Below are 140,115 nucleotides of genomic sequence, written 5' to 3' on the forward strand. Positions count from 1 at the left end.
TCTCTTGCCTTGAAAATCCTGCGTGGTCACCATAAGTCAGCTGCGCAGAGCCTGGTCTTCAGATCTCAGAAGCTAAGCAGGGGTCGGCCCTGGTTAGTACTTGGCTGGGAGACCCCCAAGGAATACCAGGGTCGCTATGCGGAGGAAGGCAAACGCCTCTTGCCTTGAAGACAGTACGGGGTCACCATAAATCGGCTGCGACTTGACGGCACTTTGCACACTCGCATAATTTATGAATCAGTGCACATAAGGGGGGTTACCGCACTTTGTATTCCCAGCGATGTGTTAAGAGTTTGAAAATGTTGTAAAAAGCATCGCTTTAAAAGGGTTTTTGGATACCACGGCTTATCAATGGTTGGAAGACGTCTTCACAGCTAAAGGGGCCAAACAAAGTGCGAACAGTATTTTTTATAACGTTTTCAAACTCTTAATGCATCGCTGGGAATACAAGTGCGGTAACCCCCTATGTCTGTCGGGGGCCTTAAAATTCCTGGTTTATTCTTAGCTGTCAGGACGGTGCAGCGACTGAACTACCTTTGTTTCTGTGCGGCACGAGGCTCGTGGGGCTGAGATTCATGGGGAGCTGCGAAGCTGTGGCCCTCGAGGCTCCGAGAAACTGCTTATTAGGAAGGCGGCTGCAAGTTGCAACTGATGTATTTCAGGAACAAAGACATCTCCTTTCCTCCTCTGGGGCACTTCCTCGCAAAGGCAGCCCGGCGTTTTAAAATCGACCCGGGCTGCTTTTTAAAGCTGCGCCGCAGCACCTTCGCGTCGCGTCTCGGCGAGCGGTTCCGCCTTCGCCCCCGCCGGCTCGGCTTCGCTTTCTTGCAAAAGGGGCATTCTTTTTTCCCCTCTGCAAATTGCCCGCCTCACCTGTGACATGAATGTTTTCCCCCATTCCAGTGCAACTCAGTATACCTGCATGCTGCTTAGCTATGTGTTAGAGAATAAGCGTGGCAGAGAAGCGGTGCTAATGAAGCTCAAACACCTGGAGTCTAGCATGAGCTCTGGCCGCAAGCGTAAGTATGTCGCCATCGAAGTGCGCTCTCTCTCGTGTGCGCACTCCCCCTCTCTCTCTGTCTCTCTCTCTCCACCCCACCCTCCAGTAGTTTCCCTTCCATCTAAACTCTTCTGTAGCTGTTAAGGCAGTACGCATGGCTTTAAATCCCACCACCCCCAAGTTTCTAGTCCTTATGGCTGCAAAAATGTACCCGGAGGTGTAAGCCTGCTAAAATGTCAGCAGCGGGTTGCTGGTTAAGGTTTCGAAATCTGAAGAAGTGAGCTGTGGTTCTCGAAAGCTCACACCTTGCCAGAAATTTTGTTAGTCTTTAAGGTGCTACTGGACTCCTGCTCTTTTCTACTAAGATTTCAAAAGTTAGGCTTCAGTGTTTTCTTTCATAGCTCCCCTTCTCTGACTTTTACTTCTTTGCATAAATTTTATTGGTATGGGTTGTTGTTTTTTTGTTGTTGTTGCCAAAAGAGGTTTTTTCTCTCTTCATAATTGATGCACCTTGCAAATTTTGGCTTTGCCTAACGCTGAATTTGGATTGCCCCATTATAGAATGTAGTTTATTTTAATTTTTCTCCCCCCCCCCCCAGCACAGAGTATATATAGCTGAACTCTGACATGGGTAGCCCAGGCTAGCAAGATCTTGTCAGATCTTGGAATCTGACCAGGGTCAGTTATGGTTAGTACTTAGATGTGGGAGCCAGCGGGGTGTAGTGGTTAAGAGCGGTGGTTTGGAGCAGTGGACTTTAATCTGGAGAATCAGGTTTGATTCCCCACTCCTCCACAGGAGTGGCAGAGGTTAATCTGGTGAACTGGGCGGTTTCCCCACTCCTACTCATGAAGCCAACTGGGGGACCTTGGGCTAGTCACAGCTCTCTTAGAGCCTTCTCAGCCCCACCTACCTCACAGGGTGTCTGTTGTGGGGAGGGGAAGGGAAGGCTACTGTAAGCCGGTTTGATTCTCCCTTAAGTGGTAGAGAAAGTCTGCATATAAAGACCAACTCTTCTTCTCCAAGGAAGTCTAGGGTTGCAATGCAGAGGCAGGCAATGGAAAACCACCACTGAATGACTTGCCAGGAAAACCTTGTGGGTTTTGAAGGCAAAAAATATATATGGGGCAGGGGGAAATATCTGTGAAATGGGGAAGCTCCCCTTTACATAGACCCTGCTTGGTTTTGCTGCTGCGGTGCATCCTTTTTCTTAAATTAGCTTGTTTGGACAATTGCGCAACACCACAAAATCTCTGGGGCCAGCCATGCGAGTATCAAGGGGGGGAAATACCGGTTATGGAAATCGACACCATTAATTGAGAGCGCCCGATGTGTCCCGAAGCGCAGCTGTTGGCTTCTTTTCAGAAATGCGTAGAAAGGGGTGTGTGTTGTGCCTGTAGAGGAGGGAATGCACTCTACCCCAGAGGCCGGGGGTCAGCTTCTTTCCAACCCCCCACCCCCCAAGAGATCAGAAAAATGCTGTATCAAGGCTCCTGGCCAAGATCATTTGACTTGAGAGCCAGCGTGGTGTAGTGGTTAAGAGCGGTGGTTTGGAGCGGTGGAGTCTGATCTGGAGAACCGGGTTTGATTCCCCACTCCTACACGTGAGTGGCGGAGCCTAAACTGGTGAACTGGATTTGTTTCTCCACTCCTCCACATGAAGCCAGCTGGGTGACCTTGGGCCAGTCACAGCTCTCTCAGCCCCACCTACCTCCCAGGGTGTCCGCTGTGGGGAGGGGAAGGTGGTTGTAAGCCGGCTTGATTCTCCCTTAAGTGGTAGAAAAGTCGGCATATAAAAACCAACTCTTCTTCTTCCTCTTCTTGACTGTTCTGAAAAACTCATGAGGTAGGAACGGTGGCGATCGGTGAAATGTCATGGTTTCGGTGTAGAAGTTATCCAAACGTTTGCAAAGAATTGCCAGAGTGGAATGGCCGGGGGTGGGTACAGCGTAGCATCAATGGGGGCGTTTGCAATTAAAATCCTCCAAACCCACATGCCGCAGATAGAAGTTAGTTTCAAATCCCTTTTTGCGCCCTCCTCCTCTGACTTGCCTGGACCCTCGAAACAGTACGTGAAACTTAACTCCGTATAATATTGAAGAGAATCAAGCCAACAAGCGGAGCCTGAGGAAGGTGGAGTTTGGGGAGGGGAGGGACTTCAGTGCCATAGAGTCCAATGGCCAAAGCGGCCGTTTTTTCCAGGGGAACTGATCTCTGTCGGCTGGAGATCAGTTGTAATAGCAGGGGATCTCCAGCTAGTACCTGGAGGTGACAATCCAAAACCACAAACACCTATGCTGTAACTGGTAAGTAAGGAAAAGCAAGCAGCCCGAGGCTCAAATTAAGGGACATATACTGTATTAATTTCTATAAATATATATAAAGTCAAAGACTTAATTTTCTATATACATAAAGTATATGTTCCTTAATTTGAGCCTTGGGCTGTTTGCTTTTCCTTAAGTACCTGGAGGTTGTTATTATTATTTTTGCAAATTATTGGTCAATATGGATAGTCTGCAGGTGATGTAGGGTTGCCAACCTCCAGGTACTAGCTGGCGATCTCCTGCTATTACACCTGATCTCCAGTTCACCTGGAGAAAAGGGCCGCTTTGGCAATGGCACTCTATGTCATTGAAGTCCCTCCCCTCCCCAAACCCCACCTTCCTCAGGCTCCGCCCCCGAAATCTCCAGGTATTTCCCAACCCGGAGCTGGCAACCCTAACCCAGGAAGAAGCTGTCTGCCCAAAAACAGAACGGCCGCTCCTAACCTTTGTGAATTCCTTGCAGTGTTCCGGCTCGGCAACATGGTCCACGCCATCGTGGCCGCCCGGCAGTCCAACCAGCTGCCGGAGCTGGTCCCCCGCTTCTGCCTGACGGTCTCTCACCTGAACCGGGCCCTGTACTTCGTCTGCGACATGCTCCTGTGGGTGAGAAGCGTGGGGCTCTTCCCCCAGATCGACAAGAAGAAGTGGCGCCGGCGAGCCACCCGGTGCTACTACTACTCCCTGGTGATGAACCTGACGGAGGATTTGTACGAGCTGTGCCGGCGCATGGAGCAGACGGCGCGGGCGGAGGGGGCCCGGGAGGACTCGCCTCCGCGTGGCCGGCGAGTCCGGAGCTTCGTGTCCCGTCTCACGGGGGGGCTGCAGCCGTTCCTCCTCCTCCTCTGCCTCACCTTGAGGAGGCATCCTCCTCTCTTGCTCGACACCCTGAAGAACCTTTGCGATCTCTCGAGCCCCCTGGACCGGCTGGGAATCTACAAGACCCACCCGGTAGTCATCGCGCTCTGCGGCATTGTCTCCTCCCTGGTCGGGATCCTGACGGTCGCCAGTCCGAGCCTGAAGCTAAAACCTTCTCAGGAGATTCCCCGATAGTTTCTGTTCTCTCTCCACCCCCACCCCCTACTCTGCACTACAGACCTTTGTATATAAAACACATCAGGGATTCCCTCCGCCAATGGAGTTTGTTCTCTGACTGTATCTTTCCTCTTTGTTTCTGCGTGGCTTTATGAATGAAGGTCGTGCTTCCAAGCCGCAGCCCCGGGCAGAGAGGAAGAGGATGGCTTGTAAAAGATTGTAGAAGAAGGAGGAGTTGGTTTTTATATGCCGCTTTTCTCTACCTTTTAAAGAGAATCAAGCCGGCTGACGATCTCCTTCCCTTCCTCTCCCCACAACAGACACTGTGTACGGGGTACGTGAGGCTGAGAGAGCTCGAAGAGAACTGTGGCTAGCCCAAGGTCACCCAGCTGGCTTCGTGTGGAGGGGTGGGGAAACCAACCCAGTTCTCCAGATTAGAGTCCGCCGCTCATGTGGAGGAGCGGGGAATCGAACCTGGTTCTCCAGATTAGAGTCCGCCGCTCATGTGGAGGAGCGGGGAATCGAACCTGGTTCCCTAGATTAGAGTCCACCATTCTTAACCACTACACCACGCTGGTTCGCTTGGATGGGAGACCACCAAGGAAGCCCAGGGTTGCTACGTAGAGGCAGGCAATGGCAAACCACCTCTGTACGCCTTTTGCCTTGAAAACCCTACGGGGTTGTCATAAGTCAGCTGTGACTTGACAGCCAAAAATACAACAACCACGAAGAAAAGTGAAGTTCCTGTCCAACCACTCCCTGTTTTCTTAAAAACAATTGCCCATCTCCTATTACCTCTTGTCTCACGGTTGCCTTGGTTAAATAGGTTTTTGTCGGGTTTTGGGGGGAATGGAACAAAACCCATTCATCCACTCAGAAGCTTTATGGGCTGTGGGGTTTGAATCACGGGAGCTGGGTTAGGCGTTGGCTCACCTGGACAAAACTCTCCCTTTCTTATGCACATGTGCCTTATATTCATGCCGAGGCCACTAACAATGCCCAATGTACAATTTACCAGTCTGTATCAGTCTGTGTTACTCCCACCGTTCCCGTTGAGATAAAGTTCTTCAGTGGGGGCATCGGAAGCACATTCGAAGGAGGCTGGAAGTAAATTTCCTGGATGGGATGTTCGGCTCGGACGTGGAGCCTTGTCCCAAACTCAGATGTTGTCCCAAGTCCGCAAGTTGCTGTTCTTCAGCCTCTTCAATAAAGTGGGAAAAACACGATTATTGTGTGTGTTTGATGTTTCTTGCAGTCTTTATTCTTGAATTATTTTGAACTTCGTGCTGCTTTGGGCATACGTTTGTAAATGAAAATTGTGACTTCTCAGCCACGTTATCTTAAAGGTAAAGGTAAGGGTCCCCTGTGCAAGCACCGGATCATTCCTGACACATGGGGTGACGTCACATCCCGACATTTACTAGGCAGACTTTGTTTGCGGGGTGGTTTGCCAGTGCCTTCCCCAGTCGTCTTCCCTTTACCCCCAGCAAGCTGGGGACTCATTTTACCGACCTCGGAAGGATGGAAGGCCGAGTCAACCTTGAGCCGGCTACCTGAAACCGATTTCTGACGGGATCGAACTCAGGTCATGAGCAGAGCTTGGACTGCAGTACTTCAGCTTACCCCTCTCCACCACAGGGCTCTTCCACATTATCTTACGAGGTCAAAAATCAGAGGCGGGCTTACGGAAAACACATGGGTAACGGGTGTAATGTGTCATCAGGAGCTGTGGTCCCAAATCTTAGACATGTTTCCCACCAGGAAATCACAATATGTTCAGTAGGGCTAATGTCAGGTAATTGTGCGCAGGATTGCATTTTATGTGGTTAAGGAAGGAGCCCCTACATCAGGGTCCCCACCATGGTGCCTGCCGATTCGGGTCGCCAGGTCCCTCTTCACCACCTGCAGGAGGTTTTTGGGGTGGAGCCTGAGGAGGGCGGAGTTTGGGGAGGGACTTCAGTGCCATAGAGTCCAATGGCCAAAGCAGCCATTTCCTCCAGGGGAACTGATCTCTATCGGCTGGAGATCAGTTGTAATAGCAGGAGATCTCCAGCTAGGACCTGGAGGTTAACAAATAATAGGAGCGTACTAAATAGAAAGATTTGGCAACCAGCTAAGGAATTATTCAGTACGCAGCCACCAATGCACTTAACTCTTTACTTCTAAGAGAGAACCACGTGTCCAAATATGTACTACTTTACATATTTGTACTTTTTGTACAATATGTTAGAAAGCTGTTATATTCTTTATACAGGGAAATATATATGCACAAATATACCACTGTTCTTAAAATCTCAGTGGAACAATGTCCCGCATACAATTCTAACTATATAAACCAAACTTGTCAAGACGTCCCGTTGTGGGTGCGTGGATCCTGCGCACCACACAGAAAGTGCACTTGCTTCCGAGTAAGCTGGTTTGACAAGTTCGGTTTACATACAGTTAGAATTGTATGCGGGACATTGTTCCACTGAGATTTTAAGAACAGTGGTATATTTGTGCACATATATTTCCCTGTATAAAAAATATAACAGCTTTCTAACATATTGTGTAAAAAGTGCATATGATGGTTTATCTTGTAAAGCAGTACATATTTGGACACGTGGTTTTCTCTTAGAAGTAAAGAATTAAGTGCATTGGTGGCTGCGTACTGAATAGGACCTGGAGGTTGGCAACCCTATATTTAACCTCTCTTCCTTCTTGGACAAGGAGCGTTCGTGCTGTGGCTTTATTTTTTGTAAGTATGAAGTGCATCCAGTCCCAAGTGCCAGCTAGTTGCTAAGTACCCAGGCAGCTGTTTGGGGGCTCCGGCTGCCCTTTGGACTTCTGTCTGGAGAAAGGAGTTACTCACCCCGAGGCTTAAGAAAGACACTTTTCCCCAGGCTTACAGCTGGGTTGCTTTTTCACCTACATTCGCGGGAGCACAGCAGCTTGTCAACAAAAGAAAGAAGCCAGGCCTTGCGGAGGTTGGTTTTGAGTGAAGGCGGGAGGTTAAGTAGGGAGCCAGCGTGGCGTAGTGGTTCAGAGCGGCGGGCTCGAACCTGGAGAACCGGGTTCGATTCCCCACTCCTCCACCTGAAGCCTGTTGGTTGACCTTGGGCCAGTCACAGTTTTCTCAAGACTCAACTAGGGTTGCCCACTCCGGGTTGGGAAATACCTGGATATTTTTTTTGGGGGGGGGGAGCCTGAGGAGGGCGGGGTTTGGGGAGGGACTTCAGTGCCATCGTGTCCAACGGCCAGAGCGGCCGTTTTCTCCAGGTGAACTGATCTCTTATCGGTTGGAGATCAGTTGTAATAGCGGGAGATCTGCAGCTACTGCCTGGAGGTTGGCAACCTTACTCTCAGCCCACACAAAGGCAGGCAATGGCAAACCATCTCCAAATGTCACTTGCCTTGAAAACCCTACGTGGTCACCATAAGTCAGCCTGGAGGTTGGCAACCTTACTCTCAGCCCACACAAAGGCAGGCAATGGCAAACCATCTCCAAATGTCACTTGCCTTGAAAACCCTACGTGGTCACCATAAGTCAGCCTGGAGGTTGGCAACCTTACTCTCAGCCCACACAAAGGCAGGCAATGGCAAACCATCTCCAAATGTCACTTGCCTTGAAAACCCTACGTGGTCACCATAAGTCAGCCTGGAGGTTGGCAACCTTACTCTCAGCCCACACAAAGGCAGGCAATGGCAAACCATCTCCAAATGTCACTTGCCTTGAAAACCCTACGTGGTCACCATAAGTCAGCCTGGAGGCTGGCAACCTTACTCTCAGCCCACACAAAGGCAGGCAATGGCAAACCATCTCCAAATGTCACTTGCCTTGAAAACCCTACGTGGTCACCATAAGTCAGCCTGGAGGTTGGCAACCTTACTCTCAGCCCACACAAAGGCAGGCAATGGCAAACCATCTCCAAATGTCACTTGCCTTGAAAACCCTACGTGGTCACCATAAGTCAGCCATGACTTGACGGCACTTTGTACCACCAGGAGATTAAGTATGGGGTGGGGGGGTTGTGTGTCGCCCCATAGCTCAACCTTAAGAGCTCACCAACTGGAAACTTCTAATCTGGCCTCCACAGGGGAGTTGGTACATGTTCTTACCCTAGCCTGGAGGTATGTGGTGCTTTATACTGCAATTCTACACCTGTTTATTCAGCACCTGGTTGGCCCCTGTGTGAACAGACTGCTGGACTTAATGGACCTTGGTCTGATCCAGCAGGGCCTCTCTTCTGTTCTTAAGTTCTTAGCAGTAAGCCCCAGGTTCGAAGCCTAAAATACAATTGGAATAAAGAGGAGTGAGATTGTAAGGAGGGACCATTTATGCACGGGAGGTTTCGCCTGGGGTTTGCTGCTCTCTAGATGCCCGTTTTCCCCATCCAAATTCTCAAAACTCAACAATAAGCCCCCATGCAAAGTTCTGAGAATTTGGATGGGGAAAACGTTCATCTAGAGAGAGGCAAACCCAAGGGGAAACCTCCCGTGCATAAATGGCCAAGGACTTTAAACTTTTCATGCGCAGAAAAGCATCGTGGGCTCCTTTCTCACATTTGGACAGAAAGGCCGGTCTCACCTGAAAAAGTGCAGGAGCCTATTTGCGATTGAATTTTAGCTCCAAGGAATCATTTGCAGATCAGTTTGCCTGCCGAGGTTCGGCGATGGGACCCCTGCGGGTGGCAGAGGAGGCGTTATGTTCTAGGATGGACAGTCCTTTTGTGCTGAGCACCGCTCAGGCCTGGCCCAGCCTTGCTTGCCCAAAGGGCGTGATCTGGAGCTCAGTCCCGGGATTTTCCCTCGGTTGCACATTGCAACATTGCACATTGCACATCTCTCTCTCTCTCTCTCTCTCTCTCTCTCTCTCTCTCTCTCTCGTTACGAAATCCCTGATAAGTTTCCAAGGGAGGGCAGGGATGCAGTTTGAAAACCACGCTGCTCAACTTCCTCATGGTATGACTGCAGACATTGCTCACCTATTATTCCTTACGGAAGGATTTCCAAGTCAGTGGTGAAGACATGAAGCTGCCTTCTGAATCAGACCCTTGGTCCATCGAAGTCAGCATTGTCTACTCAGACCGGCAACGGCTCTCCAGGGTCTCAGGCAGAGGTCTTTCACATCACCCACTTGCCTAGTCCCTTTAACTGGAGATGCCGGGGATTGAACCTGGGACCTTCTGCATGCCAAGCAGATGCTCTACCACTGAGCCACAGCCAATCTCCATGGCTCTCCAGGGTCTCAGGCAGAGGTCTTTCACATCACCCACTTGCCTAGTCCCTTTAACTGGAGATGCCGGGGATTGAACCTGGGACCTTCTGCATGCCAAGCAGATGCTCTACCACTGAGCCACAGCCAATCTCCATGGCTCTCCAGGGTCTCAAGCAGAGGTCTTTCACATCACCCACTTGCCTAGTCCCTTTTAACTGGAGATGCCGGGGATTGAACCTGGGACCTTCTGCATGCCACGCAGATTCTCTACCACTGAGCCACGGCCCCTCCCTGTTGCAAAGAGCGCAGCTCTTTGTAGACTTACACAAAACCTCTGACTCCCAGTGGGAAACAGACAAAATTAGCAGGGCCTTGGGAAAACCTGGTTTGTTTCCTCACATGAAGCCAGCTGGGTGACCTTGGGCTAGTCACAGCTCTCTCAGCCCCACCTACCTCACAGGGTGTCTGTTGTGGGGAGGGGAAGGGAAGGCGATTGTAAACCAGTTTGATTCTTCCTTATATGGTAGAGAAAGTCAGCATATAAAAACCAACTCTTCTTCTTAAATTAAAGGGTGTTTTACATTCTACACCCAGCTAGAAGGAACACCTGCAAATTAACATTGAAGGAGAAGTCCTAGAGCAATCGGTCTCACTTTCTGAGCTTTGTTTCTCACGGCAAAACATGGAACAAAACCCGTGAGCTGCTTCTACAATATGTGAAGGGAATGGGGCAGGGCGGGGGACTGTATATTATTATGTCAGTAGTAGAAGCAGAACTGTATTACTCCTATTCCAGACTTAATTATTCACCCATCGTTGCATGCGGCATTTTACGATGTGTCCTCAAAAGTGCAATTTGAGCTCCAGGTACCTATGTAATATAATACAAATTGACCTATAAACATTAAAGCAATATTTTTAAAAGAACCACAAGGAAAGAAGAACCCCCCGAAAGAGGAAGGAGCAGTGGATCCCCTAAAAGGCCATGAGAAATAAAAAAAAAAAGTTATATATTTTTTTAAAAATCTATGAAGGGAAGGTTCTGACCAGGATGGCCCAGGCTAGCCTGATCTCTTCAGATCTCAGAAGCAAAGCAGGGTCGGCCCTGGTTAGTACTTGGATGGGAAAAGAAGAAGAGTTGTTTTTTATATGCCGACTTCCTCTACCATTTAAGGAAGAATCAAACCGGCTTACAATCAACTGCCTTGCCTTCCCCTCCCCACAATTGACACCCTGTGAGGTAGGTGGGGCTGAGAGAGCTCGAAGAGCTGTGACTAGCCCAAGGTCACCCCGATGGCTTCGTGTGTCGGAGTGGGGAAACCAACCCGGTTCACCAGGTTAGAGTCCACCGCTCATGTGGAGGAGTGGGGAATCGAACCCGGTTCTCCTGATCAGAGTCCGCCGCTCCTGTGGAGAGGTGGGGAAACAAACCCGGTTCACCAGATCAGCGTCCGCCGCTCATCTGGAGGAGTGGTTCTCCAGATTTAGAGTCCACTGCTCTTAACCACCGCTCTTAACCGCTACACCACGCTGGCTCCGAGGAAGTCTAGGACTGCTACACAGAGGCGGGCAATGGCAAACCGCCTCTGAATTTCTCTTGCCTTGAAAACCCTACTGGGTGGCCATAAGTCAGCTGCGACTTGACGGCACTTTACACATGCTCATGAAGGGACTCAGGAGGCCCAAAAGTGGACTCTCAGCCGAGGGGGTGAGATTTGCCCCTTGGATCCTCCCGACGTTCCCGCTTCATCTCACCCAGTCGCCCGTTTTACTGGTTTCCCATGACTTTTGTTCCCAATCGCCTTAGGGGGGGTCAAAAGCGACCTGTCTTTTGCAGTAGGAAAGCTGGCGGGATCCAACCTCCAATTGCTTCTGCACCCCCAGTCCAAAAAAGGACAGGCCAGCATTTCGTAGACGGTCTTTTGAGTTTCATGGGCTCCGAGGGAGTTCTTTGCCCGGTAACCACAGAAACTTGGCAGGATGTTTGACCCATTTCAGTGAGGAAGGAGGGGCTCGCTCGTGTTACTGTCTGGGGCAACACTTCTTTTTTTCGGTCAGAGTCTGCCTTTCCAGGAGACGGCAGCGACACCCGCGCCCCGCTCCTGACACCCTCCTAAAGACAGTGTGGCTTCTGACGGGTGAGTACCTTTGCAACACCTAGCATGCCAGTGGGGGCGGTGAAAGGTGTTTCCAATGAGTGACGAATGCTTCCTGAAACCACTTTCTGCATGCATGGATTACAAGGATGCGTTGCACCCCGGTGTGAAGTGAGCAGCAACGTTTACTCTTTGCACATGACAAAGAGCTGGGATCGGCTGCAGTTCCCTGGCGCAGGCACATGCGACCGCATGATTCATGGCATGGTGCAGCAACACGCATTTATTTCTATGCTTTTCTTCTCTAACATGTAGAAGAGCCATCATGGTGTAGTGGTGAGGGGCCGTGGCTCAGTTTGTAGAGCCTCTGCTCGGTATGCAGAAGGTCCCAGGTTCAATCCCCGGCATCTCCAGTTAAAGGGACAAGGCAAGTGGGTGATGTGAAAGACCCCTGCCTGAGACCCTGGAGAGCAGCTGCCAGTCTTAGACAATACTGACATAGATGGTCCTGATTCAGTATAAGGCACCTTCATGTGTTAAGAGCGGCGGACTCTAATCTGGAGAACCAGGTTTGATTCCCCGCTCCTCCACATGAGTGGCAGACTCTAATCTGGTGAACCGGTTGGTTTCCCCACTCCTCCACACGAAGCCAGCTGGGTGACCTTGGGCCAGTCACAGTTCTCTCCAAACTCTCTCAGCCCCACCTGCCTCACAAGGTGCCTGTTGTGTGTGTGTGGGGAGAGGGATTGTAAGCCGCTTTGAGACTCCTAAATGTAGAGAAAAGCAGGGCATAAAAAGCAGGGCATCTTCTGTCACTGTCTTCCACCTGCAGGTGAAGATGTATCTCTTTCATCTGGCGTTCCCTCCCTGACCCCGTTTCCCTTGTCTGTGTTTTTACCTGTTTATGTGGCCTGTTTAATTGGTTGGTTTTGATGCTGTGTATTTTAAAAGCTTGGGACTTGGCATGGTCTAGTATAGCCCAATCTAGTCAGATCTCGGAAGCTGGGTCAATACCTGGAAGGCAGATCTCCAAGGAAGTCTCTGCAGAAGAAGGCAGGCAATGGCCAAACACCTCTGCTTAATCACTTGCCTTGAAAACCCCACCATTCACTGTAAGTCAGCTGCGACTTGGTGGCATTTGACACACATTTTAAAAACTTGTTGTAATGTTTTCCATTGTTTGCTGCCTTGAGGACACTGAGCTGGGTGGAAAGGGAGCATAAAAAAGTTTTAAATTTAAAAAGTAAATAAAATTAAGAAGAGGAGGCCTAGGACTGTGACATAAGAAATTCTGTATCTATTGGCCAAGCTGATTGGACATGCTGTGTCTCAGTGGTAGAGCATCTGCTTGGCATGCAGAAGGTCCCAGGTTCAATCCCCGGCATCTCCAGTTAAAGGGACTAGGCAAATAAAGGTAAAGGTCCCCTGTGCAAGCACCGGGTCATTCCTGACCCATGGGGTGACGTCACATCCCGACGTTTACTAGGCAGACTTTGTGTACAGGGTGGTTTGCCAGTGCCTTCCCCAGTCATCTTCCCTTTACCCCCAGCAAGCTGGGTACTCATTTGACCGACCTCGGAAGGATGGAAGGCTGAGTCGACCTTGAGCCGGCTGCCTGAAACCGACCTCCGGAAGTTCAGTCGCGATCGAACTCAGGTCGTGGGCAGAGCTTGGACCGCAATACTGCAGCTTACCGTTCATCGCCCCGGGGCTCCCTCCCAAGTAGGTGATGTGAAAGACCTCTGCCTGAGACCCTGGAGAGCCACTGCCAGTCTGAGTAGACAATACTGACTTTGATGGACTAAGGGCCTGATTCAGTAGAAGGCAACTTCATGTGTTGATGCTTGCCTGGGGCAAGCTTAGCACTTTGCTGGCCTGCTGGCTGGTAGAGAATGACCAGAGCTCCCTGTTTTTATTTTCTGCTCAAGAAGCATGAACATATTAGGATGAGCACCATCTTACCCATGGATGTGGTGCCAGGGATTGCTGACCTACAGAGTGGAGTGGCCAATGCCATTATAAAAGATGGTTTATCATGAAAGAGCATGAAGGAAGACATCTGGGGTTTCCATGCCAATCGAAGAGAGTTTTTTTTTTTTTTTTGCACATGTAATTTGGGGATGCTAAGGATACAATTCTCCTTATTTATTATTATGTTGCATTTAGATCCTGTCTTTCCTACATGGGGCTGATGTGGGATTCCTGGATAGTATCTCCTGCAGGCACTGATCACACCTGTTGAGCATCAGCGTGATTGCTGTATCAGATACTGTGGTGGCCAACACAGTATCCCTGGAGATTCAGGAGGGGTGCCTTGGGAAGGCGGAGTTTAGGGAGGGGACTCAGAAGTAGGGTTGCCAGCCTCCATGTGGTGACTGGAGATCTCCCGCTATTGCAACTGATCTCCAGCCAATAGAGATCAGTTCACCTGGAGAAAATGGCCGCTCGGGCAATTGGACTCTATGGCATTGAAGTCCCTCCCCTCCCAAACCCCGCCCTTCTCAGGCTCCACCCCCAAAACCTTCCACTGGTGGCGAAGGGGGACCTGGCAACCCTACTCAGCGGGGTAGAGACTACCCTCAGAACCTGCCATTTGGAAACGGCATGTATGATGAACACACGGACCCATGAGGCTGCCTTATACTGAATCAGACCCGTGGTTCATTGAAGTCAGTATTGTCTACTCAGACCGGCAGCGGCTCTCCAGGGTCTCAGGCGGAGGTCTTTCACATCACCTACCTGCCGAGTCCCTTTAATGGGAGCTGCTGGGGATTGAACCTGGGACCTTCTGCATGCCAAGCAGAGGCTCTGCCACTGAGCCACGGCCCCCCTCCATTGCTCTCCAGGGTCTCAGGCAAAGGTCTTTCACATCACCTACTTGCCTAGGCCTTTTAACTGGAGATGCCGGGGACTGAGCCTGGGACCTACCCCATGCTGCGCAGATTCTCTGCCGCTGACCTGAAGTCAGAGAGGGAAACAGCCATGCATAAAAGGCCGATGTCTTTCATCTGAAGATCACTTGCAATGCTGGGAGACCAGATCCCGCCTGGAGGTTGGCGATAATGTTAACCTGGGACTCCACACCAAGTCCCTTTGCCCAGAGCAATTTCTTCTGCTTGAACTTCCAGTCCTAAGCAGAGCAACACCCTTTTAAGTGCGCTGAAGTCCATGGGCACAGCGAATGTTCAAGATGCCAGCCAAGCACTTGAGGAAAACAGGATAGAGGCTAGACCGCCCCGAAGGCTATGTTGGAAAACGCTAAGGGGGGGGGGAGGGAGGAGAACTCTTGCTTAATTCTCTGCGTTTTCCTTTCGTAGGCTGATGTTTCGCGACAATGGCGGCCAAAGGCAACCAGGCGATGCCGAACGGAAGCCGCAAGGTAGGTTTGCAGGGGGAAGCGAAGCATGAAAGAAATAGGCCAGCTCTGCCGTCGAGGGAGGCGATTCCTGTATCCCATCATTCCTGCAGATCTCTAATCCCAGCCCAAAAAGGAAAAAGAAATTAAGTGCGTTGGGATGGGTATTGTCAACAGATAATTGCCCGAATGGCCCTTTCATTGAAAACCCAGTTTCTCCAAGAGAGCTTTAATTAAAAGCAGAGCAAGGAACCAACCCCTCCTCCTGGAAAGAAGAGTTCTAGGGAAGCACCGGGGGGACAGGCTGTTCTTCTGATATTTGACACTTTAATCGTGGTTGCTCAAGGGAAAGAACCGTCTGCCCGTCTTTTCAATCCAGGCCAAGCAGACGTTGGCGTTGCTTCTTGTTTTGGAAACCTGGGTTGTTAGTCGGGTGGCCAGGTCCCTCTTTGCCACCGGCGAGAGGTTTTTGGGGCGGAGCCTGAGGAGGGAGGGGTTTGGGGAGGGGAGGGACTTCGATGCCATAGAGTCCAATGGCCAACGCGGCCACTTTCTCCCGGTGAACTGGTCTCTGTCGGCTGGAGATCAGTTGCAATAGCAGGAGATCGCCAGCTAGTACCTGGAAGTTGGCAACCCTAGTTGTTAGTTGGGTCGGATCAAATTATCTGGGAAGAGGGTCTGAGATCCTTGGGAGAAATGGCCCACAAGCAAATCCCTCTTAAGGTGGGTATTTCCGTGACTGACAGAGGAGCTGCCCAGCATTCCTTTCCGCATTAGCATGACTCACCACGAGGGTTGCCAGGTCCCTCTACTTGTCAAAAAACCCAAAAACAAATCAGTGGGTTACAGATCAAATCAAGCCTGAACTGACCCTAGAAGCTAAAATGATTAAACTGAAGGTATCGTATTTTGGTCACATTATGAGAAGACAAGAGTCACTGGAGAAGACAGTCATGCAAGGAAAAGTTGAGGGCAGCAGGAAAAGGGGAAGACCCAGCAAGAGATGGATCGACTCAATAAAGGAAGCCACGGCCCTCAGTTTGCAAGATCTGAGCAAGGCTGTCAAAGATAGGACATTTGGGAGGACATTGATTCATAGGGTCACCATGAGTTGGAAGCGACTTGACGGCACTTAAGACACACACCCACAACTTGTCCAGCTCCCTAGGTCCCCTGGTGACCAAGGCTTCCAACATTTCACCCTCCCCCCCACTTGGCAGCCCTTGGCCTCGTGGCCAATTGTCTGTTCACTGTCTGGCCGGTCCGTTGACCGGTCGGATTGCAAGACTTGAGTGATCCATTGACCAGCATGTTGACTCTGGTGTCCTTTGCAGGAGGAAAATGCCTTTTGGAGGGTCTTGCGCCTCCCGGTGGTGAACTCAGCATGCAGCAGCCTCCAAAAGACATACAACGCTGCCAAAGAGTCTCATCCTCTGGTGGCGTCAGTGTGCGACGCTTATGAGAGAGGGATCCAAGCCGCCAGCTCGCTTGCTGCGTGGAGCATGAAACCGGTGGTGCGGAAGCTAGAACCTCAACGTGAGCGTCGCCTGTCTTGTATCTTAACAGAGTTTTCCAGCAGTAGCGGTGGTTTCTGGCAAAACGATTCTGGCATAATGGTTGGGAGGGACCGTGGCTCAGTGGTAGAGCATCTGCCTGGCATGCAGAAGGTCCCAGGTTCAATCCCCGGCATCTCCAGTTAAAGGGACCAGGCAAGTAAGGGATGTGAAAGACCCCTGCCTGAGACCCTGGAGAGTCGCTGCCAGTCTGAGTAGACAATACTGACTTTGATGGACCAAGGGTCTTATTAATAAGGCAGCTTCATGTGTTCATGCCAGCATTCCTGAATTCTGTTCAGCAACTGAGAGTCAGCATGGTGCAGTGGTTAAGAGTGGTGGACTCTAATCTGGAGAACTGGGTTTTATTCCCTGCTCCTCCACATGAAGCCAGCTGGGTGACCTTGGGCCAGTCACAGTTCTCTCCGAACTCTCTCAGCCCCACTGAGAGAGTGGGGTGTCTGTTGTGGGGTCTGTTGTGGGGAGAGGAAGGGAAGGTGATTGTAAGCCGCTTTGAGTCTCCTTAAAAAGGTAGAGAAAACCGGGGAAAACAACCAACTCTTCTTCTTCTACAATATGAAACCACTTCTTGGTTTTTTTTAATCTCAGGGGCTCTTCAGGGCGCTAAACCCACAAACATGAAGCTGGGGAAAACAATGATTTTGTTGTCGCATTGCGCCTGTCCAAGTTTCGCCTGAGTTCTTCTGGATAGTTTTGGTCAATGCTGCCTCCTGTATTATTCTAACACTGGTATCCTCTTTGATTCAGTTGCAGTAGCCAATGTCTTGGCTTGCCAAGGCCTGGATCACTTGGAGCAAAGAATTCCTGCCCTTCACAAGCCAGTGGAGGAAGTAAGTAACAACAACCGCAAAAAGATCTGCTCTGTTGAATCTGGTTATTCAGAGGTACACTGCTTCAGAACATGGAGGATCTATTTGACACTTGTGGCTAATGGGTGTTGCTAGACCTATACTTTGTGAATTTGCTTCCTTATCTGAGTGGCTGTTCCCAAGTCTTTGGGTGGTGAGATAAGAACCTAAGGAAAGCCCTGCTGGATCAGACCCAGGCCCATCGATTCCAGCAGTCTGTTCACACAGCGGCCAACCAGGTGCCTCTAGGAAGCCCCCAAACAAGACGACTGCAGCAGCACCGCCCTGCCTGTGTTCCACGGCACCTAATATATCTGGCATGCTCCTCTGATCCTGGAGAGAATAGAAATGCATCATGACTAGTATCCATGTTAACTAGTAGTTATGAATAGCAATCTCCTCCATGAACATGTCAACTCCCCTCTTAAATCCTTCCAAGCTGGCAGCCATCACCACATCCTGGGGCAGGGAGTTCCACCATTTAATTATTAGTTTAATCATTGCATATTATTCTGTATTTCTCACAGGTACCACCCATTCCCTTGGCCAGCCAATGAGACCCTTCAAGTTTGAAACTCCCTAATGGGGCCCCTTTAGATGTACATCACAGATGTTATTTCTCTTCTAGGTGACCTCTGAGCTAAAGGGCTCCATCGGCACTCATATTCAAAGTGCTAGGCACTCGATCGCCGATGCCCTGGACTGGATCTTGGGGTTGGCTGAGGAAAGCTGTGAGCAGGCTCAGAATACTGTGAGAGATGTCGTTGAGGACGCCAGGAGCAGTCGAGTGAGCTACATGGCCGAAGCAGGAGTAGAAGTGGCGATCGGAAAGGTGGAGAAGTTGGTGGGCGCCCTCCGTCCGAAACCTGAGTGCAACTCAGGTGAATAAAGTCGTCTGACTTGTCTGTGGTTGGTCATAGAATCATAGAGTTGGAAGGGACCACCAAGGTCATCTAGTCCAACCCCCTGCAGAAATTCACACCTCCCCCCCCACACCCCCAGTGACCCCTATCCATGCTTAAAAGATGGCCAAGATGCCCTTCCTCTCATGATCTGCCTAAGGTCATAGAATCAGCATTGCTGACAGATGGCCATCCAGCCTCTGCTTAAAAACCTCCCGAGGAAGCCTGTCCCACTGAGGAACCGCTTAACTGTTAGAAAGTTCTTCCTAATGTCTAGACGGAAACACTTTTGATTTAATTTCAACCCAGGGGTGAGACCGGGGTGGTCTCAGGGGTGTGCTAAGAGGCAACAGAGCATCTTGACGCTTGAAGAAGCCCCTGCGGTGCAAAAAAGGCTCTGAAGGTCCTTGCATCATTCCCCTAGAAGTGGAGGAAATGTAGCGTTCGTTACATCCATACAGTCTCGGAGGGTTAGCCATGTCGGGTCTGCAGTAAAACAGTTAGAGTCGAGTGCAGGAGCACCTTAGAGACCTACAAGAGATTCAGCGTATCAGCTTTTGAGAGTCACAGCTCCCTTCATCAGACATGAGCTTTGACTCTCGGAAGTATATACCCTGAAACTCTTGTTGGTCTCTCAGGCGCTCCTGGAATGAAATCTAACTGTATTACATACATAGGTAAGGGCGGTCAAGCTGCAACCAAGAGCCAGCGTGTTGTAGCGGTTAAGAGCGGAGGACCAGGTTTGAGTCCCCACTTGAGTCTCCACATGAAGCCTGCTGTGGGTGACCTTGGGCTAGTCACAGTTCTCTCTGAACTCTCTCAGCCTCACCTACCTCACAAGGTGCCTGTTGTGGGGGGGGGGAAGGGAAGGCGGTTGTGAGCCAGGTTGAGGCTCCTTAAAAGGTAAAGAAAGTTGGCATATAAAAACCAATTCCTCCTCCTCCTCCTCCTCCTCCTCCTCCTCCTCCTCCTCCTCCTCCTCCTCCTCCTTCTTCTTCTTCTTCTTCTTCTTCTTCTTCTTCTTCTTCTTCTTCTCCTTCTTCTCCTCCTCCTCCCCCCCCCTCACTATCATCTTGGCTGTCATAAATGAGAGCCTTTCTCTTTTCAGTTGACAGCTGGTATCAGAGCAGCAACACACGTGTCTTCATTCGCCTAGATACCTTGTGAATTCCACAAGTCAACTTCTTTTCTCAGTCTCCCAGGATGCTTCATAGTCTCCCTTTATAAAGTGCTGCCACCTACTGGTTGAGGGTGGTTGTTGTTGCAAACTGTGTAGCATGCATGCAATGCACCTTGGAGCAGAAATATGGTGTAATATTTTTAACAAGTGCCCAAAAATCAAGAAGCAATTATGATCACTGTTTAATACTGAACATTATTCTATTATACGCTGCTCTTAACTGCTATTATTTTTATCGCACAAAGTTTATAATATCATTGTCTGTTATATTCTTGCTCTTTAAAAATCTAATGTAATTGACGCAGTTGTAAGCGCTGTCATGATATGACCTTTTGATTCTTCTTTTTGTTTGCATTCAATTATTTTTTATATATCTATAAAACTTTTTTTTTTAAAGAAGAAGCAGCAATAATTGCCACAAGGTGGCACTGGAGATGAACACATGAAGTTGCCTTATACTGAGTCAGATCCTTGGTCCATCAAAGTCAGTATTGTCTACTCAGACCGGCAGCAGCTCTCCAGGGCAGAGGTCTTCCACATCACCTACTCGCCTGGTCCCTTTAACTGGAGATGCCTGGGATTGAACCTGGGACCTTCTGCATGCCAAGCAGAGATGTTTCCAGTTGTGAAACTTCACTGCAACTCTCAATTTTTGTTAAAGCAGACATAGAAGGACTGAGATAGCAGGGGTAATCTTATCTATGTGTGTGTATGTTTCTTAAGTTTTAAAAAAACCACCTGGCTTTCTCCTGCTACTGATTGGCAGATATGCTGTGATGTCACATAAGGTTTGGGAACCTTCTAACTGGTCTGCCTATGTCTATGTCTCTCTACTTTTTCTCCTAGCTCGTGAGGATTCAGAGATTCGTGTCTCAAGGGAGGGATCTCCCTCCGGCATCTTTGGAAGGGTCAGTGCTTTGGCCCTCAATGTTTCCCAGCTTGCCTACAGACAGACAACCCGAACCATCCAACACACCAGAGCCAAGGGAGAGGAATGGGCTATGTGGATTCCAGGCCTGGTAAGATACTCTCGTAATATTCTCTTGCCTCAGGTGAAACTAGTGTTGGGCTTTAGTGCGGAGGTCTTCAAGTCTTCCACCACTGGGACCCACTGAATTACAAGCACAAATATGAACACATGAAGCTGCCTTATACTGAACCAGACCCTTGGTCCATCAAAGTCAGTATTGTCTACTCAGACCGGCAGCGGCTCTCCAGGGTCTTTCACATCACCTACTCGCCTAGACCCTTTAACTGGAGATGCTGGGGATTGAACCTGGGACCTTTTCCATGCCAGGCAGATGCTCTGCCACTGAGCCACAGCCCCTCCCTAAGACTGGCAATTGTGTGACATCAGACTCACGTGATAGGAAGAGGAGAAGCTAGAAGTATGACTTCATGGGGGGATACATGGCACAAGGGCATATGAAACATTGGACAGGTGGGGGTACCTGGGTCAAATAGTGTACCATGAACTCTTCCCTATCTTTTCTATCCAGGGTGGGTTGGCTGGGCAGAGTTCAACCAAGACCCAGCGGATCTTCTCCAGCGCTCAAGAAACAGCAAGTGATTGGCTAAGCACAGGGCAGAGAAAGGCACCCAAGCAAGAGGAGGAAGGAAAGAATGACGATGACCGAAGAAGCACGGTACAGTATTTGATGATTTCGTTTGCTTTAGTTACACCCCACTTTTCTCCCCAATCGGGACTCCACATTGCTTACAGCCTTCATTTTAGTCTCACAACAACCCTGCGAGGTAGGTGAGGCTGAGAGTGCGCGGCTGGCCCAAGATCACCCAGAGGGTTGCCAACCTCCCTGTACTAGCTGGAGGTCTCCTGCTATTACAGCTGACCTCCAGCTGACAGAGATCAGTTCACCTGGAGAAAATGGCCCCTTGGCAATTGGACTCTATGGCATTGAAGTCCCTCCCCAAACCCCGCCATCCTCAGGCTCCGCCCCCAAACCCTTCCGCCAATGGCAAAGAGGGACCCCTGGCAACCCTAATTATCCAGCATACTTCCATGGCAGAGTGGGGATTAAATAGGGTCGACAGGTCCCTCTTCGCCACCAGCAGGAGGTTTCTGGGACGGAGCCTGAGGAGGGCGGGGGTTTGGGAAGGGGAGGGACTTCAATGCCATAGAGTCCAATTGCCAAAGCGGCCATTTTCTCCAGGTGAACTGATCTCTATCGGCTGGAGATCAGTTGTAATAGCAGGAGATCTCCAGCTAGTACCTGGAGGTTGGCAACCCTAGGATTAGAACCGGTGTCTCCCAGATCCTAGTGTGACACCCTCATGGCGACACCATTCTAGCTCCCAAAGCGTCTGCGTACTGGTCGTGATGTGACATTTCTCAACATTTCAGAAGTCGTCCCTCCAGCCTGTCAATTGGGGCCAGGGCCTGGCAATGCCGAGGCAAACAGCCGCTTTGGTACACACCCACACAAGCAGGGTCGGTGCTTGGTACAAGAAATGTTTGGTACAAGAAAGACGCTGCAGAGGAAGGCAATGGCAAAACACCCCTGCTTCTCCCTTGCCTTGAAAGCCCCCTTGCCGGGGTCACCAGAAGTGGGAGGCTAAGAAGAAGAAGAGTTGGTTTTTATATGCCAACTTTCTCTACCACTTAAGGGAGAATCAAACCAGCTTACAATCCAAATCAAACCAGCTTACAACCTTCCCTTCCCCTCCCCACAACAGACACCCTGTGAGGTGGGTGGGGCTGAGAGAGTGCTAAGAGAACTGTGACTAGCCCAAGGTCAGCCAGAGGGCTTCACGTGGAGGAGTGGGGAATCAAACCAGCTCTCCAGATCAGACTCCACCGCTAAGCTTGGGATGGGACACCAGCAAGGGAGACTCTGCAGAGGAAGCCAATGGTGAAAAACCTCTGCTTTGCATTTGCCTTGAAAGCCCCTTGCTGCGGTCACCATAAATTGGGAGCTAAGCAGGGACGGTGCTTAGATGGGAGACCACCAAGGAAGACTCTGCAGAGGAAGGCCATGACAAACCACCTCTGCTTGTCATTTGCATTGAAAGGCCCTTGCTGGGGTAGCCATACGTTGGGAGCGAAGCAGGGTTGATGCTTGGATGGGGGACCAAGGAAGACTCTGCAGAGGCAGGCCACGGCAAACCACCTCTGCTTCTCATTTGCCTTGAAAGCCCATCACTGGGATCATTATACGTTGGAAGCTAAGCAGGGTCGGTGCTTGGATGGGGGACCACCAAGAAAGACTCTGCAGAGGAAGGCAAGGGCAAACCACCTCTGTTTCTCCCTTGCCTTGAAATCCCCTTGCAGGGGTCGCCATATGTTGGATGTAGAATAATTCGATGCGCGTGTGCTGTCGCTCATGGAGGGGTCTGGTTTCTTTCCCCGCTTTTCCAGACCGAAGGGAGTGCCAAGGCCCGGAGCCTGGTGGGCAGCCTGACCCAGAGCCTGCAAGCAGCCTATCTCTCCGCCGTCTCTGCCCTGAAGGGGGACCCCGTCCCACCCTGCAGTGCAGCCGGACAGCGCCTGCACCTCTCGCCGCGCAGGGCGGGGTCCGAGGCGAGCACAAAAGCGGGCACGCTGTGGGGGGTCCTGCAGACCATCGCCAGCGGCTTTCTGGGCACGATCTTCCACTACGTACCAGTAAGTGATCTCTCCTGCCACAGTCGGGGAGCTGAGGAGGTAGAGGAGCAAGTGGGACGGGCAGCGGCTGGGATTGATGCAAGCCACACTCCTGGTGGTTAGTAATCCAGAAAGGCTACAAGTGCTTAAACAGGAGGTTGGAATTCAAACAAAACAGCACAAGAACAAAGAGCCAACCTATGGCACATAAATACCCAAATTGGAAATTGCTAATAGAAGTGTATTATCAAAGCAACCAACGGGTATACAAACACAGTTGACAAAAAAAATCAGGTGCAAGACCAACAGGTCAAGTATAACAAGTTACATAAAATGCAAGGCGTTTGAAAGTTCAAAAGCAACGGAGCGATAAAGATGCAATGAGCTTCCGGTAAATTCCCATTTCATAACGATTTTTTCAAGCTTCCAAGTCTTCCGTATGCTTGAGAGTCCATTTATGAGGCAAAGGAATGTACCTTCCTCGTAATCACGGACGGCTAGCTGTGCCAGGGGTTGGCTCTTTGTTCTTGTGCTGTTTTGTTTGAATTCCAACCTCCAGGTGGTGGCTGGAGATCTCCAGCTATTACAACTGATCTCCAGGCGATAGACATAGTTCCCCTGGAGAAAATGGCTACTTTGGAAGGTAGACTCTACGGCATTATGCCCCACCGAAGTCCCTCCCAAACCCCACCCTCCTCAGGCTCCATCCCCAAAATCTCCAGGTATTTCCCAACCCGGAGCCGGCAACCCTACGCTCATTATTTGGGTCTTCTGATCTCCTTCATGAAGATGCTGAGCCAAGGGTGGGCCATTCCCCTGTGGCGTGGTGCCACATGGCTGCAAGATGGGTGCATGAATATTGCAGATGGACAAGGCCTCTTGCATGGATCTTTCCATTCAGCACCATCCCATCTGGCTGGATGCCAGTCGGGTGGGAAAGTCCCAGCTTATCAGTCGGGGTTGCCAACCTCCAGGTAGTAGCTGGAGATCTCCTGCTATTACAACTGATCTCCAGCCAATAGAGATCAGTTCGCCTGGAGAAAGTGGCCGCTTTGGCCATTGGACTCTATGGCATTGAAGGGAGGGACGTCAATGCCATAGAGTCCAATGACCAAAGCGGCCATTTTCTCCAGGTGAACTGATCTCTATCGGATGGAGATCAGTTGTAAAAGCAGATCTCCAGCTAGTACCTGGAGGTTGGCAACCCTACCCGCGGACCACCCTGCTGAGTTTACCTTCTCTGTGTGCCTCTTTCTACTTCTGGTTTAGGTGCCACGGCTCTTGGCGAAGGAAGAGGGGACTGCGGCTGGGATAACAGATGGGGCCGAGACATACCAGCAGCAGGAAAGCCGCCAGCCCCTGGCCACCCGTGCCCAGGAAAGGGGGCCCCATGATCAGCTGCGGGGAGACTGGCAGTCCAACCGAGGGCACCTCCCCCTCCCCTTCCTCAATCTCGACGAGCCCCACCCGGTGCAGCAAGCCCCCTTCCAACACCGGAGCCCGGCGTTAGAGGCCAACTCCACCAGCGCCCGCAAATCTGCCTTCTCCCCTTACAAAGAGGCAGCTGGCAGCCGGCGGTTGAGCGAAGGGCTGTACCGCTCCAACTCTGAGTCTGTGTATGGCAAGGCTCACTACCCAGGCCTTTACCGTCCTTAAGAAAGACTGAATGGCCCGGTGTCTCCCTTCAGTCCGAGTCTGCTCATTCTTCCTACTGGCTTTGCAAGCTTCCACGGCAAGTTTAGGGTTGCCAGCCTCTATGTAGTAGCTGGAGATCTCCTGCTATTACAACTGATCTCCAACTGATAGAGATCAGTTCACCTGGAGAAAATGGCCGCTTTGGCAATTGGACTCTATGGCATTGAAGCCCCTCCCCAAACCCCACCCTCCTCATGCTCCGTCCCAAAAACCTCCTGCCGTTGGCAAAGAGGGACCTGACAACCCTAGGCAAGTTCCTTATGAACTGGGGCTGTAGCTTACCTGCCTTGCTAGGTGGGGCTGCCATGTTTCTGGTGCGGATAGGGCTGGCTATAAAGATGTGAATGGAGGAACCAGGGATTTCCTCATACAGTTGAGCATCCCTTATCTGGACTGATCTGAATATGCGGACTGATCTGAACACCGGACCTTTTAAGCCAGCATGTGGGCATTACTCATAGGCCCTCAGCACATGAACATGTGAAGCTGCCTTATACTGAATCAGACCCTTGGTCCATCAAAGTCAATATTGTCTACTCAGATCGGCAGCAGCTCTCCAGGGTCTCAGGAAGAGGTCTTTCGCATCACCTACTTGTTTGGTCCCTTTAACTGGAGATGCCGGGGATTAAACCTGGGACCTTCTGCATGCCAACCAGATGCTCTACCACTGAGCCACAGCCTCTCCCCCACTGATGGTTCAATGTACACACAATTGTTAAAAAATATTGCTTTAAATTACATTCAGGCTATGTGTATAAAGTATATATAAAACATAAATGAATTTCGTGTTTAGACTTGGGTCCCATCCCAAAGATATCTCATGTATGCATAAACATTCCAAAATATTCTAAAATATGGAAAGATCCAAAATATGGACCACTTCTGGTCCCAAGCGGTCCGGATAAAGGATACTTACCTGTAGCACAATAATCACATGCAGCTGCCTTATACCGAGTCAGACCTTTAGTCCACCAAGGTCATTATTGTCTACTCTGACCCAGAGCAGCTCTCCGGGGTCTCTGGTCAAGGTCCTTTCACATCATCTTCTGCCCGATCTCTTTAACTGGAGGTGCCAGGAATTGAACATGGGACCTTCTACATGCAAGGCAGAGGCTCTGCCACTTAGCTTTGGCCCCTTATTTAAGTTCCTTTCTCTGGTGTCAGACCTTTGGTCTACCAAGGTCACCGTTTCCCGCTCTGACCGGCAGCAGCCCTCCAGGATTTCAGGAAGAGATCTTTTGCATCACCGACTTCCTGAGTTGGTTTTTCTGGAGATTCCAGACACTGAGAACAGGCAGACAAAGCAGATGCTCTACCACTGAGCTTCAGTCCCTCCCCAAAGGCCATTTATGCTTGGTAATCAGCAGCGCGTTCCAGGCTGAAGTGCCCCGCACATTTATTTGAGTTTTTCACGCTGAACCGCCATTCAGGAAGCGACTGTGAAGCCGGCACATACCTTAACAGCCCCTTTAACGTGACCTTTTGTGTTTGCTCCGCCCCTGCCTTGAAGAATCCCCTCCAGGAAGCATGCAAAATCACAGCCGTGCGTTAGCTATGCAAACGGCAGTTGCTAATGGAAGGAACGAAGGCGCAGGCGAGTGGGGTGGTGGTGGAATTTCTCCTTTTGCTTCGGGACCATGGATAGGCATTTTAAAGGTTGCATTTAAAAAAAGCTTTGAGCGAGCATCAAAATTCACCCTGCATAAATGGCCAAAGAGAACTTTCTACGCGCCAGGCCCTATTGTATGTATTTTAACGTCTAGGAATTGTTAGCATCAGAGATGTGTAAGAACAGTTATTTTTATGTTTGGAAACGTCTACCTACTTATAATGAATACCTTCCTTAAATAAACTACAGCTTCTGCAGATTATCTCTGATCCACTGAAAACATGTCAACTCCCAATAAACTCCCTGTCTTGTGCTCACAGAACTTCCGCTTCGCCCTTGGTTTGACAGTTTATTCGCAACGTGGGATCCAACCAAGATGTTCCCCTCACGTAGATCAACACGGCACTTCGTCGACTCACAAGGGATGGTTATCTCCATCCAGTCTTAAAGGTGGACTTCTCTGAGGTCCTTTGGTGGGCAAAAACCCGTGCGGGTTTTATTTAATAGGGCAGCATCATTTCTGCAGCTGAAATAAGCAGAGCGAATGCATTCGGCGATTGTACTCTGTTTTTTATTTATTTACTTTGTTGATACCCCACTTTTCTTCCCCAGTAGGGATCCATAGCAGCTTCTCTCTCTTCTCCGCTCCTCACAATATACCCGTGAGGTAGGCTAGCCTGATAGTGTGTGATCAGCCCGAGGTCACCCAGCAGGCTTCCCTGGCAGAGTGGGGGATTTGAACCTGGGTCTCCAAGCTCCTAGTCCCATGCTCTAACCACTACACCAGACTCTCACCCGAGCCATGTTGGCTGGATCCAAGAATCTTTTTCCAGAGCTAGTGCTGGGTTCTGTGTTGACTGAAAGATGGTTTCCATCGCATCAGCAGAAGATGGGTGGGAGAGGTGTGCTCTGAGCATATACAAGAAGAAGAGGAGGAAGAGAAGTTGGTTTTTCTATGCTGACTTTCTCTACCACTTAAGGAAGAATCCAACCAGCTTACAATCACCTTCCCTTCCCCACAACAGACACCCTGCGAGGTAGGTGGGGCTGAGAGAGTGTGACTAGCCCAAGGCCACCCAGCTGGCTTCATGTGTAGGAGAGGGGAAACAAATCCGGTCCACCAGATTAGCCTCCGCCTCTCACGTGGATGAATGGGGAATCGAACCCGGTTCTCCAGATCAGAGTCCACCGCTCCAAACCACCGCTCTTAACAACTACATAATGCCCTTCCATCGCCGCTGCCGGGTGCCCTGCGCGTCTGGGGTTGGAGGGCCGGGAACCTTGCTTCCTTCTCACGCTTTGAGGAGTCATCCCCTTACCGGCTGCCAACTTCACCAACCGTCAGGGGCCCGGGGGATACTTTCCCAGCAGACGCAGCATCTGCCCGGGGCCAGATTATTTCAGATCCGCCGCACCCACACAAGCTCTGGAAAAAAGCCACGTCTCTGTCTGTACAGGCGCATGCAAGAACACTGCTGAACAACAGCAGCCGCATGCTGTCAGGGAACGGATCCCGAAGGAAGAGAGGACACGGAGTTCTCGGCACGGACTTGCATCGCCACCGCTTGGGAACTAACGCGAGTTCGACAGCGCTGGAGGCGGAAGGAGTGTTTGGCAAAGATCTCGGGGGAAAGAGATGTAGCTGAAGATCTGTTTCCCCAGGCGGCTAATACCACGGAGGGATGGATGCCAGACTCTACCAGGTGAGGCTAAGATCGTATTGCGCCAAGTTCCTAATTATCCCTGAATTAGGAAGTGGGCTGCGATCCCAACGCCGCTTTGCTGGGAGGGCTTAACTCTGAGCAGGCCTGCTTCGCAAGGCTCCAGAGTGGTGTAGTGGTTAAGAGTGGTGTTTTGGAGCGGTGGACTGGAGAACCGGGTTTGATTCCCCACTCCTCCACATGAGTGGCGGAGGCTAATCTGGGGCCCGGATTTGTTTCCCCACTCCTCCACATGAAGCCAGCTGGATGACCTTGGGCTAGTCACACACTCTCAGCCCCACCAACCTCACAGGGTGTCTGTTGTGGGGAGGAGAAGGAAAGGTGATTGTAAGCTGATTTAAGTGTCCCTTAAGTGCTAGAGAAAGTCAGCATATAAAAACCAACTCTTCTTCTTCTCCCAGCTCCAAATTCTTTTGTCTCCAGATTCTGAGGTGGGTGGGCTGAGTATTTCCCCCCTTGAGTGTAGGCTGGCACCTCTTGAATTCTACCCTCCCCCCTCCAGCTATCAGCTGTGCGGCCTAATGGTTTGAGCCAGTCTGCAGACCGTCTTGGGCGAGAGGTCGCCTGGTGGAGTTGTTCCTTTCCACAAGACCTGATCCGTGCTCCACTCTCCCTTACGAACCGGAGGACGGCGGCCCTCCTGCCGCTCAGTCCCCAGCAGCCCCTCAGCGACGGCTCACATCGAGTCCGTCCTCTTCCGAGCAAACACGGAAGACACGCTCTTGACGATGCCGCGGAGGCCCGCGCCCTTTTTCAGCGCCAGCTTGGCCTCGCAGACGCGCTCCGCCAGGCCGTGGAAAACCATGAGCGCTCCGTGGTAGGCTTCGGCCGCCGACACCTCGTAGAACTCGCAGTCCAAGGAGAGTGCCAGGAGGCGCCCCTCCTCGCTCGAGACGGCTCGCCGGTGGTGCAGGTCCCTCTTGTTGCCCACGATGGCGATGGGCACCTTGTCTTGGCCGGCGCCTTCCTTGGCGGCCTTGATGCCCTGGACTTTGGGCTGGAGGCTGGCGAAGCTGGCTCGGTCGCAGATGCTGTAGACCAAGATGAAGCCGTCGGCCCACTGGATCCGCTTCTCCTTGGAAGAGTTGTCGTCTGCTCGGACCTGAGAGGAGAGAGAAGTTGGGAAACACAAGGAAGCTGTGAAATAGGGAATAATAATAATAATAACAACAATAATAATGTATGGGTGTGAAAGCTGGACATTGAAGAAAGCTGATAGTAATAGACTCCTTTGAAATGTGGTGTTGGAGGAGAGTGTTACGGATACTGTGGACTGCCAAAAAAACAAATCAGTGGGTTATAGATTGAATCAAGCCTGAACTGACCCTAGGAGCTAAAATGACTAAACTGAAGGTATTGTATTTTGGTCACATTATGAGAAGACAAGAGTCACTGGAAAAGACAGTCATGCTAGGAAAAGCTGAGGGCAGCAGGAAAAGAGGAAGATCCAACAAGAGATGGATGGACTCAATAAAGGAAGTCACAGCCCTCAGTTTGCAAGATCTGAGCAAGGCGATCAAAGATAGGACATTTTGGAGGACTTTCATTCATAGGGTCGCCATGAGTTGGAAGCGTCTTGACGCCACTTAACATAAGAAGAAGAAGAAGAGGAAGAAGAGGAAGAAGAGGAAGAGGAAGTTTTTATACCCTGCTTTTCTCTACCAGCATGGTGTTGTGCTTAAGAGCGGTGGTGGAGTCTGAACTGGAGAACCGGGTTTGATTCCCCACTCCTCCACATGAGCAGCGGAGGCTAATCTGGTGAACTGGATTTGTTTCCCCACTCCTCCACGTGAAGCCAGCAGGGGTCATCTTGGGCAAGTCACAGCTCTCTTAGAGTTCTCTCAGCCCCACTTACCTCACAGGGTGTCTGTTGTGGGGAGGGGAAGGGAAGGTGATTGTAAGCTGGTTTGATTCTTCCTTAAGTGGTACGGAAAGTCGGCATATAAAAACCAGCGCTGCTTCTTCTACCATTAAGGAGTCTCAAAGCGGGTTACAATCGCCTTCTCTTCCTCTCCCCACAACAGATAGCTTGTGAGGAAGGTGGGGCTGAGAGAGTCCAGAGAGAACTGAGACTAGCCCAAGGTGACCCGGCAGGCTTCATGTGGAGGAGTGGGGAAACCAACCCGGTTCTCCAGATTAGAGTCCGCCGCTCATGTGGAGGAGTGGGGAATCGAACCTAGTTCTCCAGATTAGAGTCCGCCGCTCTTAACCGCGCTGGCCAGCGCTTTTCAATGTCCACCCTGTTTTGTGTGCCTAGGGTCCATCCAGCCAGCGTAGCGTAGAAGTTCGAGTGATGACAGATACAGGTTCAAATCCCTGTTCCACCATAAAACTTTTCAGGTGACTTTGGACTGGTCACACTCTCTCTCTCAGTCTAACCTACCTGGCAGGTTGAATGGGCCGATTCTGCTTGCTTCCCTGTCCCAGCCATTGCCAGTTAGAAAGTTAAATTGTGGAACTCCCTGCCCCAGGATGTGTTGACGGCTGGACTTTATGGGCCTTGGTCTGATCCAGCAGGGCCTTTCTTCTGTTCTTCTGCTCAGTTCAGGGGTCTCTTGCCAGGATCCTGGCCCAAGCTCCGAAACTCACCCCTCTTCACCCACATTTAGTTCTGCCTTTTCACGAGAGGCTCCTGACGGTTACCTCCACCCAATTTAGGACCTCTAGGTGCGCAAAGACAGACAAGGAAACCTCTCACCTGTGAGCAAGGGAAGTCCCAGATGTGGAAAAGGATCTCCTTGCCTTCCACGGCCAGCGTGTGGGTGTAGACAGACTCTGGGGAGGAAAAAAAAGAAGCAACGTTGCCAGAAAACCACTCCCCAGGGCCCTGTCCTTGCTTCCAATCTCAGCATCTGTTCTGCCACTCCTTTTTCTTACCTGGCACTCGCCTCTAGGCGTTAGAAACCGTCAGCTCCACAAAGCAAGGTTCGTAAACCTGACGTCTTATGCATGCCCCCAGCTGCTTGGGCTTCTGCCCTCAGTGCCACAGATGCGTCTGTGACGCATACCCTTCTCCCCTGCGGCGCCAGGAACACACAGCAAGCTACCAGTGACGTTCTTTTCTAAACATCTCAAGATTTGCTTTGCTGAATAAGCAAATCTCCTTGGTAGTAAGACCCACCAAATTTGAGAAGACTCGTTTCCTAGTAAGTGTGAACATAAGAACATGAGAAAAGCCCTGCTGGATCAGACCAAGGCCCATCAAGTCCAACAGTCTGTTCACCCAGCGGCCAACCAGGGGCTTCTAGGAAGCCCACAAGCAAGACGGCTGCAGCAGCACCATCCTGCCTGTGTTCCACAGCACCTAATATAATAGGCATGGTCCTCCGATACTGGAGAGAGTAGGTGTGCATCATGACTAGTATTCATTTGGACTAGTAGCCATGGATAGCCCTCTCCTCCATGACCATGTCCACTCCCCTCTTAAAGCCTTCCAAGTTGGCAGCAGTCACCATATCTTGGGGCAGGGAGTTCCACAGTTGCTCAAGGACACAGCCATTAGAAGGGCCAAACTACATTTGATGCTGCAGATCTGTGATCAAATCCCCCAAATATGTGTTTTAGTTGCAAAATACAGTGTGCGTGGAGTAAAGATCATGGCTGTTGTACTGAGGTGAGGAGGGGGTCTCCTCCCCTGGACCAATTTCCCAACTTGAAATCTTCTCCTGGGCTGGTTTATGCCCTTTGGAGGGGAAAAGACAGCCATAGTACAGGACGAGCCAGCGTGGTGTGGTTAGGAGTAGTGGACTCTGATCTAGAGGACAGGTTTGATTCCCCCCTCCTCCACATGAGTACAAGACTGTAATCTGGAGAACCAGGTTAGTTTCCCCACTCCTCCTCATGCAGCCTGCTGGGTGACCTTGGGATAGTCACAGTTCTCTCTGAACTCTCTCGGTCCCACCTACCTCACAAGGTGTCTGTTGTGGGGAGGGGAAAAGAAGGTGATTGTAAGCCGGTTTGAGACTCCCTAAAGATAGAGTAAATTGGGGTATAAAAGCTGTGGCTGAGTGGTAGAGCCTCTGCTCGGCATCCTGAATGTCCCAGGATCAATCCCCGGCATCTCCAGTTGAAGGGACTAGGCAAGAAGGTGATGTGAAAGGCCTCAGCCTGAGACCCTGGAGAGCCGCTGCTGGCCTGAGTAGCCAATACTGACTCCGATGGACAAGGGTCTGATCCAGTGTAAGGAAGCTTCACGTGGTCTTCTTGGGGCCTCCCGTTGGCCAAGGGAGCTAGGCAGGTGCCCTGTGGGGCCAATCCCTGACACCAGTCCTGGATGCCAGCCCTTTCTGATTCAGCTAAGCCCCCCCCAAACAGACAAAAGGACAACGTGAGGTTCACAAGCACAAATCCCGCCAAGGGATGACGGCAACTCACCCATGTCTCCGTATTCACCGATGAATCGCCTGGTGAGAAAGCGAACTGTCAAAGCTGCGAAAAAAGAGTGGGAGCTGTGATTGTGACACTGGATTTATTGGGGGGGGACGACACATTTTTTTTCCTATTCCTGAGCTGAGAGGGAAGGGGGTGGGGAGGGTGGACACAAGCCTGCACTGAAGAAAAAAGAAGAGGTTTTTATATGCTGATTTTCTCTCCCTTTTGTGTGTGTTAAGTGCCATCAAGTCACCTCCGGCTCATGGCCACCCTACGAATCAATGGGTTACCGCACTTGTATTCCCAGCGATGTATTAAGAGTTTGATAATGTTATAAAAAATACTGTTCGCACTTTGTTTGGCCCCTTTAGCTGTGAAGACGTCTTCCAACCATTTATAAGCCGTGGTATCCAAAAACCCTTTTAAAGCGATGTTTTTTTATAACATTTTCAAACTCTTAATACATTGCTGGGAATACAAAGTGCGGTAACCCCCAATGTCCTCCAAAACGTCCTGTCTTTGACAGCTTTGCTCAGATCTTGCAAGTTGAGGGCCATGGCTTCCTTTATTGAGTCCATCCATCTCTTGTTGGGTCTTCCTCTTTTCCTGCTGGCCTCCACTTTTCCTAGCATGATTGTCTTTTCCAGTGACTCTTGTCTTCTCATATTGTGACCAAAATACAATAGTCTCTCCCTTTTCAGGAGTATCAAAGGGGCTTACAGTCTCCCCTTCCTCTCCCCACAACAGGCACCCTGTGAGGTAGGTGGGGACTGAGAGAGCTCTAAGAGAACTGTGACTAGCCCAAGGTCACCCAGATTAGAGTCCGCCGCTCATGTGAAGGAGTGGGCATCGAACCCGGTTCTCCAGATTAGAGTCCACTGCTCTTAACCACTATACCACGCTGGCTCTCAAAAGTCCTCAAAAAGTCAACTGGCCAGATCTGGGTTGCAAAAATTTGCTCTATTTTTTTTATAGGATTAACTCCCAATGTTTTTTTCAGAGCCCAGAACTGATTCTTGCAGCTTGGACTCATAAACCACAATATTTGCCACCGTTTTACTTATGCACAAATTCAAACAAAGGAGGGCTGGCGATAGACTAAGCTGCAATCCTAGTGTGCCCTTTAATGGGGAATAAGCCCCACTGACCTTGCTGGGTATTTGCTACGGCGTTCAACAGGACCTGCAGGCACCAGATCCAGTTAATAACATTCTAGCGACGTCTCACTTAAATGTCAGAATCCTGTATTGGTACCCAAGTCAGGCAGCTGCTGTGTAGGGAAGCCATCTTCAAAATACAGGAGTCATTTCTTTAAAATGTTTTATGATGGTCTTTGTAGCACTTAATGGTAGATATTAATTCTTTTTATTTTTTGTTGTCCATTTTATCTCTCCCAGGGACTGGACATGTGGCCTGGGTGGGAGTTTTTGTATTTTCTGTTCATATAATGTATCTCTATGTAATTTAATAGAAATATATTTTTTTAAAAAACAGGAGTCATTTCATTGAACAATTTGATAGAATTGTGGATACTACTTGGAGAGTTCTAAAATGTAAATAGGAAAGCATAGCAGACCAACCCCCAAGCTATGAGATACCTTAACAGTTTCTTCCTTTTATTTTTTCCATCAGTGTTCACTCTGCTCATCTGATGATACTTCTCATCTACAAATAGCATTTTCACAGCATTTGAAAATCAACAGGCTTAAGAAGAAGAGTTGGTTTTTATATGCCGACTTTCTCTGCCACTTAAGGGAGAATCAAACCGGTTTACAATCACCTTCCCTTCCCCTCCCCACAACAGATGCCCTGTGAGGTAGGTGGGGCTGAGAAAGCTCTAAGAGAACTGTGACTAGCCCAAGGTCACCCAGCTGGCTTCATGTGAAGGAGTGGGGAAACCAACCCAGTTCTCCAGATCAGACTCCACCGCTACAAACCACCGTTCTTAACCACTACACCACGCTGGCTCTGTAATCTAGAGTAATTGTGTGATTGGCACCTGACCCATAGGATTTTATTTATTTATTTCTTTACTTCATTTATATCCTGGCTTTCTCCCCGATGGGGACCCAAAGCAGCTTACGTCGTCCTCCGCTGCTCCGTTTTATCCTCATGACAACCCTGTTGAATAGGTTAGGCCGAGGGTGTGTGACTGGCCCCAGGTCACGCAGCGAGCTTCCACGGCACAGTGGAGAATTCAACATGGGTCGCATTGACCCTAGTCCAACACTTCAACCCTGACACCACGCTGGCTCTAGTTGCCATCCTCACAACAGCCCTGCAAGGCAGGCCAGTAGAGAAAGTGGCATGCCTAACCTAGTGGGTCTGTGGCAGTGATGCGAACCATATCAGCAATGTCCCGGATCAAAGCTCAGGCTCTTTGCCGCTATGTTACATCGGCTCTTAGAAGATGAGTTTGCAGTTTGCTCATGGGCAAAAACTACACTATTTCCCTAGCAACTATTATTGCTCACAGATAATGCCTCACCTATAAAGCTTTGCTAAGTTAATTTCTGATAGCTGCTAGGAAGAAAGTCGATTCCTTTGAAATGTGGTGTTGGAGGAGAGTGTTACGGATATCCTGGACCGCCAAAAAACCCAAAAAACAAATCAGTGGGTTATAGCTTAAATCAAGCTAAAATGACTAAACTGAGGCTGTCGTACTTTGGTCACATCATGAGACGACAAGAGTCACTGGAAAAGACAATCATGCTAGGAAAAGTTGAGGGCAGCAGGAAAAGAGGAAGACCCAACAAGAGACTATAAAGGAAGCCTCAATTTGCAAGATCTGAGCAAGGCTGTTAAGGACAGGACATTTGGGAAGACATTGATTCATAGGGTCGCCGTGAGTCGGAAGCGACTTGACGGCACTTAACACACACAAACACAAGTTAAGTTCTGCCCCCGTACCTTGGGTATGTGCAAAACATGTGTACGCACAGCCCCCCACAGTCACACATCCCAGCAAGTATTTAACTGCATAAAGTTGCTAACTGCTCCCCTTTCGGCTCACCTAACATCTCCAGGCACAAAACTCACCTGACTTCCCCACGCTGTCTCCCCCCAGGACCACCACATTGACTTCCATTTTCAATGGGGCGGGGGTGGGCACCTCCGCCGCAGGCTGGTGGTCCGGGGTGAAGCTGGCGCTTCTGCGCAGAGGGATTCGGAGGACCATGGAGAGACCGTTGCTTCGCCTGAGGTTTTGGAAACAGTGAGCGCCTGTCTCTTGGCTGCTTCTCTCTGTTTAAGCAGAAGGAGAACTGATCCCTTTAACCAATTCCTTTCCCCACCACATCCGTAGGAGTGATTTGCATGGGCTGTACCATTCCTAATGAACAAGAGGGGCTTTGCTCGCCTTCCAAGTACTGGGAAAAGTCCAGGATTGATTCAGCTCACTGTGGAATAATCATAAAAGATGGGGGTGGGGGGCTGTCAGGACATTTCCCCTCCATATTAGTGGGGAAATCAGGTTACGGCTTGTTATTTTCAGGGCCATTTGGGGATCTTCTGTGCTTTACCCGGGCATCCCAAAAAGGATTGTCTGACCCTTGCCAGAAGGACTGCCCCAGAAGATGTGTGTGTGTGTGTGTGTGTGGGGGTCTTACCTTTCCCCCAAAGAATTTAATAAAAGGTGCATTTGCAAAGGTGCTCCAAACAATGGAGGATGGCATCAACGAAACCTGACGGCACTTTGCGCCACCAGATTTTCAGGTGCCCTAGAGGAGATTTGGGCTTGATTCTGCACCTGGTACAAACCGATTTAGAGTTGCCAGGGATGAGGGGGTAGGGTTGCCAACTCCAGGTTGGGAAACTCCTGGAGATTTGGGGATGGAGCCTGGGGAAGGCAGGGACCTTAGTGGGGTACAATGCCATAGAGTCCACCCTCCAGAGCCTCCAGTTTCTCCAGGGGAGCTGATCTCTTTCGTCTGGAGAGGAGCTGTCACTCCAGGGGATCCCCAGGTCCCACCTGGAGGGTGGCGTCCCCATTTACAATACACAGCGAATGCCTATACGTCCTGCACGTACAAGTGTGCCTCCATTGGTAAGGAAGAGCGAATCCGCATTCACTTGGCAGAGGAAACCAGCAGCCAGGACCTGGATCCAGGTTGCTGTCAGGCCTTGCTACTTTGGAGTAGGGGTTTGGCTGGCAAGTGTGGGCAAGAGGCCCTGGCTGAGCTCCTTTCGCTGTCTAGTATTAACATCTGCAGACCAGAGGCTGGCCTCCTTTCAAGGCCAGGTGCTGGCTGCTGGTCAAGGTTAAGATCTCCTGCTGAATCCTGTTTATTCTAAATATTGTCGAAGGCTTTCACGGTCAGAGTTCATTGGTTCTTGTAGGTTATCCGGGCTGTGTAACCGTGGTCTTGGAATTTTCTTTCCTGACGTTTCGCCAGCAACTGTGGCAGGCATCTTCAGAGTAGTAACACTGAAGGACAGTGTCTCTCAGTGTCAAGGGTGTAGAAAGAGTAATATATAGTCAGAAAGGGGTTGGGTTTGAGCTGAGTATTGTCCTGCAAAAGTAATGTGCTAATCATTGTCCTGTAAGTATCAAGATAATGTGCTAATGAGGGTGTGGTATGTTAATATGGAACCATTGTATCCTGAAGTGATCTGTTAATGTGTGTAATCCAAAGCTAATCTGCATGGCTATTGTTGAATGTTGTCTTTGTTAGTCTGGAGGTTTTCAGAACAGGAAGCCAAGCCTTATTCATTCTTAAACTCTCCTCTTTTCTGTTAAAGTTGTGCTGATGTTTATGAATTTCAATGGCTTCTCTGTGCAATCTGACAAAATAGTTGGTAGAATTGTCCAGTCTTTCAGTGTCTTGGAATAAGACCCTGTGTCCTGTTTGTGTCAGTCCATGTTCAGCCGCTGAACATGGTCTGAGAATTTGGATGGGGGAAAAGGTGCATCTAAAGAAGGGCAAATCCAAGGCAAAACCTCCCAGGCACAAACAGCCAAACTCAACAATAAACCCCCCTGCAGAGGTCTGAGAATTTGGATGGGGGGAAAGTGCATCTCAAGAGGGGCAAATCCAAGGCAAATCCTCCAGTGTATAAACGGCCAAACTCAACAATAACCCTCCCTGCAGAGGTTTGAGAATTTGGGTGGGGAAAAAGGTGCATCTAAAGAGCGGCTAATCCAAGGCAAAACCTTCCATGCATAAAAGGTCAAACTCAACAATAAACAGCCCGGGTAACCTACAAGAACCAATCAACAATAAACCCCCCTGCAGAGGTCTGAGAATTTGGGGGGGGGGGGGAAAGGTGCATCTCAAGAGGGGCAAATCCAGGGCAAAACCTCCCGTGTATAAACGGCCAAACTCAACAATAGACCCCCCTGCAGAGGTCTGAGAATCTGGGTGGGGGGAAAGGTGAATCTCAAGAGGGGCAAATCCAGGGCAAAACCTCCCAGGCATAAATGGCCAAACTCAACGATAACCCCCCCCCCTGCAGAGGTCTGGGAATTTGGATGGGGGGGGGAAAAAGGTGCATCTCAAGAGGAGCAAATCCAGGGCAAAACCTACCAGGCACAAATGGCCAAACTCAACGATAACCCCCCCTGCAGAGGTTTGAGAATTTGGGTGGGGGAAAAGGTGCATCTAAAGAGCGGCAAATCCAAGGCAAAACCTCCCGTGCATAAAAGGTCAAACTCAACAATAAACAGCCCGGGTAACCTACAAGAACCAATCAACAATAAACCCCCCTGCAGAGGTCTCAGAATTTGGATGGGGGAAAAGTGCATCTCAAAGGGGGCAAATCCAGGGCAAAACCTCCCAGGCACAAATGGCCAAACTCAACGATAACCCCCCTGCAGAGGTCTGAGAATTTGGGTGGGGGGAAAGGTGCATCTCAAGAGGGGCAAAACCTCCCAGGCACAAACAGACGAACTCAACAATCAACCCCCCTGCAGAGGTCTGAGAATTTGGAGGGGGGAAAGTTCATCTCAAGAGGGGCAAATCCAGGGCAAAACCTCCCGGGTATAAACGGCCAAACTCAACAATAGACCCCCCCTGCAGAGGTCTGAGAATTTGGATGGGGGGAAAGTGCATCTCAAGGGGGCAAATCCAGGGCAAAACCTCCCGGGTATAAACGTCCACACTCAACAATAGACCCCCCTGCAGAGGTCTGAGAATTTGGGTGGGGGGGAAAGGTGCATCTCAAGGGAGGCAAATCCAGGGCAAAACCTCCCAGGCATAAATGGCCAAACTCAACAATAGACCCCCCTGCAGAGGTCTGAGAATTTGGGTGGGGGGGAAAGGTGCATCTCAAGAGCGGCAAGTCCAGGGCGGAACCTCCCGTGCGTAAAAGCGCTGCCGGAGAAGCGCATCTGCCTGGCGCAGCAGCAGCCGCCCGCTCCAGCCTCCAGCCTCCCTCCTCTCCATCCTCCCTCCTTCCCCCGGCTCTGGCTCGCCGGCCGGGGCGGAGGGATGGGGGGCGGAGGGATGGGGGGCGAGGCGGGGCGTCTCCTGACGCCATTCCCCGGCGCCGGCCTGGCCTCGGCCCCCCCCTCCGGTCCCCAGCCCCGGCCCGGGCTTCTTGCTGCGGCCGCCGCGCGCGCCCGGAGCTGGCGGAGGAGGCGCGATGCGCCCAAGGGTCCCCCCCGCCCTACCCCGCCTTCGGGCCCTGGGCCCCTGAGCACGTGCAGAGGGCCGCCTGCCTCGGGCCGGCGAAGGGGGGAAAGAGTGGGGAGGGCCCCCGCTGCGGTTGCCAGCCTCCCGGTTGGAAGCTGGAGGCCTCCCAGGGTTGCAGCTGCGCTCCAGGCGACGGAGGTCCGCTCCCCTGCAAGCAGCTTTGGAGGGTAAGCTCTGTGTGGGGGTTGCCAACCTCCCGGGGGTGTCGGGCGCTCTCCCGCTATTGCAACAGGCGGTAGAGATCAGCTCCCCTGCATAGCTTTGGAGGGTAAGCTCTGTGTGGGGGTTGCCAACCTCCCGGGGGTGTCTGGCGCGCTCCCGCTATTGCAGCGGGTCTCCAGGCGATGGGGATCAGCTCCCCTGGAATCATAGAGTGGGAAGGGATACACCAGGGTCATCTAGTCCAACCCCCTGCACAATGCAGGGAATTCACAACTACCGCCCCCCACACACACCCCCAGTGGCCCCCTACTCCATGCCCAGAAGATGGCTAAGATGCCCTCCCTCTCATCATCTGCCTAAGGTCATAGAATCAGAAGAAGATGAGTTGTTTTTTATATGCCGGTTTTCTCTACCTTTTAAGGAGAATCTGAGAATCAGAGTTGGAAGGGACCATCAGGGTCATCTAGTCCAACCCCCTGCACAATGCAGGAATTTCACAACTACTTCCCCATGCACCCACCCCAGTGATCCCTGCTCCATGCCCAGATGGCCAAGATGCCCTCCCTCTCATCATTTGCCTAAGGTCACAGAATCAGCATTGCTGACAGATGGCCATCTAGCCTCTGCTTAAAAACCTCCAGGAAGAAACCTCCCGGAGAAAATGGCCACTTTGGCAATTGGACTCAATGGCATTCAAGTCCCTCCCCTCCCCAAACCCCGCTCTCTTCAGACTCCGCCCCCCAGAATCTCCAGGTGTTTCCCGACCCGGAGCTGGCAACCCTGACTCTGTGGCATTGTACCCTGCTGCTTTCCAGGCGAGAGGTCAGTTCCCTTGCAGATAACGGTAGCTTTGCAGGGTGGTTCTATGGCATTGTACCCCGCTGAGGTCCTACCCCGCTCCCAACTCTGCCCTCCCCAGGCTCCACCCCCAAAATCTCCAGGAATTTGTCAACCTCCAATCGGCAACCCTGTTTTCTCGCTTGTGGGGGCCCAAAGCGCTTTACACCACTCTTCTCCCCTCATCCGTTTTATCTTCACCAACAACTAGGGTTGCTAACCTCTGGGTTGGGGGCTGGAGATCTCCCAGGGTTGCAACTGCTCTCCAGCCGACAGAGATCAGTTCCCTTGGAGAACATGGCCGCTTTGGCAATTGGGCTCTATGGCATTGAAGTCCCTCCCCACACCCTGCCCTCCTCAGGCACCGCCCCAAAGAGGGGCCTGGAAACCCTACTGCTGAGGTCCCTACTCCAGTCCAGACTCTGCCCTCCCCAGGCTTCACCCCCAAGGGGGAGTTGGCACCCCTAGGTCCTGCCCCGATCTGCATGTACACAATATTTCCTTGCTAAAGGTTGCAAGAAAGGTTCGCCTGAAAAGTTATAGGGAGAAGCTCGGCCAAAGCGGCATTGCCAGCATTTAACCCGCAGCTGGGCTGAAAAGATTCCAATGCTGCCCTCTCCCCGCTCTCCCGTTGCCAGAAACTAGCTGCTTCCACGCTCTGCACAATGTGTCAGCCGCACAGCCAACTTTTCTTTCTTGTGCATGCCATGTTACATGCCTACACTCGGCCTGGAGGTTCCGATGGTGGCGCTTTCTGTGAATTCTGACAATAGCAGATTCTCTGTTCCTTGTGAAGTTTCTCAATCTGTTCGTGCCAGAGCTGCCCCCTTGCTTTGGCAGCGCTGCTTCCAGAGCCAAGTTACCGATATTCTTTATTTTAGGGTTGTCTGCTCTCATTTCATCTTCTTGTGGTGGAGCCAGTGGAACGACGGCACCCCTGCTTGGCTTCCAGGCGTCCTGACGCTTCCGTCGTGGACTAACCATGGGCCGTAAAGCTGAGTCCAAGCCACCGATGGAGGAGATCCCCGTCCGGGTGGCTGTTCGCATCCGGCCCCTGCTGCCCAAGGAACGCTTGCACGGGCACCAGACTTGCCTGCGAGGAGACCCAGAGACTAAGGAGGTGACCCTGGGGCACAATCGCCATTTCCGCTTTGATACCGTCTTCACCGAATCCGCCAGCCAGGAGTCCGTTTATGTTGCTTGCGTGCAGCCGCTGGTGGAGGCCTTTTTCCAAGGCTTCAACGTGACCGTCTTTGCCTATGGCCAGACAGGGTCTGGCAAAACCTACACCATTGGAGAAGTGACTGTCTGTAAGTTCCACCTTCCTCTGCTGTGTTAATCTCTGAATTCTCCCTTTCCCTTCTCCATGAAATGTGAATGCCATCTCCTAAACAGAGTGATAGAGGTCTATAAAATTATGCACAGTTTGGAGAGAGGGGACAGGGAGAAGCTTTTCTCCCTCTCTCATACCAGAACGGTGGGTCATCTGCTGAAGCTGGAGGGTGAGAGATTCAGAACCGATAAAAGGAAATATTTCTTTACACAACGCGTAGTTAAATGGTGGAACTCCCTGCCCCATGTGGTGACTGCTGCCAACTTGGAAGGCTTGAAGAGGGGAGTGGACATGTTCATGGAGGAGAGGAGTATTCATGGCTACTAGTAAAAATGGATACTAGTCACGATGCATACCTATTCTCTCCAGGATCAGAGGAGCAGGCCTGTTACATTAGGTGCTGTGAAACACAGGCAGGATGGTTCTGCTGTCTTGTTTGTGGGCTTCCTAGAGGCACCTGGTTGGCCCCTGTGTGAACAGACTGCTGGACTCGGTGGGCCTTGGTCTGATCCAGCAGGGCTTTTCTTATGTTCTTATGAAACCTAGCATGTAAATCTTTGCTGGTTTAGAACCCAGAGGGGAAAAATAATTTTGCTTGGAAGCATCCCAAAGAGTTTGAATGCCAAACTGTGGCTTGGTCCGACTGTTTAGGATCTTCTTCAGGCAGTATTTAATATTCATATTCAGAAAATGAACTTCTTAATGTTTTATACATTTAAATTTTATTTGTTGTCTCTGCTGCTCTTACAGCCATGTCAATGTGCATTAGACAGAGTGGCAATCTGGAATAGATAACTCCGAGGGCGCTTTCACACATACTGAATAATGCACTTTCAATCCACTTTAAGGACTGTTATAAAGGTAAAGGTCCCCTGTGCAAGCACCGGGTCATTCCTGACCCATGGGGTGACATCACATCCAGACGTTTACTAGGCAGACTTTGTTTGCGGGGTGGTTTGCCAGTGCCTTCCCCAGTCATCTTCCCTTTACCCCCAGCAAGCTGGGTCCTCATTTGACCGACCTCGGAAGGATGGAAGGCGGAGTCGACCTTGAGCTGGCTACTTGAAACCAACTTCCGTCAGGATCGAACTCAGGTCATGAACAGAGCTTGGACTGCAGTACTGCAGCTTACCACTCTGCGACACGGGGCTCCTTTAAGGATTTGTTTCCTTTAAGGATTGTTAGCAAGTGGGTTTTGCCATTTCACACAGTAAAATCCAGCTGCAAAGCACATTGAAAGTGGATTGAAAGGGCATGATTTGGCATGTGTGAAAATGCCCTAATATAGTAGCCTTGTGGTAGAGGTGAACAGGTCTGCCAAACAGTCTTGCCTTTTGTGGTACCATAGTTGTACATGGGAGTGTCAATGTTTCTCTTGACAGCAAAGTTGCCATTTGGTGTAAAATACCTCTTATATCCTAGCATTTTTGCTGGCAATGAAATTGGTTCCTCCTGAGCTCGCTGCAGCTGGTGACAACCCCCCACCCCCCCAATTGTGTTGGTGTTTCTCTAAACCCCACCAAAGCAAATTATGCATGGTATAGAGAGTGGGCAGGGAGAAGCTTTTCTCCCTCTCTCATAATACGAGAACGGGGGGGGGGTGTCATCTGCTGAAGCTGGAGGGTGAGAGATTCAAAACAGACAAAAGGAAGTATTCCTTCACGCAACGCATAGTTAAATGTTGGAACTCTCTGCTCCAGGATGTGGTGACTGCTGCCAACTTGAAAGGCTTTAAGAGGGGAGTAGACATGTTCATTAGGAGCCCCATGGCGCAGAGTAGTAAGCTGCAGTACTGCAGTCCAAGCTCGGCTCATGGCCTGAGTTCGATCCCGACGGAAGTCGGTTTCAGGTAGCCGGCTCAAGGTCGACTCAGCCTTCCATCCTTCCGAGGTAGGTAAAATGAGTACCCAGCTTGCTGGGGGTAAAGGGAAGACGACTGGGGAAGGCACTGGCAAACAAAGTCTGCCTAGTAAACGTCGGGATGTGACGTCACCCCATGGGTCAGGAATGACCCAGTGCTTGCACAGGGGACCTTTACCTTTACCTTAGACTTGTTCATGAAGGAGAGGGCTATCCATGGCTACTAGTCAAAATGAATACTAGTCATGATGCACACCTATCAGGATCAGAGGAGCAGGCTTATTATATTAGGTGCTGTGAAACACAGGCAGGATGGTGCTGCTGCAGTCGTCTTGTTTGTGGGCTTCCTATAGGCCCCTGGTTGGCCACTGTGTGAACAGCCTGCTGGACTTGATGGCTCTTGGTCTGATTCAGCATGGCCTTTCTTATGTTCTCTTTCCCAGCCTCCTTCAATGAAGATGAGCAGGGCATCATCCCTCGAGCCATGGCTGAAGCCTTCAGACTCATGGACGAGAATGACTTATTGGACTACACCGTCCGTATTTCTTACCTGGAAGTGTATAAGGAGGAATTCTGGGACCTCCTGCAAGTGGAGACGGCGAGCAAGGACATTCAGATCCGAGAAGATGACAAGGGCAACATCGGTACAAGTTGACAAGTTGCTGTTTCTCTGGTTTTCCTGATAGTCCCCTTGTAAGACTCATTGGGGTTTCAGGCGCAAACCGTCCCTTTGTAACCCTTGCCGTTCCCTCTCTTGTTACAGTGTTGTATGGGGTGGCGGAGACCGAAGTGGAGGGCCTAGACGAGGTCTTGAGCCTGCTGGAAATGGGCAACGCAGCCAAGCACACGGGGGCCACCCACCTCAACCAGACGTCCAGCCGCTCGCACACCATCTTCACCGTGACGATGGAGCAGCGCCGGAACGCTGGGCGCCTCGCCCTTCGGGACGAGGCCGCAGCCCCAGTCGCGGGCCAAGTCCTGACCTCCAAATTCCACTTCGTGGACCTGGCCGGCTCCGAGCGGGTGGTGAAGACGGGGAGCACGGGGGAGAGGCTGAAGGAGAGCATCCAGATCAACGGCAGCCTGCTGGCGCTGGGCAACGTCATCAGCGCCTTGGGGGACCCCCGCCGGAAAGGCAGCCACATTCCCTACCGGGATTCCAAAATCACGAGGTAGGTGTGCGTGTGTGTGTTTAGTGCCGTCCCCTTGCTTCTGACTCATGGCGGCAACTGTGAATCAGTGTCCTCCAAAATGTCCTCTCTTTGACAGCCTTGCTCAAGTCTTGCAAATTGAGGGCTGTGGCTTCCTTTATTGAGTCCATCCATCCCTTGTTGGGACTTCCTCTTTTCCTGCTGCCCTCAACTTTTCCTAGCATGACTTTTTTTCCAGTGACTCTTATCTTCGCATGATGTGACCAAAACATGATGGCCTCAGTTTAGTCATTTTAGCTTCTAGGGTCAGTTCAGGCTTGATTTGATCTATTACCCACTGGTTTGTTTTTTTGGCCATCCACGGTATCCGTAACGCTCTCCTCCAACACCACATTTCAAAGGAATCAACTTTCTTCCTATCAGCTTTCTTCATTGTCCAGCTTTCACACACATACATAGTAATAGGGAATACAATGGCATGAATTAACTTAATCTTGGTGGCCAGAGACACCTCCTTACACTTCAGAATCTTTTCTAGCTCCTTCATGGCTGCCCTTCTCTGCCTCAATCGCCTTCTGATTTCTTGGCTGCAGTCTCCCATTTGGTTGATGATGGAGCCAGTAGACCCTGGCTAAGTGGGTTTTTCTGCCTGGACAGAGTCACACTTCTGTATACCATGGCGAGCACCTGCTTTAAGCCGTGAAGGCGCTCTTTAGTCATTCCTAAGTTTCCGATTTATCAGCTTGTTCTCTCTGATGCTTTGGCCCCATGGCGGAGAGTGGTAAGCTGCAGCCCAAACTCTGCTCACGACCTGCGTTCGATCCCTACAGATTTATTTATTGTAGTCTACCTGTGAGGATTAGGAGCCCCGTGGCGCGGAGTGGTCAGCTGCAGTCCTGCAGTCCAAGCTCTGCTCACGACCTGGGTTCGATCCCGACAGAAGTCTGTCTCAGATCGCCGGCTCGAGGTTGACTCAGCCTTCCATCCTTCCGAGGTCGGTCAAATGAGTACCCAGCTTGCTGGGGGTAAAGGGAAGACGACTGGGGAAGGTTCTGGCAAACCACCCTGTAAACATAGTCTGCCTAGTAAACGTTGGGATGTGACGTCACCCCATGAATCAGGAATGACCTGGTCCTTGCATGGGGGACTACCTTTACCTTTTTTTACCTATCTCTGTTGCTTTGGACTGGATAGTTCCAGGTTAGCCTGATCTCGTCAGATCTCAGAAGCTAAGCAGAGTCAGCCTTGTCTAGTACTTCGATGGGAGACCTCCAAGGAAAACCAGGGTCGTGATGCAGAGGCAGGCAATGGCAAACCACTTCCGAACGTCTCTGGCCTTGGAAACCCCATGAGGGGGTTCCATAAGTCAGCTGTGACTTGACAGCACCAAAAAAAAAAAAAAAGTTTCTGGATTTGGGTTTACCAGCTTGTTATCTCTGTAAAAAAAAGTCCAAAGAGATTTTGGGTCGCTCATGTCTCTCAGTCCTAATTTTAGGAATGATTCTTATGGTTTTAATTGTATTTTATTGTTATATTGTGGTTTCAGTGTTGTTACCCGCCCTGAGCCTGGCCTTGGCCAGGGAGGGCGGGGTATACATTTGAGTAAATAAATAAATAAATGTGTGTGGTGGTGTGGTGTAGTGGTTTGGAGCGGTGGACTCTGATCTGGAGAACCGGGTTTGATTCCCCACTCCTCCACATGAGCGGCAGAGGCTAATCTGGTGAACTGGATTTGTTTCCCCACTCCTACACAGGCGGCCAGCTGGGCGACCTTGGGCTAGTCACGCTCTCTCAGCCTCACCTACCTCACAGGGTATCTGTTGTGGGGAGGGGAAGGGAAGGTGATTGTAAGCTGGTTTGAGTCTCCCTTAAGCGGTAGAGAAAGTTGGCATATAAAAACCAACTCCTCTTCTTCTAAATTTGAAGATGCCGGAATGTAAAAACAGATGGGCTAGAGTCATCGTTCAACCTCGATGTCTCCTCTAGCGGAATCCTTGCCCACTCAGTGGAAATGAACCATCTGGCTTCTGTTGCTAGGTGGGTTGGATTCTTGGAGAAAGAAAACCCTTTCCGCAGAATCACTGCGGAGATGAGCTTAGCTCTTGCTGCTGTGGGTGTGGCGGCTTCAACAGCAATAAGCTATAGTGTGGAACCGTGTGAAGGACAGCTGATTCATTCATGCATTATGGATTGACTGATTCATTGATGTTTTCTTCTGCCAACATGACCCCCATGGAACTCTCATGATAAAATACACTATTATTAGGGAGCTGGTGGACATCTAATGCTCCTAACTGGTTTGAATCTGGTTTCAGAAACTGGTTGGCGGCACTCCATGGATAACATTAGTGTCCTCAAATCGTAGCCGACTTATGGTGATCTCAGCAAGGGGATTTCAAGGCAAGTGGGAAGCAGAGGTGGTTTGCCATTGCCTTCATCTGCAGTCTTCCTCGCCATAATTGAAATTTGCTTGCTAAGTTAGCAGAAAGTGGCCGGAATTCTGAAAGACCAGTCAATCCCAAATGTTTTGCTGCCTTAATGGACAAATGCAATACAGATCTGTGAAACAATTATTCTATTTTAGAACATGTTCACAGTTTGCAATAACAACAATTACAAATGATCACGTAACAACACAAAAGAGAGGAGGCTACATAAATAAAGTGACTTAGCTATTTCCCGAAAACATATGTCAAAGTTGGCAACAAAGCACAGTCCTCTGCAAAGGTGTGTTAAATGATTTCCGCAATATTTTTGCTGCGGTCTCTTTCGGTGTTTGTAGCCTTGTGGTCCTGACGATCCCCCCTTATTTCCTTGGGGTACAGCTACAGGGGTACAGCTAGCTGTTAAGTAACATGCTCTTGTGCTGGCTGGGGGACAAAGACCGCAGCAAAAATATCGCGGAAATTATTTAACGCACCTTTGCAGAGGACTGTGCTTTGTTGCCAACTTTGACATATGTTGTCGGGACATAGCTAAGTCTCTTTATTTATGTAGCCTTCTCTCTTTTTTGTTGTAACGTGATCATTTGTAATAGTTGTTATTGCAAACTGAACACGTTCTAAAACAGAATTATTGTTTCACAAATCTGTATTGCATTTGGCAAATTTTCTGCTGGGATTATTAAGCAACACATTATACAGCCGGCTAACTTGAGTTTACCAGCCTAATGGACAAGGGAGCTTATATTTTGGAGGAAGGCAAAGGGAGTTGAACTTCTAGAGGCCAAACTTGTTTGCAGCCGCACGGGTCGAAAATCCAGATCCAAAAACTAAAGGGAATCCATGTGCCGTCTAATCACAACTGATTTATGTTGACAACTCATGGGGTTTTCAAGGCAACGCATGAGGAGAGGTGGTTTGCCATTGCCTGCCTCTACGTAGCAACCCTGGATTTCCTTGGTGATCTCCCATCCAAAGTACTAACCAGGACCGACCCCGCTTAGCATTCAAGATCTGACGAGTTTGCGCTAGAAGAAGAAGAAGAGTTGGTTTTTATATGCTGACTTTCTCTATCACTTAAGGGAGACTCAAACCTGCTTACAATCACCTTCCCTTCCCCTCCCCACAACAGACACCCTATGAGGTAGGTGAAGCTGAGAGAATGTGACTTGCTCAAGGTCACCCAGCTGGCTTCGTGTGGAGGAGTGGGGAAACCAACCCAGTTCACCAGATTAGCCTCCGCCGCTCATGTGGAGGAATGGGGAATCGAACCCGGTTCTCCAGATCAGAGTCCACCGCTCCAAACCGTCAAAGAGCTGTAAGGATCAAAAAGAGAAAATGGTGTGCCTTTGTTTTTCAATTTCATCATAAACAAGAGCCAGCGCATTGTAGTGCTTAAGAGCAGTAGACTAATCTGGAGAACTGGGTTCGATTCTCCACTCCTCCACCAGAAGTCTGCTGGGCCAGTCACAGATCTCTCCGAACTCTCTCAGCCCACGCAATGTCTTCATATGTTGTTGAAAGCATCGCACCACTTTTGTGCAATAATGGATCATTTGTATTCTCCCCCCCAGGATATTTTATTAATTTTTTAATAAGAAAAAAACCCCCACATACATTCATTTACAATCACACAGATTCTATTCCTTCGGGGAATAGATCTCTTCTTACATCTAATACCTCTTATAAGATTATTTCAGTGTTATACAATATACTTAATAAATCCTGTATCTATATAACCTAATCATTATCTATATTATTGCTATTTATGAAATTTTAATCTATTCTTTCCATTTAACATATTCAAAATAATTTGATCATTTGTATTTATGAATGATCATTTATATTTATGAAGGTGTAACCTGAAGTCATGCCAAGAAAAGTTGAGGGCAGCAGGAAAAGAGGAAGACCCAACAAGAGATGGATGGACTCAATAAAGGAAGCCATGGCCCTCAATTTGCAAGATCTGAACAAGGCTGTCAAAGATAGGACATTTTGGAGGATTTTCATTCATAGGGTCACCATGAGTCGGAAGCGACTTGACGGCACTTAACACACACACAACCTGCAGTCTAATCTGGAGAACCGGGCTCGATTCCCCACTCCTCCACATGAACCCTGCGGGGGGACCTTGGGCCAGCCACGGTCCTTTTCGAACTTCCTCAGCCCACGCGGAGGCAGGTAATGGCAAACCACCTCTGTCTCTTGCCTTGAAAACCCTTCGGGGTTGCCATATTTGCCCTGACTTGGATGGCCCAGGCTTGCCTGTTCTTGTCAGATCTCAGAAACTAAGTAGGGTCTGCTATCGTTAGCAATTGGATGGGCAACCTCCAAGGAATGCCAGGGTCAGCCGTGATGTGGAGGCAGGCGACGGCAAACCACCTCTGACCGTCTCTTGCCTTGAAAACCCTACGGCTGTCACTTGATGGCACTCACACACACAGAGGGGGCAAGAGATACGGTTGCAAAGCTTGCTGGGTGACCTCGGGCCCGTCGCACACTTTCAGCCCTGACCCTAGCTCGTATTTGGATGGGAGACCTCCAAGAAATACCAAGGGCGTGATGCGGAGGCAGGCAATGGCAAACCTCTGAACGTCTCTTGCCTTGAAAAAACCGATGGGGTCGCCATAAGCTGTGACTTGCCGGAACTTTCCGCCACCATGTGTCTGGATTCACGTTTGGTTTTCTTGAACACATGAAGCTGCCTTATACCGAATCCCCAGTTTTTGGCCAGGGAGAGCAGGGTAGTAAGTGGAAATAATAAATAAATCAGAGCCTCGGTCCATCAAAGTCAGTATTGTCTATTCAGACCGGCAGTGGCTCTCCAGGGTCTCAGGCGGAGGTCTTTCACATCATCTAGTTGCCTGGTCCCTTTTAACTGGAGAAGCCGGGGATTGAACCTGGGACCTTCTGCATGCCAAGCAGATGCTCTGCCACTGAGCCACAGCCCCTCCCCAAAATATAAAGGTGCCTTATACTGAATCAGACCCTTGGTCCATCAAAGTCAGTATTGTCTACTCAGGCCGGCAGCGGCTCTCCAGTGTCTCAGGCGGAGGTCTTTCACATCACCTACTCGCCTGGTCCCTTTAACTGGAGATGCGGGGGATTGAACCTGGGACCTTTTGCAAGCCAAGCAGACGCTCTACCACTGAGCCACGGCCCCTCAGCCTGAGCCCCAGAAATGGTGCTGCGTCCTGATTGTTTTTTTCTATTGTTCCTTCCCTTAGGATCCTGAAAGACTCCCTAGGTGGGAACGCGCAGACGGCGATGATCGCCTGCGTCAGCCCCTCCTCCTCCGACTTCGACGAGAGCTTGACGACGCTGAACTACGCCAGCCGCGCTCAGAACATCAAGAACAGGGCGGTGGTGAACAGCTGCAAGGAGGCCGAGGACGTGGTGGAGCTGCGGCTGCAGATCAAGAGCCTGCAGCGGGCGATGGAGCAGCGCCGCCGCGCGGAGACCCGCATCATCAACCGCTCGGACCCGGCCCCCAAGCGGCCCACGCAGGACCGCGCAGCCCGCCTCCTGGCGGAGTGTGCCCACTACAGGACGTGCACCGACGCCGCCTACCGGCTCTTGACGGAACTGCAAGAGGAGGGCACCCTCAGCGTGGGGCAGATCCTGCGGGTGAAGGAGTGGCTGTGCGCCGTGGAGGGCGAGAGGAGCGCGCTGAGTTCGGCCTCCGGCTTGGACAGCGGCATCGAGAGCGCGTCGGCGGACGATCGGAACCCCAAGGTGCGAAACCCTAAGTTACCCCGCGGTCGGTGCCACAGAGCCCCGCGCCGCAGAGTGGTAAGCTGTAGCACTGCAGTCAAAAGCTCCGCTCACGACCTGAGTTCAATCCCAACGGAAGTTGGTTTCAGGTAGCCGGCTCAAGGTTGACTCAGCCTTCCATCCTTCCGAGGTCGGTAAAATGAGTCCCCAGCTTGCTAGGGGTAAAGGGAAGATGACTGGGGAAGGCACTGGCAAACCACCCCATAAACACAGTCTGCCTAGTAAACATTGGGATGTGACGTCACCCCATGGGTCAGGAATGACCCGGTGCTTGCACAGGGACTATCTTTACCTTTAGCAGTACCACTACACCACACTTGCTCTCAGCAACATAATCTAGTCTCCTAGTGACGTTCTGGAACCCATCTTGGGATTTCACCCTTGGGGCCTCCGGTGCACCCATGTACACCCAACCCAGCCGACCAGTTCTTCCTTAAGAACCCAGTTCTTCCTTAAGAACTGCTTGGTCGGCTGGGTTGGGTGTACATGGGTGTGCCGGAGGCCCCAAGGGTGAAATCCCAAGATGGGTGCCAGAACGTCACTAGGAGACTAGATTATCCTGAGAGCAAGCATGGCATAGTAGTTAAGAGCGGTGGTTTGGAGCGGTGGAGTCTGATCTGGAGAACCGGGTTTGATTCCCCTCTCCTCCACATGAGCGGCGGAGGCTAATCTGGTGAACTGGGTTGGTTTCCCCACTCCTCCGCATGAAGCCAGCTGGGTGGCCTTGGGCTAGTCACAGCTCTCTCAGCCTCACCTACCTCACAGGTGTCTGTTGTGGGGAGGGGAAGGGAAGGTGCTAGTAAGCCGGTTTGATTCTTCCTTAAGTGGTAGAGAAAGCTGGCATATAAAAACCAACTCTTCTTCTAAAGGGTACCTCCGGCTGTAAGTCTAGTCAGGGCTTCTTGACACGATCCGTTATGCAAAGATGTCATCGCTTTTCCCTGGCTTCGGTCTGATTTGTCACCAGTCTGTGGCGAGCGTAGTTTGAGTTAGTGTAGAAGTTCAATGTGCTGCCTGAATTGATCGACACGATGACCTGGGGATGAACTGAGCTTTGTCAATGGGGGCCTGAAGCTGGAGCCCCCCCCAACCCCCCTCCCCAGATTTCTCTTCCCCTGTAGACAGCGCCCTGTGTGAATAACACTGCTGCTCCACTCTGAGCAAACCATTGCGGCCTCCTCCCCACCCAAAGAGACTCCCTGAAACCCGACCTGAAAGTAAGGGTGGGCTTGCTCCGCCAGTTAGAAGGCGGCAAGTGAGGAGGAACATTCCCCTTTCTTTGGCCGTCAGCTGTGCCAAAACGGCAGGGATTGTCTACACCGTTTAACAAAACATGCGTCTTGTGTCTAATTAGATTTTTGCTGGCTGTTGTCCTCTCACCATCGGTCTTTGTCCCTTTGCAAGACTGAAGAGACTGTCAGCCTGCTGGGATTTCTCCCTACAAAGGAGCCCATTCATTGCGGTGGCTGAGCACTGGAGTGCTTCTGGAGCACTAATTGCACATTTCCCAAAGTGTCAGGGGCCGCGATGGCCCAGAGATCAAGGAACACATCGCAAAGGGAGGCGAGGCCTTATTGGGACCAACTAAATCTGACCTGGATGGTTCAAGCTAGCCCGATCTCGTCTGATCTTGGAAGCGAAGCAGGGTCAGCCCTGGTTAGCGTTTGGATGGGAGACCACCAGGAAAGTCCAGGGCTGCTACAGAGAGGCGGGCAATGGCAGATCACCTCTGTTTGTCTCTCGCCTTGCAAACCCTGCAGCAGGGGTGGGGAACCTTTTTTCCACCAAGGGCCATTTGGATATTTATAACACCATTCGCAGGCCATACAAAGTTATCAACTTAAAAATTAGCCGACCAAGCCCCAAGCGGGCAGCTGCCCCAGATGACCCCCCCCCCGGGTGCGGGCAAGCAGGCAGGCATCCAACCGGTGGTGCACTCGCCCACCGGGTGGCACAGAATGGTCTGTTGCACCAGCCGGGTGTAGCCGGCCGGCTTCACACCAGAGTTGCTCCTGCTCCACATGGTCGGGGCCGGATTCTACAGCCGGCTCCTGCTACCTCCGCCTGCAGGGATGAAATGAGAACACAGTGGCTAAGAACTAGCCCCCCGCCCCGCGCATTCTGCCCCTGCCCACTTTAACCCCTCTACTGTCGCCACTTCCACCCCCAGCCCTCTTGTAGCACAGAGGGAATATGTTTCTCTATGGCCCGGGTGGGAAAGGGTTAACAAAGTTTCTTGGCCGGTATTAGCAGCTCCATAGCTAACAACTCTTCTGCAAGGGTGGGGGGGGAAGGTTCCTTTTCTCGGCAAAACAAACTCACTTCTGCCTTGAATAGAGACTATTCCTGTCCGTGGGAGGGGCTGGATCACCAGTCTTAGATCCTTCTGAGCTAGAGATCTGCCAGGACCCATGAAGGGCCAGACCAAATGATTTTGCGGGCCTTAAACGGCCCCCGGGCCTGACGTTCCCCACCCCTGCCCTACAGGGTTGCCATAAGTCAGCTGAGATTTGACAGCACTTTCCACCACCAATCCCAAATATGCTAGAAGGGAGCCACTGACATAGGATGTGGGGTTGGATCCAGACGAAACTTTCCAGTGGCAGACTGGAACTCTCCTGCCTCTCCCCTGAGTTTACGGAGGTCCACGAAATGCGGCTTCCGGGGGCAGGGGACCAGAGGGAGGACACGAGGAAGGTCCGAAGCAGGAAGGGGAATCGGTGAAAACTCCAATTTTGTCTGCATCCAACCCCTAGTTCCCCGAATCTGTCTCACACAAAGCAACATGGAAGCTTAAAGTTGTGATGGTGGTGGGGGTATTTATTTATATATTGTAGTCTACCTGCGAGGATTAGGACCCCTGTGGTGCGGAGTGGTAAGATGCAGTACTGCAGCCCAAGCTCTGCTCATTACCAGAGTTCGATCCCAACAGAGGTTGGTCTTAGGTAGCTGGCTCAAAGTTGACTCTGCCTTCTGTCCTTCTGAGGTTGGTAAAATGAGCACCCAGCTTGCTGGGGGTAAAGTATAGACGACCAGGGAAGGCCATGGCAAACCACCCCGTAAACATAGTCTGCCTAGTAAACGTCGGGATGTGATGTCACCCCATGGGTCAGGAATGTCCCAGTGCTTGCACAGGGGACTACCTTTACCCTACCTGCGAAGGAAAATATGTACATTTTAAAGATTGGAAGGGATTAATATGCACAGAAAAGAGGGTCTCGAAGACCCTGCCTATTTGGGCGTCTGGATGTGACCTCACTGAAACCAGATCATGTCTGCAAACAACAGCCCGGATATAATTCCTGGGGGCAACTGCCTCTTGCCGAGAAAGTAAGAGTCAGAGTTCACTCTCCACGGGCTGAGGTTGAATGCGAGACGGCCGTTGGCGCCATCTTACAGTGCCATATCCATGGTTGTGGTTCCTCTGCCTCATTATTTCCATCTGAGGAACGGCAGAAAGGGTATTCTGAAGTGCGGGAGTGCAGCCCATTTTTCGGTTTTCTCATCAGCAGGAAGGCCACCCGAAGGGACCTGAAACGGTAAGGGAGGACTCCCTGGCGAGGCAAGTGGAGCGGTTAGAAGAAGAGAATCGGGATTTTCTCGCTGCCCTCGAGGACGCCATGGAGCAGTACAAGCTGCAGGTATCGCTGAATCACGCGGCGAACTCCCTCTCTGGCACTCTTCCAAGGCAGAACAATAATCTCTTCCTGCGGCCAGCTTGGAGGCGAAGTTCTTGGCTCTTTTCCTGCCTCCTCTGCACAGGGAGGACGCTGTCTGTCGTTTGAATTCGAGGCCCTGGGTAATCTTTCCACGGCCTGTTTTCTGCTCGTGCCTCACCCATGGTTCGGCGATCCTTGTCCTTTGACGGGGTGGACACCGACAGCGGCCGCTGCCCAGTTTGTGCGCAAGACCCCAGTCTTGTGCCACAGCTCTACAGCTGGGGAGGGTCTGTGGCTCAGAGCTAGAGCGTCTGCTTGGCCATACGAAAGGCCCCAGGTTCGATCCCAGGCATCTCTGGGCAGTAGGTGAGGGGGAAGACACTCCCGAGAGATGCTATCGGTCTTGAGTAGACAGTGCTGATGGATTAATGGTCTCGATGGACCAATGGTCTGAGTCATTATAAGGCAGCTTCATGGGTTCACTGGTGGACAGTCCTGGTGGACCAATGGCCTGAGACATTATAAGGCAGCTTCACGGGTTTACTAATGGACAGTGGTCTTGATGGGACCAATGGTCTGAGTCATTATAAGGCAGCTTCATGGGTTCACTGATGGACAATCCTGATGGACCAATGGTCTTGATGGACTTATGGTCTGAGTCAGTATAAAGGCAGCTTCATGGGTTCACTGATGGACAATCCTGGTCTTGATGGACCTATGGTCTGAGTCAGTATAAAGGCAGCTTCATAGGTTCACTGATAAACCATCCTGATGGACCAATAGTCTTGATGGACCTATGATCTGAGTCAGTATAAAGGCAGCTTCATGGGTTCACTGATGGACAGTCCTGATGAACCAATAGTCTCGATGGACCTATGGTCTGAGTCAGTATAAAGGCAGCTTCATGGGTTCACTGATGGATAGTCCTGATGGACCAATGGTCTCAATGAACCAATGGTTTGAGTCATTATAAGGCAGCTTCATGGGCTCACTGATGGACAGGCTGATGGACCAATGGCCTCGATGGACCAATGATCTGTGTCATTATAAGGCAGCTTCATGGATTCACTGATGGACAATCCTGATGGACCAATGGCCTCGATGGACCAATGGTCTGTGTCATTATAAGGCAGCTTCATGGGTTCATCAAATGCATCTGCATCTTTCCTTGCAGAGTGACAAGTTGCAGGAGCAGCAAGACCTCATCGCTGAACTCCACAAATGCCTGCGGAGGGAGAGGCCGAACTCAGGCGTGCCGGAACTGCTGCAAAACCTCTGCCTGGTTCAGCGTGGCCAGAGACCTCACACGGCCCCCGCAGGCGCTGCCCAATCTTCTCGCTGGCCCAAGCCTGGCCCTACCAACCCCAACAAGGTTCGTGGGGCTTCCCATGGTACCCTGTGTCAATGACGTATGAGTTGGTTGCTTTTTCAGTCTTTTTCTGGGACTGACTTGTCCCCTTGTCCCAGAGTCTCAGAAAGTCACTGTCTCTCAGCCCCACCTACCTCACAGGGTATCTGTTGTGGGGAGGGGAAGGGAGGGTGATTGTAAGCCAGTTTGAGTCTTCCTTAAGTGGTAGAGAAAGTTGGCATGTAAAAACCAACTCTTCTTCTTCTAAATTCAGGTAGAAAAGAAGATAATTCAGTCTTCTAGATGGGAAATTCCCCCCCCCCCCAACCCATTGGCTTGATCCTTGTCCTGGTTTTGTTAGGACCACTTTGGGTTTAAAATTGAGGATACAAAATCCAGGTGTCTGGAAACTTCTGTCTGGATTTCGACCCTCACGTGAATCATGCAGGATTTTGTGTGTGTTTTGCGCTACAGAATAATCCAGCTCACCAGAGGAATCCATGTTCGGCAGCAGGGGGGAAAAAAATTCTGAAATGTACATGAGTTTAGGAAATGCATAGGAATTCTCAGAATTTAATCTGCTTCTCATATGAAGGAGCTCTGCAGAGAACTTGAAGCACTGGAATCTTCCAGCCAGCCACCTTTCCGATTTCTGCAGTTTTACCAGGTACAAAGTACAAAGAGAGTTTAATACGGTCCAAGACCAGCATAAAAACATACCAGTTTTACCAGGTGTTGCCCACACTTTCAAGCATATTTTACAGTTTTACCAGGTGTTGCCCACACTTTCAAGACATAAAAATACACTTGACCTAAGAAATGTTTCCCTTCAGAGGATGAGTTGTCTCAAGGCTGAGGCAAAAGGGTGACACATTTGCTACTGAGCATCCCCCATTCTTTTTTTCCTCTCTGAACAGCTCTGCCGTCCCCTGGCTGACAGTGGAATGGGCATGTCGGGGTGCCATCAGAGTTGCCCGCAAGCTTTGGACGCTGACGACGGAATACTGACGCAGGAGCTTGATAAGGCCACGGAGGGGCCGGGGAAGCCCCCTGAGGAAGAAGAGGAGGAGGAGGAGGAGGAGGAAGGAGAGCGTGAGCAAACGCAGTCCCTTTACCAGCGCAGGTGAGACGAGAGTGCTTTGTGCTGCTTGCATGCAAAAGACCATAATCCAGTCCCCAGCATCTCTGGCTGAAGGTTTCTTAGATAAGAAGGCAAAAAAACAGCACTGAAGCTCCAAGTGAAAAATGTTCTTAGAGTTAATACACGTAAATATTTCTAAACACCTTATCCAAAATGTGAGGATATAAACCAGGGGTGGGGAAACTCCGGCCCACGGGCCGTTTAATACCCATGATGTCATTTGGTGCGGCCCGCAGGCTCTCCCATGGAAGCCACCGCCATTGCCGCCACAGGGCCGGCGTGCGTGCGTGTGTGTGGGAAGCCGCCTAGGCTTCCCCCGATCGCCGGGCCACTAGTGCGGCCTGGAGAGAGAGAGTGTGTGTGTGTGTGCATGCACGCGTGTGTGTGTGTGTGTGGAAGCTGGCAAGGCTTCCCCCGATCGCCGGGCCACTAGTGCGGCCTGGAGAGAGTGTGTGTGTGTGTGTGCGTGGGGAAGCTGGCAAGGCTTCCCCCGATCGCCGGGCCACTAGTGTGGCCTGGAGAGAGAGATTGTGCGTGTGTGTCTGTGGATCCCCCGATCGCTAGTGAGTGTATGTGTGGAGGGGGGGGGGAGCTGGCAAGGCCTCCCCGATCACCGGGCCACTAGCGCTGCCTGAAGAGAGAAAGAGAGAGTGTGTGTCTGTGGATCCCCCGACTGCCGATGAGTGTGTGTGTATGTATGGAGTGGGGGATCCACAGACTGTGGATGTGAAATATTATAAATAACCAAGACAATGTGAAATATTATAAACAACCTATCTAAATATACAAAATGACATAGGTACAAACATGCTCGCACGCAAGAAAGCCGAAATGTAAGACAGGCAGCAGGAGAACTTATAGAACACTGCTATACAACTGCATTAATTCCATATCAAGCAGGCAAATCCTTCTAGGTCAATATCACTGCAGGTAAGTGCTCCTCTTGAAAATGAATAACTTGCTGTTCGAAGAAATATTCGTTGGCTAGCAAAAACCATGCAAAGGTAGGTGAAGAATGGTGTCAGTCAGGAAAGGTAGATGCAAAGCGGGAAACGCTTCTTCCGGAATTAAATAGCGTTTTCACCAAGTCACGGCTTCTTCAGCCCTTGCGTTTCGCCGCTTGTACAACAAAATCAATTCAAACCAGAAAATGAATGTGAAGAGTTCCATTGTGTTCAAAGGTGCCTGCCGGCTGCGGATTAATTTTAGGGCTGAGAAATGCTCCTTTCTGAGCTCTCAGTACAGGCACACCTCGCTTTGTTGTCCGAGTAGGCTCCATCTTTGCTTCCTATCCCTGCATGAGTTACACGGGCCCACTGGCGGCTTTATGTTGAAGATACCAATAACATTTTTACTGGTCCTCCTCCTTCGTTCTCCAGTTCTGCGGAGCTGTCTTTTCTTCTGTGCTACTTCTGTCTGATCCCTTTCTAAAAGCGAATGATTTTGTGCCGTTTTAGAAACGGGATCCATGGCGGCATGAAAAAGAAGTTTTCAAGCAACGGGGGCAGGGAACGGAGCAAAAGCAACCCGGCGTTGATTCAGGAAGAACCTCCAGAACCATCCAAAGGTAGACTCTTTTCCTTTCACCGGACTCTAATCTGGAGAACCGGGTTCAGTCCCTCGCTCCTCTGTGTGAGCAGCGGACTCTAATCTGGAGAACTGGGTTCAATTCCCCCACCCCTCCACATGAAGCCTGCTGGGTGACCTTGGGCCAGTCACAGTTCTCTCCGAACTCCCTCAGCCCCACCTACCTCACAAAGTGTCTGTGGTGGGGAAGGGATTGTGATTGTAAGCCGCTTTGACACTCCTTAAGGTCAAGAAAAGCGGGATATAAAAACCAACTCTTCTTCTTTTCATACCCAAGTCTCATCAGCTTCTTGGGGGTCAGACTGTTTTAAAGTTATTTCAATGTTATTTTATGTTATTTTAATGATTTGTATGATAGATTGTGATGTCCTTTGGCCACAAACAATAAACTTTATCACCCAAGTCTCATTTTGCGTCCATAAGAGGAAGTATGAAGGAGCTTTGTCAGAGGGGAGGGAGTGTGTGCATGTGTGTGTGTGTGTGAGGGAGAGAGATTCGCCATACAGCTCAGATGAAGAGAGAATTAAGAGTCTCTTCTGGGAAGGGAATGCCCACATGGCAAAACAGATAGCCAAATTTTGTGTGATAGCATATAAAGTTCGACCCCTAATGTTGGGCAATTGCAATTAGATTAAATCATAGTTCGGTCAATTTTAGTCTTATAAATCATTTGGAAATTTTAATTAGGAATGTTTTGGTTGAAATGCTATAATTTTTTACCTTTTGTATAAATGACACATGTGTTTTACTGGCTTATGCTGTATTTAATAATAAATCTGATCTCACCCGTATTCATCGAGAACTTTCTGTTCCTTTCCCAACTGAGACTGGAAGCTTACATATCTGACTTTCCTTTTTTTTTTTGGGCAGTCGCTGCAGACGGCAGGAGACCAGAGCCGGCCAACGTCGGGGAAGGCTTTTCGGGGAAAGATTCAGAGTGGCGGCTGGTTCAGGCTCAGCAGAAGATCCGGGAGCTGTCCATCAACATCCGCATGAAGGAAGACTTGATCGCGGAACTGATCAAGACAGGTGGGGGGCGGCTCAGGCAATGGGGATCTTTTGGGTTTTGTACGCATGATCGGTTCTTATGTATGCCAGGTTGCTGTAACGTACCAAATTTACTAATCCTGAGAGCTCTGTCCAAACCTTTCCTTCGGGCTGAGAGCCAGTGCCAATATTCTGCTTCTGCTGATTTTCTAGCCTGGCTTAGGATGGCTTTGGAAGAAGAGGAAGAAGAAGAGTTGATTTTTATATGCCAACTTTCTCTACCGCTTAAGGAAGAATCAAACCAGCTTACAATCACCTTCCCTGAGAGGGGATATGATAACCATGTTCAAATACTTGAGGGGCTGTCATATAGAGGATCGTCCTGAGTTGTTTTCTGTTGCCCAAGAAGGTCGGACCAGAACCAATGGGTTGAAATTAAATCAAAAGAGTTTCCGTCTAGACATTAGGAAGAATTTTCTAACAGTCAGAGCTGTTCCTCAGTGAAACGGGCTTCCTCAGGAGGTGGTAAACTCTCCTTCCCTGGAGGTTTTTAAGAAGAGGTTAGATGGCCATCTGTCAGCAATGCTGATTCTGTGATCTTAGGCAGATGATGAGAGGGAGGGCATCTTGGCCATCTTCTGGTCACTAGGGGTGTGGAGGGGGGAGGTAGTTGTGAATTTCCTGCATTGTGCAGGGGGTTGGACTTGACCCTGGTGGTCCCTTCCAACTCTATGATTCCCTTCCCCTCCCCACAACTTCATGCGTAGGAGTGGGGAAACCAACCTGGTTCACCAGATTAGCGTCCGCCGCTCACGTGGAGGAGTGGGGAATCAAATCCAGTTCAGTAGATTAGCCTCCGCCACTCATGTGGAGGAGTGGGGTATCAAACCCGGTTCTCCAGATCAGAGTCCACAGCTTCAAACCACCGCTCTTAACCACTACCCCACACTGGACTCGGCTCTTAAGATGGCGCCGCAGCAGAAGCAATTGAGCTCCCAGGTTTTTGTTTTTTTCAAGCTAGTTTGGGGAGTGCTCCGACCTCTGAACTTCAGGACTGCTCAGGTCTGTAAACTATTGGAGTGTGGAAGAGGAGTCATAAATCTAAAGTGTGGAGTGTGTATGTGGTGTGTGTGTGTTAAGTGCGTCAAGTCACTTCCGACTCATGGCGACCCTATGAATGAAAGTCCTCCAAAATGTCCTATCTTTGACAGCCTTGCTCAGATCTTGCAAACTGAAGGCTGTGGCTTCCTTTATTGAATCAATCCATCTCCGGGTCCATTGATGGGTCTTCCTCTTTTCCTGCTGCCCTCAACTTTTCCTAGCATGACTGTCTTTTCCAGTGACTCTTGTCGTCTCACGACGTGATCGGAGAGGGAGCGTTAGAGTGCGGAGGGGGAACGTTAATTCTTTTTGGTGCAAAAAAGGGTGGAGTGCTTTTAAACGCTTGTTAGCTATCTCCGGCTGATATATGGCGGAGACTGGGCTCTTGTGCTACTAATTACTAATTAAGTTTGTAACGCTGCTCATAGCAGCAACCGTTGACAGTAACATTTGTAGCAGCATTTGCACTACCCCACGCAGGCTCTCTGCACCATGCTGGAACTCCCAAGCGATGCTTCCGCCACTACTTCTTCCCAGAAGTATTTCCTTTTCTTTCTCCTGCCCTTCCGTTCTCCGTTGCCCACCATCCAAACCTCTTTCCCAGCTCTTGCTTTTCTCCAATGCTTCTCGGGAATCCGAGGGTTTAAAATGTCAATTGTCGCCTGGCCCTCCCGGGCGTCAGCGGGCTAGCCTCTCTTGCCCCCGGCAGGCAAGCACGCGCAGACCGTGAACAAGCAGTACTGCCGGAAGATCCGCGAGTTGGAGCAGGAGGCGGAGCAGGTGCGAGTGGAGCTGGGTGACAGCCAGAGGCAGCTACAGGAGCTGGAAGGCAGGGAGCCCCGCGACCCCGGAGAGAAGCGGAAGCTGCAGGAGTGCCGCCGCAAAGTGGCGGCAGCTCAGAGTAAGGCCAAGGTGAGCCCAGAGAACGCGTGCCGTGCTGTATTTGGTCTCAGAACCTAATAATACAGACACTTGGGGAGGTTTCAGAGGTAGGTTTAAGGGCCCTGGCGGAAATGCTGTCTTTGCATTGGAAAAAGCCCCAGAATGGACTGGGAGGGGCAACAGCTCAGTGGTTTGCAGGTAGGAGGTCCCAGGTTCTATCCCCGGCACCTTCAGTTAAAAAGGAACAGGTAAGAGGTGATGGGAAAGAAGAAGAAGTTAGGTTTTATATGCAAATTTTCTCTACTTTTTTACGGAGTATCAAACCGGTTTACTTCCGGTTTCCTTCCCTTCCTCCCCCCCCCCCCAGCAGACACCTGGCGAGGTAGGTGGGGCTGAGAGAATTCAGAGAGAACTGTGACTAGCACAAGGTCACCCAGCTGGCTTCATATGTAGGAGTGAGGAAACCAACCCGGTTCACCAGATTAGAGTCCGCCACTCATGTGGAGAAGTGGGGAATCGAACCTGGCTCTCCAGATGAGAGTCTGCTGCTCATGTGGAAGAGTGGGGAATCGAACCCGGTTCTCCAGATGAGAGTCCGCTGCTCATGTGGAGGAGCAGGGAATCGAACCCGGTTCTCCAGATGAGAGTCCACCACTCTCAACCACTATGCCACCCTGACTCTCTTCACGAGACGCAGGAGCCAGTCAGAGGCTAGAGACAGATGGATAAAACCTTTTATCTGGGAACCTGTCTCTAAACTGGATAATCTGAGGGTCCTTTTAGCAGGGGTGGATTTTAATACTACATTGGCAGTCGCCAAATTTCTTTCCCCATCAATCAAGATTAAAAAAAATACTAATTTCTTTATGGACTATTTACAGGGTTATTTTTTCCCTTTATTTTGATCTCAGTGTGACATTATTCAGGGGCGCATTGGCCACATGAACAGTATCATTAAAGTATAAGCTGCCAGAGCGGGCAAGCTGGCCTCGATGGTCCCGGGGTCAGACTCAGTAGTCAGACTCCGTCCCAGGCAACTCCCTGTGTCTTCCGGGAACAGGTCCTGCAGGAGAAGAAGCAGGCGACGGAGCGGCTGGCATCCCTCCCCGCCCAGAGCGAGAAGCGGGTGCGGGAGCTGGAGAAGAATGTGCAGCTGATGCGGCAGCAGCAGGGGCAGCTCCAGCGGCGGCTGCGGGAAGAGATGGAGCAGAAGCGGCGCCTGGAGACGGAGATGCACCGGGGGCAGCATCGGGTCAAGGTGGGGACAGAGAGCGGCCAGGCAACGCAAGGCTGGGCAGGGGGAATCATAGAATCATAGAGTTGGAAGGGACCACCAGGGTCATCTAGTCCAACCCCCTGCACAATGCAGGAAACTCCAAACTTCCTCCCCCCCCACCTCCCCCAATGGAAACCCACCTCTTGTCCACCTCTTGGCTTGGAAACTCCACGGGATCGCCCTAAGTCAGCTGCGACTTGATGGCCTTTTCCGCCACCAAGAAACAAAATCCAGTTTCCCTCCATGGGCTAACTATCGAAGTTCAGACCATCGAATCATAGAGTTGGAAGGGACCACCAGGGTCATCTAGTCCAAACCCCTGCACAATGCAGGAAATTCACAACTACCCCCCCCACACACACATACACACCCAGTGTGAATCAGCCGTCTCAAGCTGCAGATCAGCCTTTAAAAACAAACAGTGTTCCGTTTCTTAAATACTTAACATTTTATAATGCAGCACGCTGCAAAGGGGGCAGGTTGCTATGGATGGGGAAAGGATTGGAGCTAGTATAGGTAAGATGGGAGCTAGTATGGGTAGGAGAGGATTGGAGTTAGTATGGGTAGGGAAATGCAAGTTGTGTGTGCGCGTGTGTGCTGTCAAGTCACAGCTGACTTCTGGCAATCCCGTAGGGTTTTCAAGGCAAGAGACGCTCGGAGGTGGTTTGCCATTGCCTGATTCCCCGTGGGCGGAGAGAATTCACGGAGAACTGTGACTGGCCCAAGGTCACCCAGCAGGCTTCATGTGGAGGAGCGGGGAATCGAACCCGGTTCTCCATATTATAGTCCAGGATACACCTTCAAAAATACAAATGGTCACCTATTGCAGAAAAGTTGTGCGATGCTTTCAGCAACAGATGGATGAAGACACTAGTTATGTTAGTTAACCCTCTCTCTCATAACACCAGAATGCAGGGTCAGCTGCTGAAATTGGAGGGCAATAGATTCAAAACAGATAATTTCTTCACACAACGCAGTTACATTGTGGAACTCCCTGCCCCAGGATGTGGCGATGGGTGCCAACGTGGAAGACTTGAAGAGGGGAGTGGAGATGTTCATGGAGGAGAGGGCTAACCATGGCAACTAGTAAAAATGGATACTAGTCATGATGCACACCTATTCTCTCCATGATCAGAGGAGCATGCTCATTATATTAGGTGCCGTGGAACACAGGCAGGATGGTGCTGCTGCAGTGGTCTTGTTCGTGAGCTTCCTAGAGGCACCTGGTTGGCCACTGTGTGAACAGACCGCTGGACTTGATGGGCCTTGATCTGATCCAGCAGGGCTTCTCTTATGTCCTTATCACATTTCGACCCTCAAAAGCTTACACCTCAAAAATCCAGCATGGCTTTTCTTACGTTCTTATGAGCATGCCTATTATCTTAGGTGCTGTGGAGCACAGGCAGGATAATGCTGCTGTAGTCGTCTGTGGTCTTCCTAGAGGCACCTGGTTGGCCACTGTGTGAACAGACTGCTGGACTTGATGGTCTGACCCAGCAGGGCTTTCCTTATGTTCTTAAGTAAAGGGTACCAGATTATTTAATTGTATTATTTACCCAGTTAAAGGCCAAACTGTCCTGAGCTACATCTGCCTTTGAGGGAGGGAAACAGCCTTTGGGTTCGGGTGGGTGCCCGGTTTCCTTGGCACCTGATAAATCTTTCTGCTGGGTGGTCCTTTTGGTCTAACGGTGTCCCCCGGTCCCCTCCCCTCTTGCAGGAGCTGGAGCTGAAGAATGAGCAGCACCAGAAGATCCTGCGCCTCAAGACGGAAGAAATCGCCGCCTTCCAGAGGAAGCGTCGGAGCGGGAGCAACGGCTCCGTGATCAGCCTGGAGCAGCAGCAGGTAAAGGGCAACGGCGGCTTCCTCGCCGGGCGTCGTCAGGCTCCGCAAAAGCATTCTCCTTAAACTGCAGCTCGGCAGGATCCGTTCCTGGACTCTCCTTATCGTGGGGAAGGCTCGCTGACTCAGAGGTATCGAAGCCGTCTGTCACAAGGGCCAGATGTGAAATAAATGTCACTTGGCGGGGCCGTGCCTCGCCAGCAGAGATCAAGAACAGGCGTTTTACAGTCCCCACTCCCTTTGCAGAGGTGGGGTGTGTGTCTAATAGGAGATCTGCAGCTAGGTAGGAGAGGCCTATGGGTGGGGGAAGTTATAGCTATATAGGGCAGAATAGTAAGATGGCACGGAGTTATTATTATTATTATTATTGAATCTTTGGGAGAGGCTGTGGCTCAGTGGTAGTGCCTCTGCTTGGCATGCAGGAGGTCCCAGGTTCAATCCCCGGCATCTCCAGCTAAAGGGACTAGGCAAGTAGGCGATGTGAAAGGCCTCTGCCTGAGACCCCGGAGAGCCGCTGCCGGTCTGAGTAGACAATACTGACTTTGATGGACCGAGGGTCCGATTCAGTATAAGGCAGCTTCATGTGTTCAAGAGTGGGGGGTGGCTGCCTCGGCTGGCCAGGTAAGAGCTCTCAAGTGGCTGGATCCAGCCCTCGGGCCTTAACGTTTGACACCCCTGCGCTACCTGGTAGTGAAAGAGAGCTCTGATTATTTCTGTCTTTGAGGTCCTCTCTGTCTTTCCCTCTGTCGGTCTCCCCCTGCTGAGAGGTAGGGGCAAGAATCAGAGTTGGAAAAGACCAACAGGGTCATCTAGTCCAACCCCCTGCACAAGGCAGGGAATTCACAACTACCTCCCCCTCCACACCCCTTTTGACCAGAAGATGGCCAAGATGCCCTCCCTCTCATCATCTGCCTAAGGTCACAAAATCAGCATTGCTGAGAGCCAGCGTGGCGTAGTGGTTAAGAGCGGCGGACTGTAATCTGGAGAACCGGGTTCGATTCCCCACTCCTCCGCATGCAGCCTGCTGGGTGACCCTGGGCTAGTCACAGTTCTCGCAGAACTCTCTCAGCCCAGGCGGAGGCAGGCAACGGCAAACCACCTCCGAACGTCTCTTACCTTGAAAACCCTATGAGGTCGCCATAAGTCAGCTGTGACTTGACGGCGCACACACAGGGGCATGAAATGCCATTGCAAAGCTAACTACAGAAGAGAAGACAACGGTGGTGAAGTCTGATCTGGAGAACTGGGTTTGATTCCCCGCTCCTCCACAAGAGCAGCGGAGGCTAATCTGGTGAGCTGGATTTGTTTCCCCACTCCTGCACACGAAGCCAGCTGGGTGACCTTGGGCAAGTTACAGCTCTGTTAGAACTCTCTCAGCCCCACCTACCTCACAAGGTGTCTGTTGTGGGGAGAGGAAGGGAAGGCGATTGTAAGCCAGTTTGTTTCTTCCTTAAGTGGGAGAGAAAGTCGGCATGTAAAAACGAACTCTTCTGTTTTCAGAGCAACTTGCAGCCTTTTACCTGGGACAGAGACGCTCCCTCTACACAGACTTTTTCCTCCTAGGAAATGCAAAAGCGAGCATCACCTTTCGGAACTAACCAGTGACTTTGTGACATTGAGCAACTATTAGATCAATCCATATGCTCCTCTCAAACCTATTTGCATGTCTGGCATTGAAGTAGCGAAGACGGTGGTGCTTAAGAAATCAAATGCCGGGCACTTGCCTACCCCTCTCAGCTATATGGATATCTTTCCTTATTATTCCCGCACTTCATGAGTCATTTTGCTAATTCCTTTAGCATGGCTTCATGATGGAAACCGCCCTTGCAGTTTTTGGGTTTAGGCCCCAGCGACAGCCCTTTTCTTTGCTATTACGTGCCCCCCCCCCCGTCGTTCCGCAAGGGCAGCCGCGGTTGGACTGCTGTTGCATTGCGGGGCAGCAGATCAGACACCTTTCTGTTTGGAGGTGGACTCCCTCTCATGGGGCTCTTCTCCGGCTGTTCCCTCAGAAAATCGAGGAGCAGAAAAAGTGGCTGGACTCGGAGATCGAGAAAGTCCTGGAGCAGCGTCGGGCGTTGGATGAGCTGGAAGACGAGCTGACCAAACGTGAAGCCATCGTGGTGAAAAAGGAAGCTCTCCTGCAGGAGAAGAGCGGTCTGGAAAATAAGAGGCTTCGCTCGAGCCAGGTGGGGGGGTCAACCAGCCAGCTGCTGTACTTTATTTTTAGCGTCTGAAGTATAACCATTTCATATATTTTTTCCAATAAATGTATCAGCAGGTTTGAAGGTGACATTGCAATGATCCATTGGTATAGGCGTGCCTTTATATTGGCTCTCCTCTGAAGAACAAATATAATGGGATAGTCGGTAGGGTTGCCAGGTCCCTCTTCGCCACCGGCAGGAGGGTGGAGCCTGAGGAGGGAGGGGCTTAGGGAGGGGCAGGATTTCAATGCCATAGAGTCCAGTTGCCAAAGCAGCCATCTTTTCCAGGTGAACCAATCTCTATCGGCTGGAGATCCGTTGTAATAGTGGGAGCTCTCCAGCCACCACCTGGAGGTTAGGAAAAAAACCAGTACACAGCTCTATATGCAAAAGTATCAAACAGTGTATTACAAAATAGTGAAGACAAGTGTGAAGTGCAAACAGAAACTTACATATAAAACTAAACACTAATCATATACACATATATGAATAACTCTTCTATAGAGTCAAAAAAGACTTCTAAAGGTTCTTCTTGTGAAAAATCTTAAGTAATGTCCGTTAAGACTAAGCAACGTCTTAGTACTTATTTTTTCAAAAACAAGGGGAAAAATCCCGTTTTTCTTGGAAGAATAGATGTGATGAATGGTAGTAAGAATGGGAAACATCTTCCGGAATTTCCAAACGTTTTTCGCAGAGTTGTGCTTCTTCAGCCGGCATTAGAGGAATCCACTCCACATCTGCAGCTCTCTAAATTACGGATACAAGATCTCTGTTTCAAATAGCTGACGAGGTTGCCAGCTGGGACTTTACACTCGGTTCAATTATTTTATATTGTACCTTCAGGCTCCATTCCAAAGTGACTCTTAAAGAACCATCAGGCACTTTCAATAGGCAATCAAACTGCTCTGGGAGTCCTCTCCCCTTCCACTGTTTGATACTTTTGCATATAGAGCTGTGTACTGGGTTTTTTTCCTAACCATATATACTGTACAGTACAGGTGATTTATTGTGTTTGGCCACCTGGAGGTTGGCAACCCTAGTAGTCAGTGAATGCAGAGGGGCTCAGGGGATGGAAGCGGGAGACCCGTTTCCTGAGGGCGGCTTCCCTCCCTCTGCTTCAGGCACTGAATGATGATATCATGCGGGTGTCCAGCCGGCTGGAGTACCTGGAAAAAGAGCTGATGCAGAAGAACGGGCAGCTGTGCCACAGCAGCGGCAAAGACCAGCAGCAGATCCGGCAAGAAATTAACAACTTGCGTCAAGAGAAGGACCAGCTTCTTAAACAGAGGCTGGAGATAGATCAGAAGCTGCGGCAGGGCACCTTGCTGTCCCCGGAGGTGAACGGGTTACCAGGACTTTGCTGGGGGGTGGGGGGCTTTGGGCAAACCTCAAACTGACCTACGGGGAGCGGTTAAGGGCTGTTTAGCTTGGAAAGAAGGCGGCGAAGGGGAGACACGATAGAGGCCTATAAAATTATGCATGGTAGGGGGAGAGTGGACAGGGAGAAACTTTTTTCCCTCTCTCCTAATACTAGGACGTGGGGTCATCTGCTGAAGCCGGAGGGCGAGCAATTCAAAACTGATAAAAGGAAATATTTCTTCATGCAACACATAGTTACATGGTGGAACTCCCTGCCCCAGGATGTGGTGATGGCTGCCAACCTGGAAGGCTTTAAGAGGGGAGCGGACATGTTCATGGAGGAAAGGGGTATTCATGGCTACTAGTTAAAATGGATACTAGTCATGATGCATACCTATTCTCTCCAGGATCAGAGGAGCATGTCTATTACATTAGGTGCTGTGGAACACAGGCAGGACAATGCCATCTTGCTTGTGGGCTTCCTAGAGGCACCCGGTTGGCCACTGTGTGAACAGACTTCTGGACTTGATGGGCCTTATTATTTATTATTATTATTATTTTCAAATTTATAACCCGCCCTCACCCCCATCGAGCCAGGCTCAGGGCAGATAACAATAATTAAAACCTAAGTCCATCCAATACATCCTTAAAACCCTACTCAGATGGCTGTAACTAACCCTAGGTGCCACAGCGACAGATGTCAGCAGATCAGCCCCCCAGATTTCAAGATGGGGGTGGGATGGGGAGGCCAGTAAAGATGGATCTTCTTGCATCTGTCCTCAGTTTTAGGCCTGGTGGAACAGCTCCGTTTTACAGGCCCTGTGGAACTCAAGGTCCCGCATGGCCCTGATGTTACCAGGAAGACTATTCCACCAGGCCTTGGTCTGATCCTGTAGGGCTTTCCTTATGTTCTTATGTTATGTTGACCTCCGTTCAACAAAAGGGGCTGTCAGTCTCTTTAAGTAACAGAAGTGGGAGTCGGTGCTTGCCAGAACGACGTTTTCTTCCTTCCGCCGTCTCTGTTTTTTTTAGGAGGAGCGGATTCTCTTCCAGCTAGACGAGGCAATCGAGGCGCTGGACGCCGCCATCGAGTACAAAAATGAGTCCATCACTTGCCGGCAGCGCGTCCTGCGCTCCTCCGCCAGCCTCCTATCCCAGTGCGAGATGAACCTCATGGCCAAACTCAGCTACCTCTCTTCCTCCGAGACCCGAGCCCTCCTTTGCAAGTACTTTGATAAGGTAGGTGTTAAAAAGCATAGCCCCGTCCAGTGCAGCCGGTGTGGCGTAGAGGTTAAGAGTAGTGGTTTGGAGCGGTGGACTCTGATCTGGAGAACCGGGTTTGATTCCCCACTCCTCCACATGAGTGGCAGAGGCTAATCTGGTGAACTGGATTTGTTTCCCCACTCCTCCACACGAAGCCAGCTGAGTGACCTTGGGCTAGTCACTGCTCTCTTAGAGCTGCCTCAGCCTCACCTACCACACAAGGTGTCTGTTGTGGGGAGGGGAAGGCAATTGTAAGCTGCTTTGAGACTCCTTCGAGGTAGAGAAAAAGCGGGGTGTAAAAACCAACTCTTTTTATTTATTTATTTTTTTGCATTCCTTGCTCCGGCCAGGTGGTGACCCTCCGAGAGGATCAGCACAAGCAACACATCGCCTTCTCGGAGCTGGAGATGCAGCTGGAGGAGCAGCAGCGGCTGGTGCTCTGGCTGGAAGTGGCCTTGGAGCGCCAGCGCTTGGAGACGGACCGCCAGCTGACCTTGCAGCAGAAGGAGCACGAGCAGAACATCCAGCTCCTGCTCCAGCAAAGCCAGGGTGAGCGACAGAGCTTTCGCGGGGGCCCGCTTCGTTGCTCGCCTGCACCCGCGTGGTGTAGTGGTTAAGAGCGGTGGTTTGGACGGCGGACTGTGATCTGGAGAACCAGGTTTGATTCCCCTCTCCTCCACCTGAGCGGTGGAGGCTAATCTGGTGAACTGGGTTGGTTTCCCTGCTCCTCCACACGAAGCCAGATGGGTGACCTTGGGCTAGTCACACTCTCTCAGGCCCACCTACCTCACAGGGTGTCTGTTGTGGGGAGGCGGGGAAGGTGCTTGTAAGCCGGTTTGATTCTTTCTTAAATGGTAGAGCAGTAAAGGTAAAGGTAGTCCCCCTGTGCAAGCACCAGGTCGTTACTAACTATGGGGTGATGTCAAATCCCGACGTTTGTTAGTCAGACTCTGTTCACGGGGAGGTTTGCCATTGCCTTCCCCAGTCATCTACACTTTACCCCCAGCAAGCTGGATAATCATTTGACCGACCTTGGAAGGATAGAAGGCTGAGTCAACCTTGAGCCGGCTACCTGAAACCAACTTCTGTCGGGATCGAACTCAGGTCATGAGCAGAGCTTACCATTCTGCGCCATGGGGCTCTCAGCATATATATAAAAAACTCTTCTTCCTGGTTTGTATTTCTAACAGAGCACGTGGAAGAAAGGCAGGCAACCAGCAGGCTTCAGTTCCAAGGAAGGATCCAAGCCCTGGAGAAGGAATTGGCCCACACTCTGTGGGTGAACCAAGAACTGACCCAGAAGCTGAGCACGAGCCACCTGGGAGGCCAAGGCCAGTTAAAGGATAGCTGCAGAAGCAGCGAAGTCTTTGTATGATTACCGTTCCTCCACATGAGCGGCGGCCTCTAATCTGGAGAACCGGGTTTGATTCCCCCACTCCTCCCAATGAGCTGCAGACTCTAATCTGGAGAACCGGGTTGGATTCTCCACTCCTCCACATGAAGCTTGCTGGTTGACCTTGGGCCAGTCACAGCTCTCTCAAAACTCCCTCAGCCCCCCCTTCCTCACAAGGTGACTGTTGTGGGGAGGGGAAGGGATAGTGATTGCAAACTAGCTGCGAAAATGATGAAATCCTATTCCCTGATTGCTTCCATCTCAATCCAGAATGTCAATTTAGCTCCTTCATAGCCATATAAACTGCAGCAAGGGAGGCTAGAAATAGGCTTTCAAGTATAAGGAGGTGAAAGCTATTTGGTAGTAATGTTTGAATTGACGGCAATTGAATGATTTCCTGTTCTCCCTATTCAGACAACAATGCTAGGAAAAGCAGCAGGAAAAGAGGAAGACCCAACATGAGATTGATTGACTATAAAGGAAGACGCGGCCCTCAGTTTGCAAGACCTGAGCAAGGCTGTTAAGGATAGGATGTTTAGGAGGACATTGTTTCATAGAGTTGCCATGAGTTGGAAGCAACATGACGGCTATTAACACACACATATACTAAGAGGTCGCAGTTGTGCAAATCTGCAGCACCCCTTCATATTGGGAATTCAGCCTTATTCGAAAGAGGTCAGAAGGTTCATACCATGAAATACTTCCCTCTTTTCTCTTATAGGAATGGAACGAAACGCAGCTGGGGACAGACCTGCTTCACTTCGGATGCAAGACAACTTCAGCACCAACGGCGTGCTGGAAGCAGGGGAGAAGCTCAGGGACGTGGTGCACACACCTTTACCATCCACGTGGAGGCGCTCTTCCCAGTCCGCTGCCAACATACCGATGCCAGAAGATCTTCACCAGAAAGATGCCGAGTTCCTGCTCCGATCTGGCCAGGCAAAGGAAGCATCCCCTCCCTTAAGCTTGGCTCCTGTTCTGAAATCCCGCAAAGAGTCGTACAGAGGGGCCCTGAATGTTTTTCCTGGACTGTATTGCCCCGCAATCATAGACGTCAGGAAAAATCCACTCTAGGCCATTCCTTCTAGAGATGTGCGCAGGGTTCCCAGCTCCAGGTTGGGAAATACCTGGAGGTTTTGGGGGCGGAGCTTGAGGAGGGCAGGGTTTGGGGAGGGGAGGGACTTCAATGCCATGGAGTCCAATTGCCAAAGCAGCCATTTTCTCCAGGGAAGCTGATCTCTGCCTGCAGATCAGTTGTAATAAGAGGGAGATCTCCAGCCACCACCTGGAGGTTGGCAATGCTAGATGTACATCTCAAATTTTTTTTGGTATTTTTCAGATTCAGATATCGGGGAGCCCCTCCAAAAAAAATCAGTATTCCCCGTCATCCGAGTTCCAAATACCGCTTTGGTATTCAGATCGATTTTTTTCTCAGTGTGCATGTGTGGTTATAGTGCCGTCAAGTTATCATCACCATTATTCCCTATGGGGAATCTTTCCTGAGGGCTGGAGGGGCTGTTTTTTTGAGCAAGTGGCACGAAAATTGCAAGGGAGCTGGTGGTGCCCACATTTCAAGTGAATTGGACCAAGAAGTCCAATTTTACGGGCCCCTGAACAAGGCACCCCCAGATATCCACCACTGTTTCCTATGGGGGGGGAATCCCATGCTTTCTCCAGGGCGAAGAATAGCAAGCAAAGCAACCACTGGCCAAAACCATCTCCAAGCAGACAACCTATGCAGATCCAGAGAACCCCAGCCGAAGCACGGGGGCAACGTGGCAAGCCTAATGCAACGAATGTACATCCTGAGAATCCAAGCAAATGTCAAAGCTGAGAATCCAAGCTTACAGACACCCCGAGAATCCACCGCAAACCCGACCCAAATCGACTCGTGCAAACAGCGCAATGTTGCAAGACCGACAGAACCAATTTCAAAGGGCAGGATCGAAGCCGAGACAACACGGCAAGCTGATGCCAAGCTCCGGAAACACAGAGACGTGTAAAAGGCTTCGTATTTTGGTGCTTCTGAGGCACAGAGGAAGTAAAAAAGGAAACAGTCTTGTGCCTTTTGTTTTATAAGGGGAGCCTTGTCTCCTGTGGGGAGCTGCCAGAATTGGGAAAGACCACTGCCCCTGGCTCAAGACTTCCTTCTTTATTTATGCTTAAACGCTTAAGACTCTGTCGATGAGCAATAAAGGATGACGATTTATTTAGGGAGGCGGGGGGACAGTCACTGATTTGCTGCCTAAAGTGACGGAGGGGAAATGTGTATATCAAACATTTTATACTGCAACTTTTTAATAAACGAGCAACCTTTTTGTAAGCCATTGCGTGGTGGTCAATTAAAAGTAAAGGTCCCCTGTGCAAGCACCGGGTCATTCCTGACCCATGGGGTGACATCACATCCCGACGTTTCCTAGGCAGACTTTTGTTTACGGGGTGGTTTGCCAGTGCCTTCCCCAGTCATCTTCCCTTTATCCCCAGCAAGCTGGGTCCTCATTTTACCAACCTCGGAAGGATGGAAGGCTGAGTGGACCTTGAGCCGGCTACCTGAAACCGACTTCCGTCGGGATCGAACTCAGGTCATGAGCAGAGCTTGGACTGCGGTACTGCTGCAGCTTACCGCTCTGCGCCACGGGGCTCCCAAATAAAAATGGCAGAGCACGGATAATTTATATGAAGTAGGCTTCGGCTTCTAAACCAACCGTCCAGAACTCTGGAGCTGGGCTGCACACGTTTAACTCACACACAAGTGTGTGTGTGTGTGTGTAAAGTGCCGTCAAGTCGCAGCCGACCTATGGCGACCCCTTTTGGGGTTTTCATGGCAAGAGACTAACAGAGGTGGTTTGCCAGTGCCTTCCTCTGCATAGCAACCCTGGAATTCCTTGCTGGTCTCCCATCCAAATACTAACCAGGGCCACGCACAAGGAAGTTATTAAATTATGGACTTCTGGCTGGCCTCTGGGTTCCCTCGTCTTCAGCACACCCAGAATTTCAGCACCATCACAACAAGCTCATCAAATTTATTTTACAAAAGAATTATTTAAAAGTGGTCCAAGTTCACCATCCCAGTATTTTACTTCCTTTTGGCTGCTGAAAGGAGGAGGGTCCATATGGCGGCCTGCTGCCACGTTCAGTCAGAGCCCAGGATAAGCTTTCCCCCCCATTGCTGGCTCCCGTTCATCCTTTTTTCCCTTCCTGGCTGAGGGAATGAAGGAGCTTACCGGAGGCAGATTCGAGTGGCGAGATGCAGCCTCTTTAGCAAGAGATGCCTCTGCTAGGACCTGTGATACCTGGGTTTTTATTTTTAAACCAACGTAGTTCAAAACCGACTTTCGTTATCTGGCTCAAAGAGTTCTTACAGTCTTGGACCAAAGTTCAGCTTAGCAGGCGTTTCCTTGAGTAGGTCCGGCTGAGGGAACGCCGTCTGGAGGGTGCGCTTTTGAATGGGGAGAGGTCTTCGCCGGCTGCTCCCGACTCGGAGCTGTCTTCTGTGTAGGGGAAGACGAAGAACAGTTGGTTTTTATATGCTGAGTTTCTCTACCACTCAAAGGATCAAACCGGCTTACAATCACCTTCCCTTCCCCTCCCCACAACAGACACCCTGTGAGGTAGAGCAGTGGTAGAGCATATGCTTGGCACGCAGAAAGTCCCAGGTTCAATCCCCGGCATCTCCAGTTAAAGGGACTGGGCAGGTAGGTGATGTGAAAGACCTCTGCCTGAGACCCTGGAGAGCCGCTGCCGGTCTGAGTAGACAATACTGACTTTGGTGGACCAAGGGTCTGATTCAGTATAAGGCAGCTTCATGTGTTCATGTGAGATAGGTGGGGCTGAGAGAGTTCGAAGAGAGCTGTGACTAGCCCAAGGTTATGCAGCGGGCTTCATGTGGAGGAGTGGGGAAACCAACCCAGTTCACCAGATTAGAGTCCGCCACTCATATGGAGGAGTGGGGAATCAAATCCGGTTCCCCACATTAGAGTCTGCCCCTCGTGGAGGAGTGGGGAATCAAACCCGGTTCTCCAGATTAGAGTCCATCGCTCTTAACCACTACACCATGCTGGCTCTCATTAAGGGACACGGAGGCAGTGCTTTTGTGGCCCCAGGAGGCAATTCCTAGCCCCCTTACAACACAGCCCATTAAATCGCTGCTGGTGCAAATTGAAAAAAAGGAAGCCTGTAAAATAATCGAATCCCTGGCTCCCTTCTGAGAAGTCAAGCTGTTACGGCACAGGCTTTCTATCCTTCTCCATGCACATACAGGGAACATCATTTCAAACCCTTTCTCCCCACCCCCACTCCGCCCCTGCTCTCAGCTGTTTTAACTAAAGATGGCAATTTTATTTTTACCTGGGGGGCGCTTCCTCCGGGATGTGGCTCGTCCCTGATAAAGCAGGGGGGACAGCGTCAGTGCCCGAAGACTGCTAGCGGAGATGGAGCTCTTCACAGAAGAACCGGGTGGAGTTAAACCTGAGGAAGGGGAGGGAGGAAGGAGTCACTGAATGAGAGACGGCCAAATGTATCCTGATTGCTTAGACGTTTACAAAGCCCAAAGGACCTTGAGCATGCCTGGTTTTGGGGGGGATTTTTTGCTGACAAGTAACAGTTGAAGTGTAAGGATGTGTCACTGGCCACCAAGATTAAGTAAATTCATGCCATTGTATTCCCTATTACTATGTATGGGTGTGAAAGCTGAACAATGAAGAAAGCTGACAGGAAGAAAGTAGACTCCTTTGAAAGGTGCTGTTGGAGGAGAGGGTTACGGATACCGTGGACGGCCAAAAAAACAAATCAGTGGGTTATAGATCAAATCAAACCTGAACTGGCCCTAGAAGCTAAAATGACTAAACTGAGGCGATCGTATTTTGGTCACATCATGAGAAGGCAAGAGTCACTGGAAAAGACAGTCATGCCAGGAAAAGTTGAGGGCAGCAGGAAAAGAGGAAGACCCAACAAGAGATGGATTGACTCTATAAAGGAAGCCACAGCCCTCAGTTTGCAAGATCTGAGCAAGGCTGTCAAAGACAGGACATTTTGGAGCATTGATTCATAGGGTCGCCATGAGTCGGAAGCAACTTGATGGAACTTAACATACACACACAACAGCTGACTTATGGCGACCCCATAGGGTTTTCAAGGCAAGAGTCGTTCAGAGGTGGTTTGCCATTCCCTGCCTCCGCGTTATGCCCCTGGTATTCCTTGAAGGTCTCCCATCCAAATACTAAACAGGCCTGATCCTGCTTAGCTTATGCAATCCGATGAGATCGGGTTATACCATGCTGTCTTCCCTCCAAGGGGGTCCCTCTTATACTTTTAATAATTGCAGAAATTTTCAGAGCTGTTATGCCCCTGGCATTACTTGGAGGACTCCCATCCAAATACTGGCCAGGGCTGAGGCTAAGGTCACCCAGCAAGCTTCAACTGGCACAACTGGGGATTTGAAACTGCGTTTCCCAGATCCTAGTCCGACACTTTAACCACTTACACCATGCTGGCTCTCTTCTGTGACTGTGTGGGGCACTGGAAATGGGGGAAGACCAATTCATCTATTGGGGCTTCTACCTCAAGATTAATTAAAATGTTGAGATGATCCAACTGGAGGGTGATTTTTTGAAAGACTGCCAATTAAGGGTTTTCTTGTGGATTTTTGAGACTGCTTTGGTTGCGTGGGACAGGGAATCAAAGAAGAAACGGTTTCTTTTTCTGCTTGCTCTACAGGTAAAAAGGTAAGGTCCCCTGACCCATGGGGTGACGTCACATCCCGACGTTTACTAGGCAGACTTTGTTTACGGGGTGGTTTGCCAGTGCCTCCACCAGTCATCTTCCCTTTACCCCCAGCAAGCTGGGTACTCATTTGACCGACCTTGGAAGGATGGAAGGCTGAGTCAACCTTGAGCTGGCTACCTGAAACCGACTTCCGTCAGGATTGAACTCAAGTCATGAGCAGAGCTTGGACTGCAGTACTGCAGCTTACCACTCTGCGCCACGGGTAGGTGGCTCTACAGGTAGGAATAGGCAAATAAATTGCTAATCCCTGTCTGGGGGAGCACGGACCTCCCAGCTCCAGTTCAGTCTGCTCTGGAACTAGGTTCTGAATGGTTAATCTGTATTAGCCAATTAAAAGGCAGGTGATTCATCAGCTGACCTGCCGTGGGCAAGAAGGAGGTTCACTGAATGCAGATCAAAAGAGAGCAAAGCTCGTTTAGTCCAATCCCACCCCTCTGGCCCCCGAGCTCTATGCCTCTGGGCTTCTGTCAGAGGGCCATGCTCCATGCCAGCCACCCCCAACCCAACGTACAGATGCCTGGCTACATCCTCCCCACGGGGTCCTGAAAGTCGGCTCCCACCCTGCCAGAGACCAGCCCCATCGACTTGTGCCTCGGATCAGCTCACGGGCACCCAATTTCAATCGCCTTGGGTCCCCGGGGCAGTTCTGCAGCGGGCTGTTCCAACCCAGCGGGCTGTTCCAACCCAGCAATGAACTGCAAAGCATTGACTACAATCACCTGTAAAGTCGAAGGCTTCCTCTTTGTCCAGGTTTTCTCCAATCGACAATGCTCGCTCTTGGCCTCCGTTGAACAGTTCCGTTGGGTGAACGGACACGACGGAGTCCCCTCTGACTGGGCGGGCCCGTTTTGTCTCCCAGCTGGCTTCCTCCTCTGGAGACAGGTGTTCAAAGACCCTCTTCCTGGACCTTAATCCAAAAGCCCCTTTGTGGATGCGCTTATCCCTGCCCGTTTCTGTGTCGCTGCATGGCGACTGGTCTTGGAGCCTGTAGATTCCCTCCAGTCCAAACTCTCCCCCCGCCGGGGCTTTGCTGCCACCAGGGAGCTCTGCAGTTCTCCCTCCCCACTCGTCAGTGGCCAGTATTTCCACAGCGAGCTCCGCCTGTCTCTCACTCTTGTTGCAGCTGGCCACGGCCCTCTTCCTCCGCGGCCAGTCTTTGATCGCTTCGGGGGTCACTTTGACTTTCTGCTTCGGGGAGGGGGTCCAAGAGACACCAGCGCAGCCGTCAGACGGGGGAGTGGAGCTCAAGATGCAGCGAGAGGGGGTGTATGACTGGCATATGTAGGTCTGCCCTCCCCCCAACTCCCCCGGAGTACTGTGGGTGGACCGACAACAGGAGGGCGAGATGCAGACGGGTTCCAGCTTCCCAGGATGCCTGCCGCACCAGCTCACACAAAGATCACCTGTGTCAAATTCACCGTCCTCCCCTTTGGGTTTTCTCGTCTCTGCCTGGGATGGCGGCTCGTTGGGTACCCCAGAGCCGACCCGTTTGATGCGGAGCTTGGGCAGGCCGGACGCTTGCATCTCCAGCTCAACCTCGTAGGTAGGGGGCCCCGTCTCAGAAGGCAACGTGGCGGTATTCCAGGGAGCGATCAAGTTGGGTGTGGTTTCGAGGCTGCCGAGTCGAGCAGTGGCCTCCCGCTGCCTTCTGTCGGCGGTACAGCGCAGCGTGTAGGTGCGCGAGCCAAGCTTTGGGGCTGAGGATTTTGCGGTGCGTCTGGGAGGGGTTTGAAAAAAAGGCGGCTGTGGGTCCGAACACTTTGCTGCAGGCAAAATGTTATCTCGTAAAGCCATTGGGGCTTGTTGCCCTGGAGAACTATTTGAAAGGGAGATTTGGCTCCGTGTGTTGGCTAAATCAGAGAGATCTATGCCCTCGCATGCCACTATGGAATCCAGGATAGACACACTATCTCTAGCCAAGAGTGCAGGAGGCAGGTGTCTCTCCGAACCTCTCTTACTAGGGGTCACCATTCCTGAAGAGGGTTCAGCTCTTGGCACCACACTCTCAATAATCCTAGGTTTGCAGAGCGAATCGGTTTCAGCGGAAAGACCGACGCTTACATCCCACCGAGGAGGTTCCCCCTTACGTCCGTGTGCATGCAAGGGGTCTTCTGACACGCAGGAAGGGGACTCGGTAGATTTTGTTGGGGTGGTGCCTGACACGCACTGAGGTTTCAACTGCAGTTTTTTGGGTGTGCGAGTCTCTCCGACCCGCTCTGGAGTTCCACAAGAGGAGATCACGTAACCTGACCTTAGTCGTGTGCCCGGCGAAGAGGTAAAACTGGATAGTGATGGATGTGAAGAGAAGGACTCTGCAATCCCAGCAACCGTGGGGCTCAAAGACCGATCCGAAGGCCCACCTAGAGATTTTCTGGAGAATCGGTCTGATAGCGCAGAGTCTGATTTCAACGGCGTAAGAGACTTCAGATCTCTCTGTCTTTCTTCCTCAGGTCTCTCTTGCCTCTTCCAAGCAGAAGATGGAGAGGTTGGTTTCTGGGGAGTTCTCAAGGATCGCCTAGGGGAGAGTAGCGGAGAAGGAAATCTTCCCCTGGGACTCAACGGAAGCAGGGTTGTTGCCATGAAATAAGAAGCTGGATGGGAACTGTTTGTGGGTGAACCAAACACCTCATCGAGCACTTCCCCCGTCTCCTGCTTTCCTGGAGTGCGCAGCCGCCAAGCTCTGCGAGGGGAAGAAAAGCTCTCCTTGGGCAGAGCGGAGAGCGCCAGAGATTCCCCTTCCTTCTCAGTGGACATGGGCGAAGGCTGGCTCTTCCGCTTGGGAGGGGAGAAGAGGCAGCCCAAATTCTTTGCCACGCTCTGTTTCGGGACTGGGCTTTTCAGAAGGGTCTGCTGAGACTTCTCTCGAATCCGGGGAGATCTTCTCAGAATGTTGCCGGGGAGGCTGAGGAGCCTTGGAGAAGACCGGCGAGGAGTTTTCCTGGGTGTCTGCGGAAGGGAAACGACAACGGATCACTGCTTTGGGATAGGAGCATCAAGAACAGAACACATTCCGCGTATCAACAACTCGGTGCCATTTCCCGACACGAAACCGTCAGCTCCATTCGGCTACACCAGTGGTTCCCAAACTTTTCGGGCCACCGCCCCCTTGGCCCCACAAACTCAACCCCAGCACCCCCTACCCTATCCAACAACACAGTTGAAGGGGCCCACCTCTAGCACCCCCCTGCTGCCCCTTTGCCTCTTAGCACCCCCTAGGTAATCCTACCGCCCCCCCAGGGGGTGGTACTGCCCACTTTGGGAACCACTGGGCTACACGCTGTGCATTTTAGGTATGCCTTGCAATGAACAGCCTGTAGTCACACAGACCACTGGGTATGGGCAGAAGCCCCACAAAGGCAGTTTTACCTGGAAAGCAACAGGATCATCCGAGGCGAACGATTTTCTCCTTGTACTGCTTGACTCTGTCCCTCCAGATCTGGGTGCCTCATGAAGTGCTCCAAAGAGAAGGCTCTTGGGGGACTGGATGGATTTTTTAGGGCACGGCAAAGCCCGCCCTACAAACAAACAGAAAACCTATTACTGCTACATCTGTATCCTCAAGTTCTCAGGGCAATGTGTTTGCCGGTCACTTGAGCTTTCTACCCTAAGGAAGAAGACAGAGAGGGATTTAGGACAGTTGGACCAGTATGAACTTGCTTTATTTAGCAGATAAAAGTATAACAAAGTATAATAGACCCACATTTGGAAATTTGAATGTCTGCCATGCAATTGCCATGAGGCAGAGAGCGGGGTGTGATTTCTGGTGAAGAGCCATGAGAAAGCAGGGGGTCATTTGCTCTTCTCTCACAAGATGCAGCAACTTGGAATCCAACCTCTCTTCACTCAGCTGATCTTCACAGCAGAGACCTTTGGTTATCAGCGCAAGATCTCTTTTGGGCATATAGTTCAGGCCTTCATAAGGATACTTCTACTGAAGACTTCCCAGCCTCTGGAAAGAGGCCGGGATGAGCTTCAAATTTCTACAAGCCTATTCTATTTTGTGCTAAAAAAATTAATTCACGCTCTTATCAGCCACCATTTAATAGGCAGGCTCACAGGTCGCCCAAGATTCGCCCCCCACCCCGGTCCCAATATAAATTGATTTGAAAGCCTGCATTTGGAAAAAGGAATGCATGTTAATTGTACGTTTATCTAATTAATTACATTCATTTATGTAATTTCTCCCCAATGGGGACCTCATGGGGGCTTATGTCATTCTCCTCTCCTCCAGTTCATCCTCACCACAACCCTGTTGTTGGCTCATTAGGCTGAAAAGAGTGTGGCTGGCCCAAGGTCACCCAGCAAGCTTCCATGGCACAGGTGGGGATTTGAACCGGGGTCTCCCAGATGCCAGTCCAACCCTCTTAACCATGTTTCACGAGCTGCCCTTATTTAGGAAACTGACAGGTATCGCCAACCTCTCCTTTCTTCTGGGATTAAAAAAAACACCCCATTTTAATAGAATTGAAAAGAACTTTTGTATGTTGGTTCAGTTTATCACCTTTGCTCGAAAGTGCATTGGTCTCGTTAGATGCAGAAGAGCTGTTTTTTTATTTGCCAACTTGCTCTACCACTTAAGGCAGAATCAAACCGCTTACAATCGCCTTCCCTTCCCCTCCCTACAACAGACACCCTGGGAGGTGGGGGTGGCGGGGCGGAGAGAGCTGTGACTAGCCCAAGGTCATCCAGCTGGCTTCGTATGCAGGAGTGGGGAAACCATCCCAGTTCACCAGATTAGCCTCCGCTACCCATGTGGAAGAGTGGAGGATCAAACCCGGTTCTCCAGATCAGACTCCACAGCTCCAAACCACCTCTCGTAACCACTACACCATCCTGGCTCACAGAGGCATTTCCTCCCAGGGGCTGAGCAGCAACCTGCTCCCGTACCTGTTAAATCCTCTGGAGTGCCTGGCCCTTCTAGATGTGCAGAAGGCACCTGCTGTACGTTCTTCATGGTAGCCTGGGAGGACGGGAAGGACCCAGAGAGAGCTCTATCCAGCAACAACTGCTTGATCCGAGGGCTCCGTCTCAAGCCACCTTTAAGGGGGAGCAAGCCAAACCTTTAAGCGTTGTTGTTGTTGTTTTTTAAATTAGACTTCAGGGTGGCTAACAACAACCATAAGACCACAATTTGTATATTAAAACGCCAAGGAAGTCCAGGGTTGCTCTGCAGAGGCAACCAATGGCAAGCTACCTCTCCTCGCATCTTGCCTTGAAAACCCCATCAACATAAGACCATAAGAAAGGCCCTGCTGGATCAGACCAAGGCCCATCAAGTCCAGCAGTCTGTTCAGTGGCCAACGTGGTGCCTCTAGGAAGCCCCCAAACAAGACGACTGCAGCAGCATTCTCCTGCCTGCGTTCCACAGCACCTAATGTAATGGGCATGCTTATAAGAACATAAGAAAAGCCCTGCTGGGTCAGACCATCAAGTCCAGCAGTCTGTTCACACAGTGGCCAACCAGGTGCCTCTAGGAAGCCCACAAACAAGACAACTGCAGCAGCATTATCCCGCCTGTGTTCCACAGCACTTAATATAATAGGCATGCTCCTCTGATCCTGGAGTGAATAGGTATCCATTTTTACTAGTAGCCATGAATACCCCTCTCCTCCATGAACAACATAAATCAGTTGTGATTTGACGGCACTTTCTACCACATGTGGATGTTCGTTTTGGATCTGGATTTTGGACCGCTGCAATCAAGTTTGGCCTCTAGAAGTTCAACTCTCTTTGCCTCCCTCCAAAATATAAGCTGCCTTGTCCATTAAGGTGGCGAACGTTTGGGATCAACTGGTCATTTCTGAATCCTTGCCACTTTCTGCTTCCTTGGCAGGCAAATTTCAATTAGGGTGTGTGTGTGGGGGGGGGACTGTTTCCCAAATTTTGAGTCATCCAGAACAGATGAGAAAGAATTCACTTGGCACCAATACCTACAGGTCAGAGATTTTTCAGGAGACTCTTCTACAACACCAACTTCAGACCCAGGATCTGAACACCTGCAGTGAAAACAGCACTTGATGTATTGAATATAATTACATAAAACAAGAAGAAGAGTTGGTTTTTATATGCCGACTTTCTCCACCACTTAAGGAAGTCTCAAGCTGGCTGACAATCACCTTCCCTTCCCCTCCCCACAACAGACACCCTGTGAGGTAGGTGGGACTGAGAGAGCTCTAGTAGAGCTGTGACTAGCCCAAGGTCACTCAGCTGGCTTCATGTGGAGGAGTGAGGAAACAAATCCAGTTCACCAGATTAAGAAGAAGAAGAAGAGTTGGTTTTTATATGCCGACTTTTTCTACCACTTAAGGCAGAATCAAGCCGGCTTACAATCTCCTGCCCTTCTCCTCCCCACAACAGACACCCTGTGAGGTAGGTGCGGCTGAGAGAGCATGACTTGCCCAAGGTCACCCAACTGCTTCGTGTGTAGGAGTGGGGAAACAAATCCAGTTCAAGAGGTTAGCCTCCACCGCTCATGTGGAGGAGTGGGGGAATCAAACCCAGTTCTCCAGGTCGGACTCCACCGCTCCAAACCACTGCTCTTAACCACTTCACCACGCTTAGCCTCCGCTGCTCATGTGGAGGAGTGGGGGAATCAAACCTGGTTCTCCAGGTCAGAGTCCACCGCTCCAAACCACCGCTCTTAACCACTACACCACAAGAACGTCAGTGGCAGAGAGAGACACCCTGCACAACTGAAGAAAACATTTAACTATCCAAATGGCTGGGCAACTAGACAGAGATGGGGAGAGCTCTGTCGCACTACGTGCTCAGTAGAACAGAAAAGCAGCACCTGATGCAGGAAGCTAGCGACAGCTTCCTTCTCTGCCCAAAGCAGCACTAGCAACTTGGCGTCCAACTCACCGGCCTTGGATCTGCCTGTGCAGCAGCCGCCTGGAGATCTGCTTGTGCAGCGGCGTCTCGGCCACCCGCTTGGTCAGGAGCTTGTGATGATCTGGAAGGGACAAAGCAATCGTCTTGCAAGGCATTCTTGGGAGAAGCATTCAGGTGAGCGACACCCACCCACAACGGCAGAGTTCGTGAAAAGCTTTATTACTTGAGTCTATTCAGTGGATGTAGTTATTGTTTTAAAGAACCTGGCACAGAGTTAAGAGGATGCATTATTACAGAAAAAAGCGAGAACAGCCCTGATAAGGCAGAGCGCACCATCCAACTGAATCAGTTTTCTCTCACCTCTAGAGGCTTCATTAGATTGGCTGTCCTTGTTTCTCAGCCCTTCCAAAGCAGACACTGACTGGCTTCGAGGGATCCTTTTTAAGGATCTTCTGGCTGGAGACTGCATCTCCTCGTTGAAAAGGTTCCTTCGCACCTTCGTCACTTCTGAAAGCGTCAAGAAAAGCCAAACGCTAAGCAAAAGAGAGGATTTCAACCTCCATGTAAGACAAAGCTGACGAAAACCAGAAGAACATTCATAGCGCCAAAATACAATCCAAGATCGGGGTGTCAAATGTAAGGCCTGTGGGCCGCATTTGGCCCCTAGAAAGCTCTTATCTGGCCCATGGGCCAGCCACTCCCCCACTCTCGATCTGGGCTGGGGAGGCATGGCCCGGCCCAACCAAGTAACATTTATGTCATATCCGGCCCTCGTAACAATTGAGTTTGACACCTCTGATCTAAGCTACGTTCCTAAAGGGTGTAAAGCACAGATTTGCATTACTAAGTTCAAGTGAACATGAACCAGAAGAACTGTAGGTTGAAACCAGAGGTATTATGAAGGAAGAATGCGCAAAGACTCTTGCTGCAGCCAAAGGAAATGAAAAGCCTCGATGGATGACTGATGAAACTCTTAGAATTGCTAAAAATGGAAGCGAAAGCAAAAGGTGATAGAAGCAATCGAACGCCTAAATGCAGAATTCCTGCAGACCCAACGTGAGATGCTACGCCCCTGCTCCTCTAATAACTGATATGCCCATCAGCAAGCTGGGGAGAGAAAAACAAGCATGCTTAGAACACACATAAAGCCACTGACTAGGTTTTGACGAAGGAAAGAAAAGGAGGTGTACCTTGCACTGGTGTTTTCTGTGCTGCTGGAAACGGTTTCAGGTCAAGTGACGCACGAGAACTGTCCTGAAGGTATTAGAAGAAGGTCTTAGAATGACTTCTAAACTGCCTCTATGTCTAGATCACATATAGCCACAAGGCAGATGGATACCAGGATATTATGGACTCTATACACATTTCAGGTATGGCCCTTCCCCCACAAAAAAGGCTCCCCGGGAAAACTTTACCTTCCTAGTACGAGCTTTGGGTACTTGAGGGATCTCTATCTGGCGCAAGTTCAGTGATGCTTCGGTCACACTTCGGTGCCTGGATAACGTACTCTTTCTACGAGCATAAGATAATACGGTACTATTTCAGACCTGATCTTAAGAACCGTCACCTCCACTCTGCACAATTTGGTAAAGTTTTTAAAAAACTAAAGTCCAGAGACTTCCGGGGAGGGCAGGAAGGGTTGAGTCAGCGCACGGCTCTTGTGGCCCTTTCTTACATGCCCAGGGTTAACGCAGATCACCACTTTGGAATCAGGAAGCAATTTCCCTCAAGGCCAGATTGGCCAGGGATCCTGGAAGTTTTTTTCCCCCCTGCCATCTTCTGCATGGAGCAGGGGTCACTGGGGGTGTGGGGAGGAGGCAGTTGTGAATTCCCTGCATTGTGCAGGGGGTTGGTCTAGAGACGCAGAAGAAGAGTTGGCTTTTATATGCTGACTTTTTCTACCACTTAAGGAAGAATCCAACTGGCTTAAAATCTCCTTCCCCTCCCCACAACAGACACCCTGTGAGGAGGGTGGGGCTGAGAGAGCTCTAAGAGAGCTGTGACTAGCCCAAGGTCACCCAGCTGGAGAGGGGAAACTAATCCAGTTCACCGGATTAGCTTCCGCCGCTCATGTGCAGGAGTGGGGAATCAAACCTGATTCTCCAGATCAGAGTCCACCACTCCAAACCACCGCTCTTAACTGCTACACCATGCTGATCCCTTCCAACTCTATGTTTCTATGACATCCAGGAGTAAAATGCATCCTGATCCAATTTCAATTCAGTGCTGCTTTTCACCTTTTCTTGGCTGATCTGGTGCGGAGCTCCTCCAGCTTTTCGGCCTCGTTGTTTACGGAACCTGACCTGGCAGCCAGGTCAGAAGCTGCAGAAGCAGGAAGGGACGGGGCTTGGCTTTCCTGACTTAGGGAATCGTCACCAAAAAAGTCTGCTGGCAGGAGGGCGGCCAGCTTGGGGGGAACCTGCGTCCCCAGACTGTAGTACAAGCTCCCGAGGGTTTTCGGTATCGATTCCATATACCTAGGGGAACAGCGTTAATAAGAACAGGTAAAAGGATCTCTTGCCGCCCTTCTTTGCCAAAGCCCCTGGAAGACTATTGCCAGCCATAGTAAACTATACTGAAGTAGATGAACCAATGGTCCAACTGAGCATGACCAAAGAATAAGAAGTTGTAGGGAAACTATATATAAATGTATACAATCAAAAGTATCTCCGTCTACATAAAATACCAAGACAAATCAGAAATACATGACCAACTAAAGATCTGTCTACATCAAAACAAATCAGAAGTGCATGACCAGATGTGTTTCGACCATGTCTTCTTCAGTGGTCATCAAATACATGCTGTACTGAGATACAGGTTGAGTATCCCTTTCCGGACTGCTTGGGACCAGAAGTGGTCCGTATTTCGGATCTTTCCAAATTTTGGAATACTTGCATATACACAATGAGATATCTTGGGGACGGGACCCAAGTCTAAACACGAAATTCATTTATGTCTTACATATGTTTTTTATGGACTTTATACATATAGCCTGAATGTAATTTACCATATATTGGAATGTTTAGGAATTTTTGCATATACATGGTGAGGTATCTTGAGGATGGGACCCAAATTCATTTATGTTGTATATACACTTTATACACATAGCCTGAATGTAAATTTTAAAGAATATTTTCAATAATTTCTTGCACATTGAGCCATCAGAAAGCAAAGGTGTCACTATCTCTCCAGAATACCTGCATCAGCTGTTAAACAACAGCAACAACAAACAACCAATAAACTAACAAGGGCAGGCTTTCAGTCTCCATCTAAGATGCAGGGTACACTGTATTTTATTTTTTTAGGTGAGAGTAAACATTGAAAGCAGGCAGCCCGGATCTGCCTGCATGCCGGCTCGAAGGGTCTGGTTTTCAGATCAGTCCCGGTATGGGATGTCCGGATAAGGGATACTCTACCTGTCCAAGAAATATGTACCGTATATACTCGAGTATAAGCCGAGTTTTTTAGCAATGATTTTTGGCTTTAAAAACTCACCTTGGCTTAGACTCGGGTCAATACGGTAATTCGCCTGCAGGGCCCTCTCCCAGTGCGCTCCCGCTGGCCAGCTGATGGGCGGGCTATCCCGCCTTCTCCCCCCAACCCCACCCGAATGCGCCTTTTGCACGGCGGCAGTGGCAGTTTCTCCCCCCCACAACCGCGCCTTCTGCGCGGCGGCAGGTTTCTCCCCACCCCACTGTGCCTTTTGAGCGATCACGGTCGCGCCTTTTGCACGGCCGCAGTTTCTTCGCCCCCCCCACCACCCCGCCTTCTGCTTGGCAGCGGTGGTTTCTTCCCCCCCACCTCCCGCACCCCACCCAGGCCGTTCCTCCCGCTTGCCAGCTGACCCTGCGGGGCCTCCTGCGCGCAGGGAGGGGGCCGCCGCCACCGCCACCACCTGCGCACCTGGAGCCCGGTCAGGTAAACCTGCGGGGGGGGAGGGGGTGCATTTCCCCCTCGGCTTATACATGGGTGCCTAATTTTTCCCCATTTTTGGGGTGAAATTAGGCACCTCGGCTTATACTCGGGTCGGCTTATACCCGAGTATATACGGTACTAAGTAAAGAGCCAGGGTTGCTCTGCATAGCAATATGCAAACTTAAATTTAATTTGTTTTTAAATTACCAGCTAAGTAAATAAAAAGGTAACGGTCCCCTGTGCAAGCATTGGGTCATTCCTGACCCATGGGGTGACATCACATTCTAATGTTTCCTAGGCAGACTTTGTTTACGGGGTGGTTTGCCAGTGCCTTCCCCAGTCATCTTCCCTTTACCCCCAGCCCACCGGGTCCTCATTTGACCGACCTCGGAAGGATGGAAGGCTGAGTCAACCTTGAGCCGGCTACCTGAAACCAGCCTCCGTCAGGATCGAACTCAGTCCGTGAGCAGAGCTTGGACTGCAGTACTGTAGCTTACCACTCTGCGCCACGGGGCTCCTCACCAGCGAAGTACACTGCTATAAAATTAAACCGTGCATAAGGCTTGTTCCGCCATGACCCAAAGGCAGCACTTACATTTCTACCGCGTCTTCTAAAAACCTGGTGAGGTACGCCGGGTCTTCAGCCAAGCACAAGATCCGCAGCACTTCGGTCGCCTGCAAGATGGGGAGAGGTGAAGAAAAGCAGCGGCAGGTCAGTGAAACCAAGGTGTGGCCGTTCACAGCCACTGGATCGCGATTCTGGTGTCTACGGAACCACGGTTCTCTGGAACCCAGAGAAACCAGACTGATCAACCCACCTCCTCGACGAGCTGCTCCATTTCATCTGTGCTGTCCTGTACCCAAGGGCACTGCAGGGACATCTCCAGGCGCAAATACACCTGAAGCTGGCACCTGTAAAAAAAAGGGGGGGAGGTGTTCATTGCTGTGAGCACCGGCGTGGTGTGGTTAAGGTGTCAGACTAGGATCTGGGAAACCCAGGTTCAAATCCCCGTTTATGCCTAGTTAAATGGTGGAACTCCCTGCCCCAGGATGTGGCGATGGCTGCCAGCTTGGAAGGCTTGAAGAGGGGAGTGGACATGTTCATGGAGGAGAGGGCTATCCATCGCTACTAGTCAAAATGAATACTAGCAATGATGCAGAACTATAATCTACAGTATCCAAGAAGCATGCCTATTATATTAGGCCCTGTGGAACACAGGCAGGATAATGGGAGAGGCCGTGGCTCAGTGGTAGAGCATCTGCTTGGCATGCAGAAGGTCCCAGGTTCAATCTCTGGCATCTCCAGTTAAAGGGACTAGGTAGGTAGGTGATGTGAAAGACCCCTGCCTGAGACCCTCTAGAGCCGCTGCCGGTCTGAGTAGACAGTACTGACTTTGATAGACCAAGGGTCTGATTCAGTAGAAAGCAGCTTCAAGTGTTCAATGGTGCTGCAGTTGCCTTGTTTGTGGGCTTCCTAGAGGCACCTGGTTGGCCACTGTGTGTACAGACTGCTGGACTTGATGGGCCTTGGTCTGATCCAGCAGAGCTTTTCTTATGTTCTTAACACAGGCAGGATAAATGCTGCTGCAGTCGTCTTGCTTGTGGGCTTCCTAGAGGCACCTGGTTGGCCACTGTGTGAACAGACTGCTGGACTTGATGGGCCTTGGTCTGATCCAGCAGGGTTTCCTTATATTTTTATGTGTCATGCAAACTTGCTGGGTGACCTTGGGCCAGTCACACACTCTCAGCCTCGGTCCTGGCAAGGGTTTGGATGGGAAACTTCCAAGTAATACCAGGTGTGTGACACCACCTCTGAACATCTCTTGCCTTGAAAACCCTATGGGGTCACTGTAAGTTGGCTATGACTTGACGGCACACACACACAGAGAGTAAAACAGCCACTAGCAAATCCCTCCACTACTGCACAGGGGAATCCCCACAACACACCACTGGGCATTTCACAGTAGTGACAATAAACTATTTTAGAAAGCAAACGTGGTGCTCGTACTCTCTGACTTTGACTTGCTTATCAGGGACGTTGCCCAGCTGTTGACGGAGGGCTTTGCTGTTCTTCAGGAGACTGCTTCGAATTGCTCCTGTACGGGCGGCCTGAGGATCAAAAAGAAGAAGAAAAAGAGCAGCTGTGAAACCACGACGTCAGACCACAGCTCCACAATTAACTCGTTAATCTAATGGCTCAAAGAGCAGAGAAAAGGAAAGAGAGGGGTGCAAGCACTGGTTTAAGTTCACGGGGCAAAGTGAACATCTGGAGCAAGGGAAGTAAAGAAATGTGGAGAAAACACCAAAGGCGCAATAATGCTGAACAGATGCTTGCCTTGGAACCCTTATGAAGAGACTAATATTTGGTCAGCGCACAGGAAGTCAAAGGCATTTCCCAGGGCGGAGAGAACTAAAACTCTACTGCGATCGGTTCACATCTTTTCAGTGCCATTTGTGCTGGACAGAAATGTGGTTCCAGAAACTGTCCTGCAAACCATGGATTAAACAAGATTCATATGTCGCAGCATGAATTCTGGCCCAGGGGTAATACTATAGGACTACTTTAGGGAGTAGCTGCTTATGACAGCCAAGGAGAAGACTCTTGTGACAAAAACGTACACATACTATCATAGCCAAAATTTAGCAGACTTTGTCTCCATAACAATACAACAGTGGTAAACATACTACTGTTTTAGTTACCATTTCGCATCACACTGTGTTCAGTTTTGGGCACCGCAATTTAAGAAGGATGTAGACAAGCTGGAACGGGTCCAGAGGAGGGCAACAAAGATGGGGAGGGGTCTGGGGACCATGTCCTATGAGGAAAGGTTGAAGGAGCTGGGTATGTGTAGCCTGAAGAGGAGACGACTGAGAGGGGATATGATAACCATCTTCAAGTACTTGAAAGGCTGTCATATAGAGGAGGGTGCCGAGTTGTTTTCTGTTGCCCCAGAAGGTCGGACCAGAACCAATGGGTTGAAATTAAATCAAAAGAGTTTCCGTCTAGACATTAGGAAGAATTTGCTAACAGTTAGAGCGGTTCCTCAGGGGAACAGGCTTCCTCGGGAGATGGTAAGTGCTCCTTCCCTGGAGGTTTTTAAGCAGAGGCTAGATGGCCATCTGTCAGCAATGCTGATTCTATAACCTTAGGCAGATGATGAGAGGGAGGGCATCTTGGCCATGGAGTAGGGGTCACTGAGGGTGTGTGGGGGAGGTAGTTGTGAACTTCCTGCATTGTGCAGGGGGTTGGACTAGATGACCCTGGTGGTCCCTTCCAACTCTATGATTCTACCTGGTGTCAAAGAACCCACAGTGCACTCGTCTTTCCCCTTCCCCCAAGGAATGGCTCTGTGTCATGCGCACACTTGGCATGTAGTATGTCTAGCCACCTACCGCTTTCTCTCGGACGTCATTTGTTATCTGAAAAATGTTCATAGCTGCCACAATGTCACGGGCACATGAGGACAAATTTTCTCCGTCGGCCACCGCCTTCTGGTAGCTTGTGGTTGCGTAGGAGACCATCTCTTCCTCCGTTTTGAAGTCTGTTTTCCAAACACACAGACACACAAACAGGCAAGTGACAAAAAGCAAGGATTAGACACAAATGCTTCCTGCAATCCACACAATTCTAATAAGCCACTGAACTTTATTTTGGGGTAATAAGGAGGTAGTAGAAAGCAGTGGAGGGAGGGAAGCAGTGTGGTAAAACCCAACCTCATCAGATCTTGGAAGCTAAGCAGGGTCAGCCCTGGTTAGTACTTGGATGGGAGACCACCAAGGAATTCCAGGGTCACTATGCAGAGGCAAGCAATGGCAAAACCACCTCTGTTAGCCTGTTGCCTTGAAAACCCCAAAAGGAGTCGCCATAAGTCATCTGTGAATTGACAGCCCTTTACACGTACGTACACACACACCAGCATCTATTATTTATTGACTTCATTTATACCCTGCCTTCCTTCCCAATGGGAACCAAATCGGCTTATATTGTTCTCCTCTTCCATTTCATCTTCACAACAATCCTGTGAGGTAGGCCAGGCTGAGTGTGTGCAACTGGCCCAAGGTCACCCAGCAGGCTTCCGTGGCAGAACAGGGATCTGAACCCTGGGTGTTTTACTGGCATATGCCGTACAAAAAAATCTGATTCTGGGTCTCCCAGCTCCTAGTCCAACCCTCTAACCCAGGGGTGTCAAACATAAAGCCCGCGAACCAGCCGAGGCAGCCACCCCTCCCACTCTCAATCTGGGCTGGCCTGGCCAAGTGACATTTATCTCATATCATAACCACTGAGTTCGACACCCCTGCTCTAACCACTACACCACACTAGCACATGTTGCATTGTGGTCTTGCAGAACACAGTTGCTGGAGGCGATGGGGGGGGGAAGCGCCAGAGACACTAGCACAACAGTGCGCTGATTTCATCTTGCACATACCTAATTTAGCTCTCACAATTCTTCCCTTTTCTTCCCCTCCATCATCCGATCTTCTAGGCAATGATGGCCTTGAGGCTTTCTCGCTGACTGCCAGCTCTTCATCCGGCTGGAGCTTTTGGGCTTTCACGTTCAGCCTGGCGGCATTCAGCATCTGAAGGGAGCGAGGCATAGTCTTCATCTTCTGCCTGACAGGAGTCCGGGGAGCTCCACCTGCCCAAATTTAAAACAAAAAGTGTGTTCAGGTTGAGATGAATCGCAGATAATCACCATCCATCCAACCAACCAATCGCAGATGATCACCATCCAACCAACCGAGCACACTCAGATGTTGCAAATTTTTATGCAATCAAAGGCAGCAACTTTAATTTATTCTTAAAAAAAAACACAGGTAAGTAGAAGAAGAATTGGTTTTCATACCCCGATTTCTCTACCTTTAAGGAGTCACAAACCGGCTTACAATCACCTTCCCCACAACAGACACCTTGTGAGGTAGGAGAGGGCTGGGAGAGCTCTAAGAGCCAGCACGGTGTAGTGGTTAAGAGCGGTGGTTTGGAGCGGTAGAGTCTGATCTGGACAACCGGGTTTGAGTCCCCACTCCTCCACATGAGTGGAGGAGGCTAATCTGGTGAACTGGATTTTGTTTCCCCGCTCCTACACACGAAGCCAGCTTGGTGACCTTGGGCTAGTCACAGCTCTCTCAGCCTCACCTACCTCACAGGGTGTCTGTTGTGGGGAGGGGAACAGAAGGCAATTGTAAGCTGGTTTGATTCTGCCTTAAGTGGTAGAGAAAGTCGGCATATAAAAACCAACTTTTCTTCTTCTTTTTCTTAGAGAGCTGTGACTAGACCAAGGTCACCCAGCAGGCTTCATGTGGAGGAGTGGAGAAACCACCCCAGTTCTCCAGATTAGAGTCCCCTGCTCATGTGGAGGAGCAGGGAACCAAACCCGGCTCTCCAGATTAGAGTCCACTACTCCTAAACACTACACCACGCTGATTGGTTGTCATAAGGGATGGCTGTCATGCAGAATGTCGGCAAAAACATAACACTGCGCATACGCCTCTTTTTGTGATCCTGTCGACGAGATGTAGCGGAGACTTCAGAGGCTCTCCGCTGGTAAAATTCGGACAGGCTCTGGGTCAGCTCCATTTCGGGCTTCGGGGTCTCTTCCACAGTAGCTGGAGCTGCTTGCAGCAACCTGTAGACAGAAAGATTCGCATCAAAATAAGGGTTTTTGGCCACAGAAGAAAGGGAGCTGCTCCTCCCCGCTGCAGAGGAGAGCTTGTGGCATGGAACATCTCACATCCTTGTATTGGCTAGAGACCGGAATACCTATTCCCCTGTACCACTTAACTCAGTCACGGTACCCTGTGACCTCCCAGACCGCAGGGCTGAACAGTCTTGCCTGAAGAGCATGGTTACCTAGACAAACTCCACAGGAAACTATATTTTTGCTTATTAAACTGGATCCATTACTGTCGTCATGTCATGAGACGACAAGAGTCACTGGAAAAGACAGTCATACTAGGAAAAGTTGAGGGCAGCAGGAAAAGAGGAAGACGCAACAAGAGATGGATTGACTCAATAAAGGAAGCCACAGCCTTCAATTTGCAAGATCTGAGCAAGGCTGTCAAAGATAAGACATTTTGGAGAACTTTCATTCATAGGGTCGCCATAAGTCGGAAGCAACTTGACGGTACATAACACACACAAATTACTATCGAGGCAATATGTTTTGTTGCCCTGTGGCGCAGGGTGGTAAGCTGCAGTCCTGCAGTCCAAGCCCTATTCACGACCTGAGTTCGATCCCAACGGACATCGGTTTCAGGTAGCTGGCTCGAGGTCGACTCAGCCTCCCATCCTTCCGAGGTCGGTAAAATGAGTACCGGTCTTGCTGGGGGTAAAGGGTAGTCTCTGAAGATTACCTTAGTGATTCCATCAGAGGGGAGCTTGCTCCGCAGAGGTTTGAGAAAGGGTACCAGCCTTCGATCACTACGGGGCTCCAGCGATGAGTCCGAGACAGCTCCTGCTGGGCCCACTCTGGAAGTGGAGTCTCTGTTGGACGTGTACGTACACACACACACACACACACACACAAACAGAAATCCTAAATAATAATCAACATCCTCAGACCTCCCTACGGCTAAAAAAAATGCAGCCTCAAACCCTAGGCAGATTTACTCAGAAGTAAAATCACAATGAGTTCATACGAACATAAGAAAAGCCCTGCTGGATCAGACCCAGGCCCATCAAGTCCAGCAGTCTGTTCACACAGCCGCCAACCAGGTGCCTCTGGGAAGCCCACAAACAAGACGACTGCAGCAGCACCGCCCTGCCTGTGTTCCACAGCACCTAATATAATAGGCATGCTCCTTTGATACTGGAGAGAACAGGTTTGCAATTTGTGCTTATTCCCAGTTCATTTTGTGCTTATTCCCAGGTTTACGCATGCAGGGGATTTTAGCCTTCGACAAAACGGCTGTGCCTTCAGAAAAAAATATGTACTGATTAGAGAAGAACAAGATTGTGGAACCAGGCACCAAAAAGGTCAGATCCCTGTTGTGCCTGATAAAACATCTGTGATTTTCAAAAAAAGAGAAAGAAAGGCAAAGCGCTCCCAAAGTATCTCAAGAAAAGAGCTTTGACTCATGAAATCTCAGTCTGGAATATATAAGGTTAGTCTTTAAGGTGCCACCGGACTTTTGTTTTAAGGCATTCAGGCCAGAGGCTTTTCAAACTGTTTCAGGGAACCCTCGGTAGCTAAGAAGGCAGTTGCAGACATTCCCTAATAGACAGTTTGTAGCCAGCTGCTCACTTTCCCTTGTAACAGACAGCTGGGCATGCTTTAGGCCACTTTCTTTCACATGAGCCAACAGGAGTTGGCAAGTACAAAAATCAAGGATGCCCCTCTAAACAAGTCCCCAAATATTTTGCAACATGCAAGGGTTCTTCAGCAAACAGCATGGAATGATCCCCTCAAGTTTTACTACAAAATGGCACGTTTTCAATAAGCAAAGAAACAAACTTACCAGGACTAGCTGGGTAGCTTTCTTTCAAGTCATTTTCTTGACTGAGCACGCTGCTCACCGTTTCGGGGAAGCTGAGGTCATCCGCCTTCAAAAGGTTCCCTTCCTCAGCAGTCTGAAGGAGGCATCTCCCCACTTCAGGCGTTCTTTCAGCACAGAGAAGAGAAAGAATGGCAGCAGTGCTGGAGACGGGGGAAAAAATCCCAGTACGGGGGGAACAGGATCCAGACGGAGACACATCAGCGACCTTCCCAATGGGAACAAAGATCAAGCAGGAGTTACACAGGTAAACCACCTACCAACCTAACTGATGCACAATAATTTAGAATGATGCTTCAAAAACAGCTATTTAAAATTTTATATATACATATGTGTGTGTGTGTATGTGTATATGTATATACACACATATACAATATAAAAGAACAAAATACAAAAGAAAGGATAGATTAGAAGTGACAATCGTGTCAATATAGCAGACAATAATATTATAAACAATATGCAATAAAAAACAACAGCAATTATGAGCAGTATATAGCAGAATAACGACAATTATTATACAGTGATCGTCCTAATAATCTTAACGTAAATCATAAGATACTCTGTAAGCACAATATTGATATTAAGCAATGTGAAAAAAAGAATTACAAAATATAATAGATGCAACTTCTTGCAATAATAGTATATATTTCTAAAAACATTTCCCAAATATTAAAAATTAGCTTTTGGTCCCTGATTGGCAGAATTTTCAATACAATATGTCAAGACATGGCTGCTGAAAGATAGGACATAAAAGAAATAAACATAGTGCCTGATAACTTATTGCTTTGTAACTAGACACAAGGCATTATTCAAAACAGAACAGGCGACTTACCAGATGTAATCCTTGGGCCAGGATGGACCTTAGAAGATGCTGAAACAAAGACGTCTCCTGAGCAGATTGGCTCAGTGGTGAACTCCGTATTATCCAGCTCTCTGTGTGGAAGCTCCTAGTATGCGTCACATCCCAGCCTGCCACAGCGCACTGAAGAGAAATACTGACTGGATTCTCAAAACACCTCTGGCTCACGGTCAAGGGCTCCAGGGTCACAGCACAGCCCTGTGGCTTTTGTTTTCCTGTTCAAGGCCAGAAACAGAAGACAGTGAGACTGAAAAGCTTTCAAAGGAGGAGAAATCGGCAAACCATCCAAGATATAGCAGTGGGTTAAATAAACTGGTAACTCTGGAAAGAGCAAAGGTTCACGCTTGCCAGACTGGGAAGCACAGAAGGAAACTTTTCTGCCAGCAAGGAACGCCTTCCCACAAATTTATCCGGGACAGATGTTAACCCAACAACCTGCTCCTTGGTCCCTTTATAATGGTATTACATTTGCTACTCCCCATTCCTCATGAAAATGACTTCAGCAATAAGTTATAGGTTAACAATATCATTTTGCATTAAGAATTCAAGGCAGCCTAGATTCAGAGTTCAACTTCACAATTGCTATTACTTAGGGGGTTACCGCATTATGTATTCCCAGCAATGTATTGAGAGTTTGAAAATGTTATAAACAACATCACTTTAAAAGGGTTTTTGGATGCCACGGCTAAAAAATGGTTGGAAGACGTCTTCATAGCTAAAGGGGCCAAACAAAGTGCAAACAGTATTTTTTATAACAGTTTCAAACTCTTAATACATCAGTGGGAATACATAGAAAGTGTGAACAGTATTTTTTATAACATTTCCAAACTCTTGATACATCGCTGGGAATACCTAGTGCGGTAACAGCCTTAGAGAATTTAATTCCACTCAGATTCACTGCATCTAAGTAGATCCATTAATTCATCCACAGGTAGAAATACGTAACAGCACAACCCCTGCTTTTCACAGGACCTTGAATGCCCCTAATTTGGCCAAGAATCCCTTACAGCAGAGGTTCCCAATTTTTTTGAGTAATCGAGCACTTTTCAGGAGAGAAACTCATCACGGAGCACTAATTTTCACCTAGCACCTATATACTAAACCGAATGACAGTAGTGTTTTTCTTTCCAATCTCTTCACGGGAGCACTAGGAGATGCTTTGCGGAGCACCAAGTGCTCCTTGGAGCACAGTTTGGGAACCTCTGCCTTACAGGATATAATAGCGGCGTTGCTTTCATTACCATCACTCTTGAGAAATAACATTCCTTCCAGTTGGGGGAACGATGCTTGCAATGCAGAAGGTGAAAAGAACAGGCAGTTCAGGGTGGAATCCAAAGGCAGGATCGTAGCCCATGATAAGAATGGCTCAGGGGATGCGGACTCCAAAGGAAAGGTCCCTTTTCTGTGACAATTTAAACGTGGAATGAAGATTCCCGATGGCAAAATGGTGCCCTTCAAGATGTCCATCAGGTCAGCCAATAGGTGGTACCCAACATGATCGGGAGAATCAAGAAACTGAAAGAAGGAAATGAAAACGCTCTGCTTAGCAATATCAACAAGGTGAAGACAGTAAAGTGACACAAAGAAATGCTACAATTCCAAGATGCTATTTTTGGAATTAAATATAATTCCCTGTAGATGAAAACTGTTGTTGTTAATATAATGCAAAGAACTGTACACTTCCAGTGTTTCTCTGTTGTACCCTGTTTCTCTGTTGCATGCCTATACATTTGCCTAACATGCTTTTTAGAAAAAGAAGCAGCCCATTTTGTCTGGGTCGAATAAACTCCCTAGCCCACATTGTTGTAGCAGATCCACAAAATAATATTGCACGAAAACAGCTAAAGACACTTTCTGAGAAATGGACACTGTGTTATCTGCTGTGAAGTAGATTGGTCAATTGTGTGCCTCTTTATAGTATCAAGGAAAAACTGAACTTCATTTCCCCTTTTTAAAGTGTGAAATTGTTGATGAACAGCCAATGGCTGTTAAATCTAGGGAAAGGAAAAAGAAGCAGCATGTCAGCATTAAAAGCAGGGTTGTAAAAAAGGCACTTGTAATGAATAACAGCAGATTTCAAGTGACCAGGGAGGGAAGCATTATAAAAGACCTCCCTCCTTTGGCCCATTGATGTCACAAAACTAACATGTGTGTGTGTGTAGGCTAGTGATAGGCCAGTAATACTGGTAGATTATATGCCAGGCTGCAAAGACACAAAAACTAAGAATATTATTTCCATTTTACAGAGAAAAAAGACCAGTGTGCAAAATTCAGATACTTCAGTTAACCAAACCACTTTCTTTTAAACCAAGCAAGAATTGAGGACATCCCCACTCCTCAAAAAAGGAAAAAGCAACTGTTCTTCCCAGTGCAAAAAAATATCACTCCAGGCATGACAGTTAGCAAGGAACCTACAATCATCCCCTTACACAAAACGGCACATCCGCATAAAGCTCCCTGCGCATAAGCTAGAAGGCACCACATGGTGTGCTGAGATTCCTGCAGGGATTACATGTATTTACATGGATGAGCAAGATGCCAGTGAATGTTGAACACGGGCTCTGCCTGGTTTAGAACAGCACACGGGCTTAGATTAGAGTCCACCTCTCTTAACCACTACTACACCATGCTGCCTCTCATCATTTGATATTCAGCATCCCAAACAATTACTTCTCTCATTACCGTGGAGTCATCAGCAGTGTCCACCCAATGCAAAGTGATTTTCTCAGCCGCCATCATTTCCTGAATCCCCTTGGGTATAAATTTTTCTGCCAGGTCCTGCGAAGTGAGCAGTTCATCAGACAAAGAAGCGTGACTTCCAGAAACAAACTGCAGCAGTTCCCTCCGGGAATGAGGGCAGGGAGAGAAGAGAAAAACAGCGTTGATAAAACCCTCGGAAGGATTTGAGCTCTCCAGGGGCTTCTCTGAAGTCCCAGTTAATTTGCTTTTCTGGCTCCGCAACACCGGCTTTGCCGGAGAAGCAATTTCAGGCCGGTCCCACTGATAATCCAGCAATGCTTCTTTCAGTATGTTCTGAGCAAGAGTGGCTCGTGGAGGTGGTCCGGGCAAGTTCGGAGTGAAGTAACGGTTGTCAAACCTGGCCTCCAGCTCCTCTTCGAAGTCTTCCCAGCTGCGAGAACCAAGTTCGCGGAAACTACCAACCCGTGAAATTCTGCCATGGACACTGAAGGAGTCAAAGAACTTGAAGCCCCACCGGACCTTGGCCAGGCCGAACCTGCAACCCAAATAGTTCAGGATCTTCAAGGTGCCCAGATGAAGAGGAGCCTTCTGCACGGAACAGGCTGTGTCCAGGAGAAAGACCACGTTGTGGGAGCAGGTCATGATGCCACAGCAGGTATTCTGTATTCCAGTCCACTTGTATTCCACCCAGGGGAGAAAGGCTCGCGTGCCTTAGCCAGCAGCCGACTCAGTGAGGAACATCAAAGTCCCTTAAGCAGTTTGGGTCACAGGGCTTTCAGCCGCTCTTGCACGCTCACTGGGAAATAAGTCCCGCTGAGATCTTACTTAAAAAGTGAGCACGTGACAGATGTTTTCTTGGATGGGGTGCTCAGGGAGGCGCCCCCACTCACTAGCACCAAACCTAAAACACACCCTTCCCAAATCTTTCTGCTTCTTTTACAAGCATACCTACGTCCACTATCCTCCCCCACCCATATGTTTCTGTTGCCCTACCTAGCTACCCCACCCCCAGCCTGCCCTAAACTGGCAGTAACTCAACGATTACCCCCTAAGCCCCCAGCCACTGTCCCCACAGCACTTTGGATCACAGCCTCTCCAGCACGCTCACTGGGAAATAAGTCCCGCTGAGAACTTACTTCAAAAGCGAGCACATGAGAGGTGTTTCCTTGGCTGGGGTGCCCAGGGAGGTGCCAGCTGCCCCCTCTCGCTGGCACCCACCTAAAAAGCACCCCTGCCAAACCTTCCTGCTTCTTTCCCACTCGCTCGCACCGACCTAAAATGCACCCTTCCCAAACTTTTCTGCTTGTTTTACAAGCATACCTACGTCCACTATCCCACTCACCCACATGTCCCTGTGGCCCTACCTACCTACAACCCCCCCCAAAAGCCTGCCCTACAGTCGCCTATCAATAACTTGGCTCTCACCCCTCAGCCTCCCGGCCACTGTCCCCGCCCAAGGCTAGCCCCACTGCTTCCAGGCTTGATCCAGGCCCCTGGCCCGCGCGTCCCCCCCACAGACACTATTTGGGGAGGGGAGTCCCTTCAGGCCGCCATCCTCGCCTTCCGCGTCTCAAACCACCCAATCCAACTCTGGCGCGCTCGAAACCTCGCCCTCCCATTGGCTCCAGGGCGCCTCCTCGCCATTGGTCCCGAGGACTAGCTGGGCTCCGCCCCCCCCGATCTCGCTTTGCTAATTGGCTGTCGGTTTTTGGGCGGAAGTGTGAGGTATCCTGTGGGGCGGGGAAACAAAGACGCTGGGGCACAGGGTTCCGGTAAAAATTAAAAGCCGTCTTTTGTTGGTCGCTCTAGGCCTTGACTTATCTATGGTTTTGTAAAAAAAAATGGGAGGGTTCTTTTTGTTTGTTTTTTTAAAAAACTGGGAGAACCTATTAAGCAGCGGTTGCTGCCGAAGCGCATGCGCACCAAGACGGGGAACCACATTAAATAGGGGCTGCGGCGGCACATGCTCGCGTAGATGTATTAATGATATTAGCTGCCCTCAGCCCGGCCTTTGGCCGGGATACAAATCGAATTAATTAATTAAATGAAATATTCAAGCAGCGGCCGCTACTGCAGCGGGGGCGCATGCGCACGAAGACGGGGACTGGTATTAAGCAGCAGCTGTTGCTGCGGATGGGACGCATGCGTACGAAGAAGGGGGAAGTCCGTTAAGCAGCGGAGGCGACTGCGGCAGGGGCGCATGCGCACGAAGACGGGGACTTTGCTGCGGCTGGGACGCATGCGTACGAAGAAGGGGAAGTCCGTTAAGCAGCGGCGGCGACTGCGGCAGGGGCGCATGCGCACGAAGACGGGGCCTTGTATTAAGTAGTAGCTGTTGCTGGGACGCATGCGTACGAAGAAGGGGAAGTAGAAAAGGGCAAGAGTCCAGTAGCACCTTAAAGACTAACAAAAATATTTTCTGGTAGGATATGAGGGGGAGTCCGTTAAGTAGCGGCGGCGACTGCGGCAGGGGCGCATGCGCACGAAGACGTGGACTTGTATTAAGTAGCAGCTGTTGCTGCGGCTGGGACGCATGCGTACGAAGAAGGGGAAGTCCGTTAAGTAGCGGCGGCGACTGCGGCAGGGGCGCATGCGCGCGAAGACGGCGAAACGGTTAAGCGGAGGCGGCGCATGCGCACAAAGACCGTCCTTGCCGAGGCGGGTGGTTTGAACGGCCATGGCGGCGGTGCCGTCGCCGCCCTGCTCTGCTGAAGAGACCTCCTTGTCCGTGATACGGTCCCCGGGCAGCGAAGACACGGAAGCCCCGGCCAAGGCGGCGGCCCGCGAAGAGCCGCTGCCGATGGTGCTGCTGTGCGGCGGTTGTAGGCGGGTGGTGGGAGACACCCTGGCCTGGGAAGCCAACGACGAGGCCTCCCGCGGCCTCCTCCTCAGGGGTGAGCGCGCCGGGGGCGGGAGGAAAGGCTCCCCTCGGCTCGTTTGCCCCTTGTTCTTTTCGTTTTCTGGGGGGGATTTTTAGAGGGGGGAAAGAAAGGGCCATTTGGATGTTTATAACATCGTTCGCGGGCCATACAAAATCATCAACTTAAAAATTAGCCAGCCAATACGTTTCTACACGGGCCTGACGTTCCCCACCCGTGCTATAGCAGAACAAACTGCAATAGAAAACAATAGCAGTTATGAGCCACATATATAGCAGAAAAATGTGCAGTAGAAGACAATAGTAGTTATGAACCAAGTGTGTAGCAGAATAAGGTGCAATAGAAGACAATAGCAGTTATGAGCCATATATACATAGCAGAATAAAGTGCAATAGAAGACAATAGTAGTTATGAGCCACATATATAGCAGAATAAAGTGCAATAGAAGACAATAGCAGTTATGAACCTTATATAGCAGAATAATGTCCAATAAAAGACAGAAGCCATATATAGTGGAATAATGAGTAATAGAAGGCAATAGCAGTTTTGAGCCATATATAGCAGAATAATGTCCAATAGAAGACAGTAGTAGTTAGGAGCCATATATAACAATAAGGAACAATAGAGGGTAATAGCAGTTATGAGCCATATATGGTGGAATAACGAATAGAAGGTAATATTAGTTATGAGCCATATGTAGCGGAATAATGTGCAATAGAAGGCAATAGCAGTTATGAGCCGTATGATGTGGAATAATGTGCAATAGAAGGCAATAGCGTTTTGAGCCATATGTAGTGGAATAATATGCAATGGAAGACGGTAGCTGTTATGCTTTGCCATGCCTTGCTGTTCCATGTAAGTGCATGGTAATGTCACTGGGCGGAGTGTTCAATGATATTAGCGCATTTTATTTTGATGGGGTCTTGTTTTTTATTTGTATCTTTCCCTGTCAGGTGTTTCTCACGTTGTTGCAGTGGACAAAGAGCAGAAGCTTTCAAGCAGGCCAGAAGAGCGTGGTTGGTAAGCAATCTCCAGCTTCCAACGAAAAGTTCAATCTGCCTTATAGCAGACCTTCCCGCTGGATTAGCTAGTGCATCCTTTTTACCTCAAAGATTTAGTTCGCTTTTAAAAACCCATACGAGATAGTAAAGATCTTGTTTGGGCTCATGTCGCCAACTGAGTGGTGTGGTTTGAGTGTTGGACTGGGATCTGGAAGGACCCGGATTTGAATCTCCATTCCACCCTGAAAGCTGGCTGGGTGACATTGGGCCAGTCACACACAGCCTAACCTGCCTCAGGTTTGTTGTTGGGAGGAGAAAAGGGAAAAGGAGAGAATGGTGCAGGCCACTGGGTTCCCAGTGGGGAGAGATACTTAGAGGCAGGGGGAGAAGGAAGTCGCTTTTTTAGTTAATTTGTTGAGTTTATACCTGCCTTTCTGCTCTCATCAGGGCCACCCAGGAAGTTAACAGGTATAAAAATATATAGGCGTGTTAAAAACCATTAAAACTAACCCAAAACAAATAATTAAGACCAAGCTAAAATACATATACAAAAAGATAAAAAAGTAATAGAATCATAGAGTTGGAAGGGACCACCAGGGCCATCTAGTCCAACCCCCTGCACAGTGCAGTAAATTCACAACTACCTCCCCCCACCCAGTGACCCCTACTCCACGCCCAGAAGATGGCCAAGATGCCCTCCCTCTCATGTTCTGCCTAAGGTCATAGAATCAGCATTGCTGACAGATGGCCATCTAGCCTCTGCTTAAAAACCTCAAGGGAAGGTAAGCAGTCTGGTTCAAAGATTTTCCTTATCAAAATGTAACTCACAATATCGCAATGCATCAGGCAATGTCTTGTGGTAGCATAATCCTCATGGGAGGGGAAGCCTGAACATGACTTACCTAAAGTCACATAATGAATTCATGACAGAGTTGCGGTTTGAATTATGGCCTTTCTGGTTTGTAACTCAAGTCTTAGCCACTGCGTTTATACCAGCTTTTGATGCTTTAAAGAGCCAGTGTGGTGTAGTGGTTAAGAGCGGTGGATTGGAGTGGTGGGTTCTGATCTGGAGAACCGGGTTTGATTCCCCACTCCTCCACATGAGCGGCAGAGGCTAATCTGGTGTACTGGATTCATTTCCCCACTCCTACACACGAAGCCAGCTGGGTGACCTTGGGTCAGTCATACTCTCTCAGCCCCACCTACCTCACAGGGTGTCTGTTGTGGGAAGGGGAAGGGAAGGTGATTGTAAGCCGGTTTGAGTCTCTCTTAAGTGGCAGAGAAAGTCGACATATAAAAACCAACTCTTCTTCTAATTCTCTCTATATTTATTTTGAAGCAGTAACATGCTTAGGGTTGCTTTTTTGGGGATTTTTTGCAATTAAATTTAGGAACTGGAAAGTGATATATTTAGTAGTCAAAAAATGAATCAGGCAAAAAACAACAACACTCTACAGCTATTGGGTGGGCATGTAAATCATGATATGGTTCTCACTATACGTAGACCAAAGAGTTCAAGAGGGGTTCTTCATAGACAGTTCATCCTTACCTTTTGTTCAGATGTAACCACCGACCTTAGGCACTGCAACATAGCCGGCAGGCCAAAATCTGCTCATGTCTATCTAGTGCTTGTGAATATCTATACTACTCATAGGAAGGAATGTTATTTCAGTGTGATATTGAGATAGTGATACTGAGATAGTGAAACTACTTTTTTCTGTTGTGATTGTGAGAACGACACTTCTCTCACTTGTGCAGGCAGGAAGGAGAACATTGCTGTATTCTAAACTGTTAAACTGGAGAAAGACGGAACCTATGCTGAAAATAGTGGTAACTGTACAAAGAGGCAGCACGTGGCTCATCAATATTAAAAAACAACAATTGTGTTTGTCTTACTGTCAAATGTATTGAAAATAGACCACCAAAACAAATGAAAAGTGTGTCAAAAAACACACACACAATAGCCTCGCAGGGCTGGCCTCGCAGAGCTTAAGGCAGTGCCAAAAGGCTGAAAATATAGGAAAGCCTTTGCTTGACAAGCAGCAAAGGCCGAGGCCGGATTGAAAATTTTCATGAAAAAACCTTAACATCTTGTAGTATCAGATGGGGTTATACATGTGATGAACCATTCTACTAAGTTCTAATTCCTTCTCTAAGAGTGGTTGGGTCGGCAAACTGAAGAAGATTCGAAACGCGTCTTTGCGATGGACCCACCTTGGACCGCATTTTTGTTTTGTTACTATTGTGATTGTAATACCACCATTGTGTATTGCTTATAACCACCACTATTGTTGTGTATTGCTTATAACCATATCTTTTTTGGTTTATATTCAGCCCGGGAGGCTTCATTTTTGTTTAGCTGTTCGGCTTTCCTATATTTTCAGCCCTGCGAGGCTATTGTGTGTATGCGTTTTGACACAACTTTTCATTTGTTTTGGTGGTCTATTTTCAATACATTTGACAGCAAGACAAACACAATTGTTTTCTGATATTGATGTTTATTATTTTGAGCCACGTGCTGCCTCTTTGTACCATATTCTAAACTGTAACATAAGATATATTTGGGGTTTTATTTTTGGTTTTTAATGAAAATGTTTTTAATTCTTGTAAGCTCCATTGATTCCTTTGAAATGTGTTGGAGGAGAGTGTTACGGATACCATGGACTGCCAAAAACAAATCAGTGGGTTGTAGATCAAATCAGGCCTGAACTGACCTTAGTAGCTAAAATGACTAAACTGAGGCTGTCGTATTTTGGTTACATTATGAGAAGACAGTCACTAGAAAAGACAATCATGCTTGGAAAAGTTGAGGGCAGCATGAAAAGAGGAAGACCCACCAAGAGATGGATTGACTCAATAAAGGAAGCCACAGCACTCAATTTGCAAGATCTGAGCAAGGCTGTCAAAGATAGGACATTCTGGAGGACATGTTAGCATAACCATGGTGTTTTTCAAATTAAGTTCTTATTGTTTTGTTTTTCTAGTGTTATCGAAAGTTTGTTTTGCTCGGGATGCAAGATGACGCTTGGAAGCGTTTACAGATGCACGCCAAGACATCTCGATTACAAACGAGATTTGTTCTGTTTAAACATTGACTGTCTTGAAAGGTAAGAAATAATATTTAAAAGTGAACTTTCTATTCCTTTCCTGATTGGATTGGGGAATTTAAATAGTGTGGGCCTTGGGTAGCAGTCTCAGAGCTCCGGGGCTGCTTTCTCTTGTGCAAGGAATTTGATGGGAGGTACTCCTTGCCAGGGCTGCCAACTGGCCTGGAAAAAAATGTCCTGTGTCTTTTGTAGAGGTTTATTTTTGTAGAGGTATATCTATTCTCTCCAGGATCAGAGAAGCATGCCGAATATATTAGGTGCTGTGGAACACAGGCAGGATGGTGCTGTTGCAGTCGTCTTGTTTGTGGGCTTCCTAGAGGCACCTGGTTGGCCATTGTGTGAACAGACTGCTTATGTTCTTATTGTGTGGAAATGGGCAGCTGAAGATTTTCAGGGCATCGGGGTCACGTTTCATTAAGCCTCTACTAAAGGGACATGATATTCTCTCTATGCAGTTGGGAACCCCACTCGTTAGCTCCTATCTTTAAATTTCAGGAGTGTGATTTTTTTTTTGGGTGCATGGGTTCAACCTCAAACACATTTTTTCCATTCAGATACACATAGAGGAGCGGGGGAGTGAGAAATGTCTCTGACCCTTGCTGGCATTTAAGTAGATGGCAATGAACGCAACCTCCTTCTAGCCCCCCCGATTCTTATAACTACTCTTGGTTATAACCATTTCATGTCACCATCACCGATGCATATCAATCCATTTGCGCTAAGTAGAAAAGACACCTTGCCTTGAAATAGGTATGGTTATATGCGGTGATGTTGCCTTGTATGAAGCCTGGTGTGAAACCAGTGAGGTTACCATGTTTTTCTTATGCAACCTTTGAATTACGAAACTTATCCTTAAATGTTGCTGCTAGAAAATTAGCTGTGCCAAGCTGAGATGGCAACCGTTTTTTGATAGATATGCATAAAATAGGGGATGATGATAGGTATTAGAAAGAGCTATATTGTTATATACTGGTTAGTAGCAGAGTTGGGGTTTAGAAACTGGACACTAGATGTGGCTATAATGGTTTAAAAGCGTAAGAGTTTATAAGTAGATAGGATGTCTATAGATAATTTACATAAATGAATGATAATATGAGATCATATTTATTGATCATTGAAATGAAATGGAAATGACGAGATCAGACTTATCGATTATATTTTGTAACCCTTTAGGAGACTATAGTTGGGGTAAAGTTTAGGAAAGTGGGATGTAACGGGCATGGACAAAGAATGGAATGAAATGTTATACTTTCCCTATTTGTTTTTTCCTTTTTTATTTCTGTACCCCATAAAAATAAAAATAATTTTAAAAAGAAAGAAAAGAAAATTAGCTGTGCTGTTAAACTTGTATGACGGCTGTCTGGTAGTAAAACAAAAGGATTTGATCCTGTCTAGCTGTGATTCTTATACATTTTTACAAATATAGGTGCTTATTTAGGATTACACAAATTAATGCAAGAATGAAAAGGGGGAGTACAGCAGTTGGTTAGCGTGTAACACCGCATTAAGAAACATTGATTATTATCCACTTTTGGTATGCTGTTTGTAAAGTTTTAATAATATTTATTATCATACCCTTATATTTAATTCTGTACTAGTGCAGTACATGTCAGTAGCGAATTCTCTGGTGTGGATTCACCTGGGCAAATGGCAGTTGTTGCCTATGGTTGAGGCCCTCAAGGCTTGTAATAAAATACTAGGAGAGGACCTGTTGAAGTAAGGCACACCTCAATCGCTTGGTGCCTTACCCGGCTGCAGGAGATGCTACTGGTGCGGCTGTCGTAGTTGTTTAATGTGACTTAATTTGAGACCTTGTCAAACTTCTTGCTTTAACTAGACGATAGTCATGCTCCTAATAACTGCCGAATGTCCAAGTTATACTCTAGGAAGCGCAGAACAAAAAGCTGATGTGGACGAAGAGCCTCTGACCCTTGAAAGTAAAGCCGTTTTGGAAGAATCACTAGAAAGGGTAAGGAGACAGCGGTTTTCATGCTTGGCTTGTTACTGGTGGAAGTCCTTCAAATCTCTTGTTGAGAAACAAGGTTGCAGATATAGGACCTTATCAAATGTTAAAACACATTTATTTACATTTTATAGTTGCTTTATTGCAATTTTTTTTTGCTTCTGGTTTTGTCATGTTAACACTATGGGCGCTTTCATGCATGCCAAATAATCCACTTTCAGTCCACTTTGCAGCTGGATTTTATTGTGCGAAATGGCAACACCCACTTGCAAATGATCGTTAAAGTACATTGAAAGTGGATTGAAAGTGCGTTATTCGGCATGTGTGAAAGCAGGTTTACTGAGTTCGTACATCATAAGAAACCATAGTTAAGACTAACTGTGGCTAATAAACTTTAAACCGTGTTTTTAGATTCTGTTCTGAGAGTTAGTAAAGTGAAGCGGATTTCCAGACCGTCATCTTAAACTATAATTAGTTTGAATACGCTATAGGTTTGTGTGATGTCTGAATCAAGGCAGCCGCTGTTGATCTAACTGAACTGGTTGGTCCTGACATTGCTCCTGGAAATTTTACCCATGTTTGGTGATTCCCTTTAGACTGGCGAAATGAGGTAAAGGAGGGAATTTATTGCTAGGGCGCCGCCTCCAGTTACTGAGGTTTGAAATGAGAGCCAGAGCAGTGTAGTGGTTAAGAGCGGCAGACTCTAATCTGGATTAGATTGATTCCCCGCTCCTCTCACCCCACACAGAAGCAGGCAATGGCAAACCACCTCTGAGCGTCTCTTGCCCTGACAACCCTTCGGGGTTGCCGTGAGTCAGCTTGACGGAACTTTCCACCACATAAATACATATGTATGTGTTTTATGAGTATATTTTTTGTGGATCAGTTGTGTATGATTTTATTGCTGATAGCGCCCCTGTTGGAAAAGGGTGGGATAGAAATCAAATACATAAGAACATGAGAAAAGCCATGCTGGATCAGACCAAGGCCCATCAAGGCCAGCAGTCTGTTCACACAGTGGCCAACCAGGTGCCTCTAGGAAGCCCACAGACAAGATGGCTGCAGCAGCATTATCCTGCCTGTGTTCCACGACACCTAATATAACAGGCATGTTCCTCTGATCCTGGAGAGAATAGGTATGTGTCATGCCTAGTCTCCATTTTAACTAGTGAAGCGGGTCGTGCTGTTCAGATGACAGGCTCTTAGAATGTTTCACTTACTGAGAAGTGAAGGTATCTTATTCAGCCAATCATTGAGTAAGCAGGACTCAACCACTTTACTTACTTTTAAAAAGCAAGTCTTTTTATTGATATACTTCTAGTAAAATATGTATAAATGCAGATTATCAAGTCTTTAACACTTCTATAAAAACTTGTCAAAATACAATGTATGTATTTATAATGTATGCAGTAAAAGCAAGCAAGTCTTACATACTATTCAGTTGCAAAATCCAACTTATAAAATATAACAGTCAAATTATTCTGATTTAGTTCAAAGTATCTAATTCACAGTCTAGAGTAAAGTATTTAAACCATACATACCATTTAGCCTTTTCTGAGAGCCTTTTGGAAGGTTCTAAATCTCTGGGCTAACTAGCTTTATTTATACTGTTTCTAGACTCATTAAGAGTGAAGAGAAATCTTTTATCCCCACTTTCTTATCCATCAAGAGGGATACCTTTTATTCCCTCTGTCAAATATTCTGAGCAGTGCAGTAATGGCTTAGTTACAGCTGCTCAGCTCTCCATGACCATATATGGGCTTCTTTTCCTTTCATGTCAGCCCTTGGCCCACAGAACCAGAAAACACCACAAAGTCATATAGAGTCCAAACAGATGGCTTTTACTGGTCAATTAGGCATACAGTGCAAACGAATAAAATGACAGCTATGAGAGGCTCACTAGCTGGGAGATATTATAAGGCAGGAAAGGCGGGAGATTACACGTACAGGCTGAATACAGTTTCCCAGGAGCTGGGTTCCCAGGCCTAGGTATGCGACCTTGGGGGGCAGACAATACAACACAGAGACAGAGGCAATAACGAAACCGAGATAGCAGCCTGACATTCTGCTCCCCTCAAGGCCCCCTCCCAGTTCGCAAGGGGGCTGGCCGATCTGGGTAAGCAATGTGAAAGGCGTCGACGAGGTCGGGGGCGGAGACATCCCGTGCGCGTACCCATTCGTCATAGGCAGGGGGGAAATGTTTCCAACGGACCAAATATTGCAGGTTGCCATGGTGAACACGGGAGTCAAGGATCTTGGAGACTTCGAAGTGTTCCTCCCCCCCCACCATGATGGGTTGCGCAGGAGGTGGGTCCGGATGCCACCGTGGAGAAGCAACATGGGGTTTGAGGAGGCTAATGTGGAAAACAGGATGCACACGCCTCAAGGATTTGGGGAGAGCCAGTTCCACCGTGACAGGGTTTATGACCCGGGTGATGGGGAAAGGGCCAATGTATTTAGCACTGAGCTTATGGCACGGTTGGGTGGAACGGAGATTTTTGGTGGAAAGGTAAACCAAAGTACCCACTTGCAGATCACCCCCGGGGGAGCGATGTTTGTCAGCTTGTGCTTTGTATTTACGTTTGGCTCGGTCGAGGTTGCTAACGAGCCAGGGCCAAGTGGTACGGAGGGCGTGTGCCCAGGAGGCAATGTCGGAGTTCCCCTCCCCCTCTATATCATCTGTAGGAGCGATGGGACTGAAATCTTGTCCATACACAGCAAAAAATGGGCTAAAACCTGTGGATTGATGCATGGCATTATTGTAGGCATATTCTGCTAAAGGTAACAGTTCTACCCAGTTATCCTGGTGGTAGTTAACATAACAGCGTAAATAACATTCAAGTACAGCATTGACACGTTCAGTTTGACCATCAGTTTGAGGATGGTATGCACTAGACAACCCTTGTTCCACTCCCACCAACTTGAGGAAAGCTTTCCAAAACTTAGAAACGAAACCACTGCCGCGGTCACAAATTATCTTACGCGGAAACGAATGTAAACGAAAGATATGCGTCACGAAGAGGCGGGCCAGTTTCTGAGCAGAGGGGATCCCTGCGCATGGAATCAAATGTATTTGCTTAGAAAACAAATCAGTAACAACCCACAACACAGTTTTACCCCCACTGAGAGGGAGATCAGTCATGAAGTCCATAGCAATCACTTCCCAAGGTGTGCTGGGCGTTTCAAGAGGTTGTAGCAGTCCCGGGGGTTTGCCCTGCGATCGTTTCGCAGCGGCACAAACGGGACAGCTGCGGATGAAGGAGTCAATGTCGGAACGCATTCCCCCCCACCAGAACTGTCTGCGCAATAAGTGAAGGGTTTTCAGAAACCCAAAGTGCCCAGCTGTTTTGGCTCCATGGGCTAAATGTAAAACGTCCTTTCGGAGAGCCTTGGGGACATATAATTTCGAGTCCTTGTACCAGGATCCTCCTTGTTCCAAAACACCAGGAGGTAGGGTATGAGCGGAACGTTCTAAAAGGCACTGGTCCCGAAGGACAGTTAAAAAGGACTCGGAGATGGGGATTTTGGAGGGGGCCCCCCCGTCGGCCATGGAGATCTTAGAAACAGTTATGGGGCTAGTGCTTATGTGCGGCGGCGCGCAGACTGCAGGCGGCTGGGCGGTCGGAGGGGTAGGAAGGGCGGGAACTCCGGTTTGTTGCGGTGGCGGCTGGGCAGCCGGTTGAGCTGGCGGAGCTTGTACGTTGGGTAAGGTGTGCTGATGCTGGGATCGAGTTTGTACAGCCAGCATAGGTAGAGCCCCACGTTGCATAGGGGTGAACAGAGAGTTGGTGGGTCTTTCGAGTTTTACCGGATATTGTGGTAAACGGGAGAGGGCATCCGCAAGAACGTTCTGTTTCCCAGGGACGTGCTTCAGGGTGAAACGGAACTGCGCAAAGAACTCCGCCCACCGTTGTTGTTTCGCCGATAGCTTATGGGACCCCGTGAGGGCAGCTAGATTTTTGTGATCGGTCCAAACCTCAAAGGGGACTTTAGACCCTTCCAAGAATTGTCGCCATAGAGTCAGTGCATGATGAACTGCTGAGGCCTCTTTCTCCCAGATGGGCCAGTTTAATTGAGCGTGCGCAAATTTTTTTGAAAAGTAAGCGCAAGGGTGAAGAAGACCATCCGGTCCTTGCTGGAGGAGAGCCCCTCCCATGGCTACATCGGAAGCATCGACTTGCACAATGAACATTTGATTTGGGTCTGGGTGCTGTAGCACCGGCTCCGAAGTGAAGAGGCGTTTGAGGGCCAGAAAGGCGGCTTGGCATTGCTCAGTCCATAGGATTTTCGCGGAGGGCAAGGCAGCCGAGCTTACTTTTCCTTTAGTTTTCAGTAGGTCCGTAATGGGTAGAGCCACCTGGGCGAAGTTAGGGATGAATCCTCGATAGAAGTTTGCAAATCCCAGAAATTGCTGTACTTGCTTCCGGTTGGTGGGGGGAGTCCAATCGAGGACGGCTTGGACTTTGGCGGGGTCCATGCGAAGACCTTGGTGGGAGATGATGTATCCCAAAAACGTGAGTTTGCTTTGGTGAAATTCGCACTTAGCTAGTTTTGCGAAAAGTTGATGGTTACGCAGGCGTTGCAGAACTTCCCTGACCAGAGCCACATGCTCGTCCATAGTTTTCGAATAAATGAGAATGTCATCTAAGTAGACCACCACCCCACGATATAGAAGGTCATGTAGGATTTCATTGATGAGTTGCATGAAGACCCCCGGAGCCCCTTTTAATCCGAACGGCATCACAAGGAATTCATACATTCCGAAACAGCTAGAGAAGGCAGTGAGGTGCTCATCCCCTTCGCGGATACGGACTCGGTAGTAAGCTTCCACCAAGTCTAATTTAGAGAACACACGGCCTTCCTGTAATTGTCCCAAAATATCGGATATTAATGGGATAGGATAGGCATTGGTCTGGGTAACCGCATTGAGCTTTCTGAAGTCAATGCACAGGCGAAGGTCGCCCTCTTTTTTCCGGACGAAAAACGCGGGGGCCGAGTTTGGGGCATTCGAAGGGCGAATGAACCCTCTGGCGAGGTTTTTGTCCAAAAAGTCCCGGAGGACAGTGCGCTCGGAAGCGCTCATAGGGTAAATCTTACTCTTGGTTAATGTGCAGTCCTTTACCACTTCAATCGCACAGTCTGAGGCCCGGTGGGGGGGGTAAGGCATCACATTCCTTAAGGTCGAAGACATCTTCAAAGTCCCGGTATACAGCGGGTAGAGCCGGTGGTGCTGGGGCAGTAGAGGTTAATGCTGGAACGGGCGGATATAGCAGAGCAAAGTTTTGCCGATGCTGGTCGCAGGTGGGACTAGCGAAGGAGATAGTGTTTGTTTCCCAATCAATACTGGGACTATGTCCTTTAATCCAGTTAATTCCCAAGACCACTTCAAATCGGATAGGGGCTATAGTGAAGTCTATTTGTTCCCAGTGGGAACCAATTCCCATTGCCACCCCTATGGTGCGGTGATCAACTGGACCCCCCTGGAAATGGCTTCCGTCCATTTGGGCAAATTGGACGGGGGCGGGTAAAGCCTCAGAGTCGGCTCTGAGTGCAGCAAAAGTGGTTTCGCTTATGAGAGTGCGACAGCAACCGGAGTCAATTAGTGCTTTGACGGGGATTTGTGGGCCACCGTTAAGTTGCTGTAAAACTGCATCCACGTAGACGGTGGAGTCCACGTCTTTAATTTTGGTAGGAGCATTCGGTTTGATAGGAAGATCCTGAGAGGTCTGTGGAGACGCTCCATTCACCACAGACCGGAGCCGTTTTTTGACAAGTCGAGGGGAGATTCCAGGTTTAAGGCTGGAGAAATCCAAGGATTTTCCTCATCCGAAGAGGGAAAATCGTCCCCCAATGGGGCACTTGTAATCCGAGACCCGGCGGGGTCGTTGGTAGTAGGCAGGGAGGCTGGGTCCCCGGCATGGAGTGCAGAGGGTGTGGGTCTTCCCGGAGCTGCGCTGCGGGTGGCCGCGGTGCCTCTGCGTGGTGGACGACCTCGGGCGCGGGTTGTCGTGCTGGGACGAAATATTTCCTGGCGGCGTGGGCAAACGGCTGCAAAGTGGCCCATTTCTCCGCAAGTAAGACAGGCACCCCTCTGAAATCGGGCTTCACGTTCCTGGGGCGGACGTGGGGGATTTCGTGGGACGAGCAGTGGTGCCTTGGGTTGAGGCTTTTGGGTGCCTTTTTCCTTGTGCTTTTGACGGACGAGAGAAATGAAGCGTCGGTGGCTTTCCACTTCCTCGGCTAATAGGATCCAGTCTTCGAGGGTATCGGGATCGCCTCGCATGTAAGACCAGTTCAGAATGTCAGGATGCAAGGCTTCCCTGAAATGATGGATCAGGGTGGTCTCGGGCCAACCTACAATTTTACTTGCCAGTCGTTGAAATTCATCGGCAAATTCTCGAACTGTAGCAGAGCCTTGTTTTAATTGTAAGAGTTCCGTTTTGGCTCTTTCCCCCAGGAAGGGGTCCTCAAACCTCCTTCTCAGGGCAGTCATGAAGTTGTTGAGGGAACGAATAGCACGAGAGCGGGTGTCAAACTGGAGGACCATCCAGTCAGCCGCTTTACCTGTCAGAAGGGAAGCTACGTAACGCACCCGGCTGTCTTCCGTGGGGAAAAGTTGTCCTTGTTCTCGCATATAACTGTCCACTTGATGCAAGAAACAAGGCAAAGTCTCGAGAGATCCGTCATACGTAGTCCTCAATTTGAGTTGCTTCCAAGGACCGGGCGCAGGTTGACCCGGTTGCACGGGTGGTCCGGGCGGAGGGACAACAGGAGCTCCAGGAGGCAAGGGTGGAGCAGGCACATTAGCGGGTGGTTGCACGGGTGGTCCGGGCGGAGGAGCAACAGGAGCTCCAGGAGGCAAGGGTGGAGCAGGCACATTAGCGGGTGGCTGTACGGGTACCCCCTGACCCGGTATCGGAACGGGCTGTCTCAGAGCTATCAGGGTTTGTTGTAATTGCCTGTTCTCCTGAAGCATACGTTCCATTACTTCCTGGAGTTGATCAACACGGTCGGAGAGCTCCCGATTCTGGGCTCTTAAGAGATGAGCCTCCTCACTTGGGCCACCAGTAAGATGAGGCTTACTGGTCCGGAAGCTTGTGGCCCATTGAGAGCTATCCCCATATAAATCCTCGTCTTCAGACTCTTCTGAGTCTCGACGTCGGTCAGCCAAACGGCGTGCGCGTTGGGTCGCGCGCGACGGGACAAACGCCGGGGAAAAGGACAGACCTGATAGCCCTAGTACATTGCCCTTAGGGCGCGTGTCCACGTTCGCCTGATTCCTAATCCTTGCTGCAGCCGCCCTGGCTGCTTCCGCAGCCTCTCTCTCTCTTGCGACCTTAGCCGCTTCGGCGGCTTGCTGATCCGCAAGAACTTTGGCGTTCTCAAGTCTCAGGGCAGTCTCTGCCGTAATGCGCGGCAAAAGTTCTGTCTCTAGGAGTGAGAGTATGGGGTCGGGTTCCCCGCCCAGCAGAGGTTGTACTCGAACCGCCAGTGCGGGTGCCTCGGCTCCGAAGGTCGAGGTCAAAACTTGAGCCAAGGTGGCTACCGGGGTGTCCTTTGTACATTCCACAAGGAGAAGAGCGGTGCTAATAGCGACTCGCTTGGCCTCAGCCTGACAGCTGGCTGCATCCGGGATCAGGGAAAAACCCTCCGGTGGGGCTCCCGCCATGGTAGAAAGAGTTTCTCGAGAAATAAGATTATCCAAAAGTCCAGTTAATATTTGTAAATCCTCAGTCGCCAATCGGGCATCGTCCAGTAATTGATCCAAGTCCTGAAGATCTAGACGAGCATCAGTATCCTCCGACGTTAACATCCAGAGACGTCCTTTAAGAGATTGCCACTGTTCCTGTACCAGTCCCCTCAAGCGGCAAACCTCTCGGGTCGTCCGGAAAAGTTCAGCGATTAAGTCTTGTAACAGAGTAGGATCCTCAGAGAAGGGCTCCAGGGTGTAGATCACCTGGAGAGCTGCACAGCTCCCATCCAAGTGGCAGGCGAACCCCCCTGGGCTCCAGCCTGGCTAGTAGAATGGTGAAGAGAAGGGGATAGCTGTCATAATGTCAGCCCTTGGCCCACAGAACCAGAAAACACCACAAAGTCATATAGAGTCCAAACAGATGGCTTTTACTGGTCAATTAGGCATACAGTGCAAACGAATAAAATGACAGCTATGAGAGGCTCACTAGCTGGGAGATATTATAAGGCAGGAAAGGCGGGAGATTACACGTACAGGCTGAATACAGTTTCCCAGGAGCTGGGTTCCCAGGCCTAGGTATGCGACCTTGGGGGGCAGACAATACAACACAGAGACAGAGGCAATAACGAAACCGAGATAGCAGCCTGACATTTCAGTCTATTTTGCTTAAAGTATAAACACTCATTTCTGAGTTTCATGATCACATTATATACATAATGTTTATACCATCCTCTTCGTTAGGACAATATGCATTAAATGAGACTACTTAGAAATCTGTAGCACAACGTTTAACTGTAACTCATAAAACACAATTATTGTTTACATTGTCACTTTGTGACCATCTGTTAGTAATACACAGCCTTGAGCAGATTACAGAAGGCAAGAAAGCATATTACTTGATAGGACCGCAGGAACCTTTAATGCCTTTAAGTTATAAAAAGCACAGTTTAAGCTATTAATGCACTCTTAGCACATTAAGATATCTTGAGACCTTGAGAAGGGCAAAAGTGTTCTGCTTGTGAGATTCTGACATCTGGCAGCTGAGTCAGAAAGGGTGATTTTAGTTACATCTGACTGATAGATGGAAGGTGCTCTGCTCTTCCCCCTTCAAGGACAAGATCAGAGTGACATAGTTAGCTCTTGAAAGAGCTGACCTTGAGAGAATTCTGTCAGCCTGTTTGCATTACACAGGCTTTTCGTTATACAAACCTCTGCAGTGGCTCAGTTTCTGCACATGTTCACAGAATACCATAATTATGTCAGAGACCGTGACACTAGTAGCCCTGAATACCCCTCTCCTCCATGAACATGTCCACTCCCCTCTTCAAGCCTTCCCAGTTGGCAGCCATCACCACATCCTGGGGCAGGGAGTTCCACCATTTAACTCTGCGTACATCCATACATGTCTTTCTAGATAGTGCTGTCTGAAGAGTGGTGTGAACACAGTCCCCAATAGAAAATCTGTTTTGTCAGTTTCTCACCTTACCAGCCACATCTGCAAAGGCAAGGATGATCAGCTGGATTAATATGCACAGTCTTCTGATCATCGGTGGCTTCTTGAAGGGACAGGAGGCCTCTGGCTATAGTGACGGGGATATAGCCTAACGATTTAGTCATGGGTGCTGTGTTGGGACCCACATAAATTAACAGGTAATGTTTTTCTGGTGCAATAACAATACAAGTAAAGTAACATGTAATGTAAATTAAAGTGATTTCTTCTTTCTTTAATAGGCAATGACCTCTCTGAAGGTGATGGAGCACCGGTTATCTCTAATCGAATCGAGTTCTGCATCTTTTCCCAGTAATGGCTGAAATGAATTGTAACTATAGCTGTTAGTCAGTATAGATGCCTAAGTTTGCTATGGACTGTTGGGAGTTTGTGGCAGTCGTTTTGCCCGTTGGCGAAGTTTTATCAGTCTGCTGAAAACTGAACATGCTGAGTTGCGGAAGGAGCGAGCTTCTGTATAACAGGCATAGTAATGTAGAGCTAGTCCCACCCCCTGCGCAATGCAGGAAATTCAATTACCTCCACCCCACACTCCCCCAGGATCTTTTGCTGGGGTTTGCAGGTCTTCACCAGCCAGTTTCTCAGCTGTTCTACAGTTTTGTTTTGTTTCACTTTTCTGGAATTCAAGTTTAACTAGGAGCAATCCTAAAGACAATTTTTTGGAGTTGGAACACATACAATAAGCTCCAGTTTTCAGGTCCGTTGGTTCATTTATATCTTCACTTTATACTACCAATAAAACACAGTAGTAAAACAGCAAAAAAAAGCACAATTTTGTAATCTGTCCAATGGCATGTGTGCCTACACATTGACATAAACACTAAATGTAAAGAATTTGGAGGCAATCATGTGGGAGCTTCTCGAGATTTTCTTTGCAGTATTTGCAAGGGGAGGGGCCGTGGCTCAGTGGCAGAGCATCTGCTTGGCTTGCAGAAGGTCCCAGGTTCAATCTCCAGTTAAAGGGACCAGGCAAGTAGGTGATGGGATAGACCTCTGCCTGAGACCCTGGAGAGCCGCTTGCCAGTCTGAGTAGACAATACTGACTTGGATGGACCAAGGGTCTGATTCAGTGTAAGGCAGCTTCATGTGTTCACACTCGTAGTGTGGAGGTCCCCAACCTTTGTGAGCCAGTGGTCACCTTTCAACTTCTGACAGAGTCTGGCAGGCGCAGCCACAAAATGGCTGCCGCAGGAGGTAGAACCAGCAACAAAATGGCTGCCCCAGCTTACCTTCAATTGCACAGTGAGGATCCTTGTGCGGTGATAGCAGCTGTCGTCAAACTAATGTTTTTTTTTTAAAACTGTACAGCCAATTAAATTGCCAATAGCCAACCAGTAGCCTTGCTGGGTAAAAGCCCTACCTGGTCACTTTCTAAAAAAACTGTTGGCGGGCATCAAGAAAAGTGTCATAAGAACATAAGAAAAGCCGTGCTGGATCAGACCGAGGCCCATCAAGTCCAGCAGTCTGTTCACACAGCGGCCAACCAGGTGCCTCTAGGAAGCCCACAAACAAGACGGCTGCAGCAGCATTACCCTGCCTGTGTTTCACAGCACCTAATATAATAGGCATGCTCCTCTGATCCTGGAGAGAATAGGTATGCAACATGACTAGTATCCGTTTTAACTAGTAGCCATGAATAGCCCTTTCCTCCATGAATGTGTCCACTCCCCTGTTAAAGCCTTCCAAGTTGGCAGCCATCACCACATTTGGGGGCAGGGAGTTCCACAATTTAACTATGCATTGTGTGAAAAATACTTCCTTTTATGTTTTGAATCTCTCATCCTCCAGCTTCAGCAGATGACCCCGCGTTCTAGTATTATGGGAGAGGGAGAAAAGCTGCTCCCTGTCCACTCTCTCCAAACCATGCATAATTTTATAGACCTCTATCTTGTCTCCCCTCAGCCACCTTCTTTCCAAGCTAAACAGCCCTAAGTGTTTTAACCCCTCCCCATAGGGCAGTTGCTCTAGTCCCCTGATCATTTTGGTTGCTCTTTTCTGTACCTTCTCAAGCTCTGCAATATCCTTTTTTAGGTGTGGTGACCAGAACTACACAGTATTCCAAGTGTGGTCTCACCATAGATTTGTACAAGGGAGTATGATAGCAGTTTTATTTTCAACTCCTTGTCTAATTATGGCCAGCATATGTGAGCGCCATGGCACCAACGGGCACCACCCCTACTGTGTACCCCTGCGGTAGCAGCTGGCATGCGTCCAGCCCTCTGTACAACTAAAACAATGGAGCAGTGTGACTATACTGTAGAAACAAAGCCACTTTGAAAGTCCTAACCTTGGAGGGGGGGTGGTTGGATATGTAGAATTTTGGAAGCCTCTCTAACCCCTTAATCTGGCTTCTGTCTTGCGAAAGGATGCTTTGGCACCTCATCTTCACTCTTCCAGTTATTTTGCCTACAGTTGCCCAAAGGGCTCCCATCTCTCTGCCCATCCCCCCCTTCCCCCGGAAATGCTGCTGTTTCTCTCCCAACAGGCTCAAACCCCTCCTTGTCGGCAACGCCTTGTGACATGGCACAAATCTGAATCAGGCCCTCCTTCCGCAGTTGCTAGCCTTCAAAAATTCCGGGTGAGATCTGGTCCCGGGTCTCCTGCCGTCATGGCTGTTTTGGCCTTCAGGCTTTAAGCTCCTTGGGGTGTTCTTTTGCTGTCATTATTTGGTTAAAATGCCGCGTACGGCAATGGCGCAATCTTTATCAAAGTAACGTGCAATTTGATCTTCAGTTCCCTCTTGGTGCACTTTCGAATGCCTGCATGTTGTTCGCATCATCCGTCGTGTCCAGAAATATGTCCAAAGGTACTCAAGCGAGAGGTCGAAGGTTGGGCGTGAAGGCAAACATTTCTCGTTCCAATAGCTGGCAATGTCTCCTTGACCAGTGCGCCTGCACAGTGTCGCTGCCGCTTACCCTCTCTGACTGGTGAGGAGGAAGGTGCGCTGGGATAAGACTTGACTGCACTGGTCCCTTGTCAAGCAATCTTGAAACCAGGCTCTGCCTGTCTGTGACAGGTTATTCTGCTGGGTTTCCTCCAAGTCCCGCTGCCACTCCCTGCGTCACACTGAACACTCTGCTCTGGGGCTTAGTCTGCTCCCACCTTCATGTGCCACAAAGTTATAACAGCAGCAAGCACGGTGCACTTCTAGTGACTTCCTGAAGCTGTGGAGTGACTGGTCCCTTCAAAAACAGGCTCAGCCTGTCAGCCTTGTTCCCTGAGGTTACTCTGCTGTCTCCAGGATCAGAGGAGCATGCCTATTATATTAGGTGCTGTGGAACAAAGGCAGGATGTTGCTGCAGTCGTCTTGCTTGTTCACTTCCTAGAGGCAGCTAGTTGGCCACTGTGTGAACAGACTGCTGGACTTGATGGGCTTTGGTCTGATCCAGCAGGGCTTTTCTTATGGAGGATGGGGCTATCAATGGCTACTAGTCAAAATGATGCATACCTATTCTCTAGTCTCAGAGGAGCATGCCTATTATCTTAGATCCTGTGGAGCACAGGCAGGATAGTGCTGCTGCTGCAGCCGTCTTGTTTGTGGGCTTCCCAGAGGCACCTGGTTGGCCACTGTGAACAGATGGCTGGACTTGATGGGCCTTGGCCTGATCCAGCAGGGCTTTTCTTATGTTCTTATGAGCATGCCATTATATTAGGTGCTGTGGAATATTGGCAGAGTAATGCTGCTGCAGTCGTCTTGTTTGTGGGCTTCCTAGAGGCACCTGGTTGGCCACTGTGTGAACAGACTGCTGGACTTGATGGACCTTGGTCTGACCCTTGGTTTTGGTTCTTATGTTCTAAGGTTTGAAGAGGGGAGTGGACATGTTTATGGAGGACAGGGCTATCCATGGCTACTAGTAAAAATGGATACTAGTCATGATGCGTACCTATTCTCTCCAGAATTACATTAGGTGCTGTGGAACACAGGCAGGACGGTGCTACTGCAGCCGTCTTGTTTGTGGGCTTCCCAGAGGCACCTGGTTGGCCACTGTGTGAACAGACTGCTGGACTTGATGGGCCTCGGTCTGATCCAGCAGGGCTTTGCTTACGTTCTTATGTCTCCTTGAATTGGCATAACGTGCTCCCTCCTCTGCTTCCCTGGGCCATCCAGGTCAGGTGCCCTAAAACATACTAGCTAGAAAATGCATGAAGACATAGTACTTTCCCTTGCAAATCTAGCAGAGTGTAATATTGTTTTAAACTACACCGTGCTTAAAAGTGTCTTTGGAAAACAGTGGCCACCAGTTGGCCATCCTGGCATTGCAAGAGTGAAATATCACAGCGGAGTTCATAACTCTGTGTATGGGAAAACCTGTCCCCCTTGCGTACTTTCATGTAATGTCCTCTTTGCCCAGGTATCTTATTGTTCCCTGGCGTTAATCTGTTGCCGCAACCGTTGGAACACTGTTTATGGCTCCTCTGGAGGGTGACCTGAAAGGTAGGGTTGGGGCCTCGGCAGCCAACTGCAGTCCGGGCAGATCAGTGGGTAAAAGTTGAGAACCTTATCTTTGCAAGAAGCAGCGGAACACGGCATTTTTGTGCATCGAACCGCCACCCTCAAATGTCTGATCTGAAGACTGATAAGGTGGGAAACCTAAAGCCGGTGGAGAGAGTCTTACTGGTTCAGTGGGGAAGGCATGAGCTGCTTTCCCCTTTTTTCCATGTTGAAAATAAACGTGTTTAAAGAGCACATAAACGGCTTTGCTTTTTTTTTTCCCGCTGGGGGAAATTTAAAAAGTGGCTGAGAATCTCAGAAGATTGATGGAGCTTGGCTTGTGGCTATTTGCAAGGCCTGGCTTGGAGGGGAGAAGATAAGAAAAGCCCTGCTGGATCAGACCGAGGCCCATCAAGTCCAGCAGTCTGTTCACATAGTGGCCAACCAGGGGCCTCTAGGAAGTCCATAAACGACGACTGCAGCAGCATTACCCTGCCTATGTTCCACAGCACTTAATACAATAGGCCTGCTCCTCTGATCCTGGAGAGAATAGGTATGCATCATGTCTTTCCTTTTATTTCAAGCTCATCTGACTAAAGGTCTTGAGCACAACATACATAAGACAAAATAATTTTAACATTATAGGTGTGCATCATATCTAATATCCATTTTGACTAGTAGCCATTGATATCCCCGTCCTCCATAAGAACACAAAGCCCTGCTGGATCAGACCAAGGGCCATCAAGTCCAGCAGTCTGTTCACACAGTGGCCAAGTAGGTGCCTCTAGGAAGCCCACAAACAAGACTACTGCAGCAGCATTATCCTGCCCGTGTACCACAGCACTTTGATTAACGGGCATGCTCCTCTGATCGTGGAGAGAATGGGCATGCATCATGTCTAATATCCATTTTGACCAGTAGCTGTTGATAGCCCCGTCCTCCATAAAAGCATAAGGAAAGCCCTGCTGGATCAGACCAAGTCCCATCCAGCAGTCTGTTCACACAGTGGCCAAACTGGTGCCTCTAGGAAGCCCACAAACAAGAATCACAGAGTTGGAAGGTACCACCAGGGGTCATCTAGTCCAACCCCTAAAGAGAAAAGAAGGAAACCCTGTTTGGTTTGGCTCCAAGGTCTGAACCACATTGTGATGCTGGATTTCCAGGTCTGGATCTTCCGAATTGTGTCCTTTGGTCCCCCTCCCAAAAGGGGGGGGAGGACCCAGAACCCTCAGTGTAGGAATGCAGGGGAGGGGGATTTAGTAGAGACATCTGAGCAGAGACATATTGCCCATCGACTTCTAGAAGCCTCTTCTGACATCTTCCCCCAGGTCAGAAAGGTACCCTGGCAAACAGCAAGCCTGTCCTTTTCCTGTCCTTTCAGAAAATGTCCTCTCATCATCGACACATGACAGCCTTAATTTTTTTTTAAATTGAAACTGGCTACATTCTTGTTGCTTTAATAGCAGCTTCAGCCTGACATAAAGAGCTGCAGTGGTAAGCTGCTGCAGTGTGTGTGTAAAGTGCTGTCAAGTCTCAACCGACTTATGGTGACCCCTTTTGGGGTTTTCATGGCAAGAGACTAACAGAGGCGGTTTGCCAGTGCTTTCCTCTGCACAGCAACCCTGGTATTCCTTGGTGGTCTCCCATCCAAATACTAACCAGATCTGACCCTGCTTAGCTTACAAGATCGGGCTCGCCTGGGCCATCAAAAGCTCTGCTCATGACCTGAGTTCGATCCCAATGGAAGTCGGTTTCAGGTAGCCGGCTCAAGGTTGACTCAGCCTTCCATCCTTCCGAGGTCGGTAAAATGAGGACCCAGCTTGCTGGGAGTAAAGGGAAGATGACTGGGGAAGGCACTGGCAAACCACCCCGTAAATAAAGTCTGCCTAGGAAACGTCAGGATGTGACGTCACCCCATGGGTCAGGAATGACCTGGTACTTGCACAGGGGACCGTTACCTTTTTCAGCCTGACATGTAGAAGTGCAACAGCTAAAACGTACCACTCTGGCTCCCAGGGCAGTGCTGAAATAAAGGTTGCCAATTGTCCGGGTTTGACCTTCTCAGGATCTCCAAGAGAAGGATTAGGGTTGCCAGGTCCCCTCTGGCCACCGACGGGATGGGGGCGTAGAGTTGCCCGATCCAGGTCGGGAAACTCCTGGAGATTTGGGAATGGAGCCTGGGGAGGGCAGGGACCTCAGTGGGGTGCAATGCCGTAGAGTCCACCCTCCAAAGCATCCATTTTCTCCAGCGGAAGTGACGTCTGGAGCTGAGGTGTAATTCCAGGAGATCCCCAGGTCCACCTGAAGGATTAAAATCTCAGGGTGAGAGGTGGGAGCCAAGGGTGCCTCCTGTTTTTCCTGCCGTTTGCCCACTTTGTACCCAGGCTCAACAGACTCCCTCCTGGGCCCCCAGGCACAGCTGGGCTCTGCGCCCTTTTCTGCTAGGCCACGCCCCTTGATCTATGAGTCACTGTCCCTTAGTCCTCAAGCTCCGCCTCTCAGTCTCAAGTTCCGAACTTCAGGAGATGCAGCAAAGCCATAGCAACCCCTAGCGCTGGTTGGTGGGCGTAGCTCAGAATCTCCCCTGCAGAAGGCTGGCGTTCCCTTGAAGGCTGGGTGAGTAGAAAGATAGCATCAGAAGAGAGGCGTTGTACGGGGGTTACCGCACTTGTATTCCCAGCGATGTATTAAAAGTTTGAAAACGTTATAAAAAAATACTGTTCGCGCTTTCTATGTATTCCCACCGATGTATTAAGAGTTTGAAAACGTTATAAAAAAATACTGTTCGCGCTTTCTATGTATTCCCACCGATGTATTAAGAGTTTGAAAACGTTATAAAAAATACTGTTCGCACTTTGTTTGGCCCCTTTAGCTGTGAAGACGTCTTCCAACCATTTATAAGCCGTGGTATCCAAAAACCCTTTTAAAGCGATGTTTTGTACAACATTGGCTGTTACCGCACTTGTATTCCCAGCGATGTATTAAGAGTTTGAAAATTTTATTAAAAAATACTGTTCGCACTTTCTGTGTATTCCCACCGATATATTAAGAGTTTGAAAACGTTATAAAAAATACTGTTCGCACTTTGTTTGGCCCCTTTAGCTGTGAAGATGTCTTCCAACCATTTATAAGCCGTGGTATCCAAAAACCCTTTTAAAGCGATGGGGGTTACCACACGTTGTATTCCCAGCGATGTATTAAGAGTTTGAAAATGTTTTAAAAAACAACCCTTTAAAAGGGTTTTTGGATACCACGGCTTATAAATGGTTGGAAGACGTCTTCACAGCTAAAGGGGCCAAACAAAGTGCGAACAGTATTTTTTATAATGTTTTCAAACTCTTAATACATCGGTGGGAATACATAGAAAGTGCGAACAGTATTTTTTTATAACATTTTCAAACCTTAATACATCGCTGGGAATACAAGTGCGGTAACAGCCGATGTTTTTTACAACATTTTCAAACTCTTAATACATCGCTGGGAATACAAAGTGCGGTAACCCCTGTAGCTTGCCACTTGGGGGTGCTTGTGGAGGGATAGCTACAATTTAGAGGCAGGAAATGAATCAAGGGAGACGAAAGTTTTGATGTGGGTCTATTGCTGGTCCTGAGGTCCAGCTTTGGAATCTGAGAAGGAATGCTGAAACGTAGCACCTCTGAGCATGTGCAGAGTGCCTTTGCCATGCCAGCCAGTTTTCAAACACCCAGACTTTTTTTTGGGTGGGGGAGAGTCATTCTTTTTAAAAAGCAATGCCTAATCTGTGTACTGCAAGACAGCACCCAATGTGCCATCAGAGGTCAACAAAAAAATTGTGTGAGCCTCAATTATTCATCCATAAAGAGGCTGCATACTGCCTCTCTGTATGAGTTGTTGCTCTCACCTGGTCTCTTTCCAGTCAGCATCTTCCGGAGACATGTCATTCTGTCTTATCTCTGTGCCAAGTGTGCCTGGCATCTTTGGCAAAAGCGAAGTTCACAGACTTCTTTCTGTAGCCAACCCTTGGCATTCCTCTTCTGCCAAGACATTGTTTTCAAAGGGTCGGTTCCAGCAGAGCACAAGAACGTGTGTAGAAAAATCTCAGGCCATTATAAATGGAGTGAAGCTGACATCATTCTCTGACTTTGCTCTATTTAAAATATGTGTATGCGGCTTAATTTAGACTCAAGGCAGCTTCTTTGGGCATGTGATCCCTGTAAAAATTTCTGAGTGATCAATGGAAAACTATTTGATCTCAGGCTGGGGGAAAAAATCCTGCCCGTGCTGTCCTAACAAAGGAAGAAATCCTTTGGTGAATGGCTAGCGGCTGCATTTTCCAAATTTTGGATAAAACAGCATCTCAAAAAAGTGGGCCAAACGCTCGGGGAGAGCGAAGCGATCTCTGATGGGTGGAAAAGGCATGCATAATCAAAAGGAATCCCCGAAGCAGCTGACGGGGGTGACCGTGGAGAAAAGTCTCTGCATAAAAGGCCTGTGCCTCACGAAAGCCCCTACCCTGCCTGAAACGTTGTTAGTCTTTAAGGTGCTACTGGACCCTTGCTCTTTTCTGCCATGACCTTCCTCACTTAAAGAAGGTGCCCTGTTAACTGAGCCGGGGTCACAAGCAGATACTGGCCTGAAATCCCTTAATAGGGATTTGGGGATTGAACCGGGGAACTCCTGCACACAAAGCTGGCGCCCTATCACAGATCCATGACCCCCTTCCCACACTGAAACGTGCTGTCTTCTGCTATGGCAAATCTAGATGCCCAGCCTAAACTAGACTTCAGTTACTGGTGCACTGCTTTGGGAAGCGCGTTGAGTCTGAATCCCTGAAGGCACCGAGTATGCAAACAATAAGCGGCCAAGTTAGTCGGCAGATGAAGGGAGAATTAAAAGTCTCTTCTGGGAATGGTATGCCCAGATGGCAAAGCAGGTATCCAAATTTTGTGCAATAGCATATAAAGTTCGACCCCTAATGTTGGGCAATTGCAATTAGATTAAATCATAATTTGAACATAACATAAGAAAGGCCCTGCTGGATCAGACCAAGGCCCATCACTTCCAGCAGTCTGTTCACACAGTGGCCAACCAGGTGTCTCTCGGAAGCCCACAAACAAGATGACTGCAGCAGCACCATCCCACCTGTGTCCCAAAGCACCTAAGATAATAGGCCACGAACAAGACAATTGCAGCAGCATTATCCTGCCTGTGTTCCACAGCACCTAATATAATAGGCATGCTCATAAGAACATAAGGAAAGCCCTGCTGGATCAGACCAAGGCCCATCAAGTCCAGCAGTCTGTTCACACAACGGCCAACCAGGTGCCTCTAGGAAGGCCACGAACAAGACAATTGCAGCAGCATTATCCTGTCCATGTTCCACAGCACCTAATATAATAGCATGCTCCTAAGAACATAAGGAAAGCCCTGCTGGATCAGACCGAGGCCCATCAAGTCCACCAGCAGTCTGTTCACACAGTGGCCAACCAGGTGCCTCTAGGAAGCCCCCAAACCAGACAACTGCAGCAGGACCATCCTGCCTGGGTTCCACAGCACCTAAGATAATAGGCATGCTCCTCTGATCCTGGTCAATTTTAGTCTATTATAAATTATTTGGAAATTTTAGTTAGGAATGTTTCTGGTTGAACGGCTATATGTTGTTTTTTACCTTTTTTTTATCAATGACACGTGTTTTTTACTGGCTTATGCTGTATTAATAATAAATCTGAATCTGAAGCAGCCAAGTTACCGAGTAAGAAGGCTCCACCTGAGGCATGTGCCCCACCCCTTTCCTCCTAGCTGTGAACAGGTTACTCTTGCGGCTATCCTGACTGACTGACAGGCTCCCTGTCACACCCACACCCCCTAGAACCACATAAAATGCTCCAGCAGCCGGGACCGCCCACAGCGTTCCTTGCTCTGGCCGGAGGCTCTCCTGCCGTCCCTCTGGGCTCCTGTCTCCGCTGAAGGGCAGGCGGGCGGCGAAGCCATGGTGAGGTTCAACCTGATGACGAGGAACACGGACATGCGCTGGCGCCTGCCGCTGGTGTGCCTCCTCTGGGAGACGGCCATGATCATCCTCTTTGGGGTCTTCGTGCGCTTCAACCCAGAAGCTGATGCTGCTGGCTGGCTGCAGGAGAAGTACGAGAAGAACCTCAGCAGTGACGCGGAGAACGACTTCTACTTCAGATACCCGTGTGAGTCGTATTGCGCAGACTACTTATTAATGCCATTTTCCTGCCCCACGCGTAGACCCTTCCCAGACTTCTGGGTGGCGTAAATGAGCCCATGAAAGTTGGTTTCGACTGGCCACTGGTTCGTCTTCCCATCGATTGTCTACTCAGGACCTGCAAAGGCACTGCAGACTTTTGGGCGGAGGCTTTTCTTGAGGTTTGGGGTCCTTTTAACAGGTGACCCTAGTGATTAAAGCCGGGAGCCTCTGTATGCGCTCCACCACCCCACCCCCTGCAAGCTTATGAACAAAGGAAACAGGCTTGCTGTGAAGTCATCACACCCCCAGTATTGTTTCCTCTCAACTAGAGGTCTCACTCAAAAGTCTCAGGGCCAGATGGCATGCAAAGCTGGGATTCTGGTTGTCTTTGGATGTCTAAAACGGCAACATCTCTAGGGATGCCAGCCTCCAGGTGGGGCCTGGGGATCCCCTAGAATTACAGCTCATCTCCAGACTACAGAGATCAGCTCCCCTAGAGGACATGGATGCTTTGGAGGATAGACTCTGTGGCATCGTACCCCACTGAGGTTCCTGAGGTCCCCAGGATCCATCCCCAAATCTCCAGGAGTTTCCCAACCTGGATCTGGCAACCCTACCCCTCCTCATCCCCCAACGGTGGCCAGGGGGGTGGGAACCAGGCAACCCTAAATATCTCTCTGATAATGGATTGGGAACCCCAGAGCTGGGGACGAAGGACTGAACTCTTCGTCCCTGTGTGTGCTGCTTCCTCAGTCAGAAATTGCTCCTTCAAGCTGCTTTTAGCCCGAAGGTGGGAGTCTGTCTTTTCCCCCTACCTGCAATAGACGCCTGTCTTAAAACAGCGCATGGCAGGGGGTGGGGGAGAAGTATTTCTAATCAGGAAAGGACATGGGCTAGAGGCCTCAATCAATATTGTTCTTCCCCCATGCAAGTTCTTTTTGCAGCTCTGCTCTACCTCTTCAGTTCCAAACCCAGACCCCCGGCGTGAAAATTAGCTTTGTCCTCAGGCACAAGCCTTTCCCCCCCTAGCCCTGCTTCCTGAGTGCCCAAAATGAAGATTGTTGAACCCGGGACCACCTGCATGCAACGCTGATTCGAGTTGTTACTATTAATTATTTGATTTCTATCCCACCCTTTCCCGGCCAAAGTCGGGCTCAGGGCGGCTCGCAACCAGAAACAGCAATTAGACAAACAATACGACTTAACAATACGATATAAAGTATACTTTTTTTTAGTAGTAGTAAGTAAACATTAAGGAGCCCCGTGGCGCAGAGTGGTAAGCTGCAGTACTGCAGTCCAAGTTCTGCTCACGACCTGAGTTCGATCCCGACGGAAGTCGGTTTCAGGTAGCCGGCTCAAGGTTGACTCAGCCTTCCATCCTTCCGAGGTCGGTCAAATGAGGACCCAGCTTGCTGGGGGTAAAGGGAAGATGACTGGGGAAGGCCCTGGCAAACCACCCCGTAAACAAAGTCTGCCCAGTAAATGTCAGGATGTGACGTCACCCCATAGGTCAGGAATGACCCAGTGCTTGCACAGGGGACCTTTACCTTTTTACTGTGTAAAGGGGACAAGCTAGAATATAATGGGGTAAATCCCATTTACAAAAATACTAATTTATTGGAAACGGAGCAAGTTTAACCTAGTTAATAGCGCAGGAAGGAATTTCCCCCTAGGTACTGCGTAAAGGGGACAAGCTAAAATATAATGGGGTAAATCCCATTATTTAAATTCTAACATTTTTTTAGATTTCTAAAAATCCCAGATGGCACATTTCACAGAGATGCAATGGCAGGGTAACCGGTCAAGGAGGAGGGAGAAAAAGAGGGGCAGGGAATAGGAAAGAAAAAGGAATGCCAAGAACAACTAAGGGACTGGGGGTAAGATAGGAGAGAGAAGGTAGGGATAATGTAGAGGTAGGGTAGTCGACTTTCCCCACCTGTGGCTATGCATGGAGGTTCCCCTTCTTTACCTTCTTAACCAACGCTGTGGGGTAAGTTAGGTGGAGCCAGCGATTGGCCCGAGGTCACCAGGTGGGGACTCGAACCCAGGATTCCCCTCTCTTGCTTTCCAGGGCTAAAAAGAGCCAGGGGAGAGGCAGCCACCTGCATTTTTGCTCCCTGCAAACAACGTTCTCGGTGGGCCGGTTTCCTTTCTCGTCCTACCACGGCTGCAGCCTGCCAAAAGGATGGGTTAATAATGCATTGTCAAGAGTTTAAGGAGCTAATAATGCATTGTCAAGAGGTTAAGCCGCTAACAAGAACTTCCGTTCTGGGGGCCCAGCTCTGAACAGGAATTTACTTCGGTTCACCCGGGCATCGCGTGGCTTTTGTGGTCTGCCTTGTTTGTGAATTGCCTCCGTGGAAACAAAAGGTTCTGTTTTTCCGCTAAGCTCACCTGAGTTTTTCCATTCCACTTTCACGGGGGCGTTTAACTCTTCGGTATTAGGCTCCTGATTCATTGCTCTAGGGAGAGAGAAAAAAATCACATGTCCTCCGCCTAAGTTTCCTAAACGCCTCACTTCATTAGATGTGGGAATTGGCTAGTCCCACTGGTTCCAGGCGCTCTCTGTTGTCCGATTTCACAGCAACCCTGGATCAAGCCAGACTTGGTTTAATCATTAAATGTCTTCAGATTTATGCCATGTTGTTACAAAATATCCCCCCCCTTCCTCTTTCTGGGAAAGGCCCACGGCTGCATAGAAGAGCATCTGCTGTGCACTCAGAAGGTCCCAGGTTCAATCCCCGGCATCTCCAGTTAAAAAGGACCAGGCAATAGGCGATGTGAAAGGCCTCTGCCTGAGACCCTGGAGAATATCTGCCAGTCAGAGTCAACAGGACTGACTTTGATAGGGAGTGACAAGGGTGTGATAAGTCGCACTCAGTATAATTCAGCTTCGGGTGTTCAACTGACGCTCTAGGAAGGATAAAACGTGCTTGGTATGAGCCAGAATGCCCTGTCTCTGTCCAGAGCGGGCAATTTTGTTTCCTTTTCAGATGATGGGGGTGCATTGAATTCCTTTTTTATTTATTTTTATTTTATTTTAATATTATTATCTAAAATAATACAAGCAGATACTACAACACTAAAAGTAGCAACGATAAAGTTTAGGAGATGCAATAGAGTAACACATGGAGATCTTATGGCGAATAGGCCAAATCAGATTTTCACAACAAAATAATCAAATCGGCACAGAGAATATGATGAGCGTTGGCTGCTACACTTGAAAAAACACGGAGATATCTATTATCTGACGTTTAAAGCCAGTGGTGTACTGACAGTTGGCCTTTTCATTCCAGATCAAACCCTGGCTATAAACGAATATTCCCAGGACCAACCTAACATTCAGTATATTTGGAATGTATTGATACCATGATCCCTGACCAGGAAAACCATAGTTATAGATAGGCAACCTGGTCCCAATACTAAAAAAAAAAGAAAAAAAGAGAAGGGTAAAGGCTGTCTGGTGTTTTGGGATGTATTTTGCTTCCTTTGCAATGCAACGTTCACCACAATAGCAGTCTCATTGAATTCCCTTACATTCTCCTTTGCGGTCACCATAAGTTGGCTGCAACTCCGTTTTCCCCAACCATTGGGTAAAGGAATTTGCTGCTGAGACTGGAGAGCAGCTGCAAGTCATCCGCAGGAGAAAAATTAAGACGGCTCTCCTGTGCTTCCTGAGGCAGTGGAAGTTTAGTTTTAGAGCCTTCTGTTTAGCTAGACTGAATGCTAACCCCTCTATGGTCATGCAGGGCAAAATTTTGAACATATCACACCCAGAAAGGTCCTGTCCTTGCTCTTCTGGCTTTGTTGATTAATTAGCTCATGCCCTTTTGTAATGCTGCTTTTATGAGGAACTCCGATCACGTTATATCTCTCCCCTTTTAACATATAAATCTAATCTCTCTGTGTCGGACATAATGCCTTTTTTATTAAGCGACAGGGATCCCAAGGCTACATTGCCAATGGCAAGATTTATTTCAGTCCTTATATCCCTCAAACATTAGATTTATGCTGCTCAAGATCAATGGATCGAGAAGCTTCTAAGGGATAAAGGAAGGAAAGGAAGTTTAGTTTGTTCTGCCCCTGCATTATAATGATCTCAGAAGACTGATTTGCGCAGGGATGTCCGTTCCTTGCATTCTCCGCGCTCAGCAACTGAGGGCTCGAATGCATGAATGGATTCTCTGGGGAAAGGACTGTGCGTCAGACATCAAGGCCGTTCTGCCTCTGGCATTGCAGCTGTGACAGCAAGTCTGCTTGCGAGTCGTCCCCAGTTGTTGCAGTCGCTGAGTGGAAAGCATGTGTGTGTGTGAACCAGACCTCACTGTGAAGTGCATTGGTCACTACTCAACGCAACTAAAGCCTGAGATGAAGAGGGGGATCCTCAAACTTGAACAAGTCTGCTTTTCCACGCAGCCTTCCAAGATGTCCATGTGATGATTTTTGTGGGCTTCGGCTTCCTCATGACGTTCCTTCAGCGCTACGGCTTCGGAGCCGTCGGCTTCAACTTCCTCCTGGCCGCCTTTGGGATTCAGTGGGCTATTCTGATGCAGGGCTGGTTCCACACCTTTGAGAATGGGGAGATACTCATTGGGATTCAAAGGTAAGAGGTTTGGACTTGGGAGTGGTAGGGTTGCCAGCCTCCCGGTGGTGGCTGGAGATCTCCCACTATTACAACTGATCTCCAGGTGACGGAGAGAGGTTCACCTGGAAAAAATGGCCACTTTGGAAGGTGGACTCTATGGCATTATACCCCATTGAAGTCCCTCCCCTCCCCAAACCCCAGCTCAGGCTCCGCCCCCCAAACCACCAGGTATTTCCCAACTGGGAGCTGCTAATCCTAGTGGGCAGAGTAGAGAAATTCATTACTGGCTGACTAAAAGAGAGCCGGATGCCAAGCTCTCCCCTCGGCGATTGTGGATGGGAGATACAGAAAGGCTCCCCTGGAGGATAGGATACGTCCCTGTGCTTTAAAGGAAATTGAAACAACAGAGCGCGTCCTACTACGCTGTCCATTATATCAAGAGATTCATTCTGGGTTTATCTCCCCCTGGCTTAGTCGGCATTACAGCCATTCAGCAAACTAAAATGTTGCTTATACACGAAAATCCACAGGTAACAGTCGGAACGGCTAAATTTTGTGCAGCAGTCAGTAATTTTAATGGGTAGTTTATATAGTTTGCAAAGAGTCCAAACAACTTTTTTACTATTTGTATTAACCTGTGGGTAGAGCGTAACACTAAGGGGTTTAATGGTAAATTGTACTGTGCTGGTCTATGGCTGGGGTTGCCAGGTCCCTCTTAACTGGTGGGAGGTTTTGGGGGTGGAGCCTGAAGAGGGCGGGGTTTGGGGAGGGGAGGGACTCCAATGCCATAGAGTTCAACTGGCAAAGCGGCCATTTTTCTCCAGGTGATCTGATCGCTGTCGGCTGGAGATCAGTTGAATTAGCCGGAGATCTCCTGCTACTACCTGGCAGTTGGCAACCCTATCTATGACTATTTTTTTTTAATAAAGATTGATTGAAAGAGACAAGAGCCCTGTGGAGAGACAGTCTAGGTACGATGAATCTTGGTACAAAATCAAGTTGGATCACAGCAGCAGAACCCCACCCCTTAAATCCTGCAATTTGAAATGCTGTGATGCACCCTACTTCCTCATTTCCTCTTCCTTCTCTGCATATATAGACCAGGTCTGAGTCATGTTTTAGGATTAGCAGAATTGGACGGACCATTCATGAAAATCAGCTTTGTGGTTTAGCACCATCTGAGCAAACAAGCAAACCACAAGCAGTCCCTGCCCCATGGAGCTCCCAGTCATAAAACCTGATGGGGCGGGGGAGATATGCAAGAGAAGAATTTAATGGGAGAAGAAAGAATATCAGACAATTGGCATTTGATGATTGGGTCGTTGCCAGGTCTCTAGAGTGGTGGACTCTGATCTGGAGAACCGGGTTTGATTCGCCACTTGGGTTGCCAACCTCCAGGTACTAGCTGGAGATCTCCTGCTCTTTTAACTGATCTCCAGCTGACAGAGATCAGTTCCCCTGGAGAAAAGGGCCGCTTTGGCAATTGGACTCTATGGCATTGAAGTCCCTCCCACCCCAAACCCTGCCCACCCCAGGCTCCACCCAAAAAAAATCTCCCGCTGGTTGCGGAGGGACCTGGCAACTCTATTCCCCACTCCTCCACACGAGCTGCAGAGGCTAATCTGGTGAACTGGATTTGTTTCCCCGCTCCTACACATGAAGTCAGCTGGGTGACCTTGGGCTAGTCTCACTCAGCCCCACCAACTTCACAGGGTGTCTGTTGTGGGGAGAGGAAGGGAAGGTGACTGTAACCTGGGTTGATTCTTCCTTAAGTGGTAGAGAAAGTTGGCATATAAAAACCAACTCTTCTTCTAGAGGCTTTGACCCCGATGGCCCAGGCTAGCCTGACCTCGTCAGATTTTGGAAGCAAAGCAGGGGCAGCCCTGGCTAGTACCTGGATGGGAGACCACAAAGGAAGTCCAGGGTTGCTATGCTCAGGCAGGCAATGGCAAACCACCTCTCAGTGTCTCTCGCCTGGAAAATGCTACGGGGTCGCTATAAGTCGGCTGCAACTTGACGGCCCTTTCCACCTCCGCCAGGTCACCGGGGATCTCCCAGTCTTAAGGTTTCCGTTACTTACCGGTGTGCTGCTCTTTCCCTGCCCTACGCTGACGCTGTTTCCTCTTCCCCTTCAGCTTGATCGGCGCCGACTTCTGCGTGGGTTCTGTCTGCATCGCCTTCGGCGCTCTCCTGGGCAAAGTCAGCCCCGTTCAGGTCCTCATCATGACTTTGTTTCAAGTCACTTTCTTCTCGGTGAACGAGTACATCCTGCTGGACCTGCTCCATGTAAGCCTATTCTGTTCTGCATGGTTAAGACAAACAAAAAGGAAACCCAGAGCCCCTGTGCGCTGTCCAATCTCTGCAAAAAAAAAAATCACCCTAATTCCTGTTTCTTTTTCTTTTTTTAAAAAAGATATTTTGTCAACATTTTCAGAAAGAAAACACACAAATTACATATACACACATTCACACAGTTTGTACTCCTTCGGGGAGTCTGTCTCTTCATTTTAAATATCCTATAAATTATTCTTATAGTCAACATTTTTTTTAAAAAATAAGTTCCTTCTATCCTATATATTAAGTTTTATAAACTAATCTTTATCTCTAACAATCTATCTTTTCTGTTTAACATATTCGAAATAGCATTTCCATTTTTTTTTTAAGTCTTCAGTCGTCTTCTCTTTTATCAAACTGGTCAGTCTGGCCATCACCGCAAATTCATCCATTTTTTGATGCCATTTTTCCAAGTCCGGGATGTCATCCTGTTTCCAGGATGCTGCCAGTATTAATCTGGACGCCGTTGTCAAATAGCCGAATAATTGTTCATGATTTCTATCCAAGTTATCAGGTTCAGTTCCTAATAGCATAGTTTCTGGGTTCAGAGGGAATTTGATTCCTAAAACTTCCTGCCATTTCTTGATGAATTTGTATCCAAAATTTCTTAACTTTTTTGCATGTCCACCACAAATGAAAATATGTTCCATCTTTATCTTTACATTTCCAACTCCGACTGTCATAAGATTAATTCGTTTTTTTAATGTCCACTGGTGTGATATACCATCTGAAAAATTGTTTGTACCAATTTTCACGTAGATTATTACTTGCAGTGAATTTAATTGACTTTGTCCGAAGTCTTTCCCTAATGCCTGTTTCTTTATCACTTGTGTATATGGGACGAGGGCAGGCTACAGCTTCTCGGATGGCCCAGGCTAGCCCAGATTTATCAGATCATGGAAGCTAAGCTGGGTCGGCCCTGGTTAGTCCTTGGATGGGAGACCAGGGTTGTTACGCAGAGGCAGGCAATGGCAAACCACCTCTCCTCTTCTCTTGCCGACCTGGTGGGTAGGTTTCAGAAGGTGGGGGCTACTCTTCACCCCATGGCCTTTGGTGTCCCACAAGGTTTTGTCTTGTCCCCTTCAACATATACATGAAACTGCTGGTTGAGGTCATCTGGAGATTTAGTGGGGTGGAGCCCGGGGAGAGTGGGGTTTAGGGGAGGGGTGGGACCTCAGCATGGTATAATGCCATAGAGTCCACCTTCCAAAGCGGCCATTCTCTCCAGGCGAACTGCTCTCTGTCTCCTGGAGATCAGCTGTAATAGCGGGAGATCTCCAGCCACCACCTGGAGGTTAGAAAATGAGTACAAGAGCGACACAATACTAATTCAGGGTGCAAAGTGGTCTATTCAAAAGCTACCAAATCTCAGCGTGTCACAAAGTGATAAGCCATCTGTACAACAAATCCTATACATATACACAAGTTCATTTCAAAGTCCAAAATGTTTCTTCATAGATGTAATGCTGAAGTAATATATATTTCAGATGAAAGGGGGATATGGCCGTTTCAAGATTCTTCAGTAAAAGTTCTTCCTCAGTCCCCAACAGTATTCATCAATTTCAGCTTCAATAGCACATGACTGCACTTAGATATCAAGGAGAGTCCTCATGTTCCACGCAGGGATACATTAAAAGTAGCAGAGATACATTAAAGGTAGCAGGGATACATTAAAAGACTGTGAAGAAACATTTTGGACTTTGAAATGAACTTGTGTATATGTATAGGATTTGTTGTACAGATTGCTTATCACTTTGTGACACGTTGAGATTTGGTAGCTTTTGAATAGACCATTTTGCATCCTGAATTAGTATTGTGTCGCTCTTGTACCCATTTTCTAACCTTGTTGTATTGGTACAGTGGTGTCTGCTTTGTTCTCACCACCTGGAGGTTGGCAAGCCTAGGGGAGAGCAGGACACCGAGTGGAAACATGACGTTGCCGCTGCAGGATCTTCGACGCCTTCACTTCCTAACCTCTGTTGGATTGGGTCCAAAGAAGAGCAAAGGGGGGGGGGCTGGGGAGATAGTAGGGTTGCCAGCTCTGGGTTCGGAAATGCCGGGAGATCTGGGGGTGGAGATTGAGGAGGGTTGGGTTTGGGGTGGGGCGGGACTTCCATGCCATAGAGTCCAATGGCCAAAGCGGCCGTTTTCTCCAGGGGAGCTTGATCTCTACCGGCTGGAGATCAGTTGTAATAGCGGGAGATCTCCAGCTAGAACCTGGAGGTTGACAATCCTAGGAGAGAGGCAAGGGTCGTCTGCAAGACATTAGGGGCCTGTGGAACTAGTGGCTGATGGGGCCTGCCGTGCGGGTCTCTTGCCCAAGGCTCACCGATAGCTGGATCCCAGCCTGGTTTTGTGGAATGTGGTCACGCAAGGGAGGGCACAGTTGCGTTGTGCAGGAAGGCCCTGGGAGAAAAAGGCTCCTCAGATGGAGGCATCAGATAGGTCTGTGTCTTCAGAGCTGAAATAGGAAGCTTAAAATAGAGGAACCATGTGCTATAAGGACAGGCTTTGCCTTCCTTTGGAAGCCCCCTTGGTTTTGCAAGCAGCCTCAATAGGCCACAGTCAGCACCTGGTTGGGAAATACCTGGAGATTTGGGGGGGGGGTGTAGCCTGAGGAGGGCGGGGTTTAGGGAGGGGAGGGACTTCAATGGGGTGCAAAGCCATTGAGCCCACCTTCCAAATCTCAGCCTCCAGGTGAACTGATCTCTGTCGCCTTTGAGATAAGTTGTAATAACGGGAGATCTCCAGACACTATCCTGGAGGTTGGCAACCCTAAAACTAAGCCAGTGGTGTCAGGGCCCAGAAGCTGGCAGGTATGGCTTACTCAGATGGGCAAAATGCCTTGAACCAGACCCCAGCAAGGTGATCCTGGATTTTACATGTGGACGATGACTTCCATGTTTTAGAGTTCTGTAGTTGGGAAAATTTGCTGGCGTTTGGAAGGCTTTCGAAGAGCCTTCCGCTCAGCGCGGAGAGAACGCCTTCCAGACCGAGACGTTCCCTTTTTCCGAAACCTCAGGTTAAAGATGCTGGCGGATCGATGACCATCCATACTTTTGGGGCCTACTTTGGGCTAACGGTAACCGCCATCTTGTATCGACCCAACCTGGATCAGACCAAAGACAAGCAGGGTTCCGTCTACCACTCGGACCTCTTCGCCATGATCGGTGAGCTGGTCTTCAGATGGGGTGGGGGTTTCCCGAAAGGCGCTTTCAGCTTTTGGGGTGGCCAAGCTCAGGCTCGAAAAGGTTGGAGACCCCTGCTCTAAAGGAAACTAGAGAGTATGATAGTGGAAGAAACAGGGTAGAAGAAGAAGAGTTGTTTTTTATATCCTGACTTCCTCTGCCACTTAAGGGAGACTCAAACTGGCTTACAATCACCTTCCCTTCCCCTACCCCCAAACAGACACCCTGTGAGGTAGGTGGGGCTGAGAGAGCTCTAACAGAGCTGTGACTAGCCTAAGGTCACCCAGCTGGCCTCTTGTGTAGGAGTGGGGAAACAAATCCAGATTAGCCTCCGCCGCTCATGTGGAGGAGTGAGGAATCCAACCCGTTTCTCCAGATCAGACTCCACCACTCAAAGCCACCGCTCTTGACCACTACACCACGCTGGCTCTTGGAGCCAATCTAGTAGCTTGGGGTTTTTTTCTGCACAGTTGACCATCTGTTTCCAGGAAAAGGATAGCAGAGAATTTGGGAAATTAATTGCCAGTGCCAACACTAGGGGCAATAATTTAAGGGTAAATGTGATACCTGCTAAAACATAGGAAAATCACTATTCTGCGCTATTCAAGGGAGTCTCCCCCAAACTCGGTATCAAGCCACCTCTAAATAATATACCGTCATGGGACCCGGTCTCACCTGACGAGGTTGAAGATTTAATTAAAAATATGAGAAATGGGAAAGCTCCTGGGAGCGATTATGTTACAGCAGAGGTACTGAAATCAAATGTAGAATGGTGGGCCCAGATTCTGGCAAATCTTTTCACGTATATCGACCAAACGGGCTCAATACTGGAGGAATGGGGTCTTGCTATAATAATACCAATTTATAAGAAGCATAATAGAGCGGACCCAAACAACTATAGACCAATCAGCCTCCTAAATATCATCTGCAAGCTTTATACCAAGCACTTATGTGTCAAATTCCTCAATTGGTTGAAACAAGAGGAAATTATTGCTGTTGAGCAAGGGTTTTTTGCAAGGGGTCGCTCAACCCTTGATCACTGTTTGGTGCTGGATTATTTAATTCAAAAATATGTCAAACAACAAAAGGGAACCCTATATACTGCCTTTGTTGATTTGAAGGCGGCTTTTGATTCTGTCGAGCGTACAAGGCCGTGGGCCAGATTGGGTACCATCTGTTTCCTGTTCCACCTCCACTTTATCTTGACGCTCTCCATTCTCTTCTCTCACCTGTCCCATCTCCAGCGTTGCCTCCTCCCCTATTGTGAACTGTTTGGGGGCATCTGTGGGGGGGGGGCGCTATGAGATGCAGCCTCAGCTCCTTGCCCTCCCTTTCTAGGCACCTTGTTCCTATGGATGTACTGGCCCAGCTTCAACTCAGCCATCTCCAATCGCGGGGACGCACAGCACCGGGCCGCCATCAACACCTACTGCTCCCTGGCATCCTGCGTCCTCACCACTGTGGCCTTTTCCAGCGTGCTGGAAAAGAAGGGCAGGCTAAATATGGTGAGCAAAAGGTTTTGCAGTCTTCGCCATCCGCTAACATGGCGCATTAGGGTTGCCAGGTCCACCCCCCCCCCGGCAGAGGATAGGGGGTGTAGGGTTGCCAGATCGAGGTTGGGAAACTCCTGGAGATTTGGGGATGGAGCCTGGGGAGGACAGGGACCTCAGTGGGGTACAGTGCCACTGAGTTAGGGTTGCCAGGTCCCCCCTGGCCACAGGTGTAGGAGAGGGTGTACTGTTGCCAGATCCCGGTTGAGAAACTCCTGGAGATTTGGGAATGGAGTCTGGGGAGGACTGGGACCTCAATGGGGTGCAATGCCACACAGTTCAGCCTCCAAAGCATCCATTTTCTCCAGGGGAACTGATCTCTGTGGTCTGGAGATGAGCTGTAATTCCGAGAAATCCCCAGGTCCCACCTGGAGGCTGGCATCCCTAGACTTGACGGCACTTGGCACCACCATATTGTCAGGTGCCACGGGCGGGGGGGGGAAGGACTTGGGCTTGATTCTGTACATGCTACAAACCGATTGACCTAAGGTTGCCAGGGATGGGGGGGGGCGGTAGGGTTGCCAGCTCCAGTTTGGAAAACTCCTGGAGATTTGGAGGTGGAGCCTGGAGAGGGCAGGGACTTGGTGGGGTACAGTGCCCCAGACTCCACCCTCCAAAGCATCCCTTTCCTCCAGGGGAACTGAGCTCTGTAGTCTGGAGAGGAGCAGTAATTCCGGGGGATCCTCAGGTCCCACCTGGAGGCCGGCACCCCTATCAGGTGTGTAGGAACTACATCTCCAGGGCGCCTGGTTCCTCTTAGACTGGGTGTGTTGTGGAGTTCCATTTGGGAGGGGCTGTGGCGCTGGCAGGGCATCTGCTTTGCCCACCGAAGATCGACAGCATCTCTGCCGCCCTCCTCTCCTCGCTCATGCCCGGATCCAGCTCCAACGGAGAATCCCTCCCCCAAATTGGAGAACGTTTGAAATACTGTTTTAAGTTGTCATTTCTGGTTTTGATTGTGACGAGCCACCGTGGAACTCCCCCCTCCTTTTTTTTCTTTTTCTTTTGCTAACAAATGATCTGGGAAATAAAGACTAACAATAAATACAAGCAATTCAAGGAAGACGGAACAATAAAGGAACAATAAAGTGTCGAAAGGGAACACAGCGTAATCGAAATCCAAGGAGCATTTCCATCTCAAAATCACAAATTTAGCGCTTTCGGGAATGGGGTTGTCAGGCCTTTGCTGCTAGCAGGGGTAAAGGCTCTTGACATGAGCAGGCCAGCTTCTGGCTACGCACCAAGTCCTTGGTTCCCATGCCTGTAAACTCTGCGTACAGTTTCACTCTTCCTTTCTCCCACAGCTGCGCTGGTGTTTAGTCTGCCTGTCCTGGGAATAGCTTATCTCGGGGATGCTTAGCCATATTTACCAT

The 140,115-nt window shown here is 49.4% G+C and overlaps 7 protein-coding genes across 7 annotated transcripts in view; 5 read left to right on the forward strand and 2 right to left on the reverse strand.

Annotated features, from left to right (window-relative positions):
* The first annotated feature begins 867 nt into the window (after positions 1–867).
* PEX11A (peroxisomal biogenesis factor 11 alpha) lies at positions 868–4,372 on the forward strand. The gene is made up of 2 exons (XM_056866089.1): positions 868–1,019; positions 3,786–4,372. The coding sequence occupies exons 1-2, from the start codon at positions 881–883 to the stop codon at positions 4,370–4,372; spliced, it is 726 nt and encodes a 241-aa protein (XP_056722067.1). The 5' UTR covers positions 868–880.
* A 10,609-nt stretch (positions 4,373–14,981) lies between these two features.
* Positions 14,982–24,763, forward strand: PLIN1 (perilipin 1). Its single transcript, XM_056866090.1, has 8 exons — positions 14,982–15,026; positions 16,337–16,538; positions 17,324–17,406; positions 18,053–18,305; positions 20,353–20,525; positions 21,006–21,152; positions 22,883–23,128; positions 24,377–24,763. Exons 1-8 carry the CDS (start codon positions 14,982–14,984, stop codon positions 24,761–24,763), a joined length of 1,536 nt encoding a protein of 511 aa, XP_056722068.1.
* A 4,045-nt stretch (positions 24,764–28,808) lies between these two features.
* Positions 28,809–35,681, reverse strand: LOC130492320 (ras-related and estrogen-regulated growth inhibitor-like protein). Its single transcript, XM_056866119.1, has 4 exons — positions 35,543–35,681; positions 32,507–32,560; positions 30,831–30,907; positions 28,809–29,234 (listed from the first exon to the last, which is right to left on the reverse strand). Exons 1-4 carry the CDS (start codon positions 35,679–35,681, stop codon positions 28,809–28,811), a joined length of 696 nt encoding a protein of 231 aa, XP_056722097.1.
* A 5,435-nt stretch (positions 35,682–41,116) lies between these two features.
* Positions 41,117–71,804, forward strand: KIF7 (kinesin family member 7). Its single transcript, XM_056866114.1, has 18 exons — positions 41,117–41,444; positions 43,771–43,971; positions 44,091–44,499; positions 50,147–50,654; positions 54,203–54,334; positions 55,527–55,724; positions 56,618–56,823; positions 58,299–58,408; positions 59,299–59,457; positions 61,226–61,428; positions 62,459–62,656; positions 64,392–64,517; positions 66,524–66,700; positions 67,837–68,052; positions 69,107–69,313; positions 69,688–69,886; positions 70,528–70,662; positions 71,452–71,804. Exons 1-18 carry the CDS (start codon positions 41,117–41,119, stop codon positions 71,802–71,804), a joined length of 4,065 nt encoding a protein of 1,354 aa, XP_056722092.1.
* A 2,304-nt stretch (positions 71,805–74,108) lies between these two features.
* Positions 74,109–98,968, reverse strand: TICRR (TOPBP1 interacting checkpoint and replication regulator). The gene is made up of 22 exons (XM_056866113.1): positions 98,296–98,968; positions 96,855–97,128; positions 95,587–95,828; positions 94,719–94,962; positions 93,615–93,744; positions 92,748–92,887; positions 91,691–91,900; positions 90,654–90,802; positions 89,269–89,369; positions 88,079–88,172; positions 87,856–87,935; positions 85,583–85,822; positions 84,761–84,857; positions 84,536–84,599; positions 83,706–83,852; positions 83,376–83,466; positions 82,449–82,510; positions 81,402–81,551; positions 79,881–80,029; positions 77,234–79,460; positions 75,078–75,197; positions 74,109–74,221 (listed from the first exon to the last, which is right to left on the reverse strand). The coding sequence occupies exons 1-22, from the start codon at positions 98,953–98,955 to the stop codon at positions 74,109–74,111; spliced, it is 5,784 nt and encodes a 1,927-aa protein (XP_056722091.1). The 5' UTR covers positions 98,956–98,968.
* A 2,022-nt stretch (positions 98,969–100,990) lies between these two features.
* Positions 100,991–116,768, forward strand: LOC130492321 (protein Mis18-alpha-like). Its single transcript, XM_056866120.1, has 5 exons — positions 100,991–101,207; positions 102,146–102,212; positions 105,178–105,300; positions 107,176–107,269; positions 116,688–116,768. The coding sequence occupies exons 1-5, from the start codon at positions 100,991–100,993 to the stop codon at positions 116,766–116,768; spliced, it is 582 nt and encodes a 193-aa protein (XP_056722098.1).
* A 10,095-nt stretch (positions 116,769–126,863) lies between these two features.
* RHCG (Rh family C glycoprotein) overlaps positions 126,864–140,115 on the forward strand; it is a 19,794-nt gene continuing 6,542 nt past the window's right edge. Inside the window, exons 1-5 of the mRNA XM_056866091.1 lie at positions 126,864–127,071; positions 131,502–131,688; positions 133,806–133,956; positions 137,027–137,174; positions 138,531–138,697. Of these exons, the coding sequence (XP_056722069.1) occupies positions 126,864–127,071; positions 131,502–131,688; positions 133,806–133,956; positions 137,027–137,174; positions 138,531–138,697 (861 nt within the window). The remainder of the gene's footprint in view (positions 127,072–131,501; positions 131,689–133,805; positions 133,957–137,026; positions 137,175–138,530; positions 138,698–140,115) is intronic.

Source organism: Euleptes europaea, chromosome 20 (assembly GCF_029931775.1).
Source record: "Euleptes europaea isolate rEulEur1 chromosome 20, rEulEur1.hap1, whole genome shotgun sequence".
NCBI classification, from domain to species: Eukaryota; Metazoa; Chordata; class Lepidosauria; order Squamata; family Sphaerodactylidae; genus Euleptes; species Euleptes europaea.

Bases quoted from the DNA above. Each gene is read 5' to 3' on its own strand.
- PEX11A (XM_056866089.1), top strand. From the start codon at position 881: ATGAATGTTTTCCCCCATTCCAGTGCAACTCAGTATACCTGCATGCTG. The intron at 1,020-3,785 runs GTAAGTATGTCG...AATTCCTTGCAG, and splicing joins CATGAGCTCTGGCCGCAAGC to TGTTCCGGCTCGGCAACATG.
- PLIN1 (XM_056866090.1), top strand. From the start codon at position 14,982: ATGGCGGCCAAAGGCAACCAGGCGATGCCGAACGGAAGCCGCAAG. The intron at 17,407-18,052 runs GTAAGTAACAAC...TTTCTCTTCTAG, and splicing joins TTCACAAGCCAGTGGAGGAA to GTGACCTCTGAGCTAAAGGG. The intron at 20,526-21,005 runs GTAAGATACTCT...TTTTCTATCCAG, and splicing joins CTATGTGGATTCCAGGCCTG to GGTGGGTTGGCTGGGCAGAG.
- LOC130492320 (XM_056866119.1), bottom strand. From the start codon at position 35,681: ATGGTCCTCCGAATCCCTCTGCGCAGAAGCGCCAGCTTCACCCCGGAC. The intron at 30,908-32,506 runs GTGAGTTGCCGT...TTTCCTCCCCAG, and splicing joins CGGTGAATACGGAGACATGG to AGTCTGTCTACACCCACACG. The intron at 29,235-30,830 runs GTGAGAGGTTTC...CTCTCCTCTCAG, and splicing joins GGGACTTCCCTTGCTCACAG to GTCCGAGCAGACGACAACTC.
- KIF7 (XM_056866114.1), top strand. From the start codon at position 41,117: ATGGGCCGTAAAGCTGAGTCCAAGCCACCGATGGAGGAGATCCCCGTC. The intron at 68,053-69,106 runs GTGAACGGGTTA...TGTTTTTTTTAG, and splicing joins GCACCTTGCTGTCCCCGGAG to GAGGAGCGGATTCTCTTCCA. The intron at 69,887-70,527 runs GTGAGCGACAGA...TATTTCTAACAG, and splicing joins CCTGCTCCAGCAAAGCCAGG to AGCACGTGGAAGAAAGGCAG.
- TICRR (XM_056866113.1), bottom strand. From the start codon at position 98,955: ATGACCTGCTCCCACAACGTGGTCTTTCTCCTGGACACAGCCTGTTCC. The intron at 93,745-94,718 runs GTAAGTTTGTTT...CACGTCCAACAG, and splicing joins AAGCTACCCAGCTAGTCCTG to AGACTCCACTTCCAGAGTGG. The intron at 89,370-90,653 runs GTAGGTGGCTAG...TTTGATCCTCAG, and splicing joins ATGACGTCCGAGAGAAAGCG to GCCGCCCGTACAGGAGCAAT.
- LOC130492321 (XM_056866120.1), top strand. From the start codon at position 100,991: ATGGCGGCGGTGCCGTCGCCGCCCTGCTCTGCTGAAGAGACCTCCTTG. The intron at 105,301-107,175 runs GTAAGAAATAAT...CGAATGTCCAAG, and splicing joins AACATTGACTGTCTTGAAAG to TTATACTCTAGGAAGCGCAG. The intron at 107,270-116,687 runs GTAAGGAGACAG...TTTCTTTAATAG, and splicing joins TGGAAGAATCACTAGAAAGG to GCAATGACCTCTCTGAAGGT.